At 41.9% G+C, this 144179-nt stretch overlaps 1 pseudogene; it reads right to left on the bottom strand.

Moving 5' to 3' along the window:
* Window positions 1-67573: 67573 nt before the first annotated feature.
* On the bottom strand, window positions 67574-68171 carry LOC142443299 (MARCKS-related protein pseudogene; annotated as a pseudogene).
* Window positions 68172-144179: the final 76008 nt, after the last annotated feature.

The following is a 144179-nucleotide window of genomic DNA, read 5'->3' as shown; positions in this document are numbered from 1 at the left end:
GCGGCACTTTCTTCTTACTCCTTGGTTTTATTTCTGTCTATATATTACTAAGGTTTTTAAAATCATTCCCATTTCATTTCCTTTCTATTCTTTATTGTTTCTGTTGGGTTCAGTTTGTGAAGCACAGAAGGAGTGAATGCCTAGAGATGAAATAATATGCCAGGGTTTGTAGGGATGGCTGGGTGGGGTCGTGGTGGGTGGCTGGTGGAGATGTGGAGGGTGAGGGGACTTGGGGAGTAAGAATGAAGGATCGAGGGGACTGTACACTAGAACTGAAGGTGACTAACAAGTCTTTTTAAAGGCGATTTAATCATAGTGGGAAAATAGACAATGTGAAATCGATTGTGGTAATGCCTGGAATGCTTAAGATGGCTGACTTATGGAATTGTGGGATTATGTGGGATATGTGGATTAAGTACCCCAAAAAGTGTTAAAAAGAAAAGAAAGAGGATCTCCATCATAAAAGCAATCTAACTAAACTATGCACAGAAAAATCAAAAACCAAACTGAAACAAAGGAACCAAAAACAAGGTAGTGCTAAGGTGTTCAACCACTATTTGGGGGATGCAACTGGAAGTGACCCTGAAATGGGCCCTTGGCTTTTGAACGTTGTGAGGCTGAAGGACAATTTATTTGGGGCTGGTGTAGTGGACGTTGGCCCTGGGACCCTCGGCCAAGGTTGCCTCTGCCAGCTGTCCAGGCACCAGCAGGCACATGGTCGCCAGGATGTACCAGGCTGTGATGGTGGAGCAGTTTGGAATGTGCCAATTGAGATGCCTGGTAGGCAATGTGCCCAAAGGTGTCTTTGATCAACGAGTGCACAATGCTCATGGCCTTGAACGAGATGCGGGAGTCCGAGTGGATCTAGTGGAGCACCTTGTGCACATAACACACAGTAGGTTTCCTTTCCGCTGCACTGGCATTTCTTGCTGTGCTCCCTCTGAGCCTTAGCTGCAGCCTCCATGGGGTCCCTCCCTGGAGAAGACAGGGATTTAGCAGGGTCAGGTAGGTTGTTTGACTGGGACGGTACACCTGGTAAAGGTAATGTAGGTGTCCTAAGGCGAGCTGAGGGAGGACAGAAACCTCTCCTGTAACAGAAATTGTTAAAGCTTACTGGATCTCGATTTTCAGTAGGAATACAGACCATGAAAGCAGGACCTCTAGATCACTCTGACCTTTTGGGTTTTCAGCAGGAAGTGTTGGAAAAGTTACCACAGGGATAACTGGCTTGTGGTGTCCAAGTGTTCATAGTGATGTCACTTTTTAATCCTTCACTGTCGGGATGATTTGATCTAATCTTCCTTGTAAGATGGGGGTGGAGGGGTGAGGGGCAGGGGTAGAGGAGAGAGGAGGGAGGACAGCAGAGGAAAGAGGAGAGAGGTAGAGATTGGAGCTGCCTCCACACTCGCTGATGGCCCCTAGCCTTGAACCTCAGGCTGCCACCTGCCGGACAAGGTGGGTAGGCCAGCCACTGAGTGGGGACTTACTTATTTTTCTCAACACTACCTAGGTGGTCAACTAGGAGGTCCTAATAGGAAAACGGGTAGGAGATGCTCACATTGTGCACTTGCGTGTCAGCATGCCGGTTGGATCCCTGGCCCGCTGTCAGCGCTCGCCCACCCTGGGGTCCCCAGGCTCTCCCTCCTGTTCTCAAAAACTTGATTAGTTGAGTTGGATTCCATTTTATTTTCGTAGATCTTATCATTGTTTCAAAATGTTTCACATACACAAAAATCTATTTTCAATTTCATTATTTTATTTACGTGATTTCGGTGTGTACATACGTGCATGTGTGTGTACCATACTCACGTTTTTGTAGTATCCTTTAGGATAACCAGTAAGGAGGTTGACCAGTAGTTTTGTTCAGGCAAAATGTGTGCTACCTGACAAGTGCATATATAAATCTCCTAGTACTGCTTCTGCCCATTTTAGCCCTGCTGGCAGGCTGGCCAGTTCTCTCTGCTCTCTGGAAAACAGCATCACCTCCTCCTCCTCTTGTATTTTAGAAGGGTATAGGTGTGTTTGAAAGATGGTCAGCATCGTAATATGTGAGGGTTAATGGTTTGGGAGTTGGAGATTAGCAGTTAATCATTAGGGATTTAAGTACCAAGTATTTTTTGTGTGTTGAAATGTTGCCTACAACATTTTTACATTTACTAGCTATAATATCTATGACCTATTTGGCAACTTTTAAAAAATTTAAATCTTTTTATAGGGGCTCATACAACTCTTATCACAATCCATAAATACATCAGTTGAGTAAAGCACCCTTATACATTCGTTGCCCTCATCATTCTCAAAATTCTCCTTCCACTTGGGTTCCTGGAATCAGCTCATTTTCCTTTTTATCCCTCCCCTTCCCAAGGAGGGGCTGTCGGAGCAAGCTCAAGAGTCAAACAGTCCTGAAAGAGGGGGAATGATTATTAGGGTAAAAAGGAGAGACTAAAAGAATTGGGAGGGCAACAGTGAATACTGAAGCCTCAAGTTTATTTACATACTCCTTTTATCCATGCAGAAACAACTCGGGTTTATTATCTCATTGTTAAGCAAGCACATTTGATACACATAGCAATTCTGTCTTCTGCTAAGCCTAACATCCCTGAGAAAATTAACCTATCTTCCCAGACTTTGCATACTTTCTTGTTCTTTTTTTTGTTCTTGTTCTTAACAGTAAGTTAAAAACGAAAAGTCACAGAAGAAATCAGCAAACACTGACACAGGTCATGAGACTTCTCAGCCATTTCAAAGCTGAGTCTTAATGGCCTTCAACATCTCCCCCTTTTTATTTACTGAAGACGCCTTTACTCAAAACGTCAGCAGATGACTAAGTCTGTTTGAGGTTGTCAATTCCTGAAATTGCCCTTGCCCGTCATCGGTCACAGTCTGCAGGAGACTATGACCTGTCTTAGGTTGGGAGACTCAGACTTGATCTTACCCGTCTGACTAACCAGCCTCTGCCTTATAGTCCCATTTGGCGAGGGGGTGAAGTACGCAAGTGTACTTCATGTAACTTTGTTCCTAAGGCCAATAATTCAACCATTACCTTGTGCAGTATCATAGGGTGTATGCATAAGATAAACAATATACACAGTCCCGCTGTGACTAGAGAAAAAAGCATTTGAGGTAGGCCTCTGAGATTTCCTAATGAAGGGAAAGAATCTTGAAAATGCTGGAGCCAATCCTCAGCAACCTTGTCGACATCAAAATAAAGAGACTTAGCATCTTTTATGGCTAATATTTCTTGATGGAGTTGTAATAAATCTAAAGACTCCTTAGCATTGTGCCCAGTACCTTGAAGATGATTCTACACTTTAATCCAGCTATACTGACTGTTACTGTACTATTTAGGTGTAACACAGATCCATGTATGTACAGCATGGCACTGTAGACTAGACCTGGCTGCCTTAAGCCCCTGCACCTCGTCTCCTAAATACATGACCATGTCATAAAGAGCATTTACTTTTTGTTCTAACTTCCTGTCTATATCTTCTTGAGTAATTTTTGGATAATTCATTTCCACAGTGGGCAGTTTCTATGATTTGTGAAAGTACAATCGCAGCAGTAGTAGCAGTAGCAACTAAACTTAATATAGCTAAAATACTTGTTGTAGGCGAGCCTACAAAACACTTAAATCTGGTTAATGCTTTTTCAATCTCTTGTAATACCTGTAACCCTCTTTCTGAACACCAAGGCCCAGTAATATTCACTGGCAGCATAGGAAAAGAAGGTTAATACAAAATGGCGATGACAATACCTTCAGGGGACCAGGTAATACAATTAGACAAATTGCAGTTATTACAAGACCTGTTAAACTTAGAATCATCATGATCTATAGTAATATTCCCTGGCAAAAGTACATAAGGCGATGGTACACAGGCAGTAACATTTCCCTGTGGTCTGGAGGAAGGGCCCATAAGCTTCATGTCCCCCTAAACAGCCCCTATTTCCCACCACTGAGTTTGTGGAAAACCTGAGTCTGACCAACAAATTCCTGCAGACAGCCCCTTTTCCCATTTGGCAGTATTTTTTGAGTATTTTCCTGGTTGTCAGACCAATCAATGATATATCTCTCTTTTGTGATGTTATACCGATGGGCTTGTCCGTGAGACACAATCTCCACAATACGGCTTTATTATTCTTTTGAATCTCTAGTCTACATGAGGAAAAAGACTGCGGAGTGGGTGAAATAACATTTCCTTCACTTTGTACAGGGAGGGAGTGAGTCATTAACCCACATCTTGATTTCTGGACCTTCCCAGACAGCAGGATGTAAGAGTGGTGGATCAGAAACTTAAGCCTAGTACTTCTCGCTGTGCCATGCCCCTAGAAGCACTCTGAGGCAAATTACCTTCTACATGTTTTGCAAACTGCACCAACAATTCAGGCAGCCCCCATGCTCCATCAGCATCCTGGGTAAAAACCCAAACATGCCCTCCTCCCCATAATAATAGCGGGTTGGGGCCATGCCTTCAGGCAAAACAAGCCAATGATATCTCTTCATAGGCTCTTTGAAGTTGGTGGACGGGACACTAAAGGCAAATCTTTTACAATCATTTGGATCCAAGGGCATGGTATAAAAACAATCTTTTAAATCTAAAGTGATCTTATGTGTATTGGCTGGAATAGCAGAGGGGGAAGGGAGCCCAGCCTGCAGGGCTCCCATAAATTCCATAGTATCATTAACCCTCCTTTACTGTTTTTCCTTACAAAGCAGCTGCTATCGCAAGCCCCTGAGTAAAGAAAGGTCCAATGTCCAAGCATAGTCTGATACAATCAGACAGGTTGCCCTTTTTTTCTAAAAGGTCTCAGCGCTCCCTGGCAGGTAGTATTTGCATTTCCAAAAGCCAATTGTTTCCATTATGCAGGGGGAAGTACCGCGATGGAAAGTGTATCTAATAAAGAATGAGTAAAAAGGGCAGGTGGACCATATTGGGCACAAGCAACCTTGAGTTCTTTTAGCTGTTTGAAAGGAATAGGAGTAAGCCCTCTCCAATAGTTTGTGTTGTTTTTCCTCAGTTAACATTATTTAGAGAACTTGAACCCCATTCTCTGGGCAAAGAAGATGGAAGATAAGTCATCCCTTTCCTTGATCCATCTCATTTCCCTTTAAACTTCTGCATTCACGTTGGCTCTTGGCATCACCCATGTACCTACAACTAGGCATTCTTTGAGTGTAGCATGCATTCTTTCACAAAGGCTTTATCATTGCCATCATAAACACCAGAGCTGCAGAGAGGAGAAAATAAACATCCCTCTGGGCCTGTTTCTTAGTTAAGGATGTCTCTGCATTGACTAGTTCACCTCTAGGATTTCCTGTTTATGTCCTTCTATTTCTTATTGTCCACTTCAAAAAGAAGTTTCACTGATTAGCATACTCTGCTGTGCATATTACTATGGACCTATAATGGATTCCCCCAAGTTTAGTAATTTCTTAACACTCAATAAATTATTTTATTCAAGGAGATGTGAGCTCATAAAGTTTGATGGAGAGCTCACATGGGTTGGAGTGAACACAGGCAAGAAGGAAACTCACATAATGACATTTGTATTTTAACAGTCATATTAACATACACATGCCTACTATGAACAAATCAGCACATATACTAGAACTAACAAATCTTCATACAGTACCCTCAGGTTAATAAATACACATGCATTTACTAAAGAAAAATAACCCAAAGAGACACTAAAATATACTAGAATTATAATAATAAAATCAATACACAACAGACTACAAGTTCTGTCACATAGTATAACATCTTAAGGCAAAGACTAGTTCATGTGTACTAGCACACACAAAAACACAGACAAAGTGCATACAAGAATATACACACACTGAGCTACAAGAATGTGGAGGTGTGTGGCAGAGACATTTTCTCTGCAGGTAGAGGAAATAGGTACCTAATTTAACTAATCCTTCTTAGGGTCCTCTACATTTCTCCCCCGAGGGTCCCTGTTATCTGTGGGCTTGAGTGACCCCTGAGCCCCGCCCTATACCTGTATGGGTGTATTTGTCTGGGTTCCCATAGCCTTTCCCCCTGTGTGTGTCTGACTCAGAAATACGTGATTATAACTGCAGCAGTCACAGTGCTAATTGACAGAAAATCAGTCCCTGGGCATGGCGCTAGAGAAGGATATTCTGATCACAATAATATGTGGAGGCATAGCCACCCACAGAACTTGAAGGGAACCTGTTGGTGCCCTGTACAGAACAGGACGTGCATAGCCCATGCACAAGGGGATATAGGGCACGAAGCGAGGTGAGGTGTGTGGAGGCATGTTGAGACTAAGCATAAAATGTGTCTTGTCTCCCTTTTCCCAATCTTGTGTCAATATGCACAACTGCTAAATTCAACATCCTTTGGAGAAAAAAAACTGACTCTCAAATTAGTCTGTGGTGGACAAGGACAGACAGGAGCTGTGAATTAATAAAATGAATGAACTCAGAGAAGAAAGTCTGCGATTGGATGAATGGAGAGAGGTGACTTGATGGAGGATTGGGCTACTGGTGATAAGTTCATGTAGTATGTTGTCTGGAAATATATATATACACATACAAAGATAATAAAGTGGTATCCTTTGCACAGCAGGGACTGTTGTCCCGAGGAAGGAGGGAATACAGGAGGGGTATTCAAAGCACGGGATAAACTTTTTGATGAAGCCGATGATTTGAACAGAATCATCCTAGATGTAGTAATTACCAATTATATGGGAAATTTGGGGCGATTCAAGGGGAAAACGAAACAGAAGCTAAGTTCAAAATCATCCTATCATCGCAGGGAGATTGGGTGAGTGTTTTAGAAAGACGTGAGGAGATGCACCGATTCCCTGAGGGATACTGAGAAGGAGAAGAATCCCCAGACACAACAGGAAGCCAGTAGTGAAGCTCCATTTGGACCTACTCCTGGTCTGAGTCCTGTGCTCTGCAGATCCTGAGGGGTCCCTGCAGCCTAATCTCTTCCACTAGGGTACATTCTTGTCTGGGTTAACTCTGACTTTCCCTCACTGTGTGTGTGTTGGCCTGGGTAGACTAGAGAAACAAATCCATAGACACATGCGTATTGCGTATAAGAGATATTTTTATATAAAGGGCAATTGTACATTAAGAAAGCATCTTACTCCAGTCAGGTCCAAGCCCATAAGTCCAGTATTAGCCCATATGTCTGATACCAATGTATAAAGTCCTTTTCAGACTCTTGTAATACATAAAATGATCCTGAATGCAAGATGATTTCAGGCCAGTGGGCAGAAAGTCTTTGGATCCTTTGGCATTGTAAGCTTTTCAGCGGACACGGGTCTCTACATGGCTTCTCCAGCACCCAGGGCTGCATGGGGTAGGTCCATGTGGCTTCTACTCAGGGATGTCTCACAGGGAGTCTCCCTTGTCAGTAGGGTGTCTCCCAGGGATTAGAGAGAGTGTCTTCCACCTCCAAGATGGAATATGGGATTTCCCAGAATTCTCAGGAGAAGGCCATGCCCACACAGAGGCTTCATTGGCTATGACCCAATTGACAGACCACAACCCTTCCCTGTTTATCCTCTCAAGTCCCAAATTTACGCCAGATTATGTAACTACCATACTGTGCATCTTTTGCACAGAAATACAAAGCTGTGTCCTTGAAGTTCTGGTCGATCATTTGAAGTTATAGGATGTCCTTAACATTGTCTTTGGAGATGGTGAATTGGCCCTTTGGAGAGTCCTACCAACACTATTAATGTATGAAACCCACTGCCGCCCCTTCTCTGTGGCTAGGCAGACCCAGTGTATATTATAAAACAGGCAATGAATGCAGAGACTGCAGGACAGAGTCTCAGAGAAGCCTCAGGCTGCCTCAAGTCTCCCTCAGATGCCGTAGCTCCACCTCACACTGGACACCTGCAAACACACAGACATCCTGATCATGAAAATCATAACAATTTACTGCCTCTCACTCATGCCCCCTCATACACAATTTCTCTCCATCAATGCACCTTTTGAAATTCCAAAAAGGAAAATTGAGCTCAATAGAGATTCCATTGTGACTTGATTTGTTCAGTCTTGAATGGGGGTACCTTGGAATTCCAGAGGTGGAGCACCTGTCTAAGAGCTTCAGAGTTGGGACTTGGATGGTTTTCCTCAGCAGGGGAAGGGTCTATTTGTATACCTTCTGCCTATATAGTCATAAGTTATGTTGAATGACTTCTGAGAGAGTCACTCCAAGAGTAGATAAGGATGTTCTAGATATCTTGGAAAGCCCTGCGTGTGGGGTTCATTATGCAGTGTGCTGCTAAACACAAGGTCAGTCATTCTAAATCGCCAATGGCTCTGCAGGGGAAAGAATGCTCTCCACACCCATGAAGGTTTACAGACACAGAAGCCTACAAGGGCAGTCCTATTCTATACGGTTGTTATGAGAAAGGATTGACTTAATGGAAATGTCAACCTACAGTTAGAGACACTGCCTTGAAATGTGCACCCCTCCAAATGTGGTGTTTATTATATACTTTTCTTGATGCAGTTAAATATTCCCCATAGAAATATGTATTTAATGTGAAACAAGCTTCCCTTGTCTAATTCTGTTTTAGATTATCTTTTGGAAAAGGAAATTCACATGCTAAAAGGAAAACCCTCCCAAGTCCCTTCTGGACCTGCCCTTAATTGTCCCCTAGAGCTGGATATGACAGTGGCTCCTGATTCTCGCTCATTCTCTGCAGGTTTGTCCTGTCTTGAATCAAACTTGCTGTCTCCTCACAAGGCTTTTGCACACCAAGAATTTTAAGGTACTGGGTTAAACCTAGAAGTTCTGTAGACGCTGAAGGTCTCTACATCTCCCAGAGAAACCAAGGCTGTTTGTGAATTTTGATAACACATCGGGACGTTTCCAGGGCATCTTCCAAAAACTAGAGGAAGTCTCCCATGCTCGGGGAGTTGATTGTGCTCTCCAAATCTAGGTATTACGCTTTATAATACCAATGCTTTCTCTTTTATTGGGGGCTCTTATGGCTCTTATCACAATCTATGCATTCAGCCATTGTCAAGCATATTTGTACATATGCTGCCATCATCGTTTTCAAAGTGTTTTCTTTGTACTTGAGCTCTTGATATCAGCTCCTCATTTTCCCCTCCCTCTCCCACTCTCCCTCTTTCATGAACCTTGATAAATTATTAATGATTATTTTAATATTTTTCATTGTCCGCTGTCTCACTTCACCCACTTTCTGTTTGGCCCACTGGGAGGGAGTTATATGTCAATCCTTGTGATTGATTTCCCCTTTCTACTCCCACTTTCCCATTACCTTCTTGGTATCCCTATTCTCATTATTGGCCCTGAGGGGTCCTGGATTCCCTGTGTTGCGAGATCTTATCTGTAGCAGTGTACATGTTCTGGTCTACTCAGATTAGTATGCTAGAATGGAGGTCATGATAGTGGGGGGAGAAGCATTAAAGAACTAGAGGAAAGGTGTTTGTTTCATCGGTGCTGTAGTGCACCCTGACTGGCTCTTCTCTTTCTTTTGACCTTTCTGTAAGGGGATGTCCAATTGTCTATAGATGGGCTTTGGGTCTCCACTGCACACTCTTCTTCATTCACAAAGATATGATTTTTTTTCTTGTTCTGGGTCTTTGATGCCTGATACATGATGACATGTACACCTCATGATCACACAGGCTGGTCTGCTTCTTCCATGTGGGCTGTTTTGCTTCTCAGCTAGATGTCTGTTTATCTTCAAGCCTTTAAGACCCCAAACAATATATCTTTTGATAGCCATGCACCATCAGCTTTCTTCACCACATTTGCTTCTACACCGAATTTGTCTCCCACCATCGTGTTGGGAAAGTGAGCATCACAGAATGCTGGGCTTTAGAACAAAGTATTCTTGCATTTGGGGAGTATTGAGTTGAGGCCCACTTTGCATCTTCAACCTTACTACCTAACATATAAATATAAGTGCACACATCTATTTCCCTACCATTATATATAAATATATTTACATAGGTACATGCCTATATTTAGACCTCTATAAATGCCATTTGCCTCCTAGTTTGTTTCTCTATTTCTTTTTACTTTCCTCTTGCCCCACTACCATGTTTGGCCTTCATTTGGGTTTCAGTAATTCCTCACTCTTATTTTGCCTTTGATTAATCCCCACTAGGCATCCTATGCCTTTTCTTCATCGATTTTAGTTCATTTGTTCTTAACTTGTCCTTGGGTTGTTTGACCCCCCCCTCCCTTCTTTTCTCCCATCTCTCCTTCTCCCATGTCCCCCCCCCCCACCCCAGGAACCACTGGTCCTATTTTTTCCTTCTCTTGATTGTTTATCCCGTCTTTTATCTAGATGGATAAGCAGAGACATTAATAAGCACAAAAACAAGGCAAATCCAAAGAAAACAACAAAGGAAGACAAAACCAACCAAACAAACAGCAATAACAACAAAAAGTTAGCCAATGACAAAACAAGAAAAGGCTATGAATAGTTCCAGGTCTATTTTTAGACTTTCAGGAATGTTTTCCAGTCAAGTCTGAAGGGGTGGTATGCCACACTCTGTTCCCAAAGTCTAATTTTTGTATTCCCCAGGGTTTTTATTGCTTTGCTTCCCTTGCTGTTGCATGCCCTTATTTTTGCCCCAATGTGATGGGGTCAGATCAGACACAAGTCCCACACTGAGTCTCCAGTGTTGCCCCATAGTGATACGGTTCAGTTAGGGACATCATGTCTTGTGTTGGGACCGGCCCTATGATCCTCTCTGTGCATTGTCTGCTGTGAGCAGCAATATTGTTCTGGGGGATTAGTAGGTCAGAATGTGTTCTTCTCACTCTCCTACCCTCTTTGTTTCTCCTGTGTGCTCTAATCAGACATGATCCTCTCCCCAAGCTTCATATTCAGTGCTGTCCTCTGAAGTGCCTTCTGTGGGTGGGGGTCGGGGGAAGGGAAAGGGGAGAGTCCACATAGTTGGGATTGGGGCCAGCCCCATTATATGATTTGTAATGACTATGAGATACTTTGATGCTTTATTAAGAATCTCAAAATGTCAGTTTCTCCATGTTTCAAAAATACAACTGTCAATTATTTCAGAAATGGTAAAATCAGGTTTGGTTTGGTTTTCTCTTCACAGGAGATACTTGGGCTGGGATTCACATACATACAGTTTCAGCCTACAGTAATTTGGAGAAAAGAATTAGGATGGAGAGAAACTGATTGTGTTGAGTGAAGCACATGGAGGTCAGAATTTAACGACATAGTGAGACTACCGGTCCTTATGAGATTGATTTCAACTTGTCACCGGTGTGATTTCTTTCTCCCCTGTCTTCTCAGGAAGAACATGGGCTTTTAATTTTTAGGATCTGCCCTCTAGGAAAATAAGAGGCATGCGACCTAGTTGCTGAAGTGTCCTTAAAGTGGTTCTCTACATGGGTGAATTGGGAAACTCCAAACGCAAGAGCAAACAAACACTTGGCATCCCCTGCACCTGCTCCAGTGGAAAAGACTGTCTCCCATGTACCCTGAGCTCCCTCTGCTGCCCAATTAGTGTTGTGATGCTTGAGATGTTTGACCATTAAGCCTTCATTGTGTCTCCTGGTATGTTTCCTACATTTTACATGTCAGTGTCCTCAGGTTTCATATTGTTAAAACACATGCACCTGGTTGAGCTATAGTGGTTGCAATGCATCAATATGTGAAAACTTAGTTGTTGCTAAGACTCATCACAAGGCTTCTGTGCCACCTAACACAGGTTGTGTTTCCCAGAGCCTTTTAGATTTAGAAACTTGATATCTTCAGACCTGGAAGCTAGACATAGCACTTTGAGACATAGCACATAGCTTTCCCAACTCATGACTGGTCTGTAGCAGCTCTACCTGCACGATCACACCTAGAAATAAGGGGGGGAAATATAATTTAAAACCATTCTAAGATGAAAAGCACTGCTTTTGACATGAAAGTGCTTACAGGGTAGGACATTCATGTCACCAAGAAGAATCCAGAAGGGTGTCACCTCCACAGGCATCTATGATCAATATGGTAAGGATGAAGGCCTAAGAAGCCTGACTTTCATGTGTGACTTGGTGCTCTGTTACCACATTTTACTGTAGGTGATTCACATGTGCTATGCTTATGGAAGCAGAAAGAGGATGGCTCTGAGTAGGAGCAGTAAAGGCCTCTAGAGGGGATTTTCCTGACCACTGTTATGCAAGGTCAATCTCTACCCTTCATCATTTGCACTGACTGTGGACAAACAAGTCCTTCCTGAAAACCATGGGTAGATTTGTAGAAATGCAGGCAGTTGGCCTGAGGTGTGAGCCATAATGAAGGGAATTCCTGGGGATACTATTATCCTAGGAATGTTCCACTTTCTCTCTGGGCAGCCCAGTTCTACCCTTAGGACAAGGGTAGCCCATGAGATGTGCAGGCTGTTGAGTTAAAGTGGAAGGTAAAATGTTGAACATTTTTGAGTGTCCACTTCTCTTAAAAACAAAGCAAAACACTTTATTGGCACTTTTCCACTTATCATATAATTCAATACTTCAACCATATCGAGAAGAGTTGTATAATCTTTACCACAGTCAATATAGAACAATTTCTCCCCCTCCATAATCATTATTCTTGTAATATATTTCACATACTTGCAAAAATGTATACAACAAAACTTTCACCAGTTCAACAACTTCTACATGTGTAATTCAGTGCCATTGAGTATTCTTTTCATGTTGTACAACCATTACTATCCCCCTTCATATTGTTCTACCGTCATTAACGTTAATTCACTGCCCCCTAAGCAAAAACTCTTCCCCTTCACACATGCTAACCATAGATCAAGCTTTGCTCGCTTTCCTTCTTTTCTTTCGTTAGTAATGTTCCTGATATAACATTCATATTTCCATACTTAAAACGCTTCTAAAAAAGAATTGTAAGCCCATCATCAAAATAAGCTTAATGCTCCCTCCTGTCTCACAGATCCACTGATTGCTCCCCAATTCCCCTCCCCCTTCCTTATAAACCATTGCCTCAGTTATTGTCTCTATGTATCCACTTCTTCTTTACTTCCAAACAGGGAGACAGTAACAAAAACAATTAAAAACAAAGATAAAATGAAACATAAAGAAAAATAATAACATAAAGATAAAAATAAGTAAGGTAGGAAACAAATAGAAAAGGTTCCTACTTCTCTTTTCCTGCCTTCCTCTTCATCTGCCTCCATGGTTGTTGTGGTAGTTGCATAATCTGTTGTCAATTTGAGAGTTAATAGTGAAGGGGTGGAGTTTAGTCTGTCAATCCGGGTGCATTTTGATGACATCATTTGGAGGCGCTGAGGAGATAAATAGCTCGCCAGAGGCAGGACACAGGTTCACGCCCTGTGAGACATTCCTGAGAACAAGACACATGGAGCTACACTAGAGCCCTGGAGCTGAAAGAGCCACGTGGAGACCCCTGACAGGGTTGAGATGTTTCCTCCTCCACTGGATCCAAAAGACTTTCCACCCTCTGGTATGTGGTCTTCCTGCAGTTGGCATGATTGCATATGTTGTGTGAGTATGAAGAGAAATTTATAGTCTAGCATCGGATATGTGGGCTAATAACAGACTTAGGGAGTTGAACTGGACTGGGCTGGTATGCTTTCTTAATGCACAATTGCTCTTTGATATAAAGTTCTATCTTATATACATGTGTGTCTATGAACTTGTTTTTCTAGTCCTCCCAGACCAATACAGTTGTAGGGTTTCACATGTTCACTTTCCAGGCACTCGGTAGAGGTACCCATGGTTTATGACAAGGTGTAGCTAGATCTATCCTCTAGTTGATCATATTCTGTGTACAGGATCTTTACATGGCTCTGCTCAATACTTACCTTCAGTGGAAAATCAATGAAGATAAGGGTATTACAGCAAAGTGTGGTGAAAAAAGCAGATGGTGCCAGGCTATCAATTATCTTGGGTCTTAAAGAATTGTCTTCAAACAAGCAGCCATCTAAGTGAGGTTTCAAGTAAGTCCAAAATGAAGAAGCACACCAGCATGTGTGATCCAAAAATAGTGACAATTAAATTCAAATATGATGAAGGAAAAAGATTCAGAGCTCAAATTATGAACATCCAATTTGTTGAAGTGTAGGTGAACAGTGAGAACTCAAAAAAATTTAGCAGAATGATATCTAGTCATAGTAAACCTCTGGCAGATCCCCTTGAAAAGCTTTACTATCAGAGATGATTGTTACCTTCATCATGGTGGATTGGACCATGGCATAACATGATAATTGGTCAGTTGACCCACCTCTTGATCCAACCAGAATTTGTCCTAAGGTAAAGTATTTCTCACTTGTTCCATGACGAATTTTTTTTGCTGAACTTTAAAATATTGATGGTAGTCTTTCCTTTCTTTAAAACTCTTTATTTTAATTTTTATCTTAATATTATTATTTTCTTCTTGCTGTTTTATTTATTTATTTGTTGTAGTTGTTGTTTTTGGGTTTCCAAATTTGTAAAGCACAGAAGGTGCAGATCCATAGAGACAATAATGGATACAGTGGTCTGTTGGGCCCTTGGGAAGCAGAGGAGTAGGAAGGGTGAGGACATTTTGGGAGCAAACAATGACTGTGGGAGGGGCAGGCAATATAATAATTCATTATGATATATATGCATATATATATTTTAAAACACTTAAAATATTTAGCTATGAGAGTGCATGATATGTGAATATTATATACATCTATTTTTAAAAAAGAAAGATTAACCAGTAGTTGCCATGGGTGAAGGAGATAGGGTTGTTGCTTAGGGGATGTTCAGTTTATATTAGTGGTGGCGGGATAATTTTGAAAAGGATATCAATAATGGTTGTAAACATGAAGAGTATAATCAAAGACACTCAATTGTACATATAATAGTGGTTGAATTGGAGAATGTTTTGCTGTGTACATTTTGCCAAAATAAAAATGATATGAACAGCAAAGAAGAAAATTTTAATCGATATTGATAATGATTGTATGCCCCCCACTTTTAAAAAAAAAGAAACATCTTTATTAATACAGTATTTGATAGTCTTCTCTCTGTCAAAGCATGAGCCAGTTATTTTCCCCAGGCTGCCCGGGGAGGTACAGGGAAAGGAACATATTGGGTAGACAGATGTGGGACAGAGAAATGTGGGGGTTGGTGACAGCTCCTTCACATGTCAAAAGGCACGAGGAAGGGCACCATCAGGCAGAAAAGCCTGAGGGCCTTCGAGAAGGCAAAGCTCAGGACCGCGTAGAAGAGTGGCTGCTTCAGAGAAGGGTTCCTGACATAACCCAGGATGAGGCTCCCAAACCCAGTCCCAATGCCGGCTCCAGAGATACCACTCCAACTGTTCCAGTCCTGGTCCCAATGAGCTTGGCTGCTGTGTCAATGTCCCTTAAGATTGTGCTGGTTGGGAAGCTGTGACTAGGAATCAGTGAGGAGGGAATGTGGGGCTGCCAAGCTGCTGAAGCGCTCCTCTGTCAATGTCTGTGCTGTTTCTGAGCCACAGACAAGGGTCACCTCATCAGATGGGAGGCGCTCCTGACCAGGGGAGGGGTAGAGAAGAATTTGGCGCTGGCGAAAATTTTTAGGGGATGAGGAATAGTGGCAGGCTAGCTGCTCCTACTGCAGAGAAGTCTGATGTGTATGCCTCTTCTTGATACGATTGAATTGTATCATATGTGCTTGAAATTCCAATAAGTGTTTTTAGAAAAGAAACTGACCATCATCTGTTACATACACAGACCCTCAGTGTAGGGCTTTGGGTAACAGGCTCATGGCCCAGTGCCTGTCTTTGTGAAGAACATTCTATTAGCACACAGCTATGTCCTTCTCTACTGCCTGCTGCTGTATTCACAATCAGTAAGGTTGAATAATTGTCTCCAAGACTATATGACCAATAGAATCACAAATCATGGTTTTCAGAGGTCTTTTTCAAAAAAATTAATTTGCTGACCCCTGAACTAGGGGAAGAGTCTGGAAGAAAAACAGCAAGGCGTCATGATATACAGTATTCTAAACTATGATGATTGTTCGACAGAATATAACATTTTTTTAAAATCACTGATAAAGAGGTTAGAACTACCAACCCTAGTAGGACAGTGGTGACTTGCTTAACTGTTAAATGAAAATTCAAACATTCAGACCCACCAACTGCTCTGTGGGAGAAATTGTGGTAGAATAATCTCATAAGGAAATACAGGCTTGGAAATCTTATAGGAGCAGTTCTAGTCTGCCCTCTAGGATTACTATGAGTTGGAACTGATCAATGTCAACAGAATTTTAGATTGGGTGAAAAGAAACTTTTTACACTATATTGTACTTGAATCAATGACACCAAGTTTCAAACCACCAACTTTACAGCCATTAGTTGAGTCCTTAACAGTTAACACTACCCAGGCACTCCACTGAATCTGCCTGAAAGATATCTTGACTGGCAGTTACATGATCTCTTGTCAACTTGCGAGGGGTGGAGTCTAGCCTGTCAATCAGGTTGCACCTTAATGACCTCATTTGGAGGTGCGAAGGAGATAAATAGCTCACTTAAGGCTAGATACACTCTCCCTGTGAGGCATTGCTGTTGACAAGCCACATGGAGTTATGCTAATGGCAGCCAGAACCTTGGAGCTGGAGGAGCCACGTGGAGATCCACTCCAGCACTAAGATGCTTCTAATGCCACTGGATCCACAAGACTTTCCACCCACTAGCCTGTGATCTTCTTGCACTCAGCGTTGTATCATGTGTTGCATGAGTCTGAAGAGGAATTTACAGAATGGTATCAGACATATGGGCTAATATTGGACTTACAGGGTTGATCTGGACTGGACTGGTATGTTTCCTCACTGTACCAGTGCTTTTTATGTAAAGCTTTTTCCTATACACGTAGGAGTGTCTATGAATTTGTTTTTCCAGTCCACCAGGACTAACACACTGACCTTCTCAAAATACATGCTGATCACCCCTGGAAAATTTCTACTCCCTATGGAACAAGCTCATTTTTGTTAGCTGTTTTTCTCTCTATCAGAAAGTTTTCTTACAATACAACTGTGAATTCACAGATATTAAGTCTAGGCACGGAATCATAAAAAAAACCCATAAATTCCTAGCGGGAAACTGAGATGAAGAACCCCTGATTCACAATAGAAACCCTGACTAGAAATTTCCTCTCCAGATGCTCATGAGCCAGAATCTTTCATTCATTTCATGCCCTTACAGAGCCCTGCAACACTGCTCCCTCCCTGCATAGGATGTTTGTACCTGTACTCACTTTGACTTCTCTCCGTGTGTCTTCCCCACCATTATATATGGACGTGTGATTGACTTTTAGACTGTCCTTTCACTGATACGCGGTGTGTTCTTGGTAATTTCTCTGGAGATGGTAAACCAGCTTTCATGGAATCTGTATACCATGGGATATCAACAGTACTAATGAGACCCACTGCAGGCTGGAACATGGCTGATACAGGTAATGGAAGAGCTACTAAAAGTGAATCCAGAGTTTGCACAGTAGAATCTCAAAGATGTCTTATGTTCCCTCAAGTCTCCTTCAGACTCAACCAGTTGCACATAACAGTTGACATTTGCAAACACTGTATATGCCAGGCATGAAAACCATCACACATGTCAAATGCCTGCCACTCATCCCCACTTACACACACTTGCTCTCAATAAAATTACTTATTAAAATAGCTGCCTGAAAAACCCAGCTTAGTACAGACTACAGACTCCATGATGATTCTGTGTTCATACAAATTGCAAAATGGGGGCACTTGGAGATGATAGCACTGAGGATCTTCTCCAAGAACTATATTGTTGGGATTGGGGTGCTTTTTATCAGCAGAAGGAAGGCCTCTATTTGAAAATGCTGCTCCTGGAGACAATGAACCAGGTGCACAGATAAAGTAGTCGCAACAACCTCACATTTCAATCCCTGAGCGTTTTACCTCTGAGAGTTGCCCCCAAGAAGAGGAAGAAACTGACATATTGGCAGTGAGGCCTATTATCCCAGGTATATTAATCAGAGTGTGTAAGACATAAATTTGAATAAATAGATCATGAGACTATATGCAATGGACTATGTGGAGATTTGCATCCGAGTGGTAACTTTGTAATAAAGTTTAAAAGGAGTGAATCTGGGATGAGAACGTTGGCTTGTCCCTCAGAGAACACATTCCCGTCCATGGTTTTTCCATTCTCCAAGACCAAGGACCTGTTCTTTCAGGACACAGAAAGTAATGAAGATGGTTGAGGAAGTAGACATGAGAAGATTGAGGATGATTTTAAGAATAGAGGCAGTGACCCTCTACTCTCAGGGACTTACATCTTTCTAAGACACTCAGAGCAAAACCAAGAATACTTAAATTGTCAGATACACATTTTCTTTTCTGCAATAGATTACGGAAAATTATTAGATATTTAAAAGTTTGAAGGCCAGGTGATACTAGCAATCTCAGTGAATTCAGCCAAAAGTGGCTCCCATTCAATGTGTGCTGTAAATAGGAATGGATTTTGTGAGTCACTAAGAAGGAAGAGATTTTCTTTTTTTCTTATTTTTTTAACATTTTATTAGGGACTCATACAACTCTTATCACAATCCATACATATACATCAATTGTATAAAGCACATCTGTACATTCTTTGCCCTAATAATTTTCAAAGCATTTGCTCTCCACTTAAGTCCTTTTCATCAAGTCCTTTTCCCCTTCCTCCCTGGTCCCCTCTCCCACATAAGCCCTTGATAATTTAAAAATTATAAATTTGTCATATCTTGCCCTATCCGGAGTCTCCCTTCACCCACTTTTCTGTTGTCCATCCCCCAGGAAGGAGGTCACATGTAGATCCTTGTAATTGGTTCCCCCTTTCCAACCCACTCACCTTCTACCCTCCCAGTATCACCCCTCACACCCCTGGCCCTGAAGGTACGAACCACCCTGGATTCCCTATGTCTCCAGCTCCTGTCTTCACCAGTGTACAACCTCTGCTCTATCCAGACTTGCAAGGTAAAATTCGGATCATGGTAGTGGGTGGGGGGAGGGAGAGGAAGCATTTAGGAACTGAAGGAAAGCTGTATTCTTCATCGGTACTACATTGCACCCTGACTGACTGATCTCCTCCTCTAGACCCCTCTGTGAGGGGATCTCCATTGGCCGACAAATGGGCTTTGGGTCTCCACTCTCTACTTCCCCCTTCATTCACTGTGGTGATTTTTTTTTATGATGCCTTATACCTGATCCCTTCGACACCTCGTGATCGCACAGGCTGGTGTGCTTCTTCCATGTGGGCTTTGTTGCTTCTGAGCTAGATGGCCGCTTGTTCATCTTCAAGCCTTTAAGGCCGCAGACACTATCTCTTTTGCTAGCCAGGTACCATCAGCTTTCTTCGCCACGTTTGCTTATGCGCCTGTTTTTGAAGGAAGATATTTTCATTTACAACTACACTCCTACATCTACTCCAGAGTCATTGTAGTGTGGAACGAGTACTTGCAACACTAAAACAGTTACCTTTGACACAGGAAGACGTGTATTATCCAGTCATCATTAATAAAGTTATTCACACCTAACCTTGCATTTTATACAGGATCTTATCCCAAACTATCTGAAATTCCTCACCTAAGGTTGTTTATCAATGGATACTGGTAATGTCTCTGGGTATTGCTACACTTATAATTGAATTATTAATTTTTATTGTGGTATTGCAGAATTCTCTAGTTCTCTTATTGAATGTTTCGATTCAAAAATTTTTATTATTCTAAGTAAGACTGGCCATTTATTTTGTCTTCTATTTTGTGTATTTACTCTAATATGTGTTATAATATGTGTATACCCTCAGACTAGGCCCCTAAGTTTGTACCTATTGATGATTTTTATAGCTCTGGATTTATGTTCAGGTTTTTAAAAAATAATTTTACTGGGACTCTTACATCTCTTACAACAATCCATACATAAATTACGTCAAGCATATTTGTACATATGTCTCGATCATCCTTTCAAAACATTTTTCTTTCTATTTGAACTCTTGGTATCAGCTCCTCATTTTATTCCACCCTGCCCCATCCTCCCACTCTCAGAACTCTTGATAAGTGATTGTTATTATTTTCATATCTTACACTATCCACAGCTTTCTTTTTTTTGTTGTTTTAAACGTTTTTTAGGGGCTCATACAACTCTTATCATAGTCCATACATATACATACATCAATTGTATAAAGCACATTTGTACATTCTTTGCCCTAATCATTTTCTTTTCTTTCTTTTTTTTTCTTTTCTTTTTTTTACATTTTATTAGGGACTCATACAACTCTTATCACAATCCATACATATACATACATCAATTGTATAAAGCACATCCAAACATTCCCCGCCCCAATTATTCTCAAAGCATTTGCTCTCCACTTAAGCCCTTTGCATCAGGTCCTCTTTTTTTTCCCCTCCCTCCCTGCTCCCGCCTCCCTCAGGAGCCCCTGATAATTTATAGATTATTATTTTGTGATATCTTGCCGTATCTGGCGTCTCCCTTCACCTCCTTTTCTGTTGCCCGTCCCCCAGGGAGGAGGTCACATGTAGATCCTTGTAATCGGTTCCACCTTTCCAACCCACTCACCCTCTACTCTCCCAGTACCACCCCTCACACCCCTGGTCCTTAAGGTATCATCCACCCTGGATTCTCTGTGCCTCCAGCTCCTATATGCACCCGTGTACAACCTCTGCTCTATCCAGACTTGCAAGGTAGAATTGGGATCATGGTAGTTGGGGGGAGGAAGCATTTAAGAACTGGGGGAAAGCTGTATTCTTCATTCTGTATTCTTCATTGGTGCTACATCGCACCCTGACTGACCCATCTCCCCTAGACCCCTCTGTGAGGGGATCTCCAGTGGCCGACATAAAGGCTTTGGGTCTCCACTCTGCACTTTTCCCTTCATTCACTATGGTAAGATTTTTTCTTTTTTATGATGCCTTATACCTGGTCCCTTTGGCACCTCGTGATCGCACTGGCTGGTGTGCTTCTTCCATGTGGGCTTATTTGCTTCTGAGCTAGATGGCCGCTTGTTCAGCTTCAAGCCTTTAAAACCCCAGACACTATCACTTTTGATAGCCTGGCACCATAAGCTTTCTTCGCCACATTTGCTTATGCACCCATTTGTCTTCAGCGATCCTGTCATGGAGGTGTGCAGCCAATGATATTATGATTTTTTGTTCTTTGATGCCTGATAACTGATCCCTTTGGAATCACTCGCTCACACAGGCTGGTGTGTTCTTCCACGTGGGCTTTGTTGCTTCTGAGCTAGATGGCCGCTTGTTTATCTTCAAGCCTTTAAGACCCCAGTCACTATCTCTTTTGATAGCCGGGCACCATCAGCTTTCTTCACCACATTTACTTGTTCGGCCACTTTGGCTTCAGCAGTTGTGTCAGGAGAGTGAGCATCATAGAGTACCAATTTAATAAACGAAAGTATTCATACATTGAGGGAGTGCTTGAGTAGAGGCCCAAGGTCCTTCTGCCACCTTAATATTAAACCTATAAATGTAGACAATTAGATCTATTTCCCCATCCTCATATGTATGTTTGCATGTACATGTCTTTGTCTAGACCTCCATAAATGCCCCTTGACTCCCAGCTCCTTCCTCAATCTATCTTGACTTTCCTCCTCCCCACCACCATGCTCCGTCCCCACCTGGGCTACAGCTATACCTCTTCTCTACGCAACCTTACCCTTGATCGTTCCCCATCAGGCCTGCCACTCCCCCCTCACTACCATTTTGGGTCCCATGTTGTTCCCTTGTCCCTGTGTTTATTAACACCACTTCCTTACACTCATCCCCCTCCCCCACCTGGAACTGTCTGTCCCCCCGGAACTGTCTGTCCTATTGTTCTCCTCCAGATAGTTCATCCAGCCTGTCCTATTCAGACAGACCTGTGGAGACACTAACATGCACGAAAACAAGACAGAGGAAAACAAAGCAACAGTATACAACCAGACAATAAAACAACAAAAACAAACCACTGACAAAGAACAAAACAAAACACTTCACAAAAGAAAGGCTTGTAGTTCGTTCAAGGATCGTTTGCTGGCCCTTAGGAGCGTTTTCCAGTCCAGTCTGTTGGGGCACCACGCCCTGGCCCCAAAGTCCACTTTCAGGATTCCCTGGAGACCTTGCCACTTCATTCCCTTGCTGTTCCACTGCACTCCCCCAGTGCTTTGCCTCGGTGTGGTGGGATCAGGTTAGGTGCAATTTCCACAATGTGTCTTCGGTGCTGTCCCCTGTATCGCCCTTAGTAACTGAGAGGCATCATGTCTCATAGTAGGGCCAGCCATGTTGTTCTCTCTGTGGACTGGCTGCTCTACTCAGGAACATCATCTTCACGACCTGGTGGGCCAGACTGTGTTCCACTCTCTCCTTCTGCCCCTTCATCTGCTCCCGTGTGCTCTGATCAGATATGTCCATCTCCCGGAGCTGCAGAATCAATGTCATCCTTTGAAACAAATTCTTTTCGGGGGAGGGGCAGGAATCCACTTAATTTTTGGTGCTGGGGCCAGCCTCCCAGACCTCTCCACTGGTTCCCTACTCCACGCCAGGATATTGCATTCACACCTTGCGGCACTGGGTTGAAGTCTGGTCCCACATTCCCTGTGGAGATATAAACAATACCCTCCCCATGGGTGGATTAGTGCCCCATGCCCCCACTTCCCTTTTCTTCCTTATATTCATCCTTTTATTTTCCTTTCCCCACCTCCTCCACTGTTGTCTACCATGTGCATCCCTAGTTTTGATCTGGTCTCTGCTATACTACACATTCTTCACCCCAGAAATGTTTGTATACAGTAGCTTTTTCCCCTATGCCACTTTTGCATTAAAAAAATTTTTTTTAATGCTTACCTCAGCGGGCTCATGTTGTACTTGTCCTTTTGTGCCTGACTTACTTCGCTTAGCATGATTTTCTCCAGTTCTTCCCATGCCGCTATGTGCCTCTTACATTCATCACTGCTTTTTAGTGATGCGTAGTACTCCATTGTATGTATATACCACAGTTTTTTAATCCAATCGTCAGGTGATGGAAATTTGGGTTGCTTCCAACTCCTTGCAATTGTGAACTGTGCCACAATGAACATTGGAGCACAGATGTCTGGTCTTGGTTTGTTCCTTGCCTCTTCTGGGTATATGCCCAGTAGGGGAATTGCTGGGTCATATGGTAGCTCTATTTCCATCTGTTTTAGGTATCGCCAGATTGATTTCCATAGTGGCTGTTCATACGTACACGCCCACCAGCAGTGGATGAGAGTTCCTGTCTCCCCACAGCCCCACCAACACTTGTTGCTTTCTGATATTTTTAATTGGGCTACCTTTGAGGGTGTCAGGTGGTACCTCATTGTTGTATTAATTTGCATTTCTCTTATGGCTAAAGATCGGGAACATTTTCTCATATGTTTGTTGGCCATTCGGATTTCTGTCCCTGTAAAATTTCTGTTCAAGTCCTTTGCCCACCTTTCAAGTGGGCTATTGGTTTTTTTCTTTTTGGAAGCTAGCAGAGTATTGTAGATTTTAGTAATAAGGCCTTTGTCTGATGTGTCATTGCTAAAGATGTTTTCCCAGTCTGTGGACTCTCTTATTACTCTCTTGGTGAATTCTTTAGATGTATACAAGTGTTTTATCTTCAGTATATCCCATTTGTCAATTTGTGCCTCCTCTGTGTTTGTGTCCTTCCCTATTTCTGATAGCCTGTGTATTCCCTGCGCCAAAGTTCTCAAGTTGGTCCCAATTCCCTCATTGATGGCCCTAATAGTTAGGGGTTTAACTTCAAGGTCTGTGATCCTCCTTGAGTTTATTCTTGTGCATGGAGTGAGATAAGGGTCTTGCTTCATTTTTCTGCATGTGGATATCCATTTTTTCCAGCACCACTTGTTAAACAGGGCATCGGCTTCCCATTTGATATATTTGGGGCCCTTATAAAAGTTCAGCTGTTTTTATGCTGATGCTTTTATTTCTGGGTTTTCAGTTCTTTTCCATTGGTCTGAGTATCTGTCATTGTACCAATATCATGCAGTTTTGAGAACTATGGCTGCATAGGATGTGCCAAAGTCAGGTAAAGAAAGCCCTCTCACGGTATCCTTCTTCTTGAGGAGTTCTCTGCTAATTCTGGGCTTCTTCCCTCTCCATATGAAGTTGGTAATCAGTTTTTCCATTTCTTTGAAGAAAGATGATGGTAATTGTATCGGGATGGCATTAAACTTATATAGTGCTTTTGGCAGAACTGACGACTTAACTATATTAAGTCTCCCAATCCAAGAGCATGGAATATTCTTCCATTTGTTGAGGTCGCTCTTGGTTTCTTGTAATAGTGTTCTATAGTTTTCCCTATATAGATCCTTTGTTTTTTCAGTCAGGTGTATCCGTAGATATTTGAATTTGTGTTTGGCTATTGTGAAGGGTACCACCTTTTTGATCTCTTCTTCTGTGTTCTTATCTGATGTGTATAACAGTCCGATGGACTTCTGTTTGTTGATCTTGTATCCTGCCACTCTGCCAAACTCCTCTATTGCTTCCAGTCCTCCCCTTGTGGAACTTTTGGGATTTTCCATATATAGAATCATATCATCTGCAAATAACGATAGTGTCACCTCTTCCTTCCCCAGACGAATACCTTTGATGTCACTTCTTTGCCTTATGCTGTTAGCTAAAACCTCCAGCATGATATTAAATAGGGGTGGGGACAAGGGGCATCCTTGTCTGGTCCACTTTTTCAGTGGGATTGTGTTAGTCTTTTCTCCATTGACTACCACTTTGGCTGTTGGTTTTTCATATATCGCTTGTATTGTCTTGAGGAACTTTCCTTCCATTCCTATCTTCACTAGTGTCTTAAACAGGAATTGGTGTTGTATGTTGTCGAATGCTTTTTCTGCGTCTATTGATATAATCATGTGATTCTTATACTTTTTCATGTCAATGTGACGAATAATATTTAATGGTCTTTCGTATGTTGAACCAGCCCTGCATCTCTGGTATGAATCCCACTTGGTCATGGTGAATTATTTGTTTTATATATTTTGTATTCTGTTGGCTATTATTTTGTTAAGCAATTTTGCATCAATGTTCATTAGGGATATTGGTCTGTAGTTCTCGATTCTTGTGGGATCCTTGCCCGGTTTGGGTATCAGAGTTATACTAGCTTCATAGAAGGAGTTTGGCAGTTTGCCATCTTTTTCTATGTTCTGGAAAAGTTTGTGTAGGATTGGTATTAGTTCTTCCCTGAATGCTTGGTAGAATTCTCCAGTGTAGCCATCTGGTCCAGGGGATTTTTTTGTTTGTAATCCCTTGATAACCTGTTCTATTTCTTCTATTGCTATGGGTCTGTTGAGATTCTTGATGTCCGCCTTGGATAGTCTAGGGAGGGATTGTTTTACCAGGAATTTGTCCATGTCTTCCAAATTGTTGAATTTATTGGAGTACAATCCTTCATAGTACTGTGTAACTATCCTTTTGATTTCATTAGGGTCTGTTGTAATGACCCCTCTTTCATCCCTTATTCTTGCTATTGAGATTTGTTCCCTCCTTTCTTTGGTTAGGTTTGCCAATGGTCTATCGATCCTGTTTATCCTTTCAAAGAACCAACTTTTAGCGATATTAATTTTTCCATAGTTTTTTTATTTTCCCTCTCCTGAATCTCAACCCTGATTTTTATAATTTCTTTTCTTTTGTTATTAGTAGGGTTGTCCTGCTGACTCTGCTCTAGTTTTTATAAATTTTGTATCAGTGTCTCCGTCATGATTCTCTCTTCCTTTCTTAGGTGTGCTTGTATTGCTATGAACCTTCCTCTGATGACTGCCTTTGCTGTGTCCCATAAGTTTTGGTACGTCGTGTGCTCATTTTCGTTGGTTTCTAGAAATTTCCTGATTTCATCTCTGATCTGCACCAGTATGCACTCCTTTTGCAATAGAGAGTTATTCATTCTCCAATTATTTGCTCTTATTTTCTTTGTCTTCTTTTTGTTGATTTCCAGTCTTATGGCACAGTGGTCAGAGAGAGAGGTCTGTATTATTTCAATGTGCTTAAATTTATGTAGATTTGCCTTATGCCCCAGCATGTGGTCTATCTTCGAATATGTGCCATGGGGACTTGAAAAGAATGTGAAAATTTTTTTATTTGGATGAAAAGATCTGTAAATATCTGTTAGGTCAAATTGTCTAATTGTGGAGATTAGCTCCCTAGTCTCCTTGTTGAGTTTCTTTCCCTGTGATCTATCTTTCTCAGTGAGTGGTGTGTTGAAATCGCCCACTATAATTGTTGAGTCTGTGATTCCTTAATCTTTTGGAGTGTTTGGTTGACGTATTGAGCTGGTCTCTCATTCGGGGAATATATGTTTACAATGCTTAGTGGTTCATTGTCTATGATTCCCTTGAGCATTATATAGTGTCCCTCCTTATCTCTTTTTATGGTTTGCACTTTGAGGTCAATTTTATCCGAGATAAGGATTGCAACCCCTGCTTTTTTTGTATTGCTGTTTGCTTGGTAGGTCTTTCTCCAGCCTTTGATTCTCAGCCTATTTTTGTCTGTAGCCTTGAGATGTGTCTCCTGTAGGCAGCAAATTGATGGGTTGTGTTTTCTAAGCCATTCTGCTAGTCTCAGTCTTTTAATGCCTGAGTTCAGGCCATTGATATTCAGGGTTATTATCTCCATGTGCGGATTCTGTGATGCCATTTTGTACCTTTTGTGTTGGGAGTTTTCCTACTTTCCTTTATCATTAGTATGTGCTTTGTGTGTGTTTCATTGACTTCTTTCCATCCTTAAGCCATTGCTATCTTGGGGCCTGTTTTCTCTTTGTTGTGCTCTGGGTGAGGTTGTTCTGTGCGTTGGTCTCTTATTTGTGCTTGGTGAGTGTTGTTCTTCTGCACATTCTGAGTCGGCGAGGATCTTTTGTAAGGCTGGGTTTGTTGTAATGTATTTTTTGTTTCTCCTTGTCTGGGAAGACTTTTACTTCTCCATCGATCTTGATCGATAATTTGGCTGGGTAGAGTATTCTTGGATTTGTGTTGTTTTCCTTCAACTTTTGGAATATGTTACTCCACTCTTTCCTTTTTTTCATAGTGTCTGCTGATAGGTCTGAACATATCCTTATGTGGTGACCTTTATATGTGATTGCTTTTTTACCCTAGCTGCTCTTATGATTTTCTCCTTTTCCTCAAAGTTGGATAGTTTTAACTATAATGTGCCTTGGTGATTTCTTCTTGGGATCCCGTCGTGCTGGTGTTCTTTCAGCCTTCTGGATGGTTGCTTGGTTTTCATTCATTAGGCTGGGGAAGTTTTCCTCCAAGAATTCTCTCGCTACTGTTGCAGATGACTTCTTTGTTGTGTCTTCCACCGGTAGGCCAATAATTCTAATGTTGTTCTGCTTCATAGCATCAGACATAGCTCTTAGGTTTTTTTCGGCTTCTCTGATGCTCTTATTAGATTTTTGTTCACGTTTATTAAAGTATGCTTGGCTGTCCTCCACGACACTGATGCGGTTCTCTGATTCCTCCAGTTGATTCTCAAGGAACATAATTTTGCTATTGTTTTTCATTATTTCCTCCTTAAGCTCCTGTATTTCCCTTTGGTGTATGGCTTTTATCTCCTCTATTGTTTCATCCTTTTTCTGTATTGTTTCCCTCATATCCTGCATGGCTCCAAGCAGCATTCTGAGAGTTTCTTTGTATGGCTTCTCAATGTCTGCTTCTTCTATGTATGTTGCTATGTTCAGCACATCTTCTGCCTTTGTCTTTTGTTTCTCCTGTTTTTTTCGTTGAGGTAGTTGGGGCTGATGGCTGTTTACATTGAATTGTTTTTGAGGGACCAGGTGCCATTTTCTAGTCTCTCTTTGTAAGACTTACAGGAATGCTTCTTCGAACTGCCTACAGCTGATTTTGCTAGGTTATTAACCTACCACTTTATCTTCCTGTGGCTTCCTTATCAGGGGAGTGCCCCAGATGGCAGGTAGGTTGCCTGCCCCAGTGTTGCAGAGGCTGGGCTGAAGTTCCTGCTATTGGTTTGAATATTGGTAAGTGTTGTCTGAGCTGCCTTATGTCCCCAGGTACACAGTCAGGAACTCCCTGGTGAGGAGTCAGAGGATTATCCCCTGGAGAGCAAGAAGGCCTTTCCCTAGCCTTGGGCTATCTGTGCAGGGTGGAGCTCACCTAGCTGGGTTTGGCCCAGGTGTAAATGCCCTAGGGCAATGGGAGTGGACCTTAAGTTTGCAATGGAGTGTGAGAGAGCAATTCTGGAACAAGAGGGGGATAAAAATTAAACAGTGAGATGGGACTGTGCAGGGGTGCTGGGAAGTCAGGGAAGGAAAAGCAACTATGCAGCTGAGTCCCACTCCCTGCCTGTGTACCTGCAAGGGCCCACTCCCTGCCCCAATCCCCAGCGGCAGTCCGTAGCTGAGCCCCAAGAAGAGTCGCAAGAAAGCTGCTGAGCAGCCCCCAGAGAAGCGGGGGGAAAGAGAGCAGAGATGTTAACCGATGCCGCAGTGTAGCTGAAGCTTGATCCCTGCCTATGGAGCTGTGGGGGTTTGGGTTCAGTCCCTGCTCAGCACACGCAGCGTGGCAAGCTGTGGCTGTGCCCCGAAAAAGCCCCTGCGAAGCCCTCCAAGGCTGTGAGGGAATATAGAGCAGAGAAGCAAACAGAAGCAACAATGCAGCTGAACACCAATCCCTGCTGGTGGAGCCTCAAGGGCCCTGTCCCTGCCCTGAGGCAGGCAGGGGAAAACTGTGGCTGCACCGAGGCCAAGCGCTGCTGCAGGCTACAAATGGTCCTGGCTTGGGCAGACACAGAGGCAAGGCTAGGGTCGAGCCCCAGCCAGCTTCCACTGAGGTAAGTTAAAAGCCCCCAACCACTCAAAACCCCGTGGATCTGAGCCCACTTATCTTTATGATGCGCCTCCTGCGATCCAGTGGCGTTGAATTTCCCTCTGAGCAACTCTCCTGGGCTGGATTCTGCAGAGTCCCTCTGGTATGTGTTACTCCGTCCCCATCTTCCCGTAAGTCTCCTCACCGCTTTCTTTAATCCATGTTTTTCTTGTTCATCATCCTGGGTGGGGGGTGCTGTACCTCCATCTTTGCGATATGTTTCTCATTTCTCCCCCAGCCCTTCCACCACCATCATGGTAGAGTTACTCCCATTATAGTACCTGAGGGGTTTATCTGTCCTGAATTCCATTTGTCGAGAGCTCTTAGAGATCACTAGTATAGATCTCTGTGTCTAGCTGGTACATACTGTGGTCTAGCCGGATTTGTAACGTAGAACTGGGGTCAGGATAATGTGTGTGTGCATGCAAAGCATCAAAGAACTAGAGGAATGAACTGGGAGGGAAAGGACATTTATAGAGTTATAAATACAGGTGCATATATATATAAATATAATTATATATAATGATATGGACATAGATCTATGTACATATATTTATATTATTAAGGTAGCAGATATGTATTGGTTCTCTACTGAAGTATCCTCTCAACGAAATAGTACTTTGTTATAAAAACATGGCATTCTATGGTGCTCAACTTCCTGACATGATCACTGAAGACAAAATAAGTGCAAAAACAGTGTGATGAATAAAGCAGAGGATGCCCGGCTGTTGAAAGATAGAGCATCTGGAGTTTTAAAGGCTTAAAGATAAACAAGTGGCCATCTATCTCGGAAGCAGCAAAGCCCACATGGAAGAAGCACACCAGCCTGTGTGATCATGAATTGTCGACAGGATCAGGTATCAGGGATATTTAGACCAAAACCAACATTAATGAGAATGAGGGAGGTTGGAGTGGAGACTCAAAGCCCATCGTAGACAAGTGGACATCTCCTCACAGAAGGGTCACAATGAAGAAATGAACCATCCAGCGTACAGAATAGCACCGGTGAAACATACAATATTCTTCTGGTTCTTTAATGTTTTCTCCCACCCACTATGTGTAAATTGTTTTTTTTTTGTTTGTTTGTTTTATCAATCTTGAGTTTGTTGTTGTTCGTGGGATGAGGTATGCGTCCTGTGTGATTCTTCTGCAGATGGAGATCAAATTTGTAATCACCATTTGTTGAATCTAGAAATTCTTTCCCATTCAATATTTTTTTGGCTCTTTGTTGAAGGTTTTTGTATGTTTCCCAAAGTACCATGCAGTTTTGACTGCTGTGGCTGTTTTTGAGGCTGGGTAGTTGGAGGTCTCTTAGACTTCATTCTTCATTTTTTGCAGTTTATTGCTTATCCTGCATATCTTCCCTGTTCATATGAAGTTGATAATTACTTTTAACATTTCTGTATAGACTAAAGTTGCCACTTGGTCATTATTTTGTTGTAATTAGAGATTGTTTTCAGTGACATTTATATTTATATGATACTGATTCTTCTTATCCATGAACATGAGCTATTCTTCTACTTGTGTAGGTCTCTTTTGGTGTCTTGTTCTTAGGTGCCGTGAAATAGGTTTCTGACTTATAGCAACCCCATGCACAACACAAGGGAACACTATCTAGTCCTGCGCTACCCTCATAATTGTTCTATTGTTTGAGCCCATGCATGCAGCTACTGTGCCTCCATTGTGTTGAAGGTATTCCACCTTTCACTGATGTTGTGCTTCAGCAACTGTTCTCTGCTGACAACATATCCTGTATGTGTGAGATAAATTCTTGTCATCCTTCACTCTAAGGAACATTCTGGCTGCACTGTTCTACAGTTTTGTTTGTACATATATTTATTTCTTTGAATTGTTTTAATCCTGGGTATTTCATCTTTTGTGTGGCTATTGTAAATGATCATTTTCTTTGTTGCTTTTTTCCAGCAATCTCTTCATTGTTTTACAGTAATATTATTTATTATTTTTGTGTTAATCTTATATTTTGACATATTGTCACACAAACTGTCTCATCTTTGTTTATTTCTACATTGAATATTATGTCTGTGAATAATGAGAAATTTACTTTTTGTTTGCCTAATTGTATTGTTATGTAATATTTCTCAATAATATTTCCAGCACAAAGGTGAATAAGAGTGGTGATAGGGGACATATTTGTCTGACTCTTGTTTGCAAGGAGAATGCTATTAGTTTTTCCACAATTGAACTCAATGTTTGACGTAAACCAATGGCACATAACAACGATGAAAATGTCCACGACCAAATGTATATATTAATATGATATATATATTGGCATATATATATGAACATAAATTTTTACAAGGTTACAGAAAACTTTATTAAATAAAAATGTTGTTTCTAGTTTTATCCTTATTCAAGGCCAATACATATGTGAACTCAGGGTCTCTGTCTTTTAATGTACTGTCACAAAACAGATTTTAAGGATTAAAGAGCAATGTGGTCAAATCCAGGACTAAGGTGAACCTGATCCAAGCAACCAGTACTGCATGGAAAATCTCATATGCGTGGGAAATCTGTACAATGATTAAAGTAGACTGATACAGAGTTTATCCTTATGATTAGGTGTTGGGGGAATATTGAGGATATCATTGACTACCAGGATAGTGATAAATTTCTGTGTTGGAAGAAGTACCATAAGAATAATCCTTAGAAATTTGAATGTTGACAGTCAGATCAGAAACTGCTCAAGATTATGGAGGGGCCAGTCCCTGGAGAATGATATTTTTCTTTCTTATTAGAGGATAAACGAGATGGATTGAAACTGTAACAATGTGATAAGACATGCCAAGTATGATGAAGATTTAGGATCAGGCAGTGTTTTATTCTGATGTACAGAGAAACACTATAATTAGGAACAAATTCAATGACACATAACTACTTGGTTTGGATTGAAGAAATGTGATTTCCTAACCAGTTAAATGTTACCTAAAAAAATTAGTGCTAGAAAAAGTATGACAAATGAAGCTTTAAATAATGAACTGAATCACTGTCCTATGATAACTCTCTTTATCTGAGAATAATCAGGATTTACAAAAGACAGGCACTAATGTTCATGTCTAAGGTTGTTGCTGAGTGTGAACAGTGAAGAGTGAGATAAAAAGGAAAGCTAGGACTTCCTCTGCAGCTGCTCCCTGCAGGCTTCCTTTACTACATGCAAGCTGAGCACCAGCGGCAGGTCCACCCCATTCCTGCTGGGGAGGTTTGTGTCTGGGCTCCCTGTGACTTCCACACACTGTGTCCCTTGTACAGTAATACATGGCTGTGTCCTCTGCTTTCCGGTCTGTCATTTTTAGAGTGATTGTGTTTGTTGGGTTGTCCCTGGAAATTGTAACTGTTCTTCAACCTGATGGAGAGTACCACTGAGTACTCCCACTTGGATTACTCCCTCCTGCCACCCACTCCAGCCCCTTCCCTGGAGCTTGCCAAACCCAGTGCATGTGATAATCAGTGAAGGTATATCCATAGGCTTTACAGGATAAGCTCAGAGAAGTCCCAGGCTGTGTCACATCTGCTCCAGACTCCACAAGCTGGATGTCACACAGGACACCTGAACAACGAGAACAGAGGCTAAGCTCAATCCAAACCGCAGCACTTAGACCAGGCCTGATATAGGAGGGAAATTACCTTTGACAGTGATCAGAAGGGAAACACATATCAAAGCTGTCGACATGATGTGGATGAGTACAGACCAGGGATGCTCTGAAAGGACCTGCACACAGAGCATCAAGTGCCTTTCGTGATCAGAGGAGGAGGGACTGCATTTGCAAATTTTTTGTTCCAGTAGACATTTATGAGCCACCACCCATGGATTCCTGAGACCTGATGCTCAGAGTTACTCTGCTTGTTGCTCTATGGACCACATGAGAGCTGAAGGGCAGTGGCTGCCCCTCCCCAAACCCATGTATAGAGGGCAGGAAGCATAAGAAAGGAGGACAAATGTCAACAGAACACTCAACAGAACACTCAAAATAGGAAAAGGGGAGATAATCAGCGAAGGCAAATTCCCATGACTTTGAAGGACAAACTCAGAGAACTCCCAGGCTGTGCCTATCTCTATTGCTGACTAGTGAACAAGAGAGAGAATGTACCACTGCCTAAGTACTTCTATGGTATCAGCGCATATCACCAGTTAAATCCAGTAAGTGGCTGAATAGAGGAAGTGAACAGCCAACTGTAGTCTATGCCTCAGTTAGCGCTGTAAGCTACTGTCTAAATGTTTTGTGTTAATGAAAGGAAATCCACTGTGTATGAAACCATGTCTGTACTAGCTGGTCCATATATCATATTACCAGTATGCGATTTCTCCTATAATATTACATGAAAAGCTGACCTTCAGGGACCTCTTTATGATCCTTCCTGTACATTGCAAAAAGTGGTTGAAAATGTTCCTGATATTAAAAACGAACTTTTACTCAATCCTGCTGTCACCTGGCAACAATTTACCTAAAATGGTGTAAACACTGGTGGCATCTTGCTGATGATGTGTCTGAGGTCATCACAAAAGGTGACATTATTTTTTGTGGATTCCATGGCCATACTCTGTAACATTGAACTTGATCATATTCTCAACACCACCAGCACACACACCTCAGTTACAACAAAAGCATGATTTAGTTACTGTTTCTATCCTTGTGTACATTCCCTTTTCTGTTCACAAGTCAACAAATGGAGCATCAAAGGAGATACTCCTGGGGGTTTCTGGGTGCTGATTATTAATATGATTCCTATCTGGACGGTGTTCTAGTTGGTACCAAATAGATTGTGGGGAGACCACTCAACTTCCAGTTTGTGTAATACTATTACAAAATGAAGTCCTAACTGACCTCTCCTGGAATCAGGATTGGGAGAGATTGTGTAGAGTGGTCAATCAGGGATGAAAACTCTGTGTTCAGTTGTGCAGATCACACAGGTGTGCATATGTTGTGGCCTACACAGGAGCTTCTGTGGCTTGCCTATGTCAATTACCAGTGAGATCATTTAAAAAATAAAACTGGAACAGAGAGTTATCCAGCAGATGATTGCAGCCATAGAACTTTCATTCTCACTGTAAAGTCAATGGTGAAACACTAAGACCCTTTCTTTATTGAAGTCACGGGAGAACACATGGGATAAAATATTTCTATTGCTAGCTGATGTTTCAGTTCTGATGCAGCGATCCTATGTAAAACAGAGTGAAACACCACCCAGTCCTCAACCATCCTCACAATTGTTCTTAGATTTGTGCCCAACATTGCAACTGTGTGCCTATGTATCTTGTTTAAAGTCTTCCTGCTTGAGCAAGAAAAGTCCTGTAGCAAAATATGCAAACACTAATGTATACATATTATCGTACACACAATAACATATATGCTAAATGTCAACACATGCACAGAAACTCACATATTTATATTTGTATTTTAACAGTTGCAGTAACATACATATGCATACTTTGAACAAATTAGCACATGCACGCACACTAGCATTAACAACCCTTCATACAGTACCCACTCAGAATAATAAATTCATATGCATTTACATAAAAAGATAAAAAAACACACCATAAAATATACTAGAATCAAAGCACTAAAAACAATGCGGACAAGACTGCAAGTTCTATCACATAGCATTACATATTAAAGAGTAGCACATATAATTAGCACAACCAAACACAGAGACATAAATTATATGCAGATCATATGCAGAGAGGTAGTTAAAGAATATGGAGGTCGGTGGTTGTGTTAGTCTGGGTACATTAGAGAAACAAATCCACAGAGAACTCATATGTATAAGGAGAGTTTTATATAAAGTGTAAGTGCACATCAAGAAGACATCCCAACCCAATGATGCCCAAGCCCACAAGACCAAGATTAGTCCATATATCTGACACCAATCCACAAAGTCCTCATGATGCCAACTGGATCAGTGAGCGTGTAAACATCTCAGAGCTGGCAGGGGTCTGCATGTGGCTGCTGCAGCACTCCTCGGGGATGTCTTGCAGGAAGTGAGCCTTGCCAGTTGAAGCAGGGAACTGGCTAAGGCGCTGCACGCTGGTCCAACCATCAGAAAGCAAGAGACTCAAGAACTGGAAAGGTGAGGTTCTCTGAGCCTTTTATCTCTCCGCCTTTCAATTAAGCTTACATGTGTTTATCAGCCAGGTTGGCACAATAATTGTTAACTCTCCCAGTGGCAGAGAAATTTTCTCTGCAGAAAATGTAATAGGTTTTGTTTATAAAAACAAAAACAAATTCCTCTTATGCTCCTATTCATTTTCTCCCCTGTGGGTCCCTGTTGTCTTTGGATCTTGGGTGATCCCTCAAGTCCAGCCCTCTCCCTCCATTGGGGTTTGTGTCTAGGCTCCGACTGCCTTTCCTTCTGTGTGTGTCTGACTCAGAAATATCTGATCATAACTATACCAGTCACAGAGCTAGCAGAGGGAATTTCAGTCCCTGGCATGTCTCTAGAGAAGGATATTCTGATCTGGAGTGATGTTTGGAGGTCCTGCCATTCACTGAACATGTAGGTAACCATTGGATGCCCTGAACTGAATAGGACTTGTATAGTCCGTGGGAAAGGGACACAGGACTGGAAGGGAGGTGAGTTCTGTGGATGCAAATTGAGATTCAGAATAAAAGGTGTCTGCCTTTCCCTTCCCACACCTGTATCAATATTTACAACTACTAAATGAAACAAAAATAAGACAAATTTGAATTCAGAGAAATGATTGACTCTTAAATGAGTCTGGTGAACAGGGACAAACAGGTGTTGTGAATTATTATAATGAATGAACTCAGAGAGGAAAACTCGTGATTGCATGAATGGAGACAGGGTGACTTGACTTTGGACAGGTCTACTGGTCATAAGCTCTTTTAGTGTTCTTTGTCTGAAAGTATATAACAATAATAATAAAGTTAGATCTGGCGCAGCAGAGGGACAGTTGTCCCAGGTAAGGAAGTATTACAGGAGCAGAATTGAATGCAAAGCATAAAGTGATTGAGGAAGCAGATGAGATGAAGAGAATTCAACCTAAACATAGGAATTATCAAGGAATATGGGAAGTTTAGGGGATTTAAGGTGAAAAAAAAAACACCAGAAACTAAGTTCAAAGTCATCATATCATTACAGGGAGGTTGGCTCATAGTGCTGACAGAAGTGAGGAGATCCACCATTTCCCTTAGGGTCAAGACTTTTCCTGAGAGGGACACGAATTCCCAGACACAACAGGAAGCCAGTGGTGATGCTCCACCAATGGGTCTTGTGCTGTGTGGGTCCTGAGAGCTCCCTGCAGTCCAGCCCCTCCCGCTAGGGGACATCCGTGCCTGGGTTAACCTCTAGTTCCCCTCACTGTGCGTTTTTTGCAGAGTCAGACATGGCTGTGTCCTCAAATTTCAGGTTGTCCATTTGATATCGTATGTTCTTGCTGTTGTCTCTGGAGATGGTGGATTGGCCCTTCATTCTGTCTGGGATGTCCTACCAATACTATAAAGATACGAAACCCATGGCAGCCCCTTCTCTGGAGGTAGACATACCCAGTGCATATGACAGCTACAGATAGACATTCCCAGTGCATATGACAGCTACAGATAGTGAATACGCCTCTCACTGAACACCTGCAAACAGACATCCTGGTTACCAAAACTGTAACACATATTCACTGGCTCTCACTCATGCCCACTTACCACACACTTGCTATCCATCAAATCATCTTTTAAAACTCCAAAAAGTAACGGTCAGCTGAATGGAGATTCCATGGTGACTTAATGTGTTAAGTCCTGAATGGGGACAACTGGAAATTCCAGTGCTGGGGCACCTCTGGAAGACTTTCAGAGTTGGGGCTGGGTGGTTCTCATCAGCATGCAGGGGGGGGGGCTCTATTTGCATACCCTCTGCATATATATCCATAAGTGAAGTTGAATGACTTTTAAGAGGGTCATTTCAAGAGTATATAAGTATATTCTAGATATCTTGCAGATCCTGTGTGTGTGTGGTTCATTACACCGAGGCTGCTAAGCTTAAGGTTACTAGTCATTTTTTTTCAATCATTTTATTGGGGGAATCGTGCAATCTGTATCACAATCCATACATACATCCATTGTGTCATGCACATTTGTACATTTGTTGCCATCATCATTCTCAAAGCATTTGTTTTCTACTAGAGCCCTTAATATCAGCTCCTCATTCCACCCCCTCCTTTCCCCCTCCCTCTCCCTCATGAACTCTTCATAATTCAAAAATTATTTTGTCATATCTTACACTGTTCTACTTCTCCCTTCATCCACTTTTCTTTTGTCCATCCCCCAGGGAGGAGGTTATATGTAGATCCTTGTACTCAGTTACCCTTTTCTGCCCCACCTTCCCTCCAACATCCAGGTATCAACACTCTCACTACTGGTCCTGAAGGTGTCATCTGTCTTGGTTTCCCTGTGTTTCCAGTTCCTATTTGTACCAATGTACATCCTCTGGTCTAGTCAGATTTGTAAGGTAGAATTGGGATCATAATAGTAGGGGGAGGAAACATTTAAGAACTAGAGGAAAGTTGTATGTTTCATTGTTTCTCCACTGCACTCTGACTGACTCATCTCCTCCCCACAATGCTTCAGTAAGGGGGTGTCCAATTGCCTAGAGATGAGCTTTGGGTCTCCATTCTTCACTCCCCCTCATTTATAATGATAAGATTTTTTTTTTTGTTCTTTGATGCCTGATACCTGATCCCTTCGAGACCTCGTGGTGACACAGGCTGCTGTGCTTCTTCCATGTCAGCTTTGTTGGTTCTGAGATGGATGGCCGTTTGTTTACCTTCAAGTCTTTAAGACCCTAGATGCTATATCTTCTGATAGCTTGGCACCATCAACTTTCTTCACCACATTTGCTTATGCACACAATTGTCTTAATTGATCGTGTCGGGAAGGTGACCATCATGAAATGCCAGTTTTATATACCAAAGTGTTTTTGCATTGAGAGTGCACTTCTACAAAAGACAGATTTTAAGAATTAAAGACCAACATAGTCAAATCCAGGACTAAGGTGAATCTGATGCAAGCAATATTAAAGCTACAAAATGCTATGAAATAGCTATTCCTGAATATCTATAGAAGCAGAAAATCACATCTAGGCTCACTCCTACACCTGCTCTAGGATCCTGGACTTGTGCTGTTTATGCATGGTTTCCCCCTTCTGGTCTGAACACCCCCTGCATCTCAGTTCCTCCACCTGTTCTTCAGGGAGGTTTGTGTGAGGGCCCACACTGATGTTCCCTCACTGTGTCTCTTGCACAGAAATACACACCCATGTCCTCTTTGGTCACAGAGCTCAGTTGCATGGAGAACTGGTTCTCCGATGTGTCTGGGTTGATGACTAGATGATCATTTAGAGATGGTGCATAATCTCTGTTTTACTTTGTTCTGTAGTAAGTCCTTCCCAGCCACTCAAGACCTCTTGCAGGGTGCTGCCTGATCGAATCCTAAGTAGCACTGATACTGGAAACAGAGTCCCCGTGGTGGGACAGGTGAGAATGAGGGTCTGTGAAGTCCTTGCCATTTGAGGACCAGACTCCTGCAGCTGCACCTGGGACAGGCCACCTGAAGACATAGGAAATAAATATTAAACACACCATCTGTCAGTTAATCTGCTGTGAAGGATTCCATATCCCCTTGACACTGTCCCGATGGGAGACCCAGCACCATGAGAATAAAGAGGAAGGAAGCCGACATTTCTGGAGAAAACTCACCCTGATTCAGCAGTTGCATGTGTCCCCTGAGGGCGAGGCAGCATTTAAACAGGAAATCACGTGAGGGATTTGCCTATGAGTGTCAATGGCTGGATAAGGGCTGGAGACTGTGAACAGCTCATGGGAACATAGGTCCTATCACTCCAAAAGCTATTTTCTCCAAGACTCGCACCTGTGCATGTGGGACCAAGACAGTTAGCAGAGTGGACGTATTTGGACGCCTACACATAGGCTCAGCTTAGTGTCTTCCCAGATGGAAGTGTTCGCTGTCTTAAGATGGTCAGGGTCCAGGTTTATCTGTATTGTTTGATGTGAACATATCCAATTTTCTTTTTATTTCACTTTTAAAAAATAAATCATTTTATTGTTTTTTTACACTTTATTAGGGGCTCATACAACTCTTATCACAATCCATACATATACATACATCAATTGTATAAAGCACATCCGTACATTCTTTGCCCTAATCATTTTCAAAGCATTTGCTCTCCACTTAAGCCCTTTGTATCAGGTCCTCTTTTTTTTCCCCTCCCTCCCTGCTCCCCCCTCCCTCACGACCCCTTGATACTTCATAGATTGTTATTTTGTCATATCTTGCCCTATCCGGAGTCTCCCTTCCCCCCCTTCTCTGCCATCCATCTCCCAGGGAGGAGGTCACATGTGGATCCTTGTAATCAGTTGCCCCTTTCCAACCCACTCACCCTCCACTTTCCCAACATCGCCCTTCACACCCCTTGTCCTGAAAGTATTGAACAACCTGGATTCCCTGTGCCTCCAGCTCCCATATGCACCAGTGTACAACCTCTGCCGTATCCAGTCCTGCAAGGTAGAATTCAGATCATGGTAGTTGGGGGGAGGAAGTATCCAGGATGTGGGGAAGCTGTGTTCTTCATCGGTACTACATCCCACCCTGACTGACCCATCTCCTCTCCTAAACCCCTCTATGAGAGGATTTCCAGTGGCTGCCAAATGGGCCTTGGGTCTCCACTCTGCACTTCCCCCTTCATTCAAAATGGCATATATATATATATATACACACATACATATATATACACATATATACACACATATATATACATACACACATTCTTTTTTTTGCATGATGCCTTATACCTGGTCCTTTTGGCACCTCGTGATCGCACAGGCTGGTGTGCTTCTTCCATGTGGGCTTTATTGCTTCTGAGCTAGATGACCACTTGTTCACCTTCAAGCCGTTAAGGTGCCAGAAACTTTCTCTTTCAATAGCCGGGCACCATCAGCTTTCTTTGCCACATTTACTTATGCACCCGTTTGTCTTCGGCGATCGTATCATGGAGGTGTGCAGCCAATGATATGATTTTTTGTTCTTTGATGTCTGATAACTGATCCCTTTGGGACCACCCGATCACACAGGCTGGTGTGTTCTTCCATGTGGGCTTTGTTGCTTCTGAGCTAGATGGCCGCTTGTTTATCTTCAAGCCTTTAAGACCCCAGACACTATCTCTTTTGATAGCCGGGCACCATCAGCTTTCTTCACCACATTTACTTGTTCACCCGCTTTGGCTTCAGCAGTTGTGTCGGGAGGGTGAGCATCGTAGAGTGCCAATTTAATAAAAGAAAGTATTCATGCATTGCCTGAGTGCTTGAGTAGAAGCCCAAAGTCCTTCTGCCGCCTTAATACTAAACCTATAAATATAGACACAGAGATCTATTTCCCCATCCTCATATATATATTTGCATGTACATGTCTTTGTCTAGACCTCCATAAATGCCCCTTGACTCCTAGCTCTTTCTTCCATCTCCCTTGACTTTCCTCCTGCCCTACCACCATGCTCCGTCCCCAACTGGGCTACAGCTATCCCTCTTCTCTATGCAACCTTACCTTGCTCATTCCCCACCAGGCCTGCCACTCCCCCCCTGACTACCATTTTTGGGTACCGTATTGTTCCCTTGTCCCTGTGTTTGTTAACACCACTTCCTTACCCCCCTACGTCCCCCTACCCCAAGTCCCCCCGAAACTGTCAGTCCCATTGTTTTTCCTCCATATAGTTCATCCAGCTGGTCGTATTCAGGCAGACCTGTGGAGGCACTAAAACATGCACAAAACCAAGAGAGGAAAACAAAGCAAAAGTATACAACCAGACAACTAAACAACAAAAACAAACCACTGACAGAGAACAAAACAAAACACTTCACGAAAGAAAAGCTTGTAGTTAGTTCAAGGATCGTTTGTTGGCCCTTAGGAGTGTTTTTCAGTCTTGTCTGTTGGGGCACCACGCCCTAGCCCCAAATTCCCCTTTCAGGATTCCCTGGGGGCCTTGCCACTCCATTCCCTTGCTGTTCCGCTACACTCCCCCAGTGCTTTGCCTTGGTGTGGTGGGATCAGGTCAGGTGCGATTCTCACACGGTGTCTCCGGTGCTGTCCCCTATATCGCCCTTAGTCACTGATTGGCATCATGTCTCATAGTGGGGCCAGCGCTGTTGTTCTCTCTGTGGACTGGCTGCTCTATTCAGGAACATCATCCTCACGGCCTGGTGGGCCAGGCTGTGTTCCACTCTCTCCTCCTGCCCCTTCATCTGCTCCCATGTGCTCTGATCAGATATGTCCACCTGCCCGAGCTGCAGAATCAATGTCATTCTTTGAAACAAATTCTTTTTGGGGGAGGGGCAGGAATCCACTTAATTTTTGGTCCTGGGGCCAGCCTTCCAGACCTCTCCACTGGTTCCCTACTCCACGCCAGGATATTGCATTCACACCTTGTGGCACTGGGTTGAAGTCTGGTCCCACTTTCCCTGTGGAGATACAAACAATACCCTCTCCTTGAGTGGGTTAGTGTCCCATGCCCCCACTCCCCTTTTCTTACTTATATTCATCCTTTTATTTTCCTTTCTCCTCCTCCTCCCCCATTGTCTACCATGCGCATCCCTGGTTTTGATCTGGTCTGTGCCATAGTACACAGTCTTCACCCCAAGAATGTTTGTATACAGTAGCTTTTTCCCCTATGCCACTTTTGCATTTTTTTAATACTTACCTCAGTGGGCTCATGTTGTACTTGTCATTTTGTGTCTGACTTATTTCACTTAGCATGATTTCCTCCAGTTCTTCACATGCCGGTATGTGCCTCATACATTCCTCACTGCTTTTTAGTGGTGCGTAGTACTCCATTGTATGTATATACCACAGTTTTTTAATCCAATCGTCAGGTGATGGAAATTTGTGTTGCTTCCAGCTCCTTGCAATTGTGAACTGTGCCTCAATGAACATTGGAGCACAGATGTCTGGCCTTGGTTTGTTTCTTGCCTCTACTGGGTATAAGCCCAGTAGGGGGATTGCTGGGTCATATGGTAATTCTATTTCCATCTGCTTTAAGTACCACCAGATTGATTTCCATAGTGGCTGTACATACTTACAGGCCCACCAGCAGTGGATGAGAGTTCCTGTCTCGCCACAGCCCCTCCAACACTTGTTGCTTTCTGATTTTTTTTTTTAGTTGGGCTACTTTGAGGGTGTCAGGTGGTACCTCATTGTTGTTTTAATTTGCATTTCTCTTATGGCTAAAGATCGGGAACATTTTCTCATATGTTTGTTGGTCATTCAGATTTCTACCCCTGTGAAATTTCTGTTCAATCCTTTGCCCACCTTTCAGGTGGGCTATTGGTTTTTTTCTTTTTTGGAAGCTAGCAGAATATGGTAGAATTTAGTAATAAGGCCTTTGTCTGATGTGTCATTGCTAAAGATGTTTTCCCAGTCTGTGGACTCTCTTATTTCTCTCTTGGTGAATTCTTTGGATGTACACAAGTGTTTTATCTTCAGTATATCCTATTTGTCAATTTGTGCCTCTTCTGTGTTTTTGTCCTTCCCTATTTCTGATAGCCTGTGTATTCCCTGTGCCAATGTTCTCAAGTTGGTCCCAATTCCCTCATTGATGGCCCTAATAGTTTGGGGTTTAACTTCAAGGTCTGTGATCCACCTTGAGTTTATTCTTGTGCATGAGTGAGATAAGGGTCTTGCTTCATTTTTCTGCATGTTGATACCCATTTTATTCCAGCACCACTTGTTAAAGAGGGCATCTGTTTTCCCATTTGATATTTTTTGGGCCCTTATCAAAGATCAGTTGTCTGTATGCTGATGCTTTTATTTCTGGGTTTTCAGTTCTTTTCCATTGGTCTGAGTATCTGTCATTGTACCAATACCATGCAGTTTTGAGAACTGTGGCTGCACAGGAGAACATATCCAATTTTCATTAACATTTCTTCTTTCATTGTGAGATCTGAGAGCTATTCACACACCAGGAATCCTCTCCACTGAGGACAAATCATTGAATCAAGCAAGCAAATCAACAAGCAAGCAAATAATATTTGCTCCCAAACCAAACTCACTGTCATCGAGTCTTTTCTGAATCTCAGAGACCCTGTATGGTTAATAGAACTGTTCTGTAGGATTTTTGGTAGAGTGTCACATTTTATAAATAGTCTCTGGGTCAGATAACCTCCTATTCCTGACAAGGACTAACTAGTTATTTTAAATCCATGAACTTTCATTCAATAACCAGACACTTAACTCAAAGAGTCACTCAGGTATGCATACCTTTTTCCTAGGGGTCTATATTACATGGGACTGTGCTGTCATGTTGAGGATTAAGAAGGCCATGAATTTAACCATTGGTTAGGACTTTCAATCACATTATATGCATGTGAATGCTAGACTGTGTTGAAGGAGGACTGGAGTAGTGCTTCATGGACCTTGATGATAGTGTGGGTGAAGAATATTGAAGATACCATGGAGTGTCATAAAAATAAACTGATCTGTCTTAAATGGAAGCACAGCCAGAGAATTTCTTAGGAGTAAGAGTGGTGGTACTTTCACCTCACACACTGTAGTCATGCTATGAGGAGAGAGCAGTACCTGGAAAAAGACTCCATGCTCAGTAAAGTTGACGGTCAGTGAAAAAGAGGAAGCTCCTCGGTGGCATGGATTGATACAACAGGGGTAGCCATGAGATCAAGCATAACCAGGGTGATGATGGTGCAACATCAGCCCATGCTCTGTTCTGTTGGACACAGGGTTGGTATAAATTGTAACAAACCCAAAGGTAACTCAATAAACAAAAATATGTCAAAACACACAACGGAACTCCTCACAGGCTCTTGTAGAATAACAGTTCTCAGAGTCTGAGAGGCAGGGGCAGATAAATATGTAATGTCACGTTGAATAAATACACAGCAAGAGGAAGTGGGTCCCAAGTTACCAATCCAGGTAAGCCAGGGGGCTGTACAAAAATGAAATGGGGCCCTAATAAAATGTAAAAAAATAAAAGAGGAGAAAAAAATGATTAGGGCAAAGAATGTACAGATGTGCTTTATACAATTGATGTATGTATGTGTATGGACTGTGATAAGAGTTTTATGAGCCCCTAATAAATTGTTAAAAAAATGAAATGGGGAAGCTTTACTTGGAATAAGCAAGGAGTGAGCCAGAAGGATCCCAAAGGCAAGCTGCTTAAGGGAAAAACAGTGAGGAGGGTGGTTTATAGTTGTAGGTATGTACACAACGAAGGAAATGTAGGGGATAGTGGGTATATACCAATTTCACAGCAACATTCCTGAGTATGCATCAGGGTGGGGTTGTGACTTTTAAAAAGAGATGGATTTTTCATAATTTCTCCTTCTAAGTGTCTTCTGATTTGATGTGGAGATGTCTTTCTGTTCCATGTTGACCTGAACTTGGGACTCTCTTTTCTCTGCATGTTTGCCAAGTATATTTAGATATAACTGATATTAGGTTGGTGGAATGGTATACTTTTCCAGAAATAAATGTGTCAACAGAGTATCAGGAAGGAAAATACAGAATAATTATCGGCACTATATGACATATATATATATATATTTCATCATCGTGTGTCAATATGCCATATCCCAGGGGAGGTCCCATGGGCAAGTGTGAAATTTAGAGTGTTACACAAGATTAAGCAGGTTGGGCAGTGGTTTCACACAGAATGTCCAATGACTTCATTGTTCTTATTTTGGAATCTGATTCTTCTTGACTAATTTATTGGTAGTAAATACATACTTGTCAACAAAGATTAGCTACTAGATTAATAAAAATAAAATTTCCTTAAGATGGCAACTCTATTTCCATGTATTGTTGCTTTTATATTCCTCTTGCTCTGTCCCTTCCTCCATCCTTCCCTCACGCCCTTGTTTCTTTCCTTCCTTTCTGGATGTAGCAGTAATTGATAAACAGCCTTGAGAAAAATGTGCGTACTATCTCATCTTCCCTCATTCCTGTCAAATAGCAAAAGGGTTTCTGTTAAAAATTAAAGAGTTTATTTTGGTAACCAAACAATCCAAGGATTGGCAGTAGTACCTCTCAGGATTCACAATGAAGAGCAGAGAGATAAATGGCTCCATGAGCCTCGCCTTTCGAGTTCTTGGGTATCTTGCTCTCTGATGGTTGGACCAAGGTACAGCTGCCTTACCAGTTCCCTGCTTCAGCTGTCAAGGTTCACTGCTTGAAAGACATCCCTGAGGAGAAGCCCCATGTACTTACCCTGATGCACCCCTGGGTGCTGAAGCAGCTATGTGGAGACCCCTGCCAGTACTGTGATGCTTACACTCTTCTCTGATTCGGATTTCCTCCTGCAGTCAGCGTCATTGCGTGTGTTTTGTGAGATGGAGGAGGACTTTGTAGGTAGGTGTTCGACATATGGGCTAATGTTAGACTTGTGGGCTTGGACAGCACTGGGTTGGGAAGCTTTCTTAATGTACACTTACTTGCCTTTTATATAAAACTCTCTTATACGTATGGATTTCTGTGAATTTGTTTCTCTAATTTACCCAGACTTACACAGTATGTTTCCTATATGTCTATGAGGTCAGTAAATTGTGTTATCAAGATTTATTATCCAATTGATCTTTTGAGTTGTTGTGTAAAACTCAGAGGGGCATATTTAGCTCTAATACTGTAAAATTATGTATTTCTCTCTTCAAGTCTATAAGAGTTTGATTAATATATTGTGAGGGTCTGCCATTGAGTGCATATATATATATATTTTTTTTCATCTTGCTCTTTTGTTCCTTTTGTCATATAATGCCCTCATTTATTTTCCGTGAAGGATTCTGCCTTGAAGTCTATTTTATTATTACTTTTTATTGCTAGTACTCCTTTTTAAAATTGTTACTTGTTAATACTGCTTTTTTATTGCCATTTTCTTGATATATTTTCTTCTATCTTTCATTTTTAGATTATATTTGTCTTTATGTCTCAAATGTGTTTCTTGTAAGCATAGAATTATGGGTCAAGTTTCCTTATCCATTGTGCTTGTCTCTGCCATTTTAGAGGTGCATTGAATCCATTTACCTTCCATGTCATTATTGATGTGTCTGCATTTATTGCTGTCATTATGCCTTGCGTTATCTTTCTTGTTTTATCCGCCATTTGTGGAATTACTGATATTTTCCCTGAATTTTTCTGCTCTCAGTTCATTTTACATGTTTTCTCTTAATTTTTGTTTTTGTTATTATTTGTAAGTCTTTATACTCTGCACTTGTTCTTTTGGATTAGCTTTTTTCATTCTTTCCATTGTCCTTGAAAATCTTAATAATTATTTGCTTCCAAACAATAATATTGGCATAGAAAACGTTTTTGAGGTCATTCTAAGGGATGTTTATTGAATAAATACACATTTGTGAGTATTCGTTAGAATGAAAAGCTTCAAGATACATTAGAGTGTGTGGAGAAAATTTCCAGTCAACATGAGAATACATTTTTGCATTAACTATTTATAATTTTGACTACAGATGCCACTAGTTAGTATCCTGGAGCGTAAACTGAGATCTCATTAATACTTACTACTCTGAAGTCTGCCTTTGGATAGATGTTGAAAGACAGACAAAGCCCCTTCCAATGAAGAGAAGGCAGGTTCCAATGCAGGAAGTTTCTCAAGAGTCACTGTGCACGGTGTCCCTAGAGAGATGCTGACAAGGTGGGGAAACCACAGCTTCTGACCACAGCTGCTCAGAGGAAAGCATCACTGACTTCATTCCTTGGCATCTGCTGAAAACAGGGCCTAAAGAACATTCTGAGAAAGTAGTTTTCAATTTCCTCCTCTTGTGACACATTTACTATCTTTTGGGATCAAACTTGTCCATCCAATGAGTTCTCCCTTCATTTTGACTCCAATGAATGATCTTACTAATTACTCTGCGCACCAGACAAGTCATTCCAGTTCACCTGTTCCTGGTGTCAGGGGTCTCTCTATGCCTGGAACACTGTTTCTGCATCCAGGGAGACAATGTGTAGCAAGCATCACTAAGGACATGTCACAAAGTTATCCCCAGAAATCACCACAACTATTTTCTGAGACATAGAAATCATTAGTCATTCACTGCCAAGAGTGCTCAGAGAGCAATTCAGAAAGAATCGCTGAACCTGGGCAGTAGGAGGTCACTGAGCTCAGTACATTTAAATCATGCATTGAATGCGTGAATCCAGATTCATGCTGCATTTCATTGTCAACAGGTTTTGAGTAGTGCATAGGGTGAGAATTGCCATGATAACCTGTTTTCAAGAAGGAAAATGGGTTCAACAGGATGACAATGAACTATTATAGTCACTTTACTATTTTTACTACAACCAGAGAATACTAGTTCCTCCTTTCAAGCTGGCAGTGAGGAGAAAATTTAGAGTAAGACAAAGAAAAACTGTCCGTGGAGATGCTGACAGCTGAGAGGAGCCCCTCATTCCAACAGGAATTCCTCCCTGTCATTCATTTATGCCTGCCTAGGGCTGAGCGCCTGTGCTCAGCGTGTCCTGCTGCCCAGTGTCTTCCCTGCAGGGGAGGTTTGTGTCTGGGCTCACACTGACTTCCCCTCGCTGTGACTCTTGCACAGTAATACATGCTTGTGTCTTCAGCAGTCACGGAGCTCAGCTGCAGGTAGAACGGATTCTTCGATGTGTCTCTGGTGATGGAGAGTCGGCTTTGGTATGACGGGTTAAAATATGCATTACCATTAAAGCATATGTGTCCCAACCACTGCAGCCCCTTCCGTGAGGTCTGGCGGATCCAGCTCCAGCAGTAACCACTACTTGTGATGGAGAAACCAGAGACAGAGCAGGTGAGGGACAGTTTCTGGGAGGGCTTCACCAGTTCTCGACCAGGCTCCTGAAGTTGCACCTGGGACAGGACACCTGCAAACAAAAAAGGATGGTTTTTGTCATTCACTTCAAGTCACAGCCATCCCTTTAGATACAAGTCAGATATCTGAAGCTCCCACCTTGGGGAACTGTCACCAGGCACAGGAGAACACATATCAGTAGCATCTTTAGACCACAGCTCTACTTTTCCAAAAGACCTACTGCCCTGTCTAAAGACAACTGATAGTTTTCCCAGCCCAAGGGTGAAATTTACCCTAGTGCCTGAAGAATGATTTGCATGTGACGGAGTCTAGTCCTTATAATCAGAAAGTGATAGAGAACAAACAACCCTCTACCTTCTGAGCCCATTCTAGGGGAACTCTTTGTTCGAACTCATATGCCTGTTAGTCTGTAATGAGAGAGCACTTGACCTAAGTGGTGTGTATTAAAGATCACAGGAAAACCAATTATTTATGAGCTCCATGTTCCCTCCCTCCAGCCCCTCAACATCTCTGCCCTGCCTTGGACTCCTATATGTCCTGTGCCCCAGAGAGTGGACAGAATATCATTTGTTGAAAGCATCAGATGGACACCAGGGTATTGTCATCACCCACAGTCTCCATACATCTTTTCTTTCCACTCCAACACTTCCTTATCAATCTCCTCAGTCTTCAGGGGTTTTCTTTGGGCCCCTGCCATCGCCAACTCCAGCACTCCTACAAACAACGCGTCTCAGGTTTTGATAACTAAGGCCAATCCTAATGTAAGTAAAGAGATTCAAGTGTCAGAAGGTCACAGAGAGGAGGTTTCCAACTGGAGAATGTTGGCCCCAGAATAGAATAGAATAGTTTCAACTCTATAACTTCTAATTGATGCAAGACTGTGAGATGAGAGTCCCTTGGTTTGCCAGAGGAGATGCAAAATTCCGGCAAAAACAGTCAGGAGATCAAGTAGAAAGATAACAGCAGAGAAGGGAGTGGAAAATCAAAGCTAACGGGGGCAGAATAAAAATGACAATGTTGCAGGTTTGGAACAAAAAGACATCTGCTTGAGACCCAGCAGGCACCCTGAATTAAAATACTTTCTATCCAGGCAACTAATCCTCAAAATTTAGGGGATGACCATAGACACTATTTAAAATGTCCCTTTCCCAAAATGTGAGCATTTCCAACCAAAGTCAACCTCTCCATTTGTTCCCTGGACACAGCCCCCTGATAACTGTTCGGGTATGTGATCTTTGAGGTTATTCCCTAGACTCAGGAAAATAGCTCATCTTACTGACTATGGAATCAGTGGGACTGTCTCTAAACATGCAGTTTACCAAGCCATTCCCCATTCAGATTCCTTCCTCATTCCTCTCCATCATAACAAATATTATTTTTCCCAGATTAGGATTGGCCACACTCATTTTTCTGGCCATTTATAATATTTTTAGATATCTGTATAAATATATATATCAATGGTGTGACGATCTGAGTCCAAGCTTGTGGTCACCTGGAACTCTCTGGCCCAGAATTTGCAGATGGGAATCAGCCATTGCTTTGCAAAAATGAATCATAAATTTCACCAAAATCCAGGAATTCAAGCACAGGACATTGTCATTGATCATTTGGAGATCATTGAGTTAGTTTACTTTTCAAATGCAGACTGATATGGCATCACTTTGTCGTCATTTCTGCAAACTCCCATCTCACAGAATCTGTACTTCTTCTTGGCTCACCAGTTTTAAGTTCCATCCTGTGATGTAGCTGCACATTAGTCCAAGTCACCTTCCTGTCTGACTGTGACTGCCATGGTCATCTCAGTTCATTTCATGACAGTGGTTAGTATGGGAGTGCTTCAGTGTCACCTGATGACTGTCTGCACATAACTGTATATATCTGTCTGCACATAACTTTCCTGTCGGCTCTACTAGACATATCCCGAATGAGCTCATGAGTACTCCCTGAACTATCCAGGAATATTTTGGACTCTGAACTCAGATGTACTGGGCTTGTTTTCCAGTGCACCAAACATGGGGTTGGATTTGGTCAGTCATTTACTCAGATGCACTAAGTACCTCAATATTCTGGAATGCCAAAATGATCTAAAATATGATCAAAGGAATATACAATCAAATTTAAACTGGCTGTGTTCAGTTAATTGGTAAATAATAAAGCTTTGAAGCTAAAAATTCTAATTTTGTTTCTGTTTTTCTGACTGTGTCTAAGAGATGGCATGGAGGAGAAGATCCCCCATTCCAGATCTTATCTAGTGCCCAATTGAAAAGCTCAACAGATGAATGGAGCCTTTTCTTCCAAGATGACTTTGTCTTAAGTCTGGCCAGCTGGCCTGGTTGTAAGCTAGGAATGCATACAGGGCTGAGGACCAGGACCTTGTTCTAGCACCTGGATCTCTCCTTTGGCCTAAGCTTCCTCCCAACATGGTGCTTGCGTGTCTCCTGAAAGTCATGAGTTAAATAAAATGAAAGTTACATTAAAATTTATTGATTTTCACTTCTTTTTAAATTAAAGTTATGAAATGAAATTATTTAAATTAACATGGTCTCTAAGAGTTGACACATTATAAATACTTTGGGTAATTATATACACTCAGCCCCACAAGGGAAAGTGTTGAGTTTTACTCAGGAATAAGCACCTCTCCTTGCTTCAAGCACAGGAGCACACTATTCCAAGGGCCCCAAATGTGTCCTCTGAAACCAATCACTTCTTCTGCCCTCATTCCCAGTCAGTGGCTTAGGATGGTAGCAGGATTTAGGCCACCAGTTTTTTAGACCCACCTGCCAGCTCTGATGAGCAATTATGGCTTGAGAATACCATTATGCTCTTTCTGGTCTACCCTGGACTGAGCAAAATTTAGGGAAACCATCCTATATCCTCTCCTTCTAATATCAGTTACTGGGGACAGGGTTGCATCAGAGCTGACAGGTCCTTCAGCTTTGCCTCGTTCCCTCTGCATGATGTGCCTCCATGTGTGGCTTTTAGTGTTTGATACAAATCCACACATCTAGAGAGATCCTCAAGGGAAATGGTGAGCTAGAGAGGAAGCCCCGCACACAGACAGGAAGCCAGCTTTTAATTCCTCTCTGGTCTGCTGAACTGAGCCCTGGGCCTGAGGGTTCTCAGAAATCATTGTAGTTCAGCATCCCACTGTAGGGAGATTTATGTATAAATGTTTAATGATTCCCTTTACTGTGTCTCTGTTTTGGTGATACAGGTTATGTCCTTACCTTTGAGCCTGACTATTTGAATATGGAGAATGTTCTTGTCCTCTCTGGGGACTGCCAGTCAGCCACCCACTGAGCTTATGTAGGATGTAGTACCAACATTAGTACTAGTAATTGAGACCCACTGCAGGCCCTTCCCTGGAGCTGGCTGATGCAATCCATGTCATAACTGCTGCTGGTAAATGCAGAGACAGGACAAGAGAGACAGGAGAGTCTCAGACATTGTTTAGTCAGCCTTGGGTCTCCCCCAGACTCTACCAGCTGCCCTTTACCCTGGACATCTGGAAACACAAAGACATCCTATTTCTAGGAAACTATCACACATATCCACTCTTTGTCTAGTTCATCATCTTTTCTTCCTTTTTTATAATTGCCACCAGGTAACCTTAGGTCAGCAAACTCCACCGGGACTTGGGCACAATCATACCTGCTCAGTGAATGGGGAGACCTGGGCAGCCCATGGCTGTGCACTCTCGTTCCTCGAGTTTAAGGGTTAGGCTAGGCTGCTCTTCATCAGCAGACTAATGCGCTGTTTGGGAGATGCTTTCATTATAAAGATAGCTGAGGGGAAGGTGTGAGTGTCCTGGGGCATATAGCTGCTAATTATAGTGTTTGGAAAAATATGAAAGCTGATTGTACGAGTTTACTCCACTGATTAATCCACAACGACACCAAGAGGAACAGAGGGAACAATATTTCCCCCATAACACAGCTCCTGTCATCCATAAGATAATTGCCCAAGTGTATAAGCGATTGACACCAAAACAGGATGTTATGATCACATGTGGAAAACTGCTGTAATTTGGCGGATAAATGTGTGTGTGTGGGGGTGTGTGTGGGGGGGGTGGACGAGGATGAGGGAAAAAAAGAAAAAGAAGTTCTATCCTGGAAAGGGTCAGAAATTTCTCCTGGGCACATAATTCCCCTGAGGGAGAGACATGGATACTTTTAAGGTCCCAACCCAGACTTTGGTTCACGATGCACCCTTAGAAATGATGCAAACTCAGAAGATTAGATTAATCACCACTCCCTTTAGCAAAGCCCCATCACAAAACTAACAATCATTAAATATAATAACCCTGAATGCACCTGATAGTGCTGGAAAGGCAAGTGGGGTTTGGGGGATTTTTTATTGTTTGTTTCTGGAGAGTGCAAAGCTACGCAAAAGAAGCAACGAAAGAACTTCAACTCTGATACCCACGAATTGAACCTCTAATAACATTCCCTCCTCTGAATTTGGCTTTACCATTTGAAATCCTTGGGTCATACTCTGAAGCGCGAGGCTTTGGGTTAGCAGTCATCTGCACCTCCCATACCAGGATATCCCAGCTTTAAGTCCAATGGAATATTTCCATTCCTTTAATAACAGCAAAGTAAGTTATACTATTAAATTGAGCTGAGCTAACCCTAGACTGCTGCTGCATTGTAATTGTTATTTGGTCTTTCCCTTTTCCTGCTAAATGCCAAAATTTCCCAATCCAAGGTGGAGCTTCCATTGAAGCACTATATTCATTTTATATTTTTGAGATAGAAATGTCATAGAGTGATAAACATTAGAGTCATGTGACAACATTGCCTGGGGCATCATATGAAATGATTACCTAATCTGAGAACAGGTCTCAGACTCTGTTGTTTATGCTGATAGTGGTCTCATGCAATATTTGTCCTTTTGAGATGAACTGCTTTAATTCAGCATAGCGTCTCAGGGGTGTTGTTTATGATGAGTTGGGCTGCTAATTACAAAGTCAGCAGTTTGAACCACCAGTGGTTCATTGGGAAGGAGATGAGGCTTTCCACTTCCACTGAGATTTGCAACCTAACACACCTACAGGGCCAGTGCTACTCTGTCCCCTTGTGTCTTTGAGAGGAAATGACTCAATGGCAGTGATGATTTTTGGATGTGCTTTTGGAAGGACACTGCATTCTGGGTAAAATAAGGTATGTATAATTTTACTATACTAAATGGAGAGAACACATCACTTTATTGCATTTTTTAATAAATAGACAAAATGTTGGTAGAGACACTGTTACCATCTCAACTTTATAGGTGTGAAACTACAAATGAAATTCTTAAAATTTCAGCTGTGTATCCCTCAGAGACTCACCTCATGCTCTTTGTCCATGTTCTTTGAGCTTTTAGGGGAAAAAACTAAGATTTTGAGGTAAGCTACTTCAGTGCTATAGGGTGAAATTTGTAAGATTTTCATATGAAACTATCAGAGGACAACTCTTCTTACCTAAAAGAATAGGTGAGCACAATGTCCCAATGGGGAATAAATCCTCAATTCTTCTATCCACCCATATTCCCATCATTGCATGTTTCCATTTTCTTTTAAATAACAGTCTTATACTTACTTAAAAATGACTTCATTATTCATGCTTAGATCTTTGAATATTTTTAGTTGTATGTCTGTGTGTGGCGGGTAGGGGACATGATCTGATACACAGATTCATTTTTCTTCACGTGGAAATCTAATTCTTTTTATTATTATTAGGGGCTCATACAACTCCCACCGCAATCCATACATATACATACATCAATTGTATAAAGCACATCTGTACATTCATTGCCTTCATCCTTTTCGATGCATTTGCTCTCCACCTAAGCCCCCTGCATCAGGTCCTCGCTTTTCCCCTCCCTCCCCGCTCCCCCCTTCCTCATGAGCCCTTGATAATCTACAAATTATTATTTTGTCATATTCTTGCCCTATCCGGCATCTCCCTTCACCCCCTTTTCTGTTGTCCGTCCCCCAGGGAGGAGGTCACATGTAGATCCTTGTAATCGGTTCCCCCTTTCCAACCCACTCACCCTCTACTCTCCTAGTATCACCCCTCACACCCTTGGTCCTGAAGGTATCATCCACCCTGTGCCTCCAGCTCCTATATGCACCAGTGTACAACCTCTGCTCTATCCATACTTGCAAGGTAGAATTTGGATCATGGTAGTGGGGGGTTGGGGGAAGGAGTAAGCATTTAGGAACTGGAGGAAAGCTGTATTCTTCATCGGTGCTACGTTGCACCCTGACTGACTCATCTTCTCACCTAGACCCCTCTGTTAGGGGTTCTCCAGTGGCTGACAAACGGGCCTTAGATTTCCACTCTGCACCGCCCTCTTCATTCACTATGGTAAGGTTTGTTTTGTTTGTTTTTTATGATACCTTATACCTGATCCCTTTGACATCCCATGATCGCATAGGCTGGTGTCCTTCTTCCATGTGGGCTTTGTTTCTTCCGATCCAGATGGCACCTGTCCACCCCCAAGCCTCCAAGAGCCCAGACACCATCCCCCCTGATAGCCGGGCACCATCAGCCCTCCTCACCACACCTGCTTATGCACCCATTTGTCCTCGGCGATAGTATCATGGAGGTGTGCAGCCAATGATACGATTTTCTGTTCTGTGATGCCTGATAACTGATCCCTTAGGAACCACGTGATCACACAGGCTGGTGTGTTCTTTCATGTGGGCTCCACTGCCCCCGAACCGGATGGCCGCCTGTCCATCCCCAAGCCTTCAAGACCCCAGACGCCAAACCCCCTCCACAGCCGGGCCCCATCAGCCCTCCTCACCACACCTACTTGTTCATGTGCTTTGGCTTCAGCAGTTGTCTCGGGAGGGCGAGCATCACAGAACGCCAATCCAATAAAAGAAAACATTCATGCATTGAGGGAGTGCTTGAGTAGAGGCTCAAGGTCCCTCCGCCACCCCAATACTAAACCTATAAAAATAGACACATAGATCTATTTCACCATCCTCATATATATATTTGCATATACACATCTTTGTCTAGACCTCTATAAATGCCCTTTGCCTCCCAGCTCCCTTCTCCTCCTCCCTTGACTTTCCTCCTGCCACACTACCATGCTCCATCCCCACCAGGGCCACCGCTACACCTCTTCTTCACGTTACCTCACCCTTGATCACTCCCTAACAGGCCTGCCACTCCCCCCTCACCATCAATTTGGATCTCATGTTGTTCCCCCATCCCTGGAGCAGTCAACACCACCTCCCCGCCCCGTACCTTCCCCCAATCCCAAGTCCCTCCAGAAAGGCGGGTCCCGCCGTCCCCCCTCCAGACAGTTCATCCAACCCATCCCATCCAGACAGACTTATCTTTATGATGCACCTCCTGCGATCCCGCAGCATTGAATTTCCCTCTAAGCAACTCTCCTCGGCTGGATTCTGCGGAGTCCTCCTGGTATGTGTCACTCCATCGCCATCTTCCCGGAAGTCCCGGAAATCTAATTCTTACAGAATCATTTATTTAATGGTTACTTCACGTAAGAGGATTTAATACTCTTATATTAAATAAGTTTACCTCAGTTGTATAAGCATATAATTTTTACTTTAAAATTTACTCCATTGGTCTATATGGAGTTCCTCTGTGAAGGATTACACTCTATTCTGCTCACCAAATGACAGGTGATTCACACTCACCCAGAGGTGCCTGAGAGTAAAGTCTAGTGAATCACTTCCCAAAGATGCCTGGAAAGTAAGAGAAGGGACTGCATTTGTCTAAATGGTGAGATTCTGTTTTGCAGGAAACTGTGGAGGACAGTGGAATCCCCAATTATATTCATTGGTATATAGTATTTATTATGTACTTATTGCACATTGTTTTCCTGATTGATAGCCATACAGCTAAACTGAATAAGGAATGGTATATGTATTGAATGTTAAACATTAAATAATTTAACACTATGTGAATGTAAAAAAACTATATTATTATTTTAGGTAATTACTTGACTAAACAGCATTAATCTAAACTTTCTGCACCTCACTGCATCAGAGATGCTGTTGGGTGCTTTTGTGTCAGCTTTAATCATCATGGTTCTGTGTACATCAGAAAAAATACATACACTGCCACATCTTGGACCGTCCCCACGTGTTCCTAGAGAACAATTTTGTAGCCACTCTCTGTGTATCTAACTATTTTCATCTATTTTGCTGACACTCTGTCAAACAGGATGTCCTTCTCTAGGAACTGGATTCCCTGATCACAGGTTCAAAATATGTGAGAAGTCCCATTATTCTCAATTCTGTACAGCATTCTGAGATATTAGTCTGCAAATTCTCCCTCTTGTGACAAATTTGCTATTTTTTTTATCAAAGTTTCCTTCCATTGAATGTTTGCTTTTTTTATGACTCCAAAGAGTAACTCCAACCACAAAGGTCATTCCAGTTCCCCTGTTCCCTATGTTAGAGATCTCTCTCTGCCTGAAACACTTGTGTCTGCATAAACTGAGACCATGAGTAGCAAGCATCACTAATGAGATGTCACAAGTTCAGCCCCAGATGTCACCACATTAATTATCTCAGACATAGAAAATCAATTAGTCACTACTCACATTGCAGAGGGACCAAAGCAGTCAGACATCTGACCCTTCAACAAGTTCTGATTAACAGATAGAATGATAATAACCATGACAATCTATATGCTAAGAAGGAAAATTGATCATATGGAATGCCAATGAAGGGTCAGGGTCACTTTTAATATTTGGACTGCAAACAGAGAATGCTAGTTTCTCCTATCAAGCTTGCAGTGAGGAGAAATTTAGAGAAAAACTGTCCAGGGGATGCTGAGAGATAAGAGAGGAAGCCTTAATTCTAACACGTAATCCTCCCTGTCATTCATCTGTGCCTGTCTATGGCTTTGTGTCTGTGCTCAGTGGGTCTTGTGCGCCCCCTGCTGCCCGTGTCTCCCCTTCACATCCGCTGCAGTCCCTTTTCTGAGGTCTGGCAGATCCAGTTCCAGCAGGAAATACTTGTGATGGAGAAAACTGAGACAGTGCAGGTGAGGGACTGCTTTTGGGAGGGCTTCACCAGTCCTGGTCTCGACTGCTGAGGCTGCACTCCTGTAAATAAAGATAATTGGTCTCTGTCAATTACTTGCAGTTACAACCATTCCTATAGACCCAGGTCAGATATCTGAATCTCCCACCTTAGGGAACTGTCACCTGGCACAGGAGAACAGAGCAATAGCACACAGAGCTATAGAACACAGCTCTGCTTTGCCAAGAGACCTAGAGTTCTGCTGAAGATAACTGACAACCTTCAGTGCCAAAGAGTGAAATTTTAACCTAGTGCCTGAAGAATGATTTGCATGTGTGAGTTTTAAAAGTTTGGCATTGAATAAGGAAGACCCCAAAAAATCTATCCATTTGAATTGTGGTCCTGAAGAAGAAAGTTGAAAGTACTGGCGACTGCTCAAAGGACAAACTATCTAACTTGGAGTGAAGTGAAGGGGTATGGAAAGAAGAAGGCCTTCAAGTAACTGGACTGACAGTGTCTACAACAATGGGCTGAAGCATGGGGACAATTGTAAAGAAAGCGCAGGACCGTGCTGTGTTTTGTTCTGTTGTGTACAGTTCGCTATGGGGTTGTAACCAACTGGATGGCAGGTAACAACAACAAATGTGTGATGGTTGTTGTGATTGAGTCATTTGAATGACAGAAAGCATGCTGGCTGGGAAGTAGGTTGACCATAACACAGAGTCGTGTGTAAGCAGAATGGTCACCAATGTGTTACCATGTCTGTAAACATAATTGTTTAGGATCTGATCCCGTGATTGCAGAAAGGTAATGAGTCAAGAGGCAGTACAGTGGAGAGGTCTGACTAGAAGATCTTCCAGGCCAGTTAGTAGCAGAGAATCTGATGGCAGGGATTCTGGCACCTGAGCTACCCAATGTAGATAGCAGGTAAGGGATGAGAAATCTGCTATCCACTGCCTGTGAGCTAGGTCACATAGCAGTAGAGAGGTTGCTAGTGCAGAGACCAAATGCAGAAATGCTGTACTGACCTGGAGTTAGACCAGTGAGCAACAGAGAGAGCCCACTGGCAGAAAACTGTCCACTGCTCTGATCAAGAATTGTATCAACAGGGAATATTTCTGTTCCAAGGTTTATCTGCTTCGAAAGCTCCCCTGGTTAGCCAACTACATACAATTTGTATCTTGTTACTTTCAAATTATTATTTTTCTTTCAACAAATACCTTTTTTGGGGGCTCTTACATCTCTTATCACAATCCATATGTTCCTCTAATGTGTCAAGCACATTTACACAAAAGCCACCATCATCATTTTCAAAGGCTTCTCTTACCACTTGAGCCCCTGATTTCAAATTAATTTTTATCCCAATGTATAACCCGTTTCCAGCCTCCAATTAACTACATACCTGTGAGTGTGGTGTGAGTCTATACAGCTAGTGGATGGAGTTGTCGAACCCAGCTGAGCAGGGAGTGAAGTACAGGGAACTGTTGAGTTTAGAAAGAGTGAAGGAGTTGGAGAACAGTAGTGGTATATCTGACCTCCAGCTTACAGTAATCACCTTTATGCTGATTGAAAATCTATTCCACTGTGAATTACTCAAATAATTAAGCTACATCATAAATGCGTATCTCCCCACAGGTTATTACAAATTCCTTAAATTTTTTTCAGTTTTCATTCCTAAATAAATTAGCAATAACTTAATGGCACTACTTTATGACGATTTAAAAATACAAACCTTCAAATTTACAATCCTGTTTTTTTATTTATATTGATCACATTTCATGTGTTACCTAGACATGTGTTACCACCCTACCAAATTGAACATCCTCAGACCAAGACTTCCTGTTTTATAGCTATGACTATATAATGAAAATGTAAAGTATAATGGGAATTGTGTATGTGCGTATAAATACATATATGTTGAAAAAATATATGAAAATCCGTGAAATCAACATTTAAATGATCCCAGGCAATAAAATTTCAAAACTAGTTGATATTTCACAGCAGAAAGATTGCATCTATATTTGAAAGTGAGTGACTAACCTCATGAACCAATGTGGAGTGATGGATTGCTTTTATATGGCTTTTCTGTCCACTGCTTTGTCCTTCCCAATAAAAGAATGGGTAAGGCCATGCAAATAAGGTGTATGAAATTAGAACAAGTGGGAGACACACATACACCCACCCACCCTTAACTCTTTTACGGAAAGTAACGCACACATGCTTTCCTTTTGTACGGATAGTATCTAAGCATGGCGGCTTCCATCAAGTGTGTGAAGGGCGGGGCCGGAAGTGCGTGTATTTCGGCCCTCGGCGGCCGCCATAGTCACGCTCTGCGTTCCGGTCGTCCAGGAGCTGCGGCGGGAGTTTGAGGAGGGTCCTGTGCACCGGCGGGGCGGTGGAGCCTTTGGGAAGTAAGTGTAAGTTGTCGGGACGACGGTGAGAGAGGAGAACAAGTGTGTTTCTGTCTCTGAAACAGGGCGAGCGACGCGCCGACGCGCGGCGTCAGGACCCGGGCTCCTGAGGGCGAGGCGGAGCAGAGAAGCTCGATGGGCAGCTGGCGGGAGCCATGCTTTCTGGGGTCCGACAGGGAGAGCGCCCACCACAATCGCCGGGCTGTCCTGCCCGTCAGGGCCTGAGGGCTTTGCACCTCTCCCTGAACGACAGAATTCACTGGATGGACAACCGTTTATAATTGTATGAGAGCTTCTTAAGTTCTGAGCGCTCCAATTTGCAAAAAGTGGTGGCCTCAGTGGTTACTGTTTAGGCTGCTAACTGCAAGGTCAGCAGTTCAGAAATACAAGCCACATCTGGACAGAAAAGCAGGGTTTCTACTCTTGTCAAGAGTTACAGTCTCTGGAACCCACCCGGGGCAGGTCCAACTGCTCCTAAAGGGTCGCTGTAATCGGAATCCACTCGATGGCAGTCAGTGGGGTTTTAGGTTTGGGTTGCTGATGACAGTGATAACTCAGTGTCCATTTGCTGCGTCCCCACTTTGATTAAGCCGCCATTAAATTCTCTCTGATCATTAACCAAGGATATAGATCATCTTCCCCTCCGGAAGAATGCATGAGAAAGTAGATTGGCTGCACTCCTCTGCAGCCAGCCCTCTCCGCGGGCCTGCCTCGGTGTATGCCTGATGGAGGTCACCTTACTGAGGACAGAACAAGGGACATTGTCGAGTCTTGCTTGACTGGCTTTGTATAAAGGTCCTGGAGCAGTCTTGTAAGTTCTTCTATTGAATAAGGTACATGTCCTAGTCATGGTCCCTTTCCTGCTTCTGAAGTCCCACCTGTACCTGTGATGTATTGATCTGCCACCAGTCATGATCTGTGACATGCCTTTTGTTCTATGCCCTGTTATCCAGGGTCCAGGCTGTGAATCCTCAGGTGTTATTTTGACCTCGTGCTAGTGGTCTCCCTTATCCATCCGGTGTGTGTGTGTTTTGTTTTAAAGTTCAGTAAATGTTCTCCTTAAATTATATTTGGCATAGGGGTAACTTTTGTACCCTAACACACAATTTGGATCCTAAATAACTCAAGATACAGTTCTACTTGGGGACAGCATATTGACAGCCATACCTGCAGCTAAAGTGCGGCCCTGCAGCCCCTTGGCTTCTGTCCTGAATGGGAAAGTGTTACAAAGGTCTTTTAGTTCTGCAGATAAGTGCCCACTCTGTCCCTTAGCCTCACAGACCTCTGTGTACGTTGGCAGATCTGGTTCCCCAGATAAATACTCAGATGTATGCCACTTCACGTATTAACCTCCTGCCCAGAGGCACTCAGCTCTCTTGTTCTGTGGCCTGGCAATTGCACTGCTCTGTCTCAGTCTCTTGGTTCTGCTGCCACCATGTCTCTGTTGCTGCTTCTCCCCATCACTTGCTCTCTTGTGTCACAGCTCTCTGTCTTCTACATTGAAGAGTTTCAATGCAAGAATCTGAAATCCAAAGGCCCCTTCTCCTGGCTCTCTCTCTCATTTTTTTTTTTTTTTGATGGTATTGAGATCCCAATTTCTGTCTGAGAAATGCCTCAGTTAAACCTAACAGATGTCCAATGTGACTCATTGCCAGGTTGGGTTTTCAGGCAGCTTACTTGCATAGCCCCAAGTCTCAAGGGTAGCAATCTATTGTTTGGCAATTTTCACAATTCTCTTAAACCAAAAAAACCAAACTCACTGCCATCAAGTTAACACTGACTCATGGCGAGCCTGTATGACAGGGTACAACTGCCCCATGTGGGTTTCCAAGACTGTCACTCTTTAATGGACTAGAAAGCCATGTCACTCGTGAAAGAAGAAATCCCATCTTTCTTTCTAGGAGAAATTGGTGGTTTCCAACTGCTGACCTTGCTATTAGAAGCCCAACAGTAACCACTATGCCACCAGATCTCCTTTTCCTCAATCACATTGACAGATGACACACCCACCTAAATATTTGGAAGGAGTTAAGGGGCCATCACTAGAAAGACGTACAGGCAACTAACTGCATTGAGTTACTGCAAATAATGCTACAATAAAAATGTTCTTTGTCTTGGAGTTCAAAAGTGCACTCACTTTGGGGGAATGTATACTTCTACATATATATATGTGAATTTCAAACTAATAGGTGATATATGTGTTTAATATGGAGCTGTGGTTTTTGACAAGTGTTAAGTGTAGGACTGCTAACCCATTAGCTGCCTGTAGTGCCTCCATAGTCTCGGGAACACTGTGAACCGTTCTCCTGTGTACTATCGTTGCTTATATGTGTAACTGTACTTGATGGTGAGTTTTAAAGTGTTTCTAAAGTGATTGTACAATTTACAGCTCTAGAAAAACAGCATTCAGTTTTAAATAGTTCTTTATATAGCCCATTTCAAATTTTCCAGATTCTTTAATTAACATAATCATCATAAAGGTTCATTGATTTGTCGTTCTCCTTGAGAGTCACACATTAAGGAATTGATATTTCATGTGTTTTGAGGTAGCGGTCCAGGTTTATTGTTTCTTATTTTTGACATGTGTATTTGATTACCCAATCTCTATTTATTATAAAGTCATCTTTTACACATAAGTCTGAAAATTATGAGTTTTACTTTTATTGCTCATGGTATTAAGATGTTTTCTGTCACTCAATAAGGAGACCGTTAACAGTATTGGGGACTGTGTTAAGAAGATGGACAGGAACACTTACAGCATCTGGACCTAAACTACTCACATTGTATCCTCCCATCAGCCTGCAGATTTTCACCAACCAGCAGCTTAGAGGAAGAAGGAAGAAGTGCCTGGTTTGGGTATTATTATTTCTGGGATGTCCTCCTGAGAGGCTGAAATTCGTGAGCATCATTGGAGCTGATACAGATAAGAAAAACATAGAACATCCCAGTTGCTGGCAGTGTTATAAGGACCAAAGAAAATGACCAAGGCTCAGGTAATTCTGATGCATTTTTTCCTTTTCTGTATTACCTACTAGAAGTGTAGAAGCCTGTATAATACTGATTCAGTTCACTGGAAAGTAGAAATTTGAAGTAGTAGAAGTTAAAGATGAACTTTGACTCTGACTTCAACATTGGGATGGAGAAGATTAGGAATATGTTGATCACAGGAATAACACTAAACTACTGACATTGAACATAATACATCACTAAGGATTCTTTGGATGATATTAGCTTTCAACTGATAATTCATTATTTTATGGCCAACCCATGAGAATCATTCAAATGTAACACTATGCTAAGTTTTTAAGGAGAAATAAGATCACTTCTTTAGGAGAGTCCGTTATTCCACGGGTTTTTTTTGTCTGAGTGAGTTTCCGTAATGTTTCTTTCTGAAGGTGGTGTTGAATAATCTCCCAAACTGCAGCATTCTCATTAATGCCTCTGAAATGGGCCTTGTAGGAATACTAATTTTAAAATGGTTGATGGCTTCTAACTTCCTCTAATTAGAGATGTAGGAGAGAGAACCATCCATCAGCATCAGCCCTGATTCATGTGAGGCAGAACTTAAACGTAAATCTACCCTCCAATGGGTTTCCAGTTCTGACAGCAGTTATATTTACACAATTCTCTCCTTCGCAGATCATTAATTTTTTGCAGTGGCCATATAGAAATTACAGTCCAGAATCATAGGCACAAGTTTTATTAAGTAACAAAATGTAACTTGCTAACAGAATCAATAGGATAGACATTGGGATTCATGTTAAGGAAACATGTAGGCAGATTTGCGCTCCTTCAGAGCAGGCCTGTTCTCTGTGTCCCTCTCAGACACTGTGCCTTCTGAATATAGGCTCATTTCTTGGTTCCATCTTTATCAGTTCATCTATATCAGCTCGTTATTGAGATTGTCCTCTGGATTTTGCTGGCCTGTTCCTCGATCTTGGCTGGAAAGCTCTTTTTTGGCTCTGTCACTGTGTCCCATGTGCCCTGGTCATTATCTTCATTGGTATAGCTCTTGATCCATGAATGTTACAGTTCATTTTGCAGGACCAGCAGTAGACCTGTCCCTATGAGGTAGAGCTTCAGGATGCTCCATGATTTGCCCTGCTGTATCTCACAAAACTAAATAGCCATCAAGTAAATAAATCCCTCTTCAAGGTGTGGAAGCTGGTGAGTCCCAAATCCATAGGTCAGGTATCACTCTGGAGCAGTGGTTCTCAACCTTCCTACTGTCGCAACCTTTTAGTACAGTTTCTCACGTTGTGACCCCAAATCATAAAATTATTTTCGTTATTACTTCATAAGTATAATTTTGCTACAGTTATGAATTATAATGTAAGCAGGATGTGTTTTCATTGTTACAAATTGACCATAATTAAAGCATAGTGATTAATCACAAAATAATATGTCATTATGTTGTGATATATTTCTTTCTAATGACAAAAAATGAAATTTTGTTTTGAAGCATGTGTAGCATGAGTAATAGTCTTCACACCCGGTACTCATATGTGGGCGTATCTGCATGTGAGTGGACTTGCCTGGATAAAGATAGAGGAGCGGTATGTTGGTTCCTAAGACCATTGGAAATATGTGTGTTCCACTGGTCTTAGGAGACCCTGTGAAAGTGTCATTAGACCCCCAAAGGGGTTGAGAGCCATAGATTGAGAACCGCTGGCCTGGAAGGTTCTCTTCATTGATGTGTTTGCAAAGGCTGATGAACCAGATCACCAGGACAACAGTGCACTGCCTCACAAGGTGAAGTTGTTGAATCTGGTCCGATAATAGGTTGCAGGGGCTGAGGAACCCAAATGGGAAGGTCAGACCAACAAGCTGTTGGCTCATGGAGTGGAGGAAACTTTCAAGTAAGTTCACACAGGCGGCTTGCAGTTGTCATTCAAAGAAATGGCTCATGAATTTCTGGAAGCTGCAAATCCCTAATCCATGGGTTCCTTCTGAACTGTGTGGCTGCAGCGGCTAACAAACCCAAATCAGCAGCTCAAATGACAGGATAATACCTCACTGTCTTTCTCAATCCATGCCTGCAGGCAATTCTCTCTCTCCCTCTTAATATGATGGCTTATTGGGCCAACCTAGCACCTTCCCTGCCTAGCCAAGGTTAGGAAGGCTCCAGAGATCCACCCAACAGAACTACGAGGACCCCCTTGGGGAGCATGTAGTGAAAGATGGCAGGTTCAAGAGGACCTTGCAATTAAAGTTAAGGTAATTCGGTCCAAGGGTGGCTGAGAGAATTTGTCCTAAGTTTGTCAGGAAGAGCTTGTCCTAAGGTGGCCATTAAGAGCTTAGAAAGTTGTTCTGCACTTAGGAAGGGAGATAATGTCTGTGAACATTCTGATCTTGGTTCTGAGTTATGGCTTCTTTTTCCTGATCCCGAGTTGTACCTTGTTCATTAATAGACCACTTTGATCTATTGAGTGTTGTGTGACCACAGCAACAGATTATCAAACCCAGAAGTGAGACAGAGTGGTGTGGAAGGACTGACTTTTTTTAGTGTTGACAAAAAATGTTGGAGAGTTGAGGTATGTTTGACCTCCCCCATCTGCACTGTTCCCGGTACATGTTGCCACTGAAGGTACCGAGCCTCTTATAATGGTGATGCCGTTAGAAACCCTAATTCCATTTAATAACAAACAGGTGTTTATCTACTTTGAGTGATTATAAAGCTGAGCTATTTCTAGAACATTCAAATAATGTTACTGGACCTCGAAATTCTTATTTTATGAGTGGGTGCATTATTTTCGGACACTGGGGTCCCCAACACTCCAAAAGTTATCCTCGGAGTGACATTGCAGTTGTGGCAAATATTAAAAGACAGAGAGCAGACAGCCGGACACAGGGGCTCTCTTCCCATGTCAGACCTGAGGGAGTGAATATATTTTCCAATGGGTATATATAATGGAGCTTACAGATCTTTCCATAAGGCATTCATGTCATGCAGTTAGCATGTACATAGTTAATGGGTCATATCTCAAGTGGGTAAAATTATAAACAATCAAGATGCTGAGTTACCATCTTAACCTAGTGTTAGTTGACTTCAAACCGGCCCTGTGCCCTCCCAGGTGTTTGCTATATTTATGTTGGGCTGGCTCTAGAACCTCATTGCTCGGACCTCCAGATAACTTTCTTGCATAGTGAAGTAGCCAGGCACAGAAGTGATTCATCTACTATGGGAGCTTCTTTAAATCTGCTCCTTAATGTAGAGCTAGCTATTGTAAGGGGCACATTATTTGACCTGGAGAATGTGTATTTGAAAACATTTCTCAGAACACTGGAGATCTTTCTAAAAATAGGCCTAGTTTTCTGGGCCGATGGTCGTGAATGTAGAAACAAGGAGAAATATTGTCTGCCATGTCCTCAGTTAATGACACATTATGGAATGAAGTACCGCAACAGTTTTATTACTGTTTTCCTTTCTTTATTGTAAGATATATTTTTAAAATCTTCAAGTGTAAAATACTCCATTAAATAAACTCCCCTTACTATAGGAACCACTGACATTCAACGATGTGGCTGTAAAGTTCACCCGGGAGGAATGGCAGCTCCTGAACCCTGCTCAGAAAACCCTGTATCAGGATGTGATGTTGGAGAACTATCACAACCTGGTTTCCATTGGTGAGGAGAACTCTCAAGTCATTGACCTCGTCACTGGCTTTTCCTGTCTTATATGTTAAAACTTTGTGGTGTTTGTGGTATTCTCAAAGAGGTAGATTCTCATTGCATTGTCTCATCCTAGGTTAGTGGGTTAGGTCTTCTGCCCTTGAGAGAACACTATTTACTTTGTTCCTTTGAGCATTATTTTCCTAAAAATACAAAATTCTGCAGACTTTACAAACTTTACGTTAATGTTGGTGTCTTAAGATTCAGTAATTTCTCATAAACAGGTTATCGAGTTGTCAACCCAGAACCTTTCGATTGAAACAAGAGAACTGTGTTTGGTATTTGACTCAAGGTATAATGGAATTTCCTCAGAGGCATGGTCAAAATACCTTAAGGGGAATTGGCTGGGGTAGTTGATTCAACACGGAGAAGACCTCATATCTATGATAGGGGTCCAAAAATGCATAAAAGTGTGTGCTACTTTGAATGTGAGAGTTCACTTGTCCTAGATGTTGAGAGAAGTACACCTGTAGCTCTTATGAGATTAGATTTCCATTTTCTTGTTTTCCACTATTGTATGTTTGCTTCCATAATTTTCTTTAACATTCTGAAATTTTCCCTTCTTTTATGTTTCCACTTTACTATGAAAATCTGTCTTGCACGCCTCTCTCCAAACAGAGAACTCTGAATTTATAACTCCTCTGAATACAGCACATTCCTCCCCTACTGAGTCAGAATGGATTGCCATTTGCAGTATGCAGCACCGTCTTGCATCTTGAGCTCCCACCATAAACGGTCTCCTTTGGGCTTCCTTAGCTTCCCCCCTTGGAGTTTCTCTAAAGGTTTTGGTGTCCATTTTCTCATTCGTTGTCCTGTTCCTTTAAAGTTTTCTTCATGCAGGTGACATCTGTTCTTTCTGTTTTCTTAGAGAGATGGTCAAATTGCCTGCTCTGTTGGAATTCTTTAACAGACATGTTTCTCCATATTTTATTCCTCTTGTTAAAACACATTTATGACTTCTGTTATTTTTAGGTATCTAAAATCATCTTCCTAACAAGAAAATTGTTATCAGCTTAGAACATACTTTAGCACTGTACCTTCAGTATTTTTGTACCTGTTAAGATTTTTATTTTATTTTTTTTTTAAGGGACAACATTTATTCCTTCTACAAAGGTGACAGTGAGATCAGGTGGAAGAGAGTGGTTTTAGCAATTAGAATAGAAAAACAAAAGAAGATACAAATCGGGGGTTGGCCATTAAAAGTTATTTACAACGAGAGGGAGGGGGCAGGGAACAACGAGGAAAGGAGTTGTTTTCACCTTACAGCTCTCTCCCACCCCAAAGCCTCATACTTGCTCACCAAGTCAAAAAAGAGACACAAGTGGATTCACAGCTGAGAGGTTTGAACTTGAGTAAGATGTTTATAAAAACCTAGACGGGACAGTGTCCTCCCCAGCCCTGGGGCCACTAGGCACAGCACAAGAGACTAAAAACTCAACTGGGGGAAAGCTGGTTTTGGAGTGTAGGCACCCCACTTCTGGCTCGGACTCGGGGAGCAGGATAAACAAAACCTATTGGATAAGATTTAGGGAAGAAAACCAGCAATTGCTTGTGCAGGGGTAGGAACAGGGAAGGAGGGAGGGCATTTCACATCACTAACCTAACTTGGGGGACTGTAAGGGACCATCTTCAACTGGCCCCATGAGGAAGGCCTGATGGATGATGGGAGAATCCACAGGAGGGAGAGGGGACGTGGCTGGGAGGGGGCGACAGCCCCTTCCTTTGTGGGCACAGGAAAGCAGCCGGGGCACCAGGTCCAGGCAGTGACCTCGCAAGGACAGCACAGTTCTTGGAGCTTCGAGATGACCCACCTGCCCCACCCAGCTACTCATTCTGCTCGCTGGCCGCTGTCGGGCCACTCTCTGGCTCTGAGGGAGTGGACGGCTCAGCAGCCTGGGGCCCTGGCTCTTCTTCCGTGTCTCCTCCCTGAGAGGCGGCACCAGCCTCTGCCCCCTTGGCCTGGGGCTCCTGGCTCTCAGGGGTGGCAGCCTTCCCTTCCAGGGCAGTGCCTTCGTCACTGCAGGCACCTGTCTCCCCCTGCTCTTGCTCTTCCTCTGTGGGGGAGGAGGCTGGGGAGCCCCCCCCCCACCCTCCTTGCGATTTCTCTTGAAGGACAGGCCGCTCAATTTGAAAGGCTTCTTGAAAGAGAATTTCTTCTTCTTCTTGGGGGTCTCCTTGTGGGGGGCCTCCCCCTTGGCTTCAGTGCCCTGGGTGGGGGGTGCTGGCTCGATGGCATCGCCCGTCGCCCCAGCAGCCTCCTCTGTTCCGTTCGCGGGGGCCGAGTCCCCTTCACCCTTGGGGGACAAGTCTCCATTGCTTTTCACGTGGCCCTTCTCCTGTCCATTGGCCTTGGCGGGGGAAGCGCCCGTGGCCTCCTCGGCGTTCACGTCGCCCGGGGAGCCTTAGAGCTCTGGCTGCCCATGCTGGGTGGGGGTCTTGGGGGGCGCCCAGAGCCGGCCCGGGCTCGCGCCTCAGGGATAGTTCAGCGGGGTAGGCCTGGCTGGCGGAGGGGTGGGGCTTGCCCCGGAGGGGGAGGGGTGTCTGGGAGGAAACCGAGCTGCACCCCCGCTCCGCGCGTGACCCGCTAGCCGCACCCACCGCCTCTCCGCTGGGCGCCGGAATGCCCAAGATTTTTATTTTAAGTTGTCTATTCCTCTAGTAATTTTCTAAGTGGAAAGGGCATTTTTAACATCTTATATTCTTGCTTTTTTCATTAAGCACATGTTTGCTGTAGATTCCTTAGTATACAGTGTGTCTTCCTTAGGCCCACCCCTTCTTAACAGGTCCAATACACGAAAGATGACCGTTGCTGCTTGTAAAGAACATTTTTGCAACATATTCCAATAGATTTTATTAGTTATTCAAACAATGCATAGTATATTCAATATTGCTCTCTTTTCTTTTCTGTCTTTTGAGTAGCCTTTTGGTTTCCATATGGAAGTTGGCTTTCATGTCATCCCACATCCCATCTGGTCTCTGTCATTAGTCTTCAGTCAGTCTTTTATTCCTCAAGTTTATTCTTTACATAGTCTCTAAGCTTTGTGCTCTAGCTACTTTGGATAGCTTCTACTTGGATTTGAGCAATTTATGATCTGTTCCACAGTTAACCCATGGGCGTGTTTTGACTAATAAGCGTCACCACCATTTTTTTCTTTAGATGTGGTTGATTTGATTTTCATTTGTTCCATTCTGAAAGCTCCATATGTATAGTTTCCATTTCTGGTGTTTAATAAGGAATTTGCTATGAATTCATCATTAGTCTCAAAATTTTATCAGTAAACTTGTGTGTCATTTCTGTGACTAAGATCACATTTTCCAATTACTGATACTTTCCCCAAATTTTACATTCATCAGTGTACATGATTGTATGGTTGATCAATGTCAGGCTGAAAAATTCATGTAAATTTTTCAATATGTTTTTTAAAATATTTTATTGCGAGCTCTTATAGATATCATAACTTCCCATAGTTCAATTACATGGCGCAGTACTGTACAATTGCTACCACCATTTGAAAACATTTTCTTCTTGAATTCCTTGATATCAGCTCTCCTTTATCCCTTCTCCCCCTCTCCCCTCAATTTCATTGTTGTGGAAAACAGAACCTGGATGAAAGTGTAAGCAGCCTTATCTCTATACTCCTGAATACAGGACTTGGAAGACCAGTACTAGTGTTGGCAGAAAACCTCCACAAGCCCCAAAGCTAGAACTGCTAATGCACAATCTCCACATAGAGTTTTCCCCACAACTGCCCTCCAGTAAGTTGTTAGTATACAGCTGCTACAGGCGCCTGACTTCTTCTACTCAGCTGAAAGATGCCTAGCTTTAAAAGCAATCAGGTTCCCTTTGTTGCTGTCACTCAAGGAATCAATTATCACTTTGTCTCTTAAATGCCCTCTGGTTGGGTTCTAAAGGACAGTTGTGTAATTGAAGAGCAGAAATAAAAAGGCCTTGCATTCTTTCACCAGTTTATGTAATCTCAGAGCATGCAGCCCCCCCCCCCCACACACACACACAGGCAGACACCTACCTGCCTAACAAAGTAGGCAGATCTTTACCCTGGAGATCCTGAAATAATTGGATGAGCAACTTAAGACCAGTGCTGAGAGTAGGTGGAGTGGAGTAACTGTCTCCTGAGTGGGGAGAACAATAACAACAACATGTCTGCTTTTGTAGTTTCAGCTGCTGGCAGGTAATAATTAGTCATGTGCATGTATGAAGTATCATTAAGGTAGCACTATAATGAGAGGATATTGTGGCGATATTTAATTAGAGAATTTGACTGGGACTCTTCTCCAACTTAGTGAATGCTTCTGTTTGCTTTAATTGGTGCACAAAACTAAATAACACTTGTACTAACTGGTCTTGCTTGCAGGCATATGAATATTAGCCTACCACAGACAAAACTATACATCAGGGAAAATATTGAAGTGTTTTTTTGGATAATGAATATGATGACAATCTTCTTGAATTTTGTCAATCTCAGCTTTATAAACTACTTGATTATCTAATTAAAAATAGCCAGTACCAGTCTATTAAAGCTGAATAATGCATACACTATCAAATTTTACCATTCCATTTTGTTTTGACAACTTACAAAATTTTCATGAAAATATTGCATGTGTGCCATTTTCCAATTAGAGGATGTTAGCAGCTATTTTTTTCTCATTTTCAGTCATGGCATGTCAAGTACTTAAGGTCCCCAAAGCTCATCCTCCATCCACATCAGTACTGTTGAGTGTACTTTAAGGATTTAGTACTTCCTCAGTGTTATTTCATTGCCATTAAACCTGAGGGGTTCATGTTCCAGAAGTCGATCACCAGGTCTTCCTCCCAGTCCCTATTTCTGGAGAATCCACTAAGACCTGTGCACCATGGGTGGTCCTGCTTGTATTTGAAACACTGGGTGGCAGTGCTTCTGGCATCACAGCAACCTGCACGCCACCACAGGACAACACTGTAAGATGAGTGCTGTGAGCTAGAATACAGACTCCATAAACATAAAGAATGTGTTTCTGTGCCATAATCCCTTTCATATATACCTGTAAAAATGGTTTTCTCCCAAGTAGGACATTCGACATGTTTCACATTCCCAACTTTATCTAGTACTTAGTTGTTTTTTCATTTAGATTGATGAAATGGATACATCTAACCTCTACCAACTGGAATTAGCAAGTCTTCTCACTCCTGTGGTCTATTGGTCTCAATCTCGTCTTTCCGCTATGTTTGTTGTATGTTTTCATGTACATCTTTAAGCATATATCAAATCTGTGTCCATTCATCACTTTCATATCCAACCTGATTTCTATAATAACTGTTTTTATCATTTGGATTGTTTACATGATGGTATTTTGTCCAATGGGCAATAAACAGTAAGCATAGTGTTTTATTTATATTCATATAAGAGGGTTGTCACTAAAGATCTACTTTAAATCAATGCATTTTTTAAGGGGTCCATTGTAAATCAAGATGTTGAAAAGAGTCAATGTTCTGTTCTTTTATAGAAATCGAGGAAGATGATGATCATTTGCTTGAGCACTTGCAATGTGAAAGATGCATGGACAGAATAGAACAATGCTATAAATTGAATACATATTCTCAGCATAAAAATAATTTTCCTCTAAAGGAAACTTATGAGATGTTTGGATTACATGAAAAAATTATAAAATCAAATTTAATCATTCTAGAATTAAATCAGAACAGAAGCAATAAAATCCACAAGTCAGGTGTGCTCAGTGAAGATGAGAAAACTTTTCTCCACATTGAACAAGAGCAATTTTGTACTGAAATGAAATTCCCTGAGTGTGAACCACCCAGGCTCATGAAGTCACAATGCAGTCAGCATCAGGATTGTGATGAAATTGAGAAACCACACACAGGCGATAAATGTGGAACAGCCTTCATCGAGGACTCTGTGCTCTATGAGCAGCAGATTATTGATGTACTAGATAAGACCTATGAATGCAGTCAGTGTGGGCAAATATTCAAGAAAATGTTCAAACTCAATGAACATTATCAAAAAAGTCATGAAGGACAAAAGCTAGGAAAATGCTTGCAATGTGGGAAAACTTTTCACAGTGTATCATGCCTCAAGGGACATCAGGAACCTCATGTGGCAGCAATGTCCTATATATGCAGTGAATGTAGGAAAGGCTTCACCAGGAAGAGTGATCTGACTGCTCCTCAGCAAATTCATAATGGAGAGAAACCCCACGTATGTGGTGAATGTGGAAAAGCATTTCTCAGGAAGAGTAAGCTTACTGTTCATCAGCTAACTCATACTGGAGAGAAACCCCATGTATGTGGTCAATGTGGAAAAGCCTTTTTCAGGAAAGATGGACTTACTGTTCACCACCAAACTCATACTGGTGAGAAGCCCCATGTATGTGGTGAATGTGGAAAAGGCTTTCTCAGGAAGACTGTTCTCACTGTTCATCAGCGAACTCATACTGGAGAGAAACCCCACATATGTGGAAAAACTTTTATCAGGAGGAATGATCTCACTGTGCATCAGCAAACTCATACTGGAGAGAAACCCCACGTATGTGGTGAATGTGGAAAAGCGTTTATCAGAAAGAGTATGCTTACTGTTCATCAGCAAACTCATCTTGGAGAGAAACCCTGTGTATGTGCTGAATATGGAAAAGCTTTTATCAGGAAGAGTAAGCGTAGTGTTCATCAGCGAATTCATACTGGAGAGAAATCCCATGTATGTGATCAATGTGGAAAAGCCTTTCTCAGGAAGGATGTTCTCACTAGTCATCAGCGAACTCATACTGGAGGGAAACCCCATGTATGTGGTGAATGTGGCAAAGGCTTTAGCCAGAAGAGTGCTCTCACTGTTCATCAGCGAACTCATACTGGAGAGAAACCCCATGTATGTGGTGAATGTGGCAAAGCCTATATCCAGAAGATTTCTCTCACTTTTCATCAGCGAACTCATAATGGAGAGAAACCCCATGTATGTGATGAATGTGGCAAAGGCTTTATGCACAAGTGTACTCTCACTGTTCATCAGCGAACTCATACTGGAGAGAAATCCCATGTATGTAGTCAATGTGGAAAAGCCTTCCTCAGGAAGGATGGGCTCACTGTTCATCAGCGAACTCATACTGGAGAGAAACACCATGTATGTGGTGAATGTGGCAAAGCCTTTATCCAGAAGATTTCTCTCACTGTTCATCAGAGAACTCATACTGGAGAGAAACCCCATGTATGTGGTGAATGTGGCAAATGCTTTATCCAGAAGACTGCTCTCACTGTTCATCAGCTAATTCATACTGGAGAGAAATCCCATGTATGTAGTCAATGTGGAAAAGCCTTCCTTAGGAAGGATAGACTCACTGTTCATCAGCGAACTCATACTGGAGAGAAACACCATGTATGTGGTGAATGTGGCAAAGGCTTTATGCAGAAGACTGCTCTCACTGTTCATCAGCGAATTCATACTGGAGAGAAATCCCATGTATGTAATCAATGTGGAAAAGCCTTCCTCAGGAAGGATGGACTCACTGTTCATCAGCGAACTCATACTGGAGAGAAATCCCATGTTTGTAGATAATGTGGAAAAGTCTTCATCACGAAGACTGCTCTCACTGTTCATCAGCGAACTCATAAGAGAGAAATCCCATGTATGTAGTCAATGTGGAAAAGCCTTCCTCAGGAAGGATGGACTCACAGTTCATCAGCGAACTCATACTGGAGAGAAACCCCAATGTATGTGGTGAATGTGGCAAAGGCTTCATTCATAAAGGAAATTTCAAAACATCTACAAATTAACAGGAGAAAACCCCTATGTTTGTGGTAAGTGTGGTAAAGAAGATGTGTGGGAATAATTCATCCTGATGATGAATGGACCAGAGTGAACCTCAGCCTCCACAACCCTGAAACAAGAAGAACTAGATGGTGCCCAGCTTCCACTGCTAATTACTCTAAACGGATCACAAAAGAAGGTCCTGATTCGATTGGGAGAAGAAACTGGAACAAACCAAAATCATAAATTAAATCATGCTTACTGGTCTGGTGTAGACTTGGAATCCCGAGATTATGGCTTCTAGTGACTCTTCACTCTTGGACCTGTACTCACTCCTCTGACTCAGATTTCAGCCCAACAATATACAGGCTTGGAGGGTAAGAATTACATCTGAGAGGTATACACTCCTTAGAAAAATCAATGATACTAAATCAAAAGGACAGCATTTGCTTATGGATAAGAACTTTTGAAAGTAAGAAGGAATAGGAAAGAAGGATGAATAATATAAAAACACAAGGAGGATTGAAGTGGGAAGAATGCTGGTATGTCTTGGGAATTTCAATTAATGTATGAATTGAATGGAATCCAATTTACTCTGTAAAGTTTTAAAATCATAAAAAAGTTTTTAAAAAAATGAAGAGCTCGTGTGTCATCAATGATTTCTTGTAGGATAGTTATCAGTAGCTGTAATGGGTTTGGGTAACAAACTTTTACCTGCGTTTCTAAGCTTTCTTGACATAAATCTACAAAATTTAAAAATAAAAATTCAGTTAAGATGGGAAACTCTCCACAGGAAGTCATGTTACATCACACACCAGTGATCTCACGCAGAAGGAAAGCTCTGGCTGTATAGTGACTTTGCAAATACCCTCCTTGGTTTCTCTCAGTGTCAGTAAACTACATTAGGATTTTAACCACTAAGCCCACTGCACTTGGAAAAAGTAGCAGAAAGGGCACAAGCTCAAGGAAGTATAATCTACAGACATAGCTATTTATATAGATTTTGATATTGAGATATATGCCACAATAAAATACTGGTAAAAAAAATCTGGCTCAAAGACAATAAAGATATTTCACAGGATTTAGGTTGCATTCTTTACAAAGGAAAGGGGAAGTATTTAGATCAGGCTATTTGGAGTGCCTGCTCTACCTGAACTTTGCACATACTTTACGGCCACTGTAGTCAAAAGAGTGGTACTGGCATAATGACAGATAATCAGACCAATGGAAAAGAGCTGAAGACCCAGAAATAAAAACATCAGCATACAGGCAACTGATCTTTGATAAGGGCCTCCCAAATATTAAATGGGAAGCAGATGCCATCTTCAATAAATGATGTCAGAAAAATAGATATGTACCTGCAGAAAAATGAAGCAAGAACCTTACCTCACTTTGTACTTTTTTCTTTTGAATTCGTTTTTTTGAGAATTTTTTAATAATTATTTGTCTCCTAACAACAGTATTGGCATAGACAATATTTTCTAGGGTGTTCTAAGAGGAAATTATTGCACAATGTGCAGTAGTGAGTATACATTAGAATGAAAAAAATGAAGATATATCTGAGGGTGTGGACAAAATTTGAGACTCAATGTGATCTTTTTTTACTGCATTAAATATTTCTAACTTTGACAACAAATGACAGTAGGTAGTATCTGAATTGTACACTGAGGTCTGAACAATACATAGTGCTCTGAAATCTGCCTGGTGAAAGATAGACAAAACCTATTCCAATGAAAAGAAGGCATGGTCAGATGCATGAAGTTTCCCTAGAGTCTATGCAAGGTGGTCCCTGGAGAAGTGCTGACAAGGTGGGGAAACCACAATTTCTGAGAGGAAAGCCTCACTGCCTTCATTCCTTGCCTCGGCTGAAACGGAGTTTGTGTCTGTGTTCACACTGACTTCCCAGCACTGTAACTTGCTCAGTAATACATAGCTGTGCCCTCAGGATTCACAGAGCTCAGTTTTAAATAAATGTGGTTCTGGGAGGTGTCCCTGGTGATGCTGACTCAGTACTGGAGAGCTGGATTATATTTTGTGCCCCCATTATCCCATATTACCCCAATCCACTCCTGACCCTTTACTGGAGCCTTTCCAGGTTACATGTTATCTGGTTAAAGAGAATCTAGAGACAGCGCAAGTGAGAGACAGGGTCTGTGAGGGCCTCACTAGTCCAGGGTCTGACTCTTGTAGCTGTACCTGGGCCTATACAGCTGGGCATAGAAACCCAGTTAGTCATGTGCTCGGATACTGCACTCCCAGACTTCATGTTTGACTCCCTGAACCACTCACCACCCTGAGTTACCAGAAAGAGGAAAACCCACACTTGCTTCGTGTTCATGTGGATAAGATTCATGACACCCAGAAAATGCTCTCCGGGTGAGAAGGAATATGAATTTAAGTCCATGCATGCTGTGCTTTCATTTGGGTTCTTGTCAGGCATTTGCGTGTGGGAGGTGCATGGTATGTAAAGGTGGAAAGGACTGAATGGGGCCCCTGCCTCTGGGACTCACACTAGAAAAGTGATGCTGGTGGAGTCCTTGGGAGAACACAGCCCTCTCTTTGAGGTCTTCCCTCTACCAATCATGCGGACAGCTGTGCAGATTTTAAGTTTAATGTAGCTTTACATCCATTACCATCAGAAGTACACAGATGATCTGGTGAAATTAAAGACAGTCTCTATGCTTACCATGCAATGGAATCAAGACTAGGCCTACCTGAATCTTGTCATTCCTTTGACCATGTAGGGAAACAATTATATGTCATCCCTAAAACTCCTTTCCCCTATAACATTTCAGAATATTTAGGAAAGGATAAAAGATACTTTTATATTCTATATTTAATACTGGAATAAAAGTGTTTCCTAACAACAAGGTTATTTGTGAGGTTACAGGAAACCACAGAAATCATAAGAAGGTCGTTTTTCTTCACATGGATTAGTACCCTATGTAGGTGATGGGTATTCTGAGCTCCCTGCTGACAGCAACCCATCACATACAGGAGAGGTGTTTCCTGGGCTTACACTGTCTTCCAACTTCTGTGGGGCACACAGTAACATTTTCTCTGGTCATAAGCATTCAGACTATTGGTCGGGAGTGTTACCTGGAGTTGTCTCTGCAGATTTCAAAACACGGGCAGTGGAGCTCCCATAGTGGTCAGCACAGCAGCTGTAACTGCAGTCTGTATCCAGGCTCCTGTGGGGCCTTAGCACCCCTGCAAGTCAACTTTTTCCCTGAGGTTATTATTATTATTTTTAAACATTTTATTAGGGGCTCATACAATTCTTATCACAATCCATCCATATACATGCATCAATTGTATAAAGGACATCTGTACATTCTTTGCCCTAATCATTTTCAAAGCATTTGCTCTCCGCTTAAGTCCTTTGCTTCAGGTCTTTTATTTTTCCCCTCCCTCCCAGCTACCCCCTCTCTCAGGAGCCCTTGATAATTTATAGATTATTATTTTGTCATGCCCTATCCGGCATCTCCCTTCACCCCCTTTTCTGTTGTCCGTCCATCAGGGAGGAGGTCACATGTAGATCCTTGTCATCGGTTCCCCTTTTCCAACCCACTCTCCCTCTACTCTCCCAGTATCGCCCCTCACACCCTTGGTCCTAAAGGTATCATCCACCCTGGATTCCCTGTTTCTCCAGCTACTTTATGCACCAGTGTACAACCTCTGCTCTATCCAGATTTGCAAGGTAGAATTCGGTTCATGGTAGTTGGGGGATGGGGGGTGGAGAGAAAGCATTTAGGAACTAGAGGAAAGCTGAATTCTCATCGGTGCTACATCGCACCCTGAATGACTCATCTCCTCCTCTAGACCCCTCTGCAAGGTGATCTCCAGTGGCCGACAAATGGTCTTTGGGTCTCCACTCTGACTTGCCCCTTCATTCACTATGGTATGTATGTGTGTGTGTGTATATATATATTTGGGGGGGGGGATGATGCCTTATACCTGGTCCCTTTGGCACCTCATGACTACACAGGCTGGTGTGCTTCTTCCATGTGGGCTTTTTTGCTTCTCAGCTAGATGTCTGTTTATCTTCAAGCCTTTAAGTAGCAGAAAGGGCACAGCTCAAGTTTGCGGCCATCAGGTCTTCTGGGTGGGAACTAGATCGCCTGGGAAAGAGCTGGACCAGTGCCATGAACTGCAAATCCTCTGTTCAAGGTAAGTATAGTGGAGGTCATTTGGCCAGAGGGCACTTCCTGACCTCCTGGTAGCTGGGATCTATTGGTGGGGGCAAAGCGGACAGGATGCTGAGTGGGAGCAATATGGATCTGGGGTGAGGTCCCCTGGAAAGGGTGGTGGCCCTCTCAAAGGGGTGAGGCTTAGTGATGGTAGGAGGTGGGCAGCACTGAAGAGGGGGGATGGAACAGTCAATTTTGGGTGAACTTAAGTGTGTGTCTGTTGGGGTATGGGAAAGGGGAGCTGACAGCCAAGTGAGGGAAGGAGGGACTGCAGGTGCTCTTGGGATCAACAGGTAGGAAGGGTATTTCATGACTTGCACTGGGATAGCAGAGTTGACCTAGGGCTCTGGGGTTACCTGGGAAGCCAGGCCAGATGTCACAGAACAGTGGGAAACTGAATCCTGACTCTCAGAGTACAAGTCATGCTGCAGAGCTGCATCTGTGAGATCCCCAAATGGGAACTCCACTGGGGGAACTGGATACTACCCCAGACTCTGTAACCTGAGGATTTAAGCTGGAAAACACATGATGTCTGGGGTTGAAGAAAACAGCTGTACCAAGAGCTCTGTACTATTGGTTGTCAAACAAACAAGTCTTGGTACAGCGAGTGTGCTGTGTGAAGACAAGTATTATCTTGGCAACCCTGTGATGGCTGTCCTGTTACCGTCTGCTTATACTCATGTACATTAGACTGTGTCTCAGAGGTGTGCCGCCATTGGAGCTCACCGTGTTGAAGCAGTGTGATTTATTTTATTATTTTTCAGAAAATGAAACCCAGGGATGTTGAGCCCGAAGGGAAATAAAGTATAACAAGAGTTTAGGGTGCTCAAAGGGGGGAGGATCAAAAGGGAAAGGATTTCAAGAAGTCTAGGAAGGAGCCCTATCATTTGGAAAACATGTAGGAGTATGCAAGAAATTGCACAATTGGTTTTGACAGAATTGAACTATGGAACAATATGACCTGTCCAGTGGTTCCCAAGTTAAATCATTTTAATTTTATCAAATAAAAGGAAATAAAAGAATAAATCAAGGAATGGGTTTGGAGCTTGCACTAAATCCTATCCCCAGCTTAAGAACAATCCGTTCTTACATCATGGCCCTGCTTGATCTTCAGCTTAATGAAATGATCTCTTGATATAAGGGTGCTACAGAAAAGTGGTGAAGAAACCAGATGGTGCCTGACTATCAATCAAAACAGTGTCTGCGGACTTAAAAGCTTGTATTCAAACAAGCAGCCTACTAAGCAAGGAGTCCTCTAACTCCACACTGAGAAAGCACAGCAGCTCGTGTGACCCAAAGATGGCAATTACAGACCATCAGTACAGTGAGGAGAAGAGCATCAGAGCACACATTGTGAACACCCAATTTGGGGAGGCCTTTGGGGATGGTGAGAGCCCCACACCCATCTGCAGAGCATCTGGTCAGACGGAGCCACTGGCAGATGGCTCTAGTCACAGAAAAGAGTCTCCATCAACCTTACTATCAGACAGAGACCATGGTCATCCTGATTATGCAAGGTTGAATTCAACACTCGGCCAGGGGACCGCCAAAAGACGAGACTTGAATTTGTTCTGGGCGCAAGCATTTCTTACCAGTTCTATGACAGAAACCTCTTCCCTGGCTTTTTGAGTATTTTTGGTGGTCTTTTCCTTCTTACACATTGTTTGTATGTTTGTCGTTATACTATTATGTTTTTACCCTTACCACCTTAGCGCATTTTTGTTTGTTTGTTTTTGTTGGGTCTCCCAGCAGTGAAGTACAGGTAGAGTGGATGCATGTTGATAATAACGTCTATAAGGGTCTATAGGAATAGGTAGGGGAAGATCGGGAGGGAAGCGGGATTTGGGGAGTAACTAATGAAGATGGGAGGGGGTGGGAGCACTAGGACAGATTGTGATTGCATAAACCATCTTAGAGGCAATTTACCTGTGGCGGGGCAGGGGACGATGCTCTAAAATTGATGTGGGGCCGATTGTAAAATTCTCCATGACAGGATTTTTGAGTAAATAAATTATAAACAACGTGAACCATTAACATCTTAATGAAGATATTATAAATGATATCATAAGTGATGTCACAGATGAAAGGGCATAAATAAAATAAGAATGCCATGAAGAAAATTCTGTGGAGACCAAGATAATGGAAAAATAGAACAATTCCTTACAATAATATTAAATACGGTTAAACAAAATACCAAAAACACAGAAAACAAACTACTGGAGAAACGCAACCAAAATAAGATACAAATTGGAAACACAATTCCATAACCCACTGGCAGCAAGTGAACCCACACTCACAGTGACCCTCTAGGACTGAGGAGACTGCTCCTTAGGGTTGTTTCAAGCTGCCAGAAATCTTTTTCTTTCATTCAGAAATTGACACATTTTCCTATGAAATATGTATTATAAAATATATAAATTTTGAACTCCCTTTTGAACGTGCAACTGTATTTTATAAAATAATTTTTAAATATTTTCAAAATAAAAATATTCTAAAACATTTGTTTATCTATTAAGATCCTTTAATATTGTCTTAAAAACATTTTATGAGCATTTATTTCAAACATCATACTATTCTATAGTTCAATCATATTAAGCAATGTTGTACAATCGTTACCACAATCCGTTTCAAAACACTGTTCATTTTGAAATCTTTTATGTTAACTTCCCTTTACCTGCCACATCCCCTGCCATAGCCCCCAGAACCCTTATTCTCATTATTGTCTCTGTAGATTCACCCATCCTGGGGTTCAAAAATTTTTAAATATAAAAAAAGACCTAACCAGGAGTCAAAAAGATTACCAACAATGACAAAATACAGTATCAATAAACCTATCTCTGGAAAAAAAACCCACTGAAAATATTAAAAACCAAATCAAGCACAAAGGGTATCAAAAGGGAGATCAAATGATAACGTTTTAATCATTCAAGTCAGATTTGCCATTTTAATTTAGTCCCTTCTCCAGTGTTCTCAGTCTGAGCACCAGGTTGTTCCCATTCCTCAATTATGGTTAGAGGGAAGTTTCTGGAGACTGATAAACCGTGTAAATCCTGTAAGTGTTTTGAGTTTTCACTGTCACCCACAGCTTTCTGCACACCAGAATCTCCCAATTTAAGCCATGATATTCTTCCCCCCTTTGGAGTTTAATGATAAAATTTACAATCCTGGGACATCTTTTTAGAGCCTTATAGCTCTCCCTTGGATTGCATGTGATTTTGAACTACTATTCTTGTACTTAGCATTCCAATGTAGCATCCACTATGGTATCAGGGAGAGTATATTTATATATCATCTTTATTTATCATTTTATTACTTATTTATTACACTTTGTTTTCCTAATTTTTGATAGTCATATAGTTAAATTTAATAAGAATGGTATATGTATTGAATTTTATATATTAAATAATTTATCACTTTCGAATATAAAAAGCTATCATATATAGTTATTTTTGTTAATTACTGGGCTAACCAGAATTAGTCTAAATGTTCTGTACCTCACTTCATCAGGGATGTTGCTGGGAGCTTTTGTGTCAGTTTTACTCACCATAACTGTGCACCAGAGAAGAAACACATGAACTGCCAAGTCTTGAACCATCCTCACTTGCTCCTGAGTTTGAGACCATGTTTGCAGCCACTCTGTCTGTGCATCTAACTGAGCATTTTCCTCTGTTTTGCTGACACTCTACTAAACAGGATGTTCTTCTCTCGGGACTGGTTCCCCAATAACATGTTCAAAATATGTGAGAAGTCTCACTATTCTCAATTCTGAAGAGAATTCTTAGATATTAGTCTGGAATTTCCTCCTCTCGTGACACATTTGCTATTTTTAAAATCAAAAGTGTCCTTCCAAAGAATGTGGACTCTTTATGACTCCAAAGAGGAGTCTCACAAAGGACTCCGCCAAGCAGATAGGCCACTCCAGTGCACCTGTTCCCGCTGTCAAGGGTCTCCATATGCTTTGTTTCTGCATCAAGGGAGACAATGGGTAGCAAGCATCCCTGAAGACAAGTCACAAGTTTAGGCCCAGAAGTCACCACAATTATTTTCTCAGACCTAGAGATCTTTAGTCAATCACTACCCACAGCCCACAGGGAGCAATGCAGAGAGACATCTCCAGAGACCTGACCCTTCAACAAACTTAGATTAAGAGACAGAATGAGAATGATAATGTTAACCTGCTTGTCAAGAAAGAAAAAGATCGTTGATGACAATGAAGGATCAGAGTCAGGTTTAATATTTGTACTGCTACAGAAAATGCTAATTCCTTATTTCAAGCCTTCAGTGAGGAGAGAATTTAGAGAAAAAGAAAAGCCATCCTTGGGGATGCTGAGAGCTAAGAGAGGAAATCCAACAGGAAATCCTCCGTGTCATCCATCTGGGCTTGTCTAGGGCTGGGTGTCTGTGCTTTGAGGGTCCTGCATGCCCCCTCCTGCCCACTGTCTTCCCTGCAGGGGTGGTTTGTGTCTGGGCTCACACTGACTCCCCCTCACTGTGCTGCCTGCACAGTAATACATGGCTGTGTCCTCAGCAGTCACGGAGCTCAGCTGCAAGGAGAACTGATTCTTCGATGTGTATCTGGTGATGGAGAGTTGGCTTTGGAAGGACGGCTTATAATATGTGTCACCATCATACCATATGTTTCTCATCCACTGAAGCCCCTTCCCCGAGGTCTTGTGGATCCAGTTCCAGCTGTAACCAATACTTGTGATGGAGAAACCAGAGATAGTGCAGGTGAGGGATCGCTTCTGGGAAGGCTTCACCAATCCTGGACCTGACTCCTGAAGCTGCACTGGGACAGGACTCCTGCAAGCAAACACAGATGGTCCCTGTCAGTCACTTGAGGTCAAAAACATCCCCATAGACCCAGGTCAGATATCTGAATCTCCTGCCTTGGGGGACTGTCACCAGGTACAAAAGAACACACAGCAATAGTATCTTCAGACCGCAGCCGGGCTTTCCCAAGAGACCTACACCCGTGTCTGAAGAAAACTGATAGCTTTCCCAGACCAATGGTGAATTTGACCTTAGTGTCTGAAGAATAATTTGCATATGAGGGAGCCCTGTCCTTATAATCAGAAAGTAATGGAGATCAGACTCCCCTCTTCCTTATGAGCCCATTGTAGGGTAACTGTTTGCTTTAACTCATATGCATGTTAATCTATAATGAAAGAAGGTTTTTCTCAAGAGGTGTGTGGGAAAGGTCAAAGAATGCCCAGAATTTCTGAGCCCAGTGTTCTCTCCTTCCAGCCCCTCTTTGCCCCTGCCCTTCCTTGGGTTTCTATATGATGTTTGTTTAAAGCATCTTCGGTCTTCACACTCTCCAAGACCCATTTTTTCCTGTACATCCTGACACCTCTTAATTAACCTCCTCATAGCCCTTAGTAGTTTTCCATGTGTGAGAGTAACATCTTTTAGAAACACGAATACCAAATTTGTTCCAAGGATTGATAATGACCCAAAGGTCCAACTCTTCAATGAAGCCTTTCAGCTCCAATTCCCACCCACTCCACCCTGGAGGAGATCCCCTCAGATTTCTGGGTTCTGAGAATCACTGCAGCGTCCAACAGAAATTCATGCAAGTCTGAGGTAATGAATTGTGGTGGAGGGTTCTGTTCAGTCAAAATTCTACAGTTCAGAAAAGGGTAAACCAGTTGCTGGGCCTGAAGAACAGTCTCCACTCCTAGCTCTGCATTTTATTTATGCACACATAATCTGAAGACTGAAAGAATGTTTCCAGTAGGAGTAGTCCTGCTACTAATCTTATTTAGCCAGGATTTTTCTGACCTTGGGCCATGGTCTTTACCAACCCCACCACTCCTACAAGCAATATCCACACTACATCCCAAAGCCTGATGAATGAGGTCAACCTCAATGTAAGTAAAGAGATTCAAGTGCCATAGCGTCTCAGGGAAGAATGTGCCACTAAGAAAAGTTGGTCTTCAGACAAGTTAATATTTTAACTGTGTAGTGTCTAAAAATGTAAGATTCTGAATAGACAACCCCCCCCCCACACACACACCTTTGTTTGCTGGAATATCCAAAATGATGCACAATAAGTCGAGTCTTGATTTCAAGTATAAAGATTCAGTAGAGCAGTAGATGGAATATAATCCTTTCAGAAAATAATCAGAGTAAAACGAAAAGCCAAGTGCAGTATTTTAGATCTTCAACAAAAGGACATTTTCCTGAGACCCAGTAGGCACTTTCCACTAAAGTTAGGTTCATCCATACAACTGATCGTCAAAATTTAGAGAATGAGCTCAGACACGCTTGTAAATGTCCCTTACCCAGGGGGCTCTGGTTCAATTGAAGTGTGAGCATCTCCAACCAAGGACAACCTCTCCATTTGTGTTTTGGACACAGCCCCATCACAAATGCTCATGGATCTCACCTTACATTTATTCCCTAAACTCAAGGATTGTCTAATTTTTGAAAACTGTTCATATTACTGACTCTAGAAGGTGTGGCACTATCTAACCATGCAGTTTTAGAACAGAAACCCCTTCAGATTCTTTCTACATAATGTTGCAGGTTCAAATAAATGGCAGCCACTATAATGTCTTCATAATTTATGAGTCGTTATTTACTTATAACTGGACTGCTAGAATCTAAAAGTGAGTCCTTGGTTGAAGTCCTAAGTCCACGTTTCAGTCCATCTTTTCAATGCAAAAAACTCCATTGTCATTTGTCTAAGACTTAAGCTAGCATGAATAGAAGCAGAAAGCAAAATCAATGTTACTATTCTTTAGGGTTAAGGAGCCTTACAAGTTACAGCATTGATTATAATATTCTGGTAACTTCAAGAAGACCAAGTATGCATTACACGGTACATTCCTTATCAGAATGAAACAATACCAAAATTGACTATAACATCCTGGTTACCATAACATGATTAACTACACTGTTCAGATTATCACATCACAGGGAGCAATATTGAATCAGAACAAATGATATATTGAAGAATAGTCAAAACTAATTGTAGTGTCCAGAACCTATGGAAGCACATGCTAAAATTAATCACCAGCAGAGAATTTCCCATAAGGGGAGGGAGAACAAGAAGACCAATTAGCAGTCAACTTTCTGAGATAGGAGGGAGGAATGGGCAAGTTACTTAGCAGCTTACAAAAATGGAATTTCTTTTGCTAGTCTGCCTCAATAACAAAGTATAAAATATTGTCCCCAGACTATGTTTTGAGACCACCCATTTACTGAATTAGAATCTCTTTATATCTCCAAATTAATATATGTTTTTCAATGGGGGGAAATCCAAGCATTCAGTATTGGTCACCTGGACTTCTTTGGGCCAGAATTTGCTGAAGGGAATAAGCAAATGCTTTGAAACGAATACACATGATTTTCACCAAAATCCAGGGGTCCAAGCACAGGACACTCTAGCATTTTTCGTTTGGAGATCATTGTGTCAGTTCCCTTTTCATATGCACACTGGCAGAGCATCACTTGATCCTGTTCATTTTACCAAGCCCCCATCTCACCATCTGCTCTTGGTGGTTTTCTAACCGATTTAAGCTTGAGATCGTGATATAGCTGCACAAGAGTTCAAGGAGTTCAAGCCACTTCCATCTCTGAATTTGACTGCCATGATTGTCTCAGATAATTTCATAGCAGTGGTTAGTAGGGGTCTCCTTAAGTGACACCCTCATGACATTATCCATGTGCACATCACTTTCCTAACAGGTTTAGTACACATGTTCTCAATGAGCTCCTGAGTGCTCCCTGCACTCCGAAGAAGCAACACATTGAGCTCTTCTAGACTCAGATTTCTGGGTTTGCTTTGCGGTCCCCCATCTCCTGGTTTAGTTTTGGTCAATCACTTAGTCAAGGTACACTGTATCTCTCAAAATTCTGAAAGGTGGAAATGATAGAAAATATGTCCAAGGAAAATGCAATAATATTTCCCCTGGTAGTCTATTGTACAGTAAATAGACATACAACTCTGCAGCTTAAAATTACAGGAGCTTTTTGCTTTTTATTCATTGCTTGAGTTCCCTTTTTACTCTCTTGATGCACATAAATGTCTGATTTTAGAAGGTCACCCTCATCCATGTTGTCTTCTTTGTGTGTGCTTCCTTTGCTCTGTTTTACAGTGTATGAACGTCCTGCAATGGAGCCACTTAGGTGTGTCCCTACTTCCTTATAAATGGTCTCTATAGCGTAGGGATTAACATTCTGTCTTTGATCATCTTGTGTTTCTATTTTTACATGAGCTGAGGTTTCAGTTGTCTTTCATGCTTCTGAGGGTGACGATCCAATTGTGCCGGCATCATTGTTGAACAGAATGTCACTCTCCCTTATAAAGTCCCTTTGGCCTTTCGTGAAGATCAGTTGTCTGTTGTGTGGATGGATTATTTGTTATTTTTCTATTCTGTTCCATTGGTCAACTTACCTTTCACTGTACGAGTACCAGGCTGTTTTGACTGCTGTGGCTGTGGAATAGTTTTCAGGTTAGTTTGTGTGAGGGCCCCTACCTTGATCTCAATCTTTTGGGGTCCCTTGATTATCCTAGGATTCTCCATATAAAATGAGGAACTATTTCCCATTTCCTTAATGGATTAATTTGTCATTTGGATCACAATTACATGGTATTTAGAGACAGTATTGTGTAGTTTTGATATATCCTTGGTGTTGAGTATCCTTTTCCATGAACATGGCAATATTGAGAATGTGAATGTGAACAGACTTGCATTGGGAAGCATAAACATTCCTGAATCATATCATCTTGATGAACAAGAGACACAGAAAATAAAGACAGAAAGAGACTTCAGACCAGTGCTGAGTCTGACCTGCACACTTCCCACTGACGAAAGGAGGCACATTCTGCTTTAATGTGGTTCGTTCCCTACCTAGCCGGCTGCATAACTCTAACCTGGAACTCAATGTCACAAGTGGGGAATTATATGGAAGCCTCTGCTCTCTGTCCTTTCAACAGCACATCACCATCTTTCTCTTCAGGCACTATTTGGAGAGTTTGAATAACCAGTCTTTCTGATCCAATTCAAAGTCTAACCTTTGACAGCACCCAATCGCTCCACTTCTCTAAATCACATTACATTTGGAGCTCTGAGTTTCCTTGATTATCTTCTGGACCCTGATTCTGAGACCCACGTGGCTGAGTAATTTTCATCCACACCAAACAGAATGACTTTTGTACAGAACGTTTACTTGTTATAATACAATTATTGTAATGTAGAACATTTCAGGGATAGGCACTGCATGGTATTAAAATAGAGAGATTCTCTGAGGGAAACGAAGAGATGGAGAAGAACACCAATACCACAACAGGAAAGCAGCCCTGAACCTCTATCTGCACCTGCTCCTGGACCTGAGACCTGTGCTCTGTGGGTCTTGAGCGCCACCTGGGGACCTGTTTTCTCCCTGCAGGGGAGCTTGTATCCTGGTTGAATCTGAATTCTCCTCGCTGTGATGGTAGCACAGTAACACAAAGGCATGTCCTGGAAATTCAGTCTTTTCGTGCGCAGGTGAAACATGTTCTAGGAATTGTCGTTGGAGATAGTGAATTGGCCCTTCACAAAGTCTTTGTGTTATATACCACCACTACCCGCAGATACTGATGATTGAGACCGACTGCAGGTCCTCTTCAGAGTCTGGTGGACCTACATCATGACTTAGCTACTTTAGGGCAAACTAGAGGCAGTGCAGGAGAGTCTCAGAGGCCCCTTAGACTGTCCCAAGGTGCCTCCATACTCCACTAGCTGCACCTCACTCTCAACGTTTGCAAGCACAGATATCCTGGGCAGGAAAACCATCACACATATTCACCGTGTCTCACTCACACCCAAGCACACAAACTGGTTCTTGACAAAAAATCATCTCTTAAAATAGCAACAAGGAAAAACCCCTTTCAGCACAGACTCCATGTTGTATGTGTTGTGCTCAGTCATGATCACTGAGTGGGGACTCCTGAGAATCCAGGAGCACTTCCAGAGCTGCAGGGTTGGGATCGTGTTGGCTTTCATCGGCAGAGCAGTGGGGGATTTGCAATGCCCACTTACTATATTGCAATAAATGGAGTTGCATGACTTCTGAGATCTGAGGATTCTGTTCCTAGAACAGATCTGAATGTTTTAGGTGTGAAGGGCACAATAATAATGTCATTAATATAATGTATTATGTGACATTCTATAGTAAATTGTCATCACACATTAATCCATTTTATTTTTCTATTTACACACAAAATGTGTGTAAATTTATATCTGATTGATAGGAATAATAATATAAACAGAAATGTAATAAGTGTATTTGTTATATCTTTGAGGAACTCTCGGTGTGTGTTTCTTCTTAATAGCCTTTTAAATTTTGGAACAAAAATATTTGGGAAGGTGAATGATCAGGGTTTTAGGGTGGATGAACAAAAGTTTCCAAATTATGTTCCCTTGCTATCCCTTGCTATCCTTGAAAAATAAATAGATACAAAGTCATGAAGGATTTTAAAAATAATAAATACTTGACCCAACTTCTTTTTCTCACAAATGCAGTTTTATATCTTCTTACAACTTTTTCATATGAACCCTGATCATCACCCTGAAACCTATTTGGATTTCTACATGATTACTCTATAAAATAGGTATCCCAACAGAAAGTCGACCAAATTATTGGGCAATTAAAATATCTTCTTCCCACTAAAGCATTGTGTCCTGGATGAAGGCAAGATTGGAGTTCACGGTCATGTTGTGGTGGTTGTTGTGGATAGGTGCTACTGAGTCAGTTCTGACCCACAGTGACCCTGTGAACAGCAACAGAACACTGTCTGATACTGCACCGTCCATATGCAAGTTCCTTTGTCTTGGGGACAGATAATTAAGGACAAATTGGGGAGAAATTTCTTCATAAGCTATAAGAGGAAAAACCAGCACTTTAAAATGCATGGTCTAGGAGAAATGACAGAAAAGGTACCAAAAATATAACGAAGCATTTCAAAATATGCTTATTTGTCTTTTTTAATTGACAGAAGCTCAGGCTTTGCTTCTGATCCTTTGCAAAGCAACATTGAAATGGAGTAGGAACATTCTCTGGTCACCTCCCCTTCATGTCAGAGAAGGCTGAGTTGGGACAAGCAACTGCAGGGTGTATCTCCCAAAGGAAGCACAGAACTGCATGCTGAGATTTTCATGGTAAAATGTGACTCAGCATGCTCAGTGCAGAGTATAGGGGAGATGCCATATTGTCAAAGAGTGACTTGAAAAATTCTTAAGGATGAGATATGAAAAGGATGACCCAAGAGGGGGAAAAAAGCACATAATGGTGTGGCAGGAGGCAGGGGGCAGGGCTTGTCAGGTTGCTGTGAATCAGAACTGGATTCAGGAAGGTACAGCAATGAGCAGTTTGTTGTTTTCTGTGTCATTCACCTTAGGACCTGCCATCAGGGAAAATGTTCCTGTGATGGAATCTTCCAGTGCCTCTCATGTTGAAAGTCAATGTGGTAAGACTGTGAGGAGGAATAAATGTAGATAGAAGGGAACGTGAATATCCAGGGGTGAGGAGGAATCCATTCTTCTTGGAGTAGAGCAGAGAGGGAGCAGGATTATGAATGGGAGGTGGGGACAGGAGTGGAGTGCTAGAAACTGTGATAGGGGAGGGAAGTCAGTCTTGGAGAGGTATGCTATCACACGCTGCTTTGGGGAAACTGCAGTCTGGTTCATGACTCCTGGGGACCAAGTGGTCCTGTGACGAAAAAGATGCACTTCACCCAAGCCAAGCATTTTGTTTATAGTCTCTGAATATAGTCTTTATTCAAATCATTGAGGTTTTTGAAAATCATGTTATGAATTAGGATCTGGTATCTGGTTTTTTTTGAGTTTTTTTTTAAACGTTTTATTAGGGGCTCATTCAACTCTTATCACAGTCCATGCATATACATACATCAATTGTATAAAGCACATCTGTACATTCTTTGCCCTAATCATTTTCTTTTCTTTTCCTTTTCTTTTTTTACATTTTATTAGGGACTCATACAACTCTCATCCATACATTCCCTGCCCCAATCATTCTCAAAGCATTTGGTCTCCACTTAGGCCCTTTGCATCAGATCCTCTTTTTTTTCCGTCCCTCCCCGCTCCCCCCTCCCTCATGTGCCCTTGGTAATTTATACCTCGTTATTTTGTCATAATCTTGCTCTATCCGGAGTCTCCCTTCCCCCCCTTCTCTGCCGTCCCTCTCCCAGGGAGGAGGTCACATGTGGATCCTTGTAATCATGTTCCCCTTTCCAACCCACTCACCCTCCACTCTCCCAGCATCGCCCCTCACACCCTTGGTCCTGAAGGTATCATCCACCCTGGATTCCCTGTGCCTCTAGCCCTCATATGTACCAGTGTACAACCTCTGCCCTATCCAGCCCTGCAAGGTAGAATTCGGATGATGGTAGTTGGGGGGAGGAAGCATCCAGGATCTGGGGGAAAGCTGTATTCTTCATCGGTACTACCTCGCACCCTGACTGACCCATCTCCTCTCCTAAACCCCTCTATGAGGGGATCTCCAGTGGCCGACCCTTGGGCCTTGGGTCTCCACTCTGCACTTCCCCCTTCATTCAATATGGTGTGTGTGTATATATATATATATATATATATATATATATATATATACACATATATACATATATATACATACATATATTCTTTTTTTTTTTTTTTGCATGATGCCTTATACCTGGCCTCTTGGGCACCTCGTGATCGCACTGGCTGGTGTGCTTCTTCCATGTGGGCTTTTTTGCTTCTGAGCTAGATGGCTATTTGTTCACCTTCAAGCCTTTAAGACCCCAGACACCATCTCTTTTGATAGCCGGGCACCATCAGCTTCCTTCGCCACATTTGCTTATGCACCCATTTGTCTTCAGCGATCCTATCATGGAGGTGTGCAGCCAGTGATATGATTTTTTGTTCTTTGATGCTTGATAACTGATCCCTTTGGGACCACTCGATCACACAGGCTGGTATGTTCTTCCATGTGGGCTTTGTTGCTTCTGAGCTAGATGGCCGCTTGTTTATCTTCAAGACTTTAAGACCCCAGTCACTATCTCTTTTGATAGCCGGGCACCATCAGCTTTCACCACATTTACTTGTTCACCCACTTTGGCTTCAGCAGTTGTGTCGGGAGAGTGAGCATCATAGAGTGCCAATTTAATAAACGAAAGTATTCATGCATTGAGGGAGTGCTTGCGTAGAGGCCCAAGGTCCTTCCGCCACCTTAATATTAAACCTATAAATGTAGACACTTAGATCTATTTCCCCATCCTCCTATATATATTTGCATGTACATGTCTTTGTCTAGACCTCCATAAATGCCCCTTGACTCCCAGCTCCTTCCTCCATCTCCCTTGACTTTCCTCCTGCCCCACTACCATGCTCCGTCCCCACCTGGGCTACAGCTATACCTCTTCTCTACGCAACCTTACCCTTGGTCGTTCCCCATCAGGCCTGCCACTCCCCCCTCACTACCATTTTGGGTCCCATGTTGTTCCCTTGTCCCTGTGTTTATTAACACCACTTCATTACCCTCCCCCCCTCCCCCACCCGGGACTGTCTGTCCCCCAGGAACTGTCTGTCCCTTTGTTTTTCCTCCAGATAGTTCATCCAGCCTGTCCTATTCAGACGGGCCTGCCTGTGGAGACACTAACATGCATGAAAACAAGACAGAGGAAAACAAAGCAACAGTATGCAACCAGACAATAAAACAACAAAAACAAACGCCAAGCATTTTTAATGGCCCTCCTATGCATGCTAAAGTTGCACATGGAAAATGGAAGACCAGAATGGAATTGACACATTTGAATTTTGATGTTGGTTAAAAATATTTAAAGTACCATGTCCTAACAAAAATATTCATAAACTCATCTTCAAAGAAGTCCAGCCAGAATTCTTTTCAGAGGAAAGCATGGTGAGACTTTGGACATATTATCTGGCAGACTTGTCTCTGCAGAAGGCCCTCATGCCTCGTAAAGTAGAGAGGCAGCAAAAGGAGGAAGACTCTTGAGAAGATGATGGACACAGTGGCTCCAACAACAAGAACAATTCTGAGGATGGCACAGGCTCGGGCAGTGTTTCATTCTCCTCTACACAGGGTGGAGAGGAGTCCGAACTGATGGACAACTTCTAACAACAACAGCAATATTGCCATGGGTTCGTGGGTGAAGGTTCTGATCGATTTATGTGCCCAGGAAGAGTGCCTATCATATGAGAACTCTCTCTGTAAAAGGGCCTAATGCCCTTGGGCTGCCCAATTTTCGTGTTCTTCAAGAAGCTGTCTTTTGGCGTATGGGGGTCATGTGGCAATGAACAACCAGGACAGACACCAAGGGCTCTTCCTGCAAACTTATCCTGCAAACTTATCCTGTCTTGAGCCAGAAGATGAACTTGTGGACACTGAGTCAGCCCATGGTACAGAGGGCACACATCTCAACCTAAGGAGCAGCTTTGATGAGGACAGTTCTCTCTAGAAGAAGGCACAAGCCCAGCTGTAGGAGCTGGATGCTGCAGCCTGTGAGAAACCTCTGGGTTGCAGGTGGAGGCAACAGCGACATCTGCCAGCACCTGGTAAGTTACTGGGCTGATGATGGAGAGAGAAATTTATTCAAAAGGATCCAGAAGAACAGATTCCAGAACTTTATTTTCCTGGTTCATTCAAACTTAATGGTGAAATGTCTAACCCAATACAATAAAGCACATTTTGAAACTACAATTATTCACTTTTGAAAAATGTACATTTTCCCTGGAGATTTTATGTACAAACATATTGAATGGAGATCATCTTAGTTCATATCAGTTCTTCATAAATTCCTATCAACTGGACAATCATGTAATCAGGATCATTAACTCTGCTTCACTGGATACTTGAAATGTTGGACTTGGAAGCCTTGCAAAAAAGGTTCTGGAAGCTGATAATGTCGCTGAGTCCATGGGAAAGTGCCCTTGGAATGACACTGCCCAGAGTGACTCCAGTTATTTGAAGGGAACTTTATAAATTTGCCTTCAAGGAACCAAACTGTTTATTGGGAAGATGAAGGGATAAGCTCAAATTCACATCAAGGATTGCTGGTGGTGCAACAGGTCAAACATGGGCTTGGTATTATCTATAAGTGTTTGTGGTTCAAATCCGTCAGCTACTCCTAAAGTGAACGGTGCATCACGGTGCTTCTTTTGGAAATGCCCTTTCAGAGAGGCGGGGAAGCACTGCTCTCCCATCCACTGATGTGAGACAGAAATGACTCCAGGGCAGCAGGTCAGTGGGAGGGAATGGACTTCGGACCAGTTTCTGCATAATGTTTAATACAATGGCAGAGATGTAAGCTCATTAAGTTATTTTTAATTTTACCAGTAAAGATAATAGAGATACCTATATAATCTCCCCCAAACCACTACCTCCCAGCTGTTCCTGATTTTCCCTTGCATTATAATGGCACATATTCATCATCAAAAACCAATATTGATACATTGTTATGAATTAAAATCTATGATTTGTTTGGATTTCCTTAAATCTTACGTAAGGTACTATCCCTGCCATGGGATCCCATACAAGACATCGTATTCCATTTAGTCATCATGCCCCTTTAGCTTGCTCTCTAATGTGACAAATTCTGAGAAATTCCTTTCTATTTTTAAAATTATCTTGACAACTCTGACAGTGTTTGCCAAGTTTTTATTTTGTTTTTGTTTTTTGTTGGTTTGTTTTGGAGAATAGCCTGATTGGAAACTGTCTATGTTATTGTGACAGGATATACACTGTCACAAACTTAACAGTGTTAATTGGACCTTGATCACCTGGCTGAGGAAGGATTTGTCAGAGTTCTCCATTATGAGAATGCTCAATGCTGCCCCAACTAAGAAGTACACTATTGAAGAAGCCAGGTTTTATTTTATTATATATAATAATAATATGATAGGTATGATATAATTCGATAGTTAAAACATTCAGCAGAGTTGTACAATTGCTATGACGGTTTCCAAACATTCTTTTTCTGCACGGCCTCCTTGACATTGTCTCCACTTTACCCAACACCACCATTGTACCCCCCTCCTCCTCCCAAAACCCTCATTCTACTTGTTGTCTCTATACATTCATCAATCATAGGATGCAAATAACAAAAAATGGAAAATATACAACAAATTCAAGAAGGTGACCTCCAATGACAACACCTCTGAAATATATTCAAATATGGACAAGCACAAACCAAAGCAAATACCACGAACCAAAAATACAGAAAATGTAGGACACCAGATAAGGATCAGCCTCATCAGTAGAGCAGGCGAATCTACTGATAATGTTGTAACTGTTCAAGTAAGATTGACGTTTTTGATCCTTTATACTCATCTCTCCAAAGCTCTCTGTTTGGGAACCACATTTCTCCATCCCTCAATTGTAGATAGAGGGACTTCTCTGAAGACTTATTTCCTATGAAGTTCCACAAATGAATCTTGGGCTACCATTCTCAACCATCACAATTTAGCCTTTGATACCAGATCCTCCTGCAACTTCAGATTAAATAGTTTACCATCCTGCAGTGACTGATGATGGTGTGCTTCTTCCATGTAGGCTTAGTTGACATCTCACTTAGAGGGACGCCTGTTTGGAAGCAAGCCTTTAAGACTCCATATGTGAAGAAAACATTCGAAAGTTTTGTTTTTGCTTGTTAGCTTGTTTGAAATAGAAGTTATGAAGGCAGGATGGGGGCAGAGGGCTATGGGTCACTGTTTGTTCATAGAGGGAAAAAGAAGAGCAGAGCAGTGGGAAAACATAAGAACAGCAAGCAGAGCACAGAGCTGGTGTGATTTTTCTCCTAACACCGGCTCCACACACCTGGGTATGAGCTCTGACACTTGGGCTCTGGGCACAACCTTCAGCCTGAGCCTTCGTCAGCCTGCAGCGTAGGCTTGTGTCTGGGCTCACACTGACTTCCCCTCCCCATGTTTCTTGCACAATAATGCACAGCTGTGTCCTCAGCAGTTAGTGAATTCACTTGCAGGGAGAATTGGTTCCTGGCTGTGTCCCTAGAGATGGAGCTGCGACTCTTGAAGGAAGAGCTGTAGTAAGTGTTACCACTAGCACAAATCTCCCCAGTCCAGTGCAGCCCCTTCCCTGTGCGCTGGCAGGTCCACTCCCAGCAGTAACCACTGGTGGTGATGGAGAATCACAGACTGTGCAGGTGAGTGACAGGGTCTGTGAGGGCTTCACCAGTCCGCCCCCTGACTCCTGCAGCTGCACCTGGGAACAAAGAAAACCACAGTGAGTTCCAGACAGACCTACCATGCCTTGTTCTGATCTCTGAAATCAGGGACAATCTCACCTGGGACTGCAGCCACCGGGCAGAGAAGGAGACGCAACCACACCGTGTTCTCCTCTCGGAGGATCCTGCCTTGCTCACAGACTCCAGTCCTCACTGAAAGCGGCACTGACCTGCCCAAGCTGAAAACCCTCCTCCCTCCATGGCTGAGTGATTTGCATGTGGGGGTTCAGAAGTGATACAAGAATAGTCTGTAGAGAGAACTCGGTACATCAGCTACCTTTGAATACAGTTGTTCCTGTGTTTCCCTGAAATTGAAGTGGACCACATGTAAGGAGAGGCGGAAATCCAGGGGAAATGATCACCTCCCAGCACTTCCATTGCTTCTCCTCAGGCGATGCTGGGGGTTGTGTAGAAGATGCAAACACTCAGTTTGGAACTACTACAGATTGTAGCGCACAGCCAATGACATTCTGAATGTCACACATGAGGAAGGAAGCCACGCGCGGGAGAAATGCCCACTCTCCACTCAGATTCTCCTGCACTCCTGGCTTTGAGAAGTTTCCCCAGTGTGAGAGATAGCTCTGTGTGTCCCAGAGACCTAAGGACAATGTTCTTTCCCTGTATACAGAAGAGACTAACTTCCTATGGATAGGACAATATCTTACTTAGGGTTACCTACTGCACATCTCTAGGTTCTAAGTTCCATTGTAATGGCTACACAGAATTCACAAACAAGTTGTAATGAGGCAGGGACAACTCACTGCTCCAGAGACAAGAGGCCTCAAAGAAATGCAAAAAGCCCCTGCCATGGCTAACACACCTTCCCTCCACCCTCCACTGAGATACGCTTACCTGCCTTTTTTAGCTTCTGTCATCCACTGGCCTGCCAATCCCCAACAACCTCCTGTGAGTAATCCCTTTCTTGTAAAAGTCCGTAAGACCCCAGCTGTGAAGGCTGTTTCTGGATACGCACCCACTGAGACAAGGGTGGCCACACAAACTTCTTCCTTTTGATATAACCCGATTGCTCTTGGCAACTCCTTCAGCAACTCCAGGAACAGTAGTTCCAGTTAGAAATGTCACTGAGTTCTTTATCAGGACATGTTACAGTTCCGTCGAGTCTGCTGATACCACTCAGTTACAAATATCAGACTGAAGGCATTCCGCTTAAGCTCCTTGAAGCACCCAACTCCAGCAAACCTCATCCAGAAGGCACTCCGCGCCAATTTCTACAGTCAGCGAGCCCAACTTTCTGAAGGAGTCCCCAGAGACAGTCCAGTCAGCAAGCCTCCTGCCCAAGAACAGTCATGTTCATTTACTCTGTGGATTGGGAAGTGCATCACGGTTCCACGCCCTGTCTCTGATGGGATAGCTGTCATCTGGATTGGGGAGGTCCGCTGTGCAGGGATCACAGAACTGGATAATTCCATCCATCCGAGACTTTTGGGTAATGCCATCCTTCCTCCTGCTTCTCATAGGGCTCATTTTATAGACAGTGGGATCTTCTCCAGGGAATCTTATTCTGAAATTACTCAGGTGAACCCCTTCATTATTGCTCCCCAACATTCCTACTAGACCCAAGCAGGGAAAGGTCATTTTGTGGGAGTTAGAAACATGTCTGGAAGAGTCACATTAAAGATGCCATTTCCCCTGAAAATGTAAAGAATTTCAAACATATTTTCCTAATGACAGCATCCAGGAACTCAGCTTTCTGTGTTGCAACGTGTGGAAAATGTGATTATTTTGAAAGTTAATATGTTTCCAAAGTAGGAGTATTTTGATCCCCTCCTTCCAAATAAATGAATTATTAGTAAACCTCAGTTGCATTCAGAAATACGTTTTAAACAAAGTAATTTTCTTAAGAAGAATTACATTGGTGACCGGGATGATGTATTCTCTGGCACCGAGTAAGGCGGTGTGGCTGGCACCTGAGGGTGGAGAATTCTATGAAGTAGGGCAGGGAGTCAAGTAGGCGTCAGAGGGAACTGTGGTCTGAACTGTCACGTGGGAACTTAATCCTGGACCCAGCTAGTTCCACACTCATACTGAGCAAATCGGGATACCCACGTTAAACCATGCTCTGAAATTTAAAAACAGTGACGACGGCTCAAGAAACGGTCCAAAGAAGTCTCCTAGAACCCTACAAGTACTGATTTCAGTTACCAGGTAAGCAAGCAAGAACCAAGCTTTAACAAGCTGTTAATCATTGTTCCAGAAGACAAACTGCAAGTTACCATCGAAGTGACAGAAGAGTGACATAAAGCCAGTTTGCTCATTGATGAGATCAAAGACAGCTCAGAACTTCCACGTGCTTTGACAGTGGCTCATAGTATCAAAGAAATTCCACTTTGCTAATGATGTATATTTTATTGGTTTGGCAATATACATCATTCTTGTATAAGTCTTGTATAAACTTTTATAAATATACGTGTAAAAAGTCCTGACCTTTGATCAGTGCAACAATTTACTGACGATCCTTTAGACCTCCATCAGGGACAAGGCCTAGACAATTACACTTGGAGGGACAATTGCACTTGTCCCACTGAAGAAAGATATAAACAAAAATATGGTCCCACAAAAGACCGGTGGGCTATTTGGTTTCGCTGTAGGTCTCCTGTAGAGAATGGTTTCGCTGTAGGTCTCCTGCAGTTGTTCTCTACATTCTGCAGATGTAAAGCCTCTACTTGGGCTCTTTTTCCAAATTAGGGATGATTTACATTAATCTACACTCCAAAAAACACAGTGAAAACAAAAACTTTTTTGAAGACCTAACAAAGAAAACTCATTTTCTACAATTCATGCTATTTTGTCAAGTCTGAGAGCGCCCAGGTGCAGAATATCTTGCACCAGAGAACCTAAAATATAGACGTTAAGAAATACTGTGCTGCAGGTCTATCTAGATAAGGCGGGGCTTGAAAAGCCTTACTTTCAGACAAAAGCTAAACTTGATCATGGTGGATCGGACCACGGCATGATATGATACTTGGCCAGTTGACTTACCTCTTGATCCAACCAAAATTTGCTCCAGGGTCAAATATTTCTCACTTTTTCCACAACAGAAATTTCTTGTCCGAATTTTTAAGTATGGAGGGTGGTCTTTTCTTTCTTACCCTTTATTTTAATTTTATATTATTTTAATTTTATTCTTGCTGGGTTTTTTTTTTGTTTTCTAGTATTCTAATGGGTTTCCAAGTTTGTAAATCACAGAAAGATTGGATGTATAGAGACAGTAACTGATATAATGGTTTATGAGGCGCATGGGGCATGGAGTAGTAGGTAGGATGATGTGATTTGGGGAGCAAACAATGAATGTGGGAAATGGGAGAGAACATAGAGATTGATTATGTTGATATATATGTATGTATTCATATACATACGATTCTTTTAAAAAGTGATTTAACTAAGTAAGTGTATGCTATGTAGATATTATATCAAGAAAACTACTTTAAAAAAGAAACAAAGTTGACCAGTGGTTACAATGGTTGAAGGAGAAAGGGTTGTTCCTTTTTTTTTTAAAGGGGTGTTCCTTATGGGACATTTAATTTATATTAATGATGGTGAGATAACTTGGAAAAGGATATCAATAATGATTTTAAAACATGAAGCATATAATCAAATACACTGATTTATACATATAATGGTTGTTGAATTGGGGGATTTTTTATTGTGTATATTTTTCCAAATTAAAATTTTAATTACATAAATAGCAATGAATACAAGGAAGAAGAAATTTTTTGAAACTATAGTGATGATGATATAGTGTATGATTTTTCTTGATATGATTGAATTGTATTTTAATGTGCATGAAATTACAATAAACCGGTCTTTTTTAAAAAGAACCAGAAGGTCATCTATCACTTACACAGACTTTCAGTTTAGGGTTTTGATTAACAGGCTATGGCTCATGGCCCAGTGCCTGTCTTTGTAAATAACATTTTATTAGCATTTAGATATGCCCACCTCTACTGTCTGCTATTGTTTTCCTATGCACTCAGTAGAGTTGAGTGGTTTTCTCCAACACTATATTAAAAATGGAATGCTAAATCACGTGACCTTAGTAACATTAAAAATAACAAAACCATCATAGTTTGAGAGAGAGAGAGTTGCCCTTAAGAAGAAAAGGGCTTATGAGGGAGGGGGAAGCGGGAAGGGAGGGGAAAAAAGAAGACTTGATGCAAAGGGCTTAAGTGGAAAGCAAATGCTTTGAAAATGATTAGGACAAAGAATGTACAGATTGCTTTATACAATTGATGTGTGTATATGTATGGATTGTGATAAGAGTTGTATGAGTCCCTAATGTTGAAAAAAAAGAAGAAGAAAAAGAAGACGACCAAGGTCTGATCTTCAGATGTCTTGGATGACGTTTAAACCGTATAAAAGTTAGCCTGAAACTTTTAGTTTGAAGTTTCTTGTGTTAAAGTGAATAGTTTCTCCCATGAGCCCAACCTTTAGATAACACTTGTTTGATTGCAGCACATTCCATTAAGATGTAAATAATAAGCAAAATAAATTTTCTTCTCTTCCCTTGATGGTGGCTATGGTAGCACTGCCCAAAAGCATCCAGACCTCCCTCTCCTGAGTCTAAACAGAACAACATAACTGAAAGGCTAGGAATACCTTCATAAAACTCTTCACCTAACTAGCAACAGCCAAACAAGTGTGAAAGCACGTCCAGAACCACTTCTCTTTGCTTTGTTTAAGCGTGAAGTTTTCAATCTGAAGAGGAAGACCTTACACATGTGTAGCTGAAAATACTGATAAAAACCTTTTGCAGGAAGGGAATGAACAACAAGGGAATGTGATGGACATTACATATAGTTAACTGCATATGGGAGCCTGACTATATTTTCACAAACCTTGACAATAATCCACCAGTCTATAGGAGTTAGCTCATTATCAATTCCCTAGGGAAAACACAGTGTATAAAACAATATGCTGATATGTATGGTCATATTGAACATGTCCATCTATCCACAAAAAGTTATGAGTCACACAAAAGAGGAAGAAAAGGGTCATAATGTATGAAACAGCAAAGGTGAGACTCCCACTGGACATAGAGATGGGCACTATAAAGTAAAATATGAAACTCAAACTAAGTAGAATAAGGAAATAAGGAAAATGTCATTACATGTGTTATAAATAGTATGATAAGGACACAAAGAAGATGACCTAATTTTAAAAACTAGGAATTTATTTTTTGGAGACAATTATAATATCAAAATAAAGAACAATTCTAGACAATAATGTAAAATATGTTCAAGGAAAACAAAGGATACACAGACATAAATATAATGGAGCAGAGTGCAGCTCAGACCCCTTTCTTCACCAGGAGTTCTGGAGTCACACTGCCTTTTCCCCGCCTCTTTTCACAGGGATGCATGTCAATGGCCTGGGCAGCAATGGAGCTCAGCATTCAATAAATTTAACTATTAAAGGGGTCTTGTGTACTCAAGACATCAGAGTAGTAACATAGTCTGTACTCTCCACTCCATAGTATATGGACTCATCGCTGATTAAAAGGATCTACAGACCGAACAGGTGAGGCATAACGTCTATGAGTTTTAAAAATCCTGGTCCAACTCCTGTAGTTACACCTGGAGACAGTGAGGCAGGTGCTGAGATAAAGCATTCAAAAAAGCTTCATCTTTCAGTCTTCGAACTATTCACCTATGAGAGCTCCCCCCAAGAAGAGGAAGAAAGCGAAATATTCTCAGGAATGTGGTCCATGATTCCCAGTTGTATTATCCAGAGTGAGTAAGACCTAAATTTAAAGAAATACATTATGAGACTCTATCTGATGGATTATGTGGAGATTGCATGTGAGTGGTACCTTTGTAATAAAGTTAAAAAGGGGTTCATCTGGGGTGGGAATGTTGACTTTCCTCAGAGAACACAGTCCTGTCCATGACTTCTCCATTCATCAAGACCAAAGTCCAGTTTTTCCAGGCCACAGAAAATGATGTGGAAGATGGTTGAGGAGGTAGACAGGTCTTAGGATTGAGGATGACTTTCTTTTTTTTAATTAGGGGCTCATACAACTCTTATCACAATCTATACATACATCAATTGTATAAAGCACATCTGTACATCTTTTCCCTAATCATTTTCTTTTTTTACATTTTATTAGGGGCTCATACAACTCTTATCACAATCCACACATATACATACATCAATTGTATAAAGCACATCCGTACATTCTTTGCCCTAACCACTCTCAAAGCATTTGCTCTCCACTTAAGCCCTCTGCATCTAAAATGTGTCAGACACACATTTTCTGCATTAGATCATGGGAACATTATTAGATATTCAAAAATTGGAAAATCAGCTAACTCTAGCAATCTTACTGATTTCAGCCAAAAGTGGTTCCAATCCAATGTTTTCTGTAAATAGGAATGGCTTTTGTGAGTCGCTAAAAAGGAAGAACGTTTCTTTGACAACTACACTGCTATGTCTCCTCAAGAGCCATTCTAGTGTGGAAAGAGCACCTGCCACCCTAAATCAGTTTACCTTAGACATGGAAGTAGCAGATCAGCCTGTGGGACCACGAGGCGTCAAAGGGATCAGGTATCAAAGAACAAAAAATCATAATCGTAAATGAGGGTGCATGCAAAGTGGAGACTCAAAGCCCATCTGTAGGCAAGTAGACACTCCCTTATTGAAGGGTTGCAGAAAGATGAGCCAGTCACGGTGCAGGGTAGCAACGATGAAACTTATAACTTTCTTCTAGTTCTGAAATGCTTCCTCCCTCCTCTATCATGATACCAATTCTACCTTATAAATCTGGCTAGACCAGAGATGTCCACAGGTACAGATAGGAACCTGAACACAGGGAATCCAGAACAGATGAACCCTTCAGGACCAGTGGTGAGTGTGGTGATACCTGGAGGGTGGAGAGAAGGCAGGGTAGAAAGGGGGAACCAATTACAAGAATCTACATATAACCTCCTCCTTGGGGAATTGACAACAGAAAAGTTGGTGAAGGGAGATGTTGGACAGTGTAAGATATGACAAAGTAACATAAATTATGAATGGTTCATGAGGGACGAGGGAGTGGGGAGGGAGGGCAAAAATGAGCTGATACCAGGGCCTCAAGTAGAAAGCAAATGTTTTGAGAATCACAATGGCAACTAATGTACAAATGTGCTTGACACACTGGATGGATGTATGGGGGATTGTGATAAGAATTGTACGAGCCCCCAACAAAATGATTTTTAAAAAAGCCTTGTCTCTTAACTTCCAATGAGAATTCTGGATGTCCTGCTTCTGCAACAGGTCTTTTTGAAGATATTATTATTATCATTATTTGTTTTAAGAGGGACAACACTAACTTCCCTTCTATCTCTTCATTCAGGAATATATCACTTAACCTGCTCGTTGTTTTTTATCCATCTTAACATACAGCATGGTGGCACTTTTGAAGACATCACAGAAGACCACATTTTATTTAGTCTACTAATCCAGAGACCAAAAATCTGGGATGATTTCCAAGATCAGCCCCTTCAAATGCCTTGTGAATAACTGCCAGCCTGCCTTTAGGAGAACACAAGTAGGTGATGATACTGGTATTATATACATTGAGTTTGTGTTCAGTTAAACTAGTATAATTCAGAACCATGAAAGGGAGGAAATCATGTGCTTCAATATTCTCAATCTCTCTTCAATTCTTACTTCTCTGATTCATATGCAATCCTTTTATGAATATCCTGTGAGAACTTTGTATGAATTTTTATAACCATAAGTTTTCCAGGATATAAGTATCAATGGTGTTGGTTTCAGCATATTTGTTAGTCTGGGTAGACTAGAGAAACAAATTCATAGACACTCATGTGTATAAGAAAAAAAAAAAACTTTATATACAAGAGCAATTGGGTATTAAGAAAACATCCCCACTCACTCTCTCTCTCCTCACTCACTCACTCACTCTCTACTCACTCACTCACTCTCTCCTCACTAACTCACTCACTCTCTCCTCACTAACTCACTCACTCTCTCCTCACTAACTCACTCACTCTCTCCTCACTCACTCACTCTCTCCTCACTCACTCTCTCCTCACTAACTCACCAATAAATAAATAAATAAATAAATAAATAAAAAGAAAACATCCCAGCCCAGTCCAGATCAAGTCCATAAGCCCAACATTAGTCCAGATGTGCAATACTAGTCCATAAATTCCTGTTACACTCACACAGGCAAACGATGGATGCAGGAAGATCACAGGCCAATGGGTGGAAAGTCTTGTAAATCCAGTGGCAGAAGCACCTCAGTGCTGGCAGGGGTCTCCCCATGGCTCCTACAATTCCCAGGGCTCTGGCTCCATCAGCCTTTCCCCATGTGGCTTGTTAAAAGAGATGTCTAGCGGGAGTGGGAGGGGAATGTCCCACCCCGGCGGGTCGCACCATCCACCCCCAGTGAGCTATTTGTCTCCTTAGCGCCTCCAAAGAGGTCATCAAGCTGCTACCTGATTGACAGGTTAACCTCCACCCCTTTCACTCTTAACTATGTGCTTTTTGTTTTTTGTGTTAGGTACGTTCATTCATTTCCAACTCATAACAACCCTATACGTAAAAGAACAAACCAACGTACAATATTGAGTCATCTTCATTATGGTTCATAACTCTGAGCCCATTATTGAAGCTATTGTCATTCCGTTTCCTCATGGGCCTTACTCTATTTGACTGCCTCTACTTTGCCTAGTATGATACCCTTTTCCAAGGACTGGGCTCTCTTGATATGATGTTCAAAAATGTGAGATGAAGTACCATCATCCTTGTTTCTAAGGAATATTCTGGATATACTACATCATGAAAGATTTGTTCCTTTGGCCAAACCAAAACCACTAGCATTAAGTCAGTACTGACTCATAGCGACCGCCCTGTGGGTTTCCAAGACTGTAACGGTTTACAGGAATAGAAAGTCCAGTCTTTCTCCTGCGGAGCTTCTGCTGCTGGTGGTTCATCAGTTAACCTTTACTCTGTGATCCACATGGTTGGTTCCTTTGAGAGTCCATGGTAATTCCAGTATTCCTCAATAGCACCTCAGTTCACATGCAATGATTCTTCACTCTTCTTTATTCAATGCCCAACTTTCACAAGCACATGAAGCAATTGAAAATACCATCACATGAGTTAAACTTGGTATGAAGGCGTATGGCAGTAAGTTTCAGTAAAGACATGGTTACCCAATTTAACAATATTTTTGGCTATTTGGATGTTGTCTGACCACCCCACAACATTTCATTGTTTAAATATAGACTAACGTAGGATGTCATGAATCAGAAGAGATATGGCCCTGGTGTGTGGTGGATATTTTCATTAGCTGTTTACATAGTCATTTTATCCTCCTTTCTGTCTGTATGTTTATTTCTGTGTGTGTGTGTGTGTGTTATCTGTGTCTACTTATCACTGGGAATAAAAATGTCCTCAATCTGTGGCTGCATATAGCTCCCAGAACAGACTACACTCTTGTGTGGATTAAGAGAACTCTGCAGCAGATAAAGTGAAGACTTCAGAAGAAATCTGGGTTACCCTAAAGGCACTACTAGCAGCATTCTTTGAGTGGGAGGAGCAGACTCAGGGGCCTCACTTTATTCTGTTCACCTTGATGTACAAATGCACCTCCAACGTGCAAATACCTCTTTGGCAGCCACATGAAGCTACAGCACATGTATATTTAAATTCAAAATCCTCATCATTCTGAAGAGCATTTTGGGGTATCATCAATCTTATCCATATGAACATGAAGCATGTGTGGGTTTTCCTTTCTGGTGGCAACTCTGGGAGGTGAGTGCTTCAGGAATTCCTACATGAAGTCTGGGATGTAGCATTTGAGCACATGACTCTGTTTCTCTTCTTCGCCAGGTGTCCTGGCTCAGGTGCAGCTATAAGAGTCAGACCCAGGAGTGGTGAAGCCCTCACAGACCTTGTATCTCACCTGTGCTGTCTCTGGATTCTCTTTAACTAGCTATTATGTGCACTGGATTGCCAGGCTCCAGGAAAGGGCCTGGGGTAAGTTGAGATAATAACATGATGGGAAAATATACTACAATCCATCTCTCCAGTCACGAGTCAGCATCACCAAGGGCATTTCCAAGAGCCAAGTTATTTAAAACAGGTCTGTGAATCCTGAGAACACAGCATGTATTGCTGTGCTAGAGACACAGTGATGGGAAGTCAGTGTGAGCCCAGACACAAACCTCCCTGCAACGGGCCATGAATATGCACGAGAGAGGAATAAGGGATGCTTTCCTCTCAGAAGCTGTGGGTTCCCCCACATTTTCAGCACATCTCAAGGGACTGTCATGTAAACACTCTGGGGAATCTTCATGTATGTGAAAGTGCCTTCTTTTCATTGGGATGGGCTTTGTCTATCTTTGACCATGCATATAACAGAGTTCACACTTAGATGTCTTGATGAGATATGTCTGCAATTGACTGTACTAACTAGAGTTATTTGTTGTCAAAGCCAGAGACATTCCAAAACACCAAACACCATGCCAACTCCATGCCAACTCACAGTGATGCCATTGTGAGTTTCTGAGACTATAACTGTTTACAGGAGTAAAAAGCCCTTTCTTCCAGGGGACATCTGGTTGTTTTAAACTGTTTATGTGCAGATCTCTGCCCAAAGCATAACTACTTTTCACAAGAGGGATCCTTAAAGAAACCTTAATGCAGGAAAAATTTCTGTCTCAGATTTTCTCTAGACAATCAGATGTATTCATACATGCTCCCACATGTATATTTATGTAATAATTTTAACTTACAGTGACCTGGATAATATTGCATGTGTTGATATTATTAGGTATGCTTGAGTTGGCTTCAACTCAGAGATCCTATGTACAACAGGATGAAATGCTGCCCGGACATGCACTATCCTAACAATCATTCCTCTGTTTGGACTGATCATTGCAGCCTTTGTGATAGTTGAAAGTCTCTCTCACTTTCATTGACATTTTACTTTACCAAGCACAAGATCATTCTCTGGGGACTAGTTCCTCTTGATGACATGACCAAATAAGTGCAATGAAGTCTTACTCGAATGCTTCCAAGAAATATTCAAGATGTTGGACAACGGAAAAGTGGGTGAAGGGAGATGTCAGACAGTGTAAGATATGACAAAATAATAATTTATAAATTATCAAGGATTCATGATGGAGGGGCGGCGGGGGATGGAGGGAGAAAATGAGGAGCTGATAACAAGGGCCCAAGTAGAAAGCAAATCTTTTGAGGATGATGGCAACAAATGTACAAATGTGCTTCAGACAATGTATGTGTGTACGAGCCTCCAGTGAAATGATTTAAAAAATATTCAAGATGTGCCTATTTCAAAACAGACCTTCTTGTCCTTCAGGCCGCCATGATATATTTAACGGTATTCCCTAATACCATAACCCAGATGCATCAATTCTTCTTTGATATTTCTTACAGGGTTTGGGCCATTATGGGAGTCACTCTTAGTTTTCACAACTGCGGCAGTTGTTTCTGGCACGACAGACAGTGTCCGGGGTGCTTCTAAAGTCATACAATGTGTAAGGCAGCCCCACGCAATAAACACTCAGGAGCAGAAAATAGCAATAGTGCTGACATGGAAGAAATCTATGTAATGCCTAAACTTGGGGCAACAAGAAGATAAACATTCATCGACAGAAATAAAGGTCAATGCATGTAAGTTATACTTAAGTGAACCTGAACCACAACATTATGTGGCACAATGATTAAATGCTCAAATTTTAGCCAAAAGGGTGGCAGTTCAACTTGTTAAAATTGATTCAATTTGATTCAGTTTGTTAAAGATATGATTACTTTCTCCCATGAGTATTACAGAAAAGAAAATCCTTTTCAGCCAGTTCTTCTCTTTCATGGAGCGTCTAACCACTATCCTGAACCCAAACAACCTTGGACGCTTAAAGTTGTTCTATAAATGTTGACCAGACATTTTCAACCACCAATTAGTTAAGACACAGTGAGCTTCAACGTATGGGCAATGATCAAGACAGTGTATTCTGTTACATATTTCCCTTTGTTAGGTGTGTTTCCCACATAAAACATCTCCCCGTTCCCCCGGCATTGTTATTCAACCTGAAAGAATCTTGTGTGCTTTGATTTGTTTTGATGTTGCTAATGCCAAAGTCCATTCCAATTCTAAGTGATTCAATGAGCAACAGAACAAAATAATGCCTCCTGAGCCCATTGTTACACCACCGTGCCAATCCATCTCATGATGTAGCTTCTTCATTGATCCCCTACTTTATCATGGAGGATCTTTCTCAAGGGACTGGGATCATGATAACACTGCATGAAACAGTCTCACTATCCTTGATTCTAAGGAACTCTGGCTGCATTTCACTCAAACATTTCTTTTATTGGAAGGTTGTCCCACAGTATTTTCATCATTATTTTTAAAAACCATAAGTCAAAGTTCATCATTTTATGGCTTTCCTTATTCAAATTCATATAATAATATTAAAAAGTATGACTTGGCTTCTATAAGTGACATTTTAGGAAACCCTGTAATATGGGCTTGTTGGTGCAGAGATATAAAGGGCTATGGTGGTGCTGTGGGATAAGATTTGATTGCTCACCACAAGGTCAGGGATTCATACCAGCTAACGGTTCCCTGAGTAAGATGACGTTTATTCCTGTAAATAATTACAGTCAGAGAAAGCCTAATGAGCAGTTCTAATTAGTCTTCTAAGGTTCCCATGGCTCAGAAGAGATGCAATCACAGTGGGTTTGTTTTTGGTGGAAGAGCTTGTTCGTTTCTTAGCTTGGTTGCTTGCTTTATTGGTTTTCCCTCAGTGCAGAAGAATGTTTGGTGTGTTCATAGTTCTCAGATCCCACAAAGAATAAATTAGTGCATTAATTAGTGGATGCATATGGTCAAATCAAACCATAATGCTGCACTGGAACTCATAATTTTCTAATTGCAAATAATGGAATATAAGGAGCTTACTAATTCAAGGCATGCCTGTGGGTCACATCACTCCATCTCTGTCATCCAACTTGTTTCAACAACCAGCTCTGGAGACACTTCTTGTGGAGCTTACTAATTCAAGGCATACTTGTGGGTCACGTCACTGTGATCCAACTTGATCCACTCTGTGATCCATCTCTGTGATCCAACTTGTTTCAACAACCAGCTCTGGAGAGACTTTGTTGTGGAGCTGTGGTGCCTGTGCATTAGCACACTATTCATAGTCCCCACCTCTTATATCAGCCAGGATCACTCCTCAGCAAATCCCTGTTGTGGTTTCTTACTTAATGACACCACCACCGTCACCGCCCTGCAATCGGGATTCCAGAGCCTTCTGAGTCAGGGAGCCAATGATACAGAAATATCTGCCTCCCTTCTCTTCCTCCCACTGATGGTGGTGGGTCCCCCATCAGATCAGTGACAGGGAGATGCAGTGGGTCACAGCAGATTCAAAGGCCCATGGGTCCTGTAATGCTTGTTCCAACCTTGTTTATCCTGGGTCTATTTGATGAGAAATTTCCATGTCCTTAAAGAAAGATGCTGGGATCTTGTTCAGAATTGCATTGTAATTATAGATCGCTTAGAGCAGTGTTTCTCAACCTGCCTAATGCCGTGAACCTTTAACACAATTTATGTCATCTTTCTTGCTACTTCATAACTGTAATTTTGCTACTGCTATGAATCAGGAGAACCCTGTGAAAGGGTCGTTCAAACCCCAAATGGGTTGTGACCCACAAGTTGAGAACCACTGTTGTAGACCATATTAACCTAAATAATTTTATTTCATAATTTTAATTTAAATGAAAATCAATAAAATTTTATATAGCTTTCACTTTGTTTATATCATGACTTTCAGGAGACACTCCCAGGGACCATGTTGGGCAGAATCTCAGTCCAAAAGAGAGATCCAAGTTGTAGGTCAAGGCCCTGGCCCTCAACCCTGTCTGCATTCCTATCTTACAGCCAGGACAGCATGCCAGACTTAAGGCAAAGCCATCTTTGAAGAAAGGCTCCATTCATCTGTTGAGCTTTTCAAGCGGGCACTAGATAAGATCTGGAAGGGGATCTCCTCCTCCATGCCATCTCTTAGTCATAGAGTCAGAAAAACAAAACAATAACAAAGTATTTGGAATTTTAACCTACAAAGTTTTATTCTTGTTTGCCAATTAACAGAACACAACTCCAGCCAATTGGATTGTATTTTCCTTTGAATCATATTTTCTACAATCATTTCCACATTTCAGAATATTGGGAGGTTTAGTGCCCCTTGAGGATGACTGACCAAATCTAAGTCCACGCAGTGTTTGTGACTATTGTATGCGGGTTCACAGGGAATCAGAACTGACTACAGGACCCCTAGAAATTACACAGCATCATCAAAACAAGACCTGCTATGTTTGAGGCTAGCACTGCAGTCACTGTATCAATGCATCTCCTTGAGGACTTTACAGAAGGAAAGGTCTTCTCCATGCTTATTTCAGTCAGCACAGGACATCTTCAGATTATCAGACTGCAGTCTGAGGACATTGCCACCTGTGACTATGTAAGAACCAGTGAAAACTCATATCCAGAAAATGCCAGCATCCCAGGACCGAGGGAATGACTTTGACAATTGGTTTGCTGTCCTTCTTTGACTCAAATTACACAATTAGGCCACAAACACAGTCACTGAATGAATTTGAACTCACAGGGGCATTTTAAGGGCTGGATTGTAAATTTTGGGGAAGCAGACATGCCGAGCCCACTTCCAACCATGGGCCTTGACAAAGTCAGCGCATGGAGGAGCATTCAAAGAAGGCTCCACCAAGGAAGTCTCTCCCGTGAACCCTGTGGAATTATTGGCCTGATATTATTGATAATTGTAGCTGCTCTCTGGTTCCTGATAGTTTTGATCACTTCCCCTTTTAGGAAACAACTGATGTTAACTGAGGAATATTCCCCAGAAATTGAGGTTACTCCCCTTCCTATGGCTTTGAAAGATCCACGTCATGATTGCGTGCAAAGTGTATTGTATAATAATACTAGAAGCTGGAAGCCAGTAACCCCCCTTAAGGAATTTATGTTAGATCTGGAGCAGGCTGAGCTATTGCAACCAAAACCCATGGAAATCTCAGAGGCTCATTTTGAAACTTTTGTGCAAGACCCTAAAAAAGTTTATCATCCTTTTCCCATGGATTTCCCCCTTCCTTATATTGGTTACCACATAGGGGGTAGAACATGGTGTTCCCCCACCAGGAAATAACCCAAAGATACATAGAGTTCCTAACCCTGATTTACCTTAAACAAGGGCTTACAATGAAAATGGCATAAGAATGGTTAACAAAGAAGGTGTACAAGTTCCTTTTAGTAGTTTAAGTTTTATGGAAAGGTTAGCAAGAGGAGGGCCCTGTGGTGTTCGAAGTCCACTGAAGCAAAGCTTCCTAATGTGAGGCAATTTGAAGTGCACTCAGGCAAAGCTACTTATTGTGAGGCAAGTCATACGTTGATACAGAAAGAATTTGGGGAACTTAGTGGAAAAGAAAGAAAAAGAAATAAAAGCCCTAGAGGAATAGCCTAAGAAAGAGCAGCCAAAGCCTCTAAAGTAATTTTTTGATAATGAAATGTATTAATGCTTTATTGATTTCATAGTTAGAACAATGTGCCCTAGTTGGATGAAGTGTGCTCAGATATTCTTAGAAGGTTTATATTTATCACACTTGTAGTTGAGAAAGTTTTAGTTTCAAGATGCACTAATTTTTAATCAAGAATCATGATGTGATTTATGTAACTTGTCATCGTCTTTTGGCTTGAGAATGTCCTGATTTATGACCTCAGGTCATAAGCTTTCAGCCAAGAAAAAGAATGTATAAGTTGAAGCTTGATGTCAGGGGAAGCCAGCCCCTAACACATCATTACGAGTCCGGTAGGCGCAATTGTACAGCGATAATAAGTAAAGATCATAGTAAAGTTATTGAGAGCATGAGAGATAGAAATGAAGTATTGAAATAAATGGGAGTCAGACACTTTTCATGGTAGCATGCTCACCTCTGCCCCACTGATGGTCCACGTGGAGGGAGGGAGAGAGATTTAATGCTAGCCCAGGCTATTTATCTTCTCTGGGGACATGCAAGCCCCCTAATTATAAGTGAGGACATACGTCACAGGAAGGGGCTTGTACTATAGGTAATACAGTCATCAGAAGGGGTGGTCTAGGGACATACATGCAATAGGAAGAGGGATTCAGGGTATACATGTGACAAGATGGGCAGACCCTAGATCCAAGATGGAGGCCTAACCTTGGTCATCCTTGGGTGGGTTTGACTTCTCTGGGGTCTCCTACAAGGAAACAGACAACCATTATCCTTATCAGAAGGGAGTGGGCCCTATTTATTGTGGGATAAAGAAGGGTGACTAATTGCTCTAGATGGTTGATAGCTCTCAGGGAGAATAACCCCTGACCTACTTCTGATGACCTCCAAGTGTAGTCATTCCCAAGCAGCTGTCTGGCATATATTTGGGGAAGACAGCTTGGGAGAAATCCTTCTGTATCCCACAGCTTGGCATGCATAAAATTGGAACAGTCACCCGCAACATTTGAGTCGTGTGGTTTCTGTACCCCACTCGCCGACGCCATGGGAGGGACCACTTGAGGGACCCCCAGACCTTGCTGCAGCTGGACTGCGACAGAGACCCTTTTATCATTCTTCCTGGAAGCTGGATTTCAGGCGGTCAATGCCCTACCACTGTGCATCCAGGGTTTCTATATGCTTATAGCTATTAAACAAACCAAAACAACCAAGTACTGTTTTAGATTCCATAGGGGTGATTCTGATTCACTGTGTCACGTTGTGCAAAAAATAGAACTGCATTTCTATTTTAAAGACTGAGACCTTTGAGAACTAATTCACTAAGCCTGACTTACAAGACATCTGAGTGAGTTTGAATCACCAGCCATTTGGTTCGCAGTGCAGTGCTGTAAGAATTTCTCTCGACTCGTGTGCCCCGTTAAAGAATTTTGAAAATGCTGTCCAGGCCTCTTTCCTCACTAAAGTATGTAGCCTCTTTCTCCTCTACACCTACTTTTCCCACTTTGCAGTGTATTATTACCCAAACGTCAATATCCTCCATTTCTCAGTATGTGTCCTGTGTCCCATACCCCATTCCACCCTGCCTCAAAAAGTTAGATTAATGCGTATCTTAGCTTCTGTAAACTGCTTGCTGAAAGGAATGTGGGATCCCCAACCCTACCCTGCTTACCCACTGAAAGAAATGTAATATTCTCAACCCCTCCTGATAGCCAAACCTGCGTTGGTTTTTGTCCTTATAAATCCACCTGAATATCATTGGGCCTTGAGTCATTTTGGAGAGAATTGAATCATCCCAGAAGCCACCGGCTAGAATAAAGACTCCAAATTTGGACACAAATGAAATTACACCACTTATTCACATCAGAGGACTGAAATGAGAGCCCATGGATTAGGAAATTATTTTTACCAATGACACATCAGACAAAGGGTTAAATACAAAAATATAAAGAACTCTTTAACACCTCAATAATAAAATAACAAAACCCAATAAAATGGGAAGATATGAACAGACAGTTCACCAAAAATGAAATACAAATGATTAACAAACATAAAAAATGCTCATGTTCAACAGCCTTCAGGAAGATGCAAATTCAAACAACAATGAGCTAGCACATAACTGCTATAATGTCATCCCAAACCAAAGAATCAAAACAACAAATGCTGGAGAGAATCTGGAGGGATTGGGATTCATACATACTGCTGGTGGATTTTTAAACACATACGGCCACTGAGGAAATCAATGTGGCACTACTTAAAAACAAACAGAATTTGAAATCCCATATGATCCAGTAATATCACGAGTAGGCATCATGGAATTCATAGACAGATAAATATATTTTAAAAAGCAACAACAAAGTTAAACAGAGATAAACCTCAATTCAAAAGAGGAATATTAAAAACTACAATAGATTTAAAATGGTCAAAAAGGATCTCAAAGGATAAAGGGATAGATATTAACTTAACTGCATCTGCAATAATCCACCTTCCAAAGAATTCTGCATGAGAACAAGGCTATTCACATTCCTGCTCTATGGTCACAGTATTTCTCCAGTTAACCTAGTTAACATGGGTCAAAGAGAGATCAAATGTAAAATCAGATATTGGTCTTGATATCAATGTACATATGCACACATGATGAGTCTATCAGGCTTTTCCAGTTTCTGTATTCATGATTTCCTGCAGGATTTACATTGCAGTCATACAATGAAAGTACAGACATTTTGTCCAGTCCTTTTCTGTCCAATTAGTGCATCAGTTTATCCAATGGAATTTGGGGAACATAAAAGAAAATATAATTGGATACTGGAGGCAGTGCCAGTCACTGAATGCCTATAAAATGCCACATTCCCTGTATTCATGATTTATCTGTTGTGCAAATCCTCTATTGTCACATGATTCCTTTTGGGCTAAAGGCTAGCCAACTTGAACTACATTGGTTAAAATCCTAATGTAGTTTACGGACACACTGAGAGAAACCAAAGAGGGTATTTGCAAAGTCAATATATTGTCAGAGCTTTCCTTCTGCATGAGTTCACTGGTATGTGATGCCACATGACTTCCTGTGGAGTTTCCCATCTTGACTGAATTTAAGGCTTGTCAATTTTGTGTATTTATGTCAAGAACATTTAGAAACACAGGTAAAAGTTTGTTAAAGTTTGTTACATTACAGCTATATGGTAACTGTCCTACATAAAATCACTGATGAGGCTTGAGCTCTTCATTTTTTTAATGATTTAAAACATTACAGAGTAAATTGGATTTCAATTCAATTCATACATTGACTGTATTCCCCGAGATATATCGGCCTTCTTCCCACTTCAGCCCTCCCTTAGTTTTTATATTATTCATCCTTCTTTCCTGTTCCTTCTTGTTCCACAGTTTTAATCCATAAACAACTGCTGTTCTTTTGATTTTGTACAGTTCATCTTCCAGGGAGTGTATGTTATTCGTTGATGTTATTCTTCCCCTCCAAGCCTATATATTGTTTGGCTGAAAGCTGAAGCAGAGGTGTGAGTACAGGTCCAAGAGTGAACGGCCACTAAAGGTCATAATCTGCAGATTCCAAGTCTCCTTCAGACCAGTAAGCCGGATCTATTTTATGATTTTGGTTTTGTTCCACTTTCTTCTCCCACTTGACTCAGGGACCCTCTTTTGTGATCCCTTTCAGAGTAAGCAGTGGAAGCTGAGCACCATTTAGTTCTGGTTTCAGGGTTGTGGAGGCTGAGGTTTGTTGTGGTCTATTAATCTTCTGGATTAATTGTTCACATACATCAAGGAGCATGCAGGTGAGGCAGGATCAAGTGGAATCTGGGTGGGCACTCTACTGCTTGGTATAGCTGTGATCCAGAAACACCAGGTTCAGCTCTCTTGGCACTGAAAGCTGGAAGAGCAATGAGGTACCCATGTACCCTGTGGAAGTGCGGAAGATCCTCTCCCTATACTGGTGGGTCATGTCAGTAGAGGGACAGCAATGCAGAACATGGGTCCTCATAAGATTTGTCACAATTGTCTGTTCCCATGCTTGGCCCAGGCCAAACTCTAACACATCTTCCACGGTTTTGAAAGCTTTGTCACACTAATTCCAGTGAAAGTTTTTCTTTTTTGGGAATTTTGTCACGTTTAACGAGTTCTGACTTTCACATATAAGATTTTCCACATTTAATTCATGCAAAGGACTTTTTTCCTTTGTGAAATCTCTGATGTGGTGTAAGGCATCACATCTGGCTGAAAGCTTTAACACACTCACCACATACATGGGGTTTTTCTCCTGTGAATTTGTAGATGAGTTTTGAGATTTCCTTTATGAATGAAGCTTTTGCCACATTCACTACATACATGGGGTTTCTCTGCAGTATGAGTTCGCTGATGAACAGTGAGAGAAGTAATCCACATAAAAGCTTTTCCACATTGATGACATACATAGAATTTCTCTACAGTATGAGTTCGCTGATGAGCAGTGAGAGCACACTTCTGGCTAAAGCCTTTGCCACAGTCACCACATACATGGGGTTTCTCTCCAGTATGAGTTCGCTGATGATCAGTGAGAAAAGACATCGTGATAAAGCCTTTGCCACAGTCACCACATACATGGGGTTTCTCTCCAGTATGAGTTTGCTGGTGAACAGTGAGAGCACCCTTTCTGAGAAAGGCTTTTCCACATTCACCACATACATGGGGTTTCTCTCCAGTATGAGTGCACTGATGAACAGTGAGATCATCCTTCTGAGAAAGGCTTTTCCACATTCACCACATACATAGGGTTTCTCTCCAGTATGAGTTCGCTGATGAACAGTGAGATCATCCTTCCTGAGAAAGGCTTTTCCACATTCACCACATACATGGGGTTTCTCTCCAGTATGAGTTCGCTGATGAACAGTGAGATCATCCTTCCTGAGAAAGGCTTTTCTACATTCACCACATACATGGGGTTTCTCTCTAGTATGAGTTTTCTGATGAGCAGTGAGACCATCCTTTCTGTGAAAGGCTTTTCCACATTGACCGCACACATGTGCTTTATCTCCAGTATGAATTTTCTGATGAACAGTGAGAGCACTCTTCTGGCTAAAGCCCTTGCCACAGTCACCACTACATGGGGTTTCTCTCCAGTATGAGTTCGCTGATGAGCAGTGAGAGCTCACTTCTGGCTAAAGCCTTTGCCACAGTCACCACATACATGGGGTTTCTCTCCAGTGTGAGTTCGCTGATGAACAGTGAGAGCAGTCTTCGTGATAAGGGCTTTTCCACATTCACCACATACATGGGGTTTCTCTCCAGTATGAGTTCGCTGGTGAACAGTGAGATCACCCTTTCTGAGAAAGGCTTTTCCACATTAACCACATATATGGGGTTTCTCTCCAGTATGAGTTCGCTGGTGAACAGTGAGAGCACCCTTTCTGAGAAAGGCTTTTCCACATTCACCACATACATGGGGTTTCTCTCCAGTATGAGTGCACTGATGAACAGTGAGATCATCCTTCCTGAGAAAGGCTTTTCCACATTCACCACATACATAGGGTTTCTCTCCAGTATGAGTTCGCTGATGAACAGTGAGACCATCCTTCCTGAGAAAGGCTTTTCCATATTCACCACATACATAGGGTTTCTCTCCAGTATGAGTTCGCTGATGAACAGTGAGATCATCCTTCCTGAGAAAGGCTTTTCCACATTCACCACATACATGGGGTTTCTCTCTAGTATGAGTTTTCTGATGAGCAGTGAGACCATCCTTTCTGAGAAAGGCTTTTCCACATTGACCGCACACATGTGCTTTATCTCCAGTATGAGTTTTCTGATGAACAGTGAGAGCACTCTTCTGGCTAAAGTCTTTGCCACAGTCACCACATACATAGGGTTTCTCTCCAGTATGAGTTCGCTGATGAGCAGTGAGAGCACTCTTCTGGCTAAAGCCTTTGCCACAGTCACCACATAAATGGGGTTTCTCTCCAGTATGAGTTTGCTGGTGAACAGTGAGAAAAGACTTCGTGATAAAGCCTTTGCCACATTCACCACATACATGGGGTTTCTCTCCAGTGTGAGTTCGCTGATGAACAGTGAGAGAAGTCTTTGTGATGAAGGCTTTTCCACATTCACCACATACATGGGGTTTCTCTCCAGTATGAGTTTTCTGATGAACAGTGAGAGCAGTCTTTGTGATAAAGGCTTTTCCACATTCACCACATACATGGGGTTTCTCTCCAGTATGAGTTCGCTGATGAACAGTAAGTGTACTGTTCCTGATAAAAGCTTTTCCACATTCACCACATACATGGGGTTTCTCTCCAGTATGAGTTTGCTGATGAACAGTGAGATCATTCCGCCTGGTGAAGCCTTTCCCACATTCACTGAATATATAGGACATTCCTGACACATGAGGTTCCTGATGTCCCTTGAGGTATGATACACTGTGAAAAGTTTTCCCACATTGTAAGGATTTTCCTAGCTTTTGTCCTTCATGACTTTTTTGATAATGTTCATTGAGTTGGAACACTTTCTTGAATTTTTGCCCACACTGACTGCATTCATAGGTCTTATCTAGTACATCAATAATCTGGTGTTCATAGAGCACAGAGTCCTCGATGAAGGCTGTTCCACATTTATCGCCTGTGTGTGGTTTCTCAATTTCATCAGACTCCTGAAACTGAATGCATTGTGACTTCATGAGCCTGGGTGGTTCACACTCAGGGAATTTCATTTCAGTACAAAACTGCTCTTTTTCAATGTGGAGAAAGGTTTTCTCATCTTCACTGGGCACAACTGACTTCCCTGTTATATGAATATAAATAAAACGGTATGATTAATGTTTATTGTCCATTGGAAGAAATACAATTGTGTAAACAATCCAAATGATAAAAAGTTATCGTAGCAATCAGGTAGGATATGAAAGTGATGAATGAACACGGATTTGGTATTTGCTTAAAGAGGTACATGAAAATATACAACAAACATAATACAAGGAATACACTGAGACCAATAGAGTGCAGGGGTGCTAAGGATTGCTAATTCCAGGTGGTAGAGGTCAGATACATTCACTCCATCAATCTTTACTGAAGGACAACTAAATACTACATAAAGTTGGGAGTGTGAAAAATGCAGAATGTTCTACTAGGGAGAAAACAATTTTCACAGGTATATATAAAAGGTATTATCGTACAGAAACATATTATTTATGTCTATGGAGTCTGTATTCTAACTTATACCACTCATATTTCAGTGTTATCTTGTGGTGGCTTGCATGTTTCTGTGATGCCAGAAGCACTGCCACCCAGTATGTCTAATTCAAGCAGGATCATCCATGGTGCACAGGGATTAGTGAAATCTCCAGAAATAGGGCCTGGGGGGAAGAACTTGTGATGTATCTAATTCTGGAACATGAACCCTTCAGATTTAATGGCAATGGAATAACACTGAAGAAGTACTAAATCCTCAAAGTACAGACAATGGTAATGATGTGGATGGAGGGGAGCTTTGGGGACCCTCAGTGGTTGACATGCCACGACTAAAAATGAGAAAAAATAGCTGCACACATCCTCTAATAATGGGAAGATGGAATATATGAAATTTTATCAAGAAAAAAATTTCAAGTTGTCAAAACAAAATGCAATGTTTAAAAATTGATAGTGTATGAGTTATTCAACTAAATAGACTGGAATTGGCTATTTTTAATCAGATATTCAAGTGATTTATAAGGCTGAGGCTGACAAATTAAAGAAGATTGGCATTATATTCATCATCAAAAAGTACACTGCAAGATCTTCCCTGAAGTACCATTCTGTCAGTGGACGCTTAATACTCCTATGCCTGCAAGTAAGACCAGTTACTACAAGCGCTATTACATTTGTGCACCAACTGTTTAAGCAAACATAAAGCATGGGATCCAGCCCCATAGTCGAAAGGACTCGTAGGAATAGCATGTGCAATTAAGGAAAATAAAGCAGACTGCAAAAACAGGGTAGAGTGGCTTCATCTCCGATGATGGAATAAGATAGCAAGGTCATTTAACAGTGAGTTCATATAGTAGCAAGGTGTGCAAGCCTCCAAAAGGCTCAGACACACGTAATGGACAAGTAGAAATGTGGGCATCTGTTGAACTCTTTTAAAACACTTCTTGATAAGTACCAGGCTGTGGGGAACTGAAGACCAAGGAGGGAATGGATGCAGAGCAATTCTTTATTCTCAGAATTCACGAAGATTGCAAGGCCAGGTATCTGGTTGGAAGGAGGCATTCACATTTTTAAGTTAGAGAAGAATCCCAGTTACATTCTCTTAATTAAAAATCAGCCTCACAATATCCTCTCATGACCATGCTACCTTAATGATGCCTCATACAAGCATCATTACTATCTGCCACCAACTTTAACTACAAGAGCAGAAATGTTGTTATTGTTCTCCCTGCTCAGAGGCCAGTTTATCCCCTTCACCTGCCCTCAGCCTCAGCACTGGTTTAAGCTGCTCACCCAAATTAGTTCAGGGACCTACAGGGTAAAGATACTGCCTACCTTGTTATATAGGTAGGTATCTGTAGGTGTAGGGGTGTGTGCGTGTGTGTGTGTGTGTGTGTGTGTGTGTGTGTATGTAGGAGGTAGCTGCATGCCCTGAGACTATATAAATTGGTGAAATAATACAAAGCTTTCCTATATGTGCCCTTCAATTACAGGACTGTCCTTTAGGACCCATCCAGAGGGCATTTAAAAGACAAAGGGATAGTTGATTCCTTGAATGATAGCAACAAAGGGAACCTGATTGCTTTTAAAGCTAGGCATCTTTTAGTTGAGTAGCAAGAAGTCAGGCACCTGTAGGGGCTGAATACTAACATCTTACTGGAGGGCAGATATAGAGAAAATTCTATCTGGAGATTGTGCATTATCAGCTCTAGCTTCATCCTTGGGGCTTATGGAGTTTTTCTTCTAACATTAGCACTGGTTGTCCAAGCCCTGTAGTCAGGAATATAGGATATGGCTGCTTACACTTTGATCCAGGTTCTGTTTTCCACAATAAATAAATTGAGGGTGGGGGAAAGAGGCGATAAAGTGGAGCTAATATCAAAGAATTCAAGAAGAAAATGTTTTGAAACTGTGATAGGAATTGTACAGCACTGCTCGATGTGATTGAACTGTGGAATGTTGTAATAGCTTTAAGAGCTCCCCCCCAAAATATATTATATATATATATATATATATATCACATAACTTTTTCAGGCTGACATTAATCAACCATATAATCATGTGCACCTATCACTGCAAAATTTGGGAACAGTATTAGTAGTTGGAAAATGTGGCCTTACTGACACAAATGACACGTAAGTTTACTGATAAAATTTTGAGACCAATGATGAATTCACAGCAAATTCCTTATTAAACAACAGAAATGGAAACTGAACACATGGATCTTTCTGAATGGAACAAACAAAAATCAAATCAACCACATCTAGTAAATGAACTGATGGAGGAGCTCATTAGTCAAAACAAGGCGAGACTGATATCTGAAGACTAATGACTGAAACAAGGTGAGTTGTGGGAGGACACCAAAGACAGCATCGCACATATGGAAACAGAAACAACTCAAAAGACAGAAAACAAGAGAGAGCAATGTTGAATAGACAGAAAATGAAAGAACACTATTGAATATACTGTGCATTATATGAATAACAACAACAAATATCTGTTGGAACATACAGTCAAACTGCTCTTTAAAAGCAGCAGAGGCATACTGTATAGTAAGGAATATATAGCAGACATGCGTTTAATAAAAAAAAACAAGAAGACCCTTTCCACTTACAAAATTATCGGAGAAACAGACGAATTTTTTAAAATCTTACAAGTAGAAAAAAAAGTGGAGGAACAATGCTAAAGTATATCCTAAGCTGATAAGATTTTTCATGCTAGAAAGTTGATTTTCGATACCTGAAAATAACAGAATTTATAAATGTGGTTCACCAAAAGGAGTAAAATATGGAGAAATGCAACCATTAAAGAATTCCAACAGAGAGGGCAATTTGACCATCTCTATTAGAAAACAGAAAGAATTTATTTCACCAGAATGAAGAAAACTTTAAAGGGACAAGAGAACAAATGAGAAAATGGACATCAAAACCTTTAGGGAAAGCTAAGGAAGCACAAAGGAAACCCATTTATAGTGGGAGCTCAAGATCCAAGATGGTGCTGCATACTACACAGGGCAATCCATTCTTACTCAGTAGGAGAGGAATGTGGTGTATTCAGAGGACAGTTACAAATTCAGAGTTCTCTGGAGAGAAGTTTGTAAGATGGATTTTCATAGTAAGGTAGAAGCATATAAAAGAGGAGAAGTTTTGAGAATCTTAAAGAAAGAAAATTATGGAAGCAAACATACAATAATATAAATCAAATAACTGGAAATCTAATCTCATGAGAGCTACAGAAGTACTTCTCTCAACTTCTAGGAAAAGAGAGCTCTCACATTCAAAGAAGCACACACTTTTATGCATTTTCCGATACCGACCATGGATGTGAGGCCTTCTGCCAGTTGAATCAACTCGGCCAGCCAATTCCCCTAAAGGTATTTTAACCATACCCCTGAAAAATTCTGCTGTAGCTTGTTTCTAATACTGACCAAAGTTCTCCTTGTTGGAGTTGAGAGAAACCTTCTCAATGTCAACTAGATAACATGTGTATGAGAAATTACAGAATCTTAGACACACCAAAATTAGCCTAAAGTTTGTAAGGCCTGAAGAATGTTGTAGTTCTAGGAAACTCATGTTCAAAGCAACAAAATAAAGGGTGTTCTCTCAAGGATAGAAGACCTTACCCATTAACTCAGGCCCAGAGAATGCAATGAGAATCTACCCCCTTGGGAACACCACAGACACTGCAAAGATAGGAAAAGCCAGGGACGAGGTCAATGACTTGAGAATTCTCCTCACCAATGGAAACCAGGTTGCGATAGTTCTCCAACATCACATCCTGATATAGGGTCTTCTGAGCAGGGTTCAGGAGCTGCCATTCCTCCCGGGTGAACTTTACAGCTACGTCACTGAATGTCAGTGATTCCTGTAGTAAAGGGAGTCTATTTAATGATATATTTTTCATTTGAAGATTTTAAAAAATATCTTATAGTAAAGGAAGCAAAACAGTAATGAAAACTGTACATTCCATAATGTGTAGTAAACTGAGAACTTGGTAGAAAGTGTATTTGACCTTATTTTGACATTGGCAACCATGGGGATGGAAAACTAGCCCTATTTTCACAAAGATCTCCTTTGTTCTAGAAATTAATGTTTTCATATACACATTTTCCAGATCAAATAATGTGCTCCGCCAACAATAGTTCTCCATTAAGGAGCAGTCTTAAAGGAGCTACCATAGTAGATGAATCATTTCTGTGCCTGGCTACTTCACTGTGCCTGAAGGTTATCTGTAGATCAGAGCAATCAGATTCTGAGTCCAACCCATCATAAATGTAGCAAATACCTGAGGAGGGCTCAGAGAGGTTTTGAAGTCAACTAACACTAGGTAAAGATGGTGACTCATCATCTTGCTTCTTTATTGTGTTACCTGCTTATGACATTACCCATTGACTACGTATACACTAATTCCATTAAGTGCATTCCTTATGGAAAGATCTTTAAGCTCAATTATATAGACCCATTAGAAAATACATTCACTTTCTCAGTCCTGACATGGATGAGGAGCCCCTGTTCCACACTGTCTGCTCTCTGTCTTCACTATTTGCCACAATTGCAATGTCACTCCTGAGGATCACCATTTGAGTGGTGGGACCACCATGCTCCAAAATAATGCACCCACTCATAAAATTAGAATGTTGAGCACCAGTGAAATTATCTGAATGAGCTAGATATAGCTCAGATTTATATTCACACAAAGTAGATAAAAATGCCTCAGATTTATTTCACACAACATAGATTTATATTCACACACTTGTTTATATTAACAAACAAGTTTACAGTACATTGTGAAATGGAATGAGGAGTTCTAGCAGTATCACCATTATAAGAGGCTCTGTACCTTCAGTGGCGATAGGTATCAGGAACAGTTCAGATGGGGGAGGTCAAACATACCTCAGCTCTCCCACATATTTGGTCAATACTCAAGTCATTCCTCCCACTCCACTCTTTGTCTGATACCAAATTACATGCTGTTACCAAATAGACCAAGTCGTCTAAAATGAACAAGGTACAACCTGGGATCAGGAACAAGAAGCTATAACTCAGAACCATTATCAGAATAATCATAGGTAATACCTTCCTTCAGGAATGCAGAACAACTTTCTAAATTCTTAAAGGACACCTTAGCAAAATCTACTCTTGACAACATTAGGACAAATTCTTCTCAGCCACCTTTGCCTTAACTTTAATTGCAAGGTGCTCTTGAACCTGTCATCTTTGACCGCATTCTCTCCAAGGGGCCCCTCCTAGCTCTAATGCCATTGGGTAGACCTCTGGAGCCCTCATAATCTTCCCTAAGCAGGGAAGGTGCTAGGTTGGGCCAAGAAGCCATCATCTCAAGAGGGAGAGAGAGAACTTTCTGCAGGCATGCTGTGGTGAGAGAGAGTGAGACACATTTGGTTTTGTTAGCCCCTGCAACCACAGAGTTCAGAATGAACTCATGGATTAGGGATTTGTCAGCTTCCAAAAATTTGTGAGCCATTTTCTTGAATGGAAACTATGAGCTGCCTGTGTGACCTGACTTGAGAGCTTCCTCCACTCCATGAGCCAGCAGCTTGCTGTCCCACCTTCCTATTTGGATTCCTCACTCCCTGCAACCTATTAGCTGACCAGAATCAACAACTTCACTTTGTGAGGCAGTGGACTGTTGTCTGACCTGATGATGTGGTTCATCAGCCTTTGCAAACACATTAATCAGGAGAATTCTACAGACTGATATCTGCTCTGTATATAGATTTGGGACATACCATCTTCCACATCTTGAAGAGGGATTTATTTACTTCATGACTATTTAGGTTTTTGAGATGCTGCAGAGCAAAACATGGACCATCTTGAACCTCTACCTCATAGGGACTGGTCTACTGATGCTCCTGGAAAATGAACTGTACTATTCATGGGTCAAGAGCTGCACCAATGGAGACAATGACCAGGGCAGAAGGGGCACAGTGACAGAGCCAATGGTGATAGGTCCAAAAAGGGCTTTTCAGCCAAGACAGTGGGACAGGCAGGCAAGATCAAGAAGAGGATATCCAAAAGGAGTTGAGAGGAGCCTATAAAGATAGAACTAAGAAATGAGCCTATGTTTAGAAGGAAAAATGTCTGATAGGAGACAGGGAAAACAGGCCTTCCCTGAAGAAGAGCAAATGTGCCTACATGGTTCTTTAATATGAATGCCAATGTGTAGCGTATTAATTCTGATACCAAATTACATTGTTACCAAACAAAACTGGTACCTGTGACTCTGGACTGTAATTAGTCCATGGCCACTGCATTAAAGTAATGAGCTGAGTTAGGAGCGGGCTGTGGCAAAGATACTGGTGTCATAACTGGAAAACTACTGGAGGGTACAAGTATGTTTAAACACTGCCTCATACAGGTATGTTTAAGCTCTGCCTCATTGACGGTTGATGCTGCATCTATAGTTAGAGGAGATGAGATGCTATCAACTATTTTTAAGCCAGTATTGCTACAAGGCCCATTTTAGATGCATTAATGAGAATGTTATTGTTTGGGAGAGTATGTAACATATCACCTCCAGAAAGAAGCATTAAAGAAACTTAATCAGACAAAAGTCCCATGGAATAGTGAACTTTCCTAAAGAAGTGATTTTATTTCTCCTTAAAAACTATGCATAGCGTATCATTTTGATGATTCTCAGGAGCTGGCCGTAGAATAATGAATTATGATTTGGAAGATAATGCAATCCAAAGCATCACCAATTATGTATTATATTGAATATCAATAGTTCAGTGTTAATCCTATGATCAATATATTCCTAATTTTTTCCAGCAAAATGTTGAAGTCAGAGTCAAAGTTTATCTCTAATTTCTAATATTTCAAGTCTCCGCTTTTCCAATGAACTGAATCAGTATTATAAAGGTTCTTCAATTCCAGTAGGAAATACAGAAAAGGATAAAACACATCAGAATCATCTGAGCCTTGGTCATTTTCTTTGGTCCTTAGGGCACTGCAGGCAACTGGGGTGTTCTGTTTGTCTTATCTGGATCAGCTCTAATGCTGCTCACAAATTTCAATCTCTAATGAGGACATCCCCAAAGTAGTAATACCAGGCTCTTCTTCCTCCTTCCTCTAAGCGGCTGATAATGCACCATCTGCAGGCTGATGGGAGAATACAATGTGAGTAACACATAACTTGTAGTTTCAGATGCTGTTACTGTTCTTTCTTTCTTCTTAACACACAAAGTTCTCAATATTTTTAATGGTGCCCTTGTGTGATGGTAAGTATGCTTATACCACGAGCAATAAAATTTAAACTCATAATTTTCAGACATGTGAATAAAAAATGACTTTATAACAAATAGAGATTGGGCAATCAAATATAAACGTCAACAAAAGAAAAAAAATATCAATTACCTCACAGCATACAAAAATATCAATTCCTTACTGTGTGACTCTCAAGGAGAATGGCAAATTAAGGAACCTTGAAGATGACTGTTAATTAAAGCATCTGGAAACATTTTAAATGGGCTATATAAATAGCTATTATAAACTAAAGATTGACCAGAGGTACTACGCAGAATTCAGCCCACGAGAGTTGCTTAGAGGGAAATTCAACAATGCTGGAGTGCAGGAGGAACATCATAAAGTAAAGTAGGCACAGACTCATGGGGTTTGGAGGGGCTGGGGGATTTTGGCTAAACTCAGTGGAGGCCAGCTGGGGCTTGACCTTGGCCCTAGCACTGTTTTTGCTGGAGCCCAGGACCATTTGGATCATGAAGGGTGGATTGTTCTCAACATAGCCACAGTTTGCCAACACCTGCCTTGGGGCAAGGACTGGACACTTGCGGCTCCTCTCTGTCCCCCACCCTCGCACTTGGAGGGGTGCAGGGCTGTGCAGGGAGCTTTTCTCAACACAGTCATGGCTTGCCAGCTGCCTCCTAGGAGCAGGAACAAAACCTGTGCAACTCCACTAGAGGGGATTGCAACTCAGATACATTGTTGTTTTGTTTCCATCTCTTCACTATATCCCCCCTCCTCCACCCCACACAGGCCCAGAGGGCTTGCCTTTTAACTCTTTTTCTCTTCCTTGTCTCTTTCTTCATCTCTCACACACTACTGCTAGCCTCCAGACCACTCCCCTTAGTCTATGCTGCAACACACCCAGGTAGGTGAGCTCCATTGCTGTGTAGCTAGCCCGAGTCTGGGAAGGCCCTCCACATTTCCACCAGGGGCTACTCTGCTCAACTCCTTACTGGGAAATTACTGCCTGGGTGCCAGGGGGGCATAAGACAGCTCCGCCAACACTCCTCAACGCTGAGGCAGAAACCTTCCCCAACCTCTGCAACACCAAAGCAGGCAACCCTTCTGGGTCACTCCACTGAGAGGGAAGCCACAGGAGGGTAAAGTGGTAGTTTAATTCCATAGTGAAATAAGCTATAGGCAGTTCAAAGAAGTACTCCTACAAGTCTCCCCGAGAGAGCCAGTGGCCTTCGTCTCCCTGAAAAATGGCACCTGGCTCATCTAAAACAAAACAACGCAAACAGTCATTAGCCCCAACGACCTCAATGGAAAAACAGGAGAAACTAAAGGCAATGCCAGGAGATGTCCTGACCATAATGACATGCATAGAGGAAACAGACATTGAACTGCCACGGAAAGAAATTTTCAGAATGCTACTTGGAGTCATAGAGGATATCAGTGAAACAATACAGAAAAAGGATGAAATGACAGAGGAGATAAAAGCCATAAATCAAAGAGAAATACAGGAGCTTAGGGAGGAGATAACAAAAACGAGTAGCAGACTCACGGATGTCCAGAAGCGACTGGAGGAATCAGAGAACTGCATCAGTGACTTGGAGGATCCCCAAGCAGACTTTAACAAACGCAAACAAAAGTCTAATCAGATCATCAGAAAAGCTGAAGAAAACTGAAGAGCTATATCTGATACTATGAAGCAGAACAACATTAGAATTATTGGCATACCAGAGGAAGACACAACAAAGAAGTCATTTGCAACAATAGAGAATTCATGAAAGAAAGCTTCCTCAGGTTAATGAGTGAAAACCAGGCAACCGTTCAGGAGGCTGAAAGAACACCAGCAAGACTAGATCCCAAGAAGAAGTCACCAAGGCTCATAATAGTTAAATTATCCAACGTTGAGGAAAAGGAGAAAATCATGAGAGCAGCTAGGGAAAAACAAACAATCACATATAAAGCTTCCCAAATAAGAATCTTCTCAGACCTATCAGCAAAAGCTATGAAGAAGAGGAGAGAATGGAGTAACATATTCCAAAGAAGGAAAACAATGCAAACCCAAGAATACTATACCCAGCCAAATTATCGATCAAGATAGATGGAGAAGTAAGTATTCCCAGACAAGGAAAAACCCAAAGAATACATTAGAAGAAACCCATACCTACAAAAGATCCTAGACGACCCAGTATGGGCAGAAAAATAACACTCACCAAGCATAAATAAGAGACCACCACATAGAACAACCTCACCCAGAGGGCAAAAGAGACAAAACAGACCTCAAGATAACATTGACTTAAAGATAGACTTCAAAGGCTGCTGAGGTAAACTTTAGAAAATAAAAAAAAGGAAAAAAGGGGCATAGGGAAAAAGCTACAGTATAAAAACATTACCGGGCTGAGGACCAGGTAATATGATAGGGACCAGACCAAATACAGGGATACAAATGGTAGACACATAAAAAGGAGGTGGAGAAAGCAAAAAATAATAATTAAAAGAAAAGGGTAGCCGGGGCACTGGGCACTAACCCACCCAAGGGGAGGGTATTATTTATATCTCCACAGGGAAAGAGGGACCAGACTTCAACCTGGTGCTCCAAGATGTCAATGCAACATGCCGGTGTGGAGTAGGGAACCAGTGGAGAGGTCTGGGTGGGTCAGTCCCAATACCAACTACTAAGTGGACACCTGCCCCTCCCCTCAGAAGCATTTATTTCAAAGGACAGCACTGAATCTACAGCTCCGAAAAAGAGGGACATATCTGATCAGAGCACACGGGAGCAGATGAAGGGGGCGGAGGAGAGAGTGGAGCACATCAGAACTCAACAGACCCGGAGGTCAATGTTCCCAATGAGAGCAGCCAGGCAACAGAGAAGAGCACATGGCCTGCCCCACTATGGGACATGACGTCCCTCAGTGACCCATAGCCCTACAGGGGACAATACTGGAGATACAGTGTGGGAATTGCACCCGATCAAATCCTACCACACCGAGGCAAAATATTAAGGGGGTGCAACATAACCACAAGGGAATGGAGCTACAAGGTCCCCAGGGAATGTGGAAAGTATACTTTGGGGCCAGGACGTGGTGCCCCAACATACTGGACTGCAAAACACTCCTAAAGGCCAACAAACAATCCTTGAACTAACTACAAGCTTTTCTTTCTTGTTGTGTTTTGTTTTGTAGTTTTTGTCATTGGTTTGTTGTTTTTTGTTGTATATAGTTGCTTAGTTGTGCTCTGTCTTGTCTTGTGCATGTTATTATATCCGCAGTTCTGTCTAAATAAGATAGGCTGGATGAACAATTGGAGGAGAAAACAAGGGGACCGAGAGTTGCACGGGGACATGTGAGAGGGGAAGGTGGGGGAAAAGGTAGTGGTGTTAATAAACCCAGGGACAAGGAACAACAAGCGATCTAAATCGGTGATGAGGAGGGGATGGGAGGCCTGGTTGGGCATGATCAAGGGTAATGTAACTAAGAGGAATTGCTGAGACCCTGGTGGGGATTGAGCATGATAGTGGGACAGGAGGGCAGTCAAAGGAAACAGAGGAAAGAGCTGGGAGGCAAAGGACATTTATAGAGGTCTAGATAAAGGCATGTATATATGCAAATATATACATGAGGATTGGGAACTAGATCTATGTGCATAAATTTATAGGGTTAGCATTAAGGTAGCAGAAGGACATTAGGCCTCCACTCAAAGTACTCCCTCAATGCAAGAATACTTTCTATTAAATTGGCATTCTATGATGCTCACCTTCCCAACACAACCACTGAAGACAAAGAGGATGAACAACCAAATGTGGTGAAGAAAGCTGTTGGTGTCCAGCTATCAAAAGATATAGCATCTGGGGTCTTAAAGGCTTGAAGGTAAACAAGCAGCCATCTGGCTCAGAAAGAATAAAGCCCACCCACATGGAAGAATTACACCAACCTGTGTGACAATGAGATGCTCAAGGGATCAGTTATCTAGCAACAAAGAACAAAAAAGTCATATCATTGTGTTCTCACCTCCATGATACGACCTCTGAAGACCAAGTGGGTGCATAAGCAAATGTGGTGAAGAAAGCTGATGGTGCCCGGCTATGAAGAAATATAGCGTCTGGGGTCTTAAAGGCTTGAAGGTAAACAAGCGGCCATCTAGCTCAGAAGCAACAAAGCCCACATGGAAGCAGCACACCAGCCTGTGTAATCACAAGGTGTCAGAGATCAGGTATCAGGCATCATCAGAACAAAAAATCTTACCATAGTGAATGAGCTGGGAGTGCGGAGTAGAGACACAAAGCCCATTTGTGGGCCACTGGACATCTCCTTACAGAAGGTTCTTGGGTAAGAGATGAGACAGTCAGGGTGCAATATACCAACAATGAAAAATCCAACTTTCATCTAGTTCCTAAATTCCTCCCACCCACCCCTCAACACACACACACTGTCATGATCCGAATCCTACCTTGCAATTGCAAGTCTGACTAGACCAGAGGATGTACACTGGCACAGATGGGAACTGGAAACACAGGGAATCCAGGGTGGATGATCCCCTCAGGACCAGTGGTGTGAGTGGCGATACTGGGAGAGTAGGAGGAGGGTGGGGTGGAAAGAGGGAATCGATTTTAAGAATCTACATGTGACCTCCTCCCTGGGGGACAGACAGCAGAAAAGTGGGTGAAGGGAAACGTGGGACCGAGCAAGATATGACAAAATAATAATTTATAAATTATCAAGGGTTCATGAGGGAGGGGGAGGTGGGGAGGGAGGGGAAAAAATGAGGACCTGATGCCAGAGGCTTGGGTGGAGAGTGGGTGTTTTGAGAGGGATGAGGGCAACGAATGTACAGATGTGCTTTACACAATTGATGTATATGTGGATTGTGATAGGAGTTGTATTAGCCTCTAATAAAAAGATTTTTTAAAAAAAGAAAGTAAGTGTCTAGAAAGGAATGAAGGCAACATATGTACAAATATGCCGGATGCAACCGATATATGGATTGTAACAAGAGTTGGAAGTGTCCCGAAAAAAATGATCTTTTAATTTAAACTAAACTAAAGATTATCTTACAGAGGAACTATAAATTGTGCAATCACTTTAGAAACACTTTAAAACTCACCATCAAGTAGAGTTAGACGCATAAGTTGCAGATAGGACACAGGAGAACAGAGCTCCCGAGACCCTAAAGCCATGACCGGAAGCTAATGGGTGTGTACCTCTGATCTTGAGGATAGCAGGCCAACTCTTAACACATGTCAAAACCAAGGCTCCATAATAAACACTTATATGACATCTATGAGATTGAAATATATATATGAAATATTATATATATATAAATGAAGAAGTATACATCCCCCAATAGTGAGTGCACTTTTGAATCCCAATATAGATAATGTTGTTAATGTAGTATTTTTTGTATTACTTAATGCAGTTACATCACGGTTCTCAATCTATGGTTCGAGACCCCTTTGGGGGTCGAATGACCCTTTTACAGGGGTTGCCTGATCCATAACAGTAGCGAAATTACTGTTTTAAAATAGTAACCAAAGTAATTTTATGGTTGGGGGATCACCACAACATGAGGAACTGTATTAAAGGCTCGCGGCATTAGGAAGGTTGATCATCACTGAGTTAAGACAGTTGACCTATACAAGTTTTACAGTCTTTCTAGCTATGTCCCCTTAACTTCTTCCAAATTACTTATGTGGGTTTGTCGCCCACCAATGTGAACGAGGAAAGGAGCCCATCATAGTGGTGACTGTTGAACTGCTAACTGCAAGTTCAGCAGTTTGAAACCACCAATTTGTCCTCGAAAGCAGATGGGGCTTCCTTCTCCCACGAGTGATATGGCTTTCTACTCCGCTACAGAGTGACAGCCTTGGAAACCCACGGGGATTGTTCTACCCGGTCATACAGGCTCGCTATGAGTCAGTGTTAACTTGATGGCAGTGAGTTTGGTTTTTTGTTTGTTTGTTTAAGCCTTGTAGTTATGTAAATAAACGGTCTGAAACCTAACCTGAGAATTAGTCAGATTGGAAATCATATTAGGACTAATTGAGTCATTTCAGAGAGAGAAATTGGGATCTCACAACCATCAAAAAAATGAGCCAGGAGTAGGGGGCTGTGGATCCTAGATTCTTGCATTGAAACTCTTCAATCCCAAAGACAGAGAGCTGTGACACAAGAGAGAAAGTGATGGGGAGAAGCAGCAACACAGACATGGTGGCAGCAGAACCAAGAGACTGAGACAGAACAGTGGGATTCCCGGGCCACAGGACAAGGGTTGAGTGCCTTTGGGCAGAAGGTTAGTAAGTAAAGTGAGGTACATATGATTACTTATGTGGAGAACTAGATTTGCCACCCTACAAAGAGCTGAGTGTGTTTGGTGTGAGGCTAAGGTACAGAGTGAGCATTTATCCACAGAACTAAAAGACCTTTGTAATGTTTGCACATTTAGGACAGAAGCCAGGGGTTTGCAGGGCCTGACCTCACCTGCAATGATGGCTGTCAAGATGCTGTCCCAAAGAACTGTACCTTGAGTCATTTCAGATCCCTCCCAAATTGTGTGTTAGAGTAGAAAAGTGACCCTTTTGTCAAATATAAATTCAGGAAAACATTAATTAAACTTTAAGAGACAAAAAAAGACACACACATACCGTATGGAAAAGGGGGGCCATTAGTAGGAGGTGAAAATGCAATTGAGGATTCAGTCGGGACCCTGGATAATAGGGCACAGAACAAAAGGCATGTCGCAGATCACGATTGGTGGCAGATCAATACATCGCAGATACAGGTGGAACTGTAGCAGCAGGAATGACATCATAATTAGGACCTGCACATTATTAGATAGAAAAAATTACAAGATTGGCCCAGGGCCTTCAAACTGAGGCAGTCAAGGTCAGACTCATGACAATGACTCCTGTGCTGTCCTCAGTAAGATGAGCTCCATCAAGGATACATCTAGGCAGGCCCTTGGAGGGAGCTGGCTGGAGAGGAGTGCAGGCAATCTACTTTCTAAGGCATTCTCCCCAAGGGGAAGATGATCTACATTCTGGGTTAATGATAAGAAAGAATTCAATGGAGGCTTAATCAAAGTGGGGAAGCAGGAAATGGACAGTTGTCATGTCATCAGCAGTACAAACCTAAAACCCAACTCACTGCCACCAAATGGATTCTGGTTATAGCGACTTTTAAAAGAAGGTGGAACAACCCTTTGTGCATTTCCGAGGCTGTAACTTTTTATAAGATTAGAAACACTGTCTTTCTCTCCAGGGGTGACTTGTAATTCTGAACCACGGACCTTGCAGTTAGCTGTCCAATCTGTATCCACTATGCCACCAGCTTTTTGAAAATCAGAGTGCTCACAATTTAAGTTCTAATACAATTATTAAACGGTTACGTAACCAGTGCATTCTATCATACAGCGACATGCACAAAGAACTTGGACCCTGACTATTGGGGCAGCCTGGGCCCTTGTACACTGGTGTTTTCCTGGGTTCAGACCCCAGGAAGCCTGGATCCCTCCTGCTTCCCCTCAAGCTCCTCCACCTAGCGACGCCCCTAGGAACTCCAGAGTTGCTCAACCTGTTTGGTGTCAGGTGAATGGATTTGGTTCAGAACCCCATCAGAAGTTGAAATCCTTCCTTGTGATGCTTCAATGTGCAAGACAGATTTCTAGCTCCCTGGACTGGACCATATTTGTCTGTGGCAAATCTTTGTTCTGAAACAGAAGAGGAGGCAATGCTAAGAAAGGCATGTCAGGTTGTTAGCCTCCACTTCCTGTGCTAAATAGTGACCACCCCCAACCCTCGGGATCAAAGTCAAGCTCCAGTCTGAGGGTGTTTACATTAAACAAGCACTCACCCTATCTTTACAGTGCAATTTTACTAATTTCTCAAATATCATTATCAATTTTGGATCCACATCCTATATATACAATATTTATTTTTAGAATAAAGTAGAAGTATTTAAGGCCTCAACATTCTCAAATTCCATTGAAGATAAATATCTTCTTTTCACCAGCAATCTAACTGAAGAAGAATATTTTATGAAGAATTTGCTTTACCAGTCACTACTGCACCTCAGTCCATAACCCTTGACATATTTGGCTAAAGTGATCAAGCTGAATCATGGTCATGTATGCTACTCCAGCCAAGTGTAACCCAAGTTTGTCCTGCTCCAATCCCCTTGCATCCTGGGTACTCTTTACAACATATCTATTGTGTGTGAAGAGATGCCTATGGTTGGGTAGCCCATTTATGCACAATAGTGAGGTAAGTAGAGAAACTTGCTTTAGAGGTGGACAACAAGAGACAGAGGGACACCAAAGGACATCCTAGAGGTACGTTGGGCAAGACAAAGATATTCTAAACAAAAAAACAAGTCAGGGGAATCCTTATTTACTACTCTCTTAAGCTCTTGTGTTTATGGATGTCTAATTTTAAAGCCTTTGGGAAAGTCTGCAGCCTACACTCAAGGAATGTCAAGGGGTAGGTAAATAGGTGATGCCCAGAGCAAAGGTAAGGGCAGAAGCTTAAAAGAACAAGATGGTGTCACTCAGTGACTAAGGGCGACACAGGGGACAGCACAGGAGACACAGTGTGGGAATTGCACCAGACCTGATCCCACCACACCAAGGCGAAGCACTGGGGGAGAGCAGCAGAACAGCAAGGGAATGGAGTGGCAAGGTCCCCAGGGAATGCTGAAAGTGGACTTTGGGGCCAGGGCGTGGTGCCCCAACAGACTGGACTGGAAAATGCTCCTAAGGGCCAGCAAACGATCCCTGAACTAACTACAAGCTTTTCTCTTGTGAAGTGTTCTGTTTTGTTCTTTGTCAGTGGTTTGTTTTTGTTGTTTTGTTGTCTGGTTGTATACTGTTGCTTTGTTTTCCTCTGTCTTCTTTTTGTGCATGTTAGTGTCTCCACAGGGCTGTCTGAATACACAGGCTGGATGAACTATCTGGAGGAAAAACAATGGGACCGACAGTTCAGGGGGGACTTTGGGTGGGGGGTTAGGGGGGGTAAGGAAGTGGGGTTAACAAACACAGGGACAAGTGAACAACATGGGACCCCAAATGGTAGAGAGGGGGGAATGGCAGGCATGGTGGGGAATGATCAAGGGTAAGGTTGCGTAGAGAAGAGGTATACTCTAGCCCAGGTGGCAACGAAGCATGGTAGTAGGACAGGAGGAAAGTCAAGGGAGATGGAGCAAAGAGCTAGGAGTCAAAGTGCATTTATGAAGGTCTAGACAAAGACATGTACATGCAAATATATATAGGAGGATGGTGAAATAGATCGATGTGTCTATATTTATAGGTTAAGCATAAAGGTGGTGGAAGGACCTTGGGCCTCTACTCAAACACTGCCTCAATGTATGAATACTTTCTTTTATTTAATTGGAACTCTATGATGCTCACTCTCCCGACACAACGGCTGGAGCCAAAGTGGGTGAACAAGTAAATGTGGTGAAGAAAGCTGATGGTGCCCGGCTATCAAAAGAGATAGTGACTGGGGTCTTAAAGGCTTGAAGATAAACAAGCGGCCATCTAGCTCAGAAGCAACAAAGTCCACATGGAAGAACACACCAGCCTGTGTGATCGAGTGGTCCCGAAGGGATCAGTTATCAGGCATCAAAGAACAAAAAAATCATATCATTGACTGCACACCTCCATGATAGGATCGCTGAAGACAAATGGGTGCATAAGCAAATGTGGTGAAAGCTGATGGTGCCCGGCTATCAAAAGAAATAGTGTCTGGGGTCTTAAAGGCTTGAAGGTGAACAATCGGCCATCTAGCTCAGAAGCAAAAAAGCCCACATGGAAGAAGCACACTGGCCAGTGCGATCACGAGGTGCCAAAGGGACGAGGTATAAGACATCATGCAAAAAAAAAAGATATATGTGTGTGTGTATATATATATATGTGTGTATGTATATGTATATATGTGTATATGTATGTATATGTGTATATATATATACCATATTGAATGAAGGGGGAAGTGCAGAGTGGAGACCCAAGGCCCAAGTGTTGGCCAATGGAGATCCCCTCACAGAGGGGTTCAGGAGAGGAGATGGGTCAATTAGGGTGCGAGGTAGTACCGATGAAGAACACAGCTTTCCCCCAGATCCTGCATGCTTCCTCCCCCCAACTACCATCATCCGAATTCTACCTTGCAGGGCTGGATAGGGCAGAGGTTGTACACTGGTACATATGAGGGCTAGAGGCACAGGGAATCTAGGGTGGATGATACCTTCAGGATCAAGGGTGTGAGGGGCGATGCTGGGAGAGTGGAGGGCAAGTGGATTGGAAAGGGGGAACTGATTACAAGGACCCACATGTGACCTCCTTCCTGGGAGAGGGACGGCAGGGAAGGGGGAGAAGGGAGACTCCGGATAGGGCAAGATATGACAAAATATCGATGTATAAATTACCAAGGGCACATGAGGGAGGGGGGAGCGGGGAGGGAGGGGAAAAAAAAAGAGGACGTGATGCAAAGGGCTTAAGTGGAGAGCAAATGCTTTGAGAATGATTGGGGCAGGGAATGTATGGATGTGCTTTATACAATTGATGTATGTATATGTATGGATTGTGATAAGAGTTGTATGAGCCCCTAATAAAATGTTAATAAAAAAAAAAGAACAAGTTCAAGTCAAAGATAAGGAAATAAAAGAAACCTGTGAGACCCCCCCCCCCCAAAAAAAAAAGAACTAGATGGATCCAGGAAAGAGATGACTGAGCAATCATTGTGTCATCTTGGCCCAAATTCTGGATTCCAAGCTTTCTAGTTAATGTTGACCAATGGAAAACAACACACATTGTAGAAGAGAGCTTATTGGCTTGGGTTCTAAGATGTCCCATCCATAGTCTCAGGTGTGCGTGACTATTTGTCAAGATTAGTGTAAATCATTTATCACTCTATACCGAGGACGCAGCTGCAGGGATCTAGAGGATCTAGTCAGAGCAAGTGATCTATGAGAGTTGAGTGGGTTTCAGGATGCTCAGAAGGTCTATAAAAAACTGAATCAAAATTAACTTCCAGAGAAATTTCAAGGGTAATGTAAGACAGATTAAAGTTGAAGACTCTGGCAACTAGACAGCAGAGTATTCACATAGTATGAATAAACACGTTTATGTTTTTTGTCTAAGTTCAAGTTATTGGGTGAACCCTTACAATGGTTATGAGAGTACACTTACATTTTCTATGAGACCAGTAATAACCTGTTAACAAGGTGAGATGATACTTCAAGAAAACTGTAGAGCAATAGTGATAATGGATTTTCAAGAACATGAAAAAGTTCATAAAAATATTGGTAATTGAGTCAGGGAACACATTAAAATAATTATATATGATGATTAATTGAAATATGCCCCACAGTAGTTAGTTGACTTACCATAAGAAAATAAGCACTGTAATATACCAATTAATGTAAAAAAAGAATTAATATCTAAACCTGGCCGATAAACACATGTGGGGTTAATTGAAGGGCAGAAGGATAAATGGCCTGGTGAGCCTCGCCTTTCTCGTGTCTCTTTCTTTCTAATGGTGGGACTAGGGTGCAGGTGCCTTAGCCAGTTCCCTGCTTCAGCTAGCAAGGCTCACTTCCTGCAAGTTATCCCTGAGGAGAAGCCAAATGGATCTACCCCGATGCAGCCCTGAGTGCTGGAACACCCGTGTGGAGACCCCTGCTAGCACTGAGATGGTTACACATCCAATGATTCAGCTTTCCTTCTGCAGTTGGCATCACTGTGTCTGTTTTGAGAGAGAGATGGAGGAGAACTTTGTGGATTGGTATGAACACATGGGTTCATATTGGGCTTATTAGCTTGGGCAGCACTAGGTTTGGATGTTTTCTTGATGTGCACTTACCATTTATATAAAACTCTCTTTTATTCATGAGTTTCTGAGGATTTGTTTCTCTAAAGTACCCAGACTATCACACATACTAAACAAATCAAAGGCTTTCCATGCTAAGAAAAAATCTACAAATCTAACATAAAACAGATAATATAGCTCAGTATGTTAATAAGCTAATATACAGTCCTAAAAAAAGAAAAAGTCAAAATGTCACACTTAGAGGAGAGAGAAAAAACATCATGCCACCTCAGAAAAAGGACAAACATAAATGTACACTTTTACCAATGATATTAAAAACTGACTATATGTTCTAACTACAGCAATGAGATTAACATTTGTAAAGGAAGAGACTTCCAAAAAGAAATACAAATTCCTCTAATCATAATTTAGTTATCATATCCATCAAATATTAACGACATGCCATACATAGCTAATAAATATTAAAATGCTGTAGGCTACATTTCAACACACAGTAATAACTTTTGGTACTTAACTCACTAACCATAATTGCTAATCAGGAGGGTAAAGGGAAAATGGTGGGAGAAAGGAAACTGATCACAATGATCTATATATAACCCCCTCCCAGAGCGATGGAAATCAGAAGCGTGTGAAGGAAGACATCAGTCAGTGTAAGACATGAAAAAATAATAATAATTTACAAATTATCAAGGGTTCATGAGGGATAGAGGGGAATAAAAATGAGAAGCTGATAGCAAGGGCTCAAGTAGAAAGAAAATGTTTTGAGAATGACTATGCCAACAAATGTACAAATGTGCTTGACACAATGGATGGATGTGTGGATTGTGATAAGAGTTTTACAAGGCCCCAATGTTTTAATTTAAGAAATACAGCATGATCAAAATTACAGCATTTATCTTACAGAAAAGGAAGTGCAAAATTATTCAGATCAGAACCCTAAAGCAGGAAACATGCTTCCACCCATTTTGTGATGATGTCATGGATTTAGAGTCCTATAGTTTTCTAGTGTTGAAGGTCCTCATATACTGATGAATTAATGAACTAAAACAAGAAAATTCTATGCACATATTAGAGTGAATATATATGGATTTACATATATAGACACACATATATGTATATGATACACACATGTATATTAAGCTGGACAGCAAAAAGGATTGATGTTCACCCAAAAACTGAAGTTTGGGGACTTGAACACCCTGAGCCATGGATGCTCCAGCTAGCATTGGACCCATGAGCTTTCAGTTGAGCTGGGCTGGGTTCTCTTGATAAAAGTTTACTTCTTGATATGAAGCACTTTGTTAAGCACATGTCAGTGTCTATAGTTGTATTTTTCTAGACAACCCAGCCTAACGCAGGTCTCCATCATATTGGTGTCCTATGAGGGCGAAAAGGTGTATCTGACAAGCTGCTCTTGGAGAAAGGCACATCACCAGGAAGTCTGAAAAGATGATCAACAATTCCCTGACACCGAGCCAATCCTATGTTTCTCCAGGGCTGTGGATTTGGGGTGGGTGTAAATCTATTTATAATAAAAGTATCCTGTTAAGCTTGTAAAAAACACAGAACACTTACAAGGCACAACACACACATATTCTCTGCACCAAATGTCAACACTCACATTTATAACATGTAAAGAACTTAGTAGACTCATGGTCACACTTGATGTAAGAAGTTAGTATAACACTAAGAGCTTTATATTCATGGGGGAAGCATGACATGCACACTGCGGACAGGAAATTACACACTCATTTATGTAACAAGTATTCCCATTACTCAGCCGACTTACTACAGTAGCATCAATGACTATGTCCCCCCCCCCCCCCACACACACATATATATTTTCCTTTTTAATGAAAATAGTCATACCTAATGCGGCCAGGTTTCTAAAAGATTCCATCATCACATGTCTATGGAGTTTCCTCTGAAAAGGATCCAGCAATGCCCATTCTTCATAGAAGTCCACAGCCACCCCTTCAACAGCCACAGTGCCTAAAACACCCATAGACTCTGGTTCAGCAAGGTACCATGCATTCCACTATGTGAGAGGATGAAGATGACAGTCCTGGGAAACAGAGGCCTCACATGGGGATTAGACACAGGGGTCTTGTTCTACTAAGGTTGACCATCAGGGTCTAGCTACCAGCCTCATCCCTTCTAGACCAGCGGTTCTCAACCTGTGGGTTGACATCCCTTGGGGGCCGAATGACCTTTTCATAGGTGTCGCCCAATTCCTAACAGTAGCAAAATTACAGTAATGAAGTAGTAATGAAAATCATTTTTTGGTTGGGGGGTGAGTACACATGAGAACTCTATGAAAGGGTCGCAGCATTAGGAAGGTTGAGAACCACTGCACTAGACATACTTCCTCACTAATTACATGCTATCCCAACAACTGCATGCTTCTAGCATTATGCGTTTATCTCTGTACAGTTTGTCTGTGACCAACTGCAACCTTAGTCCTCTCTATATGGTGCAGAATAGAAAACAGTCAGAACACATAATTAAATCAGGCAAATGATTGCACATTCACATCCTCTCTTCTATTGGAGGGAGGATAGAAATTCACCTCCTTGCACAGGACCAACCAGAATATTTATCAAAACATGAAGCACAGGGTGAAAGCAAGATAACACCTAGGAAACACTGCAGAATTTGTTGTTTTTCCCTTTAGCCCCTCCTTACCCACTGGAGAGCTGCAAGTGTGAACTAGCAAAGTAGCAACCAAAGGCCTGGATTCATGGTATCCTCTTGGAAAATTCTACGTCATCAAAAGCTGGCATATTACCTACTGAAAGAGATGATTATTTGGGGAATTATGAAATTTTCTGAAGTGTTTCTATGTTACTCGCCTACTTTTCAGTCACTCTACAGTTGCCCTCTTGTGTATTTTGTACCTTTGTGGAGATAGGCCAAGCTATTGAAAAGGGCAAGAGGGCAAGAGTAAAAGGCAACAATAGAATAGATATCCTTAATAAAAACTTCCTTCTAAAAAAAAAAGATATCCTTAAAATCGTCCCACTCTGAGACACAAAGCTACTGTCATGTAATTATTATGGACTGCTCCCCTCCAAAAATACTGAATACGCACATCAATACACACTGAGCTCATAGGATATAATGACAAAAGAGCACAATATGGGCAGTATCATAATAGCATGTCCTTCTTTTTGCTGATTGGGAAAATGTATTTAGGTTCCAATTTTCTTATAAGTCGACTGAACTTCAATGCATTTGCCTGTTAAACTGTGTTAGGATTCTAGGACTTACACACCAGGCCTTGAATGGGCCACTGTTAGATTTTTCACATTTGAAGATCATGGAAGGCAGACTAGCTGAACATGATGACCACTAGCATTCTCTTAGCTGTGGGACTGGCCTCTATGACTTGTCAGACTTTTGTTCCCACATTTTGTCAGGAGACCAGTCCCTGGTGAAGGACATCGGTGGGGGGCAAAGCCAGCCCCCCACAACTAATCATGGGTTCAGTAAGCGCATTGTATGGTTAAGATACATAAGGATTATAATAAAGTCATAGAGAGCATGAGAGATAAGAGATTGAAATAATGGAGTTAGACACATTTCATGGTAGCATGCTCACCTCATGGACGACCATGATCTTAGCAGCCAGGTCCACACACAGCATGAGCCGAGGGCAGGAGAGCAAGGTGAAGTGCATCGATTTATCGGTCCCAACACGTAGCTAACGGAGGCTTATATCTACTTAGGGGGCATGATTACAGGTAACCAGACGTCACAGGAAGGGGCTGAACCATAGTCACTACAAGTAATAGGAGGGGGGATATACAATGGCCATAGGAGTAACAGGAAGGGGATGAGCTAGGGGTGAACACATGATGGGAAGGGGAGGGACTAAGGGCATACATGTGACAAGAAGGGCAGCTCCCTAGACTCAATATGGCAGCCAAACCTTGATCACCCGTGAGTGGGCTTGACCTCCCTGGGTTCTCCTTCAGAGAAACAATTTAGTACTCTCCTTATCAGAAGAGAGTGGGCTCTGCTTGTTATGGGATAAACAGTAGTGTCTGCTTATTCTGAATGGCTGATAACCCTTAGGGAGAATATCCCCTCACCTACTTCTGTTGACCCCCAAGTGTAGTCATTTGACGCATGTAACAAGCAGCTAAGTTTGGCATGTATTTGGGGGAGACAACTTGGGAGAAATCCTCTGTTTCCCCAGACATTGTGCTTGGTAAGGGAGAGAGAGGTAAAGAAGAGAAAGGCCTTCCAACAAAATGGATCGACACAGGGGCTCAAACATGGGACATTTGTGAGGATGGTGCAGGACAGGGCAGTGTGCCATGCTGATATATAGAGGGTTTTAGGGGATTGGAATGGACACAATGACACCTAACAACAACATAGAAAAGGCCGCACTTTGATGCTAATATTTCACGGCATCGCCAACTAGCTATAATATAAAGTCACATGAACTGCATGGTCAATCTACAATTCTGCTACAACAGTGTAACATAATGTTGATCCAATGAGCCTTTCAAAATCTCATCTACAGCAATGCATCAGGTGACATGTTTTAAAGGCTTCCCAAGCCAAAATTTCGTTCCTTTATGATGAACAAAAACAAAATGCAGTGTTGTCAAGTAAATTCTAACTCATTTTGACCTTCTAAGAGGGAATGAAAGTGCTCATTAGTTTTTCCAAGACTGAAGAGCACAAATAGTCTCATTGTCCTCCCTTGATTGGCCTGGTATGCTGGAGAAAAAGAGGGTCTAACCAACAACCAATCGATTAAACCAGTGAACCACTAGGGTCTCTTTCACAAAACATGTTCGTGATAAAACCTTGCATTTATTCAGCAACCACAATTCTGAAGCAATTTCCAAAGAGATTTAGACACATTGGCTCATTTACTCCTCTTGTCTCTTTTAAGCAGATGTTGCTTCTAATGGGATACAGCTGAGGAAAGTCATGAACCATTAAGTCCATGTTCAGTATTGCTCAAATGGTAAGCTGTTGAATCGAGTCAGCATGCAGGTCCATGTGTCTACCTACAACTAAGTGCCTGGCAACAACATTTCTGTTCATATGCCAATAGTTTGTATTCTGTCAGTCATCAGTTACAGAGATGATCTAGACATCTTCTGAATAGCACAAAGAGGAGACAAAGAAAACAATCTATTCAATTCAGTTAACTGGAACTCAATTTCCTGGAAAAGCCAGGACTCTCAGACAATACAGCTTACCTCAGGCCCGTACAGCTGGCTCTTGCATTTATTAGACTGATTGAAATAATATAACACCCAGGCAAAGCATGGAGGAAATCAAAAGAAAACAAGACCAATCTGCTCAGACAGGGCACACCATTCCCAAACCAACAGAGTTCCACCCTGGACACAGGAGGTGGCTATGAGTTAAAAATGACTCCACAGCAACTACTAAGAACAGAGGGACAAGGTCAAATAGTAACAACTTGTATGAGAAATGCAACAAAGGTGGAGCCTAAGCATTAACACATGCATATTTACATTTCGTGAGCTAATGTAGGAGAAATAAAATGATCACTTTAGGAAACACTAGCCAGAGAACCCCGGCATGATAAGGAAATTCTAACAACGTGGGAAGGTTCTGTGATGAGTTTGCAAATGCTCAGTTCGATTTCCATTTCTCAAACATACAAGCAAAGAAGTCAGAGAGCATCCAGGTCTTCATGGGCAGGAGAGGGAAACTCCATGGTCACCCACCAAATGAAAAGCTCATTAGCAATAAGCATTCATGGAAAATCCCACACAAGAAAAATAAATGGAGCATGAAGAAGCACTAGCAAGAAAGTCAAACAAAAGAGGCAATAGTTACAAGAAATGCAAAGGAGGACTTTCAGGTTTATGACCAATATGTGAAGAGCCCAAAGTCACCATTTCAGTCTCAGATCAAAAAAGCTGACCATGTTGAAGTCAGAGTACGGAGGTCACAGGGCATGGTTTTCATGTTTTAATGTTGTACATTTAAAAAAAAACAGTCATTGGGTCAATTCTGATTCAAAACATCCCTAAAGAGCAGAGTAGAATAGGCCCTGTGTGTTTCTGAAACCACAACTCTTTAAGGGAGTAGAAAGTCTCATCTTTCTACTGTGGACCAGTTAGTGGCTTTGAATGGCTGAATATGTGGGCACATGTTCAACACATAGCCCACTACATCACCAACTCAACACAGAGCCCACTACCTCACCAACTCAACACATAGCCCACTACTTCACCAACTCAACACATAGCCCACTACCTCACCATGGGTGTACAGTGTTGTTATAAAACAACAGTGAGAAAACTAGAGGGCAACTAACATCAAGAAAGGCATTCTCTTCAATGCCTCTAATTAATTAATCTAATTAGGATACAGCACAAACATCTGTCCTCAAAACAGAGGGGAGGTGAAAATAGGTACTCTCCTAGCTGATTTCCACTGTGAAATCATTCTCTGTATCTGCCTATGGGGCCCTTTTGTTCAGTGGTGGTTTTAATCATCTGCCCTTCATAGTCTAATCAATTCAATTCATTGACAACAGTGATTTGAAGGACGTGATGGACTTAACTAAGGGATAGCCCAAAAGACTTTACTCCAGGAGGACAAAATACCAGACCACAGGGCATCAGGTGGGGGTGTACTTGTTATGTTTTAAGGATAGGCAAACCCCAGGTTGACCAAATAAATTTTAATAAGGATAAATGATGTCAGAAAGTTGTATCACTGCCACTTCAATGAAGAAATACAAAGAAGACTGGAATCTATAAAAAAGTAGCATGTTCCAAAACAACTCTCCTCCACAAATAATCACTTCCGAAAACTGTCACAAACATTTTTTTTTGCACTTCACAAGAGTCCACAAAACATGAATCAACTTGCATTTAGCCTCAAATAGGTAATAAGTGGTCAAGAACAAGGTCTCGCTTTGTCCACAACATAACTCCCTGCCACCACGTTTGGTCCAACTCACAGCAGAGCTATCACACAGAGTAGAACTCCCTATAGTTCTCCCAAACCTGTACATCTTTACTGGAGCAGGCAGACTCATCTTCTCCTGCACATTTTTGGTGAGTATGAACAGCTGCCCTTGCAGTCAGCAACCCGATATTTAACCCACTGTGACAAAAGCGTTCCTTTGTTCATATACCCCATATGCAATAAAGTATCATTATAGGAACTCATGAAAGACCTACAGAAAAATAAAGGCAGCCCCAGAAAGGCCCACCAATTTGTAAGGGAAGCTAATTCATGACACATCAGGCCACACAGGGCTCTGCCTGCAAGCACTCACACTTCAAAATGCAGTTCCTTAAATGGAGTCCCTGAGTGGTGAGAGCAACTGAGTGCTCAGCTACCAAACAAAAGATTGGAGACTGAAGGCAACCTTAGAAGAAATCAGCCAACTTCTGAAGTTAGCCAATGAAAATCTTACGGAGTATAATTTTACTCGGAAACCACATATGGTCACCATATAGAATCATATGGAAGGCAAAATGATTGATATTTACCAAA

The sequence above is a fragment of the Tenrec ecaudatus genome, chromosome 3, assembly GCF_050624435.1.
Source record: "Tenrec ecaudatus isolate mTenEca1 chromosome 3, mTenEca1.hap1, whole genome shotgun sequence".
Taxonomy (NCBI): Eukaryota; Metazoa; Chordata; class Mammalia; order Afrosoricida; family Tenrecidae; genus Tenrec; species Tenrec ecaudatus.
This window is presented reverse-complemented; position numbering and strand designations above follow the sequence as displayed.